This window comes from Paramisgurnus dabryanus, chromosome 7 (genome assembly GCF_030506205.2).
Source record: "Paramisgurnus dabryanus chromosome 7, PD_genome_1.1, whole genome shotgun sequence".
NCBI lineage: Eukaryota > Metazoa > Chordata > Actinopteri > Cypriniformes > Cobitidae > Paramisgurnus > Paramisgurnus dabryanus.
The window spans coordinates 10675818-10783134 of NC_133343.1; the positions used below are offsets into that span (position 1 = coordinate 10675818).

Consider the following 107317-nt stretch of genomic DNA (forward strand, 5'->3'; position numbering starts at 1 on the left):
CTTCATGAATCCGAGGGAAGGCCAAGCTATGTGTTTTGGTGTGGAGAGTGACAGGCAAATCGACCAATCACGTTTTGATTTCAAGTGGGCGGGCAAAAAACAAAACATTGTAAGCCTTCATGAAGTCCTAAGCATGCAACAAACTGGATGCGAGCTGCCGTAAAACACCAAAAACGAAGATCATAGACCGTTAATATTTATACAGTCTAATGGCCCGAAACTCTGCGGTGAGAGTGGTTGAGGTAAATGGCGGAAAACGTGATTGACGTTGTGGCTAGCTTGACGAAATTACTTAAGCGCGTACTCGTGAAGAGCACAGCCGGTAGAAGCGCGTGCAGAGGAGACTGTGCATATGACGCGAACACGAGCGAGAAAAATAATGGGTTTAATTATACTTTTACTTCCTGACAGTTTCACTTGTTACGTGAGGATAGTAATGACTGACAGACGACGCCGAATTACATACAATATATAATTTCCTAACTAAATCTGAGAGAATGCGAAAACTTAAAAAAAAAATGTCCCCGCTATACCCGATGGGCAGGGCGGAGATACATTTTGGTAGCCCTCGGGGCTCGGGCTAGAGATTTTGCGAGCCCTGGATATCTTATAACAACAGTTATAAGCCACAAGGAGGTGCACTGAGAACGCAGGGTGCTATATTCCCCCTTAAGAAAAAGACTAACAAGGTATCCTACAGCTAAATATATATTTCCAAAAAATAAAAAATAAATTAAAGAACATCATTTAAGCATGTTAAATGCAAATTTACAGAGCCCCTGTCATTACAGAGCAGCAGAGTCTGTATTTGTGTTTATCAGTTAGATTAAAGTAATTTTAAACTTTAAAACTGCATTTAAAGGCAGACAATGCCCATTCTGTAATTTAACTTTGCGTGCTCAGAATTTTTACACGTTCACTGTATGATTTAACGAAATACGAATAGCCTAGTATTATGGATGGAGAGGGATTTGCACTTCATTGCATATTTTGAAGGCCCAGCTGAAGTACCCACGGTTCGCCACTGTAGCCTATATTACTTGCTTTTAATAACAAAAGTCCAACTGATTTAAAGCTATCGTCTACGATTTCAAAGATTGTTCATTATTAATAACCTCGTTTATATGCTGGTTATGGTTCTACAGTAACATCCTAACAATATAAAGAGAAAAAAGAATTTAAAAAATCCATTCAGTCTATTGGGTGTATGGTAGCAGATAAGTTGACCAATGTAAACTGTCCGGCCGGACAGCTTACATTGGTTAACTGCTCTCATCCAATCCCTGCTACATTTGAAAATCCACCTCGTGCTCGCGTCTCCACCCCATCGCACACCACCCCGCCCCTCTCCTGCCTGCGACATGAAATTTGTGTCAGTGTATGGTAGCTAGCGAAGCAGCAACATAGATTAGATAGATTAGATTCACCTTTATTGTCACTGCACATGTAGGTACAAGGCAACGAAATGCAGTTAGCATCTAACCAGAAGTGCAATAAGCAGTAAGTACAGAATAAAGGTCTATAATATGTAAGTCTCTTACTGTGGGTGATGCGGAGTCGTAACTCATCCATTTTGTTCACCAGTGACCGCACATTAGCGAGGAAAATGCTGGGTAAAGAGAGCCGGAGCGGTGTTAGCTTTAGCTTGGCTCTTAGACCTCCGCGCTTCCCCCGCCTTTGTTTACGATCTCGACGCCGCCTGCGAGCACTTCCGCCCGGCCGGGTAGAGTGCGAAGCCTCGGTTGTTCTAGCGTTCTAGAGTCGAAGATTGGTGATAAAACTGCTGGTAAAGTCCTCACCGATACCCAAAAGCTCCTGTCGGGTGTATGATGTTAAAGCAAAGCTGTTCAGTACGAACAGACCCGAGATGAGCAGGAATAATACTGCAAAATTGCAAAAACTGGAGAGACGCTCCGCCATTGACTGTTGGAGGAAGCTTCTGGGAGATTTGGGGCTGAAAACCGACGCCGACACGGCAGACTTTTGTTGAACAGGTACGCATTTATTTATACTTTGTATTGTGTGAGTCTGACAACATGCTGTCGGTCGGCATCGGAATGTTAGCCGTTTAGCATCGCATATCACGGGTCAAAATAATTATATTTATAAAGTCATTTCTTGAAGCTCAGGAGGGGAAACGTATGCCAAACGTTGTTGTGAAAGTAAATAACGTCAATTACAATCATAATTGTAATTGTACATTCCTTCAAGGCTTTATGTGTTTACTGCTCGGTAAATCTCTGTTCTGATGTTTACTACCAGTGATCACAGCTTGAATGAGTGAGTGACTTTGTTCAGGTGGTTTCCCGGGGGGAGGGATCAGGTAGCACAGAGGGGCGGGATGAGTTTTTTAAAACGTACTAACCGTCTCAGGCTTTCTCTACCGATTTTCAACATCGTACACTACAGCTTTAATGTGGTAATCTTTTTTTTAAGGTAAGTACAATAAAAAAGCAACTTATTCCCTATTTACCAGGAAACTCTTACATTTGCGGACATATTTGAAGTGGTGCTTTGCAATTTATTTACTTTTATTTCAAATGACACAATAATGACCACAAAGCAGCACGCTATTTGTTTATTTTTTAATAGGTGTTATCATTGGTAGAATAAAACTTTGCAACATGTGTAAACACAAATATTTTAGCCAAATATAATTTATGCAATGGCAAACCAAAATGAAACAACAGCAGATATCAGCTCCCGCTAAAGCAAAAGACGACTACATGCGTAGGCTACTGCGCAGGTGTAGAACGCGCGGCCGTCTGCAGGAGGTTTGCTGGAACGCGATCCTGAGGTGAAATTTCTTTAAGAGGTTTTAAAAACGTTCTACACTGTGGAGTACGGCTGCGAGTGATGTCAGCAGGATCCGCATGCTGGATAAGGTGACTGGTTTTGTTAATACATGACTCACGCATTTCAAACAATGTTTTTTCAAGAAAGTTGCCAGCTAACAGTAGCAGGTTAGCTAGCACATAAGTTAGCCTAAAGTTATTAATGTAACTGGCTCAGAAAACTCTGTTTCTGTCAAGGCACAGTGAAGAAACATTTACTGAAGGCTTTCATTTATGTTTTTTATATGTAATGCAGAACAGCATTTGTGAGACAACATCAACTCATCATCCGAGTGGACAAGAACACCAACAGAGGAAGCCAAGCCGCAAAAACAATGAAAAATTGTCATGACTTTTTATTTTAAATAAAAGTTATGTGATAATAAACATTAAGTGTTGGCTTAATTATAGTGTTTTAAAGATTTTTTGAAATAAGTTGTTTTAAAATAAAAATAACAATATTCTGTATGTTTATGGTATTTACCCTTTAACAAGAGGTGAACAAAGCACCACTTTAGTTTACAGCCCGCAAATATGAGAGTTACCTGGTACATACACAGAACAATCGGGGAATAAGCCCCACTTTAATTTACAGCCCGCAAATATAAGAGTTACTTGGTAATTCATGTATACATATACAGATCAAAGAGGTACAAGTTGCTATTATTTTTATTGTGTGTTATATTTTATTTGCAGACGTGGCTTGTAGACATCAACTGTAGGCTATACAAAACACTTCATCAGGTAAGTAGCAAATATGAAAAAAAAAACATATTACACATAGACCATATTATCCATAGACGTAAGTCATACATACCACGTAATATTACAATAGGTACCCTGTAGTTGTGAAATACTTAGAGAATAATTTCCATATATTCTTACCCCCTTTATTACCCCAAACTTAAAATATTGTTCCCTTATAACTACAGGTACGTACTGTAGAGGTACTCTGTTGTTACAAATAGGTACGCTGTAACAGGGGCGGATCTACCGGGGTGGCAGCTGCCACCCTAAATAAAAGCATTGTCACCCCATATGCCACCCCAGCGCGGGTATCCTAATATATATAATATATACCCGAGTAGGCTCTTTTAACCAGAAAGGCAATGTAGTTTTTCTCTGCGTGTGTTTGGGGGTGGGAGACAAATATCTCATGATGATTGGTGTGTGTGTGTGTGTGTGTGTGTGTCTTAGAGGGGGTGGGACAACCACATAGCTGATGATGATTGGCTTAATTTCCATCGTTAGCCAACCAGAGGCAGCAGAGTTCATACACAAGCATGAACAGTCAGTCTGAGCAGAAAGTCTTTTACAGTAAAAAAGTCCACGCAGTCTTGCCAACTTGGTGACTTGGTCGCTAGATTAAGAAACTTTTTAGACCCCTTTAGCGACTTTATTAAAAATGCCAAGGATGCATCGGCCCATCCAAGCACTCACATGGAGCCCGGTTCTCGCGCTGCAGTCCATCCCTTCCGAGTCGCACAAACCCGCAACAACAGAGCGATGGGAAGTACAACGAGCTCAATACAAAGGTAGCGGACGCAAGCACAAAGTATAAAAAGCACAAACGTTACTTTTCCATCGTTGAGGTGAAAGGCAAGAATGTTTATGAACGTGCAACTTATGCCCATGAAGAAAGAGTCTCTTCACGTCTGTAGCGAGTAATTCTGATCTAATAAAGCACCTCACATCATCACATGCTGCCAAAACAAATTCTCTTTAGTGTCTTAAAGTGATTAAGTTGAGCATCATATCAGCAAATCAGAGTACTAAATACGGTCATATTTTACAGATAAATGTTGCATCAGGATAAAAATACAAAAATTAAACTGTTGATTGTTAAATATTGCACAAGGTAGTTGCTTGGTAGTTAAAAAAAACTGAACTACAGTTTTTTTAGCCCGTCATGTCTTGTTAGCTACTGCAGCAATCAAAATATTCCATACGTGCATATGAAATCGCTCGTTATGATATTGTCTAATGTTTTTATTTGTCTTCGTTAAGGAGACAAAACTATTCAGTGTTGTGTATGTTTAGAAAGCTTGAAAGACAACTTAATGCGGCATTTTCCAGGATATTATGAAAAGAAAGGCTGATATTAATTTTTTTTTACCAAAAAGAATAGAAAAATCAAATACTATGGGAGTGGAAGGTACAAATAAAACAGAAAAATATGTTGTGGAAGGGAGAGGAGTAGATGAAGTCATGAAGGAAAGAAACATATGGATGGCAAAGAGCTAAAAAGAAGTGAAAAGACAGAAATCCATCATGAAGTGAGTGAAAGGATTAAAGAAGAGGGTTATGAGAGAAAGAGATGTGTGCCTTTCAAATATGTTTTACATTAATATAAACTAGGCAAACCTATTTTATTTATATAACTGTCTTTATACCATTATGTTCAACCAGTCAGTGTTTTTAGATATTGATAAGCTGTATGTATTAACTAAAGGGTGCTACAGTAGAGATGTTAAAGGTAGCTGCTTGGGTACTTACTTATAGGAACATTTGTTGTTGCGTTTATTAATGTTATAAAAATTTGAGGTCCAGTGTGTCAGGATTCTGCCACGAGAGTCTGTTTTATATTTATGTTTTATTGTGGTGGCAGAGTTCTGACAGTCTCTTGTTTCATGTGGAGGTTCATGCCTTGTTAAGTGTGGCATGGCCTCTGGTGTCCCGTCTCTAGGCCCCGCCCCCTTGTTCTCCCTGTTAATTATTCATTATTAGTTCATCCCTTGCACCTGTGTTGCCCTCGTTTAGTTTCCCTATTTAATCTCCTCTTGTCTCTTGTCTTGCGCTGGTTCATTGTGTTCATTCCTGTCATGTCAAATTCCTGTCATGTCAAGTTGTGCTCATTGTTCATTCAGTTTAGTTTTCATCCAGTCTTGTTAATCATGTTATGTCAGTGTATTTCATGTTGTATGTAGTTTTGCCCCCACGTGGGCTTTTGTTTTCTTGTTCTTTGTTATTAAATGTTCAGTGTTCACTCCCCGATATCGTTTGCGTATGGGTTCATTCGTCCATGTCTCCAGTTCCTGACAGGATCTGTGTAGACTGTTTTCAAATCATCTAGTGGTGAAAACAGAATATGCTATTGTATATCTAAATGTCAATGTTCTCCGCAGGTGGGGCGCATCAGGAAGACGGCAGCACGGCGGAGGGAGTACCACATTTTATTTATGGTCATTACCACAGTTGTGTGCTACCTCTTGTGCTGGATGCCTTATGGGGTAGTTGCTATGATGGCCACGTTTGGACGTCCTGGGATCATCACACCCATCGCGAGCGTGGTGCCCTCCCTCCTTGCAAAGAGCAGCACAGTCATCAACCCTCTCATTTACATTCTTATGAACAAACAGGTTAGACATCAACTTCTTCATTAGCACTGAATTATGAGATATGTCATATTCAGAACTACTGCATAAACAATGAGAAATAAATAACCACACTGATGCAAAAAAATTAACATTGTTTCCACAGATAGACTTTAGATTTAATTGTCCTTATTTTAAGTGTATAAAACTTCATCCACTGTCATGAAAAACAATTCACCAGCAGATAGAAATAAAATGGTCAGGTACAAAATTGATGGTAAGAAATGATTAAAAAATAACACTAAACTGCATTTGAAATCTGAGTTTTTTTATAATAACAGCAGATTGTATTGGCACAGCTGAAAACAACACTTTATAAAGTTTTTGTTTAAGATTGTAGTCTTTAAAATACATGTGCCACCCTTTGTACTTAAATAACAGTAAGCAGATAAAACAGGCCTGATAATGCACAATACAAAAAACTAACATAAATAAAACATTTTCCTTAAAAGATTAACCTTTTATACATTTATAGTCTTATAAACATGTAAAACAAATGTAATATTCTATAATTCACTAACTTTTTGAATTACATTGTTGATTACTGTACAGTTAAAATACCACTAGGCTTTGTAGTTTAGAAAACATTTTTTAATAAGAAGTGCAAACAATTTATCACATTACCATTAACAGCAAAGATTGATACCTTTCAAGCAGCAATCTCAAATGATTTGTATCTGTATCATTATAAACCCATTTTTAATGTAATCATGTCCCGTTTTAATTTAACAAAATATGTCTTTAATAAAAGAATACATTTTATTATAATTATAAAATTTTCTTATATATATATATATATATATATATATATATATATATATATATATATTTAAATTAAATCAATAATACAAAAAATCATCTTATATTAAAATATATTAAAAAACATTTGGTTTATTAAGCATATTTACTAAATGTTTAAATTATGGATTTATTAACTACTTTTGTTATTATTATTATTCACTGAATTTATAATACATTTCACTCAGCAGCTCCAAAAAATGTTATAATGTGGAGCAAAAACAGTAACAGAATTTCTGAATCAGTGCGCTCAACACAAAAAATAAAAAATAAAAAATAAAATCAGTCCTAGTCATAATTAAAATCACATGTATATCAATAATGTGATTCTTTCCAATAATCAGAGTAAGGACTTAATCACATGACAAAGATTTTTACATGACTCTTACAAACTTCTATACTCCTGCTAAGTTAACATGCCGTTTTATTTTTGGATAATTTGCTAATAATTGTGGTTATTCACAAAGCCCAGATATAGGTGAACTCACAAATAGACAGTTTCATCGGACGCATGTGCGCTGACGCGATACACGTCTGGATCCGAACTTTACTTCCGGTTTTGTTTTTTTTATGGTCTGACTAGTTGCTAAACTGGGGCCCGTTCTTCGTACGTCGCTTAATACATCCGAGATCAAATGAGACATCCGAGAAGTTTAGATCTGGCTAATTATAATCTCGCTTATTTGGTTCTTTGAACACCACTGCTGTTGATGATTATTATGGCAGGATTGAATTATCTGAGATCACTGCGCGTTCGTGCACTGCAAGAAAAGTCAATACATATCGATAGTAGAAACACTGATCAGCCACGCTGTGATTGGCCAGCTGTTACAATGGCCAAGAACACGCCCATTTTTAACCCCTGCAGTCTGAGAGCTATTGATGGAAGGTTGTGAACGTTTTATGTGACTGAATTTAAAAACCCAGTTAAAGCTACTTTAGTACATAAATCACCATAAATAATTCAAAATTTTCTGTAAAAATATAATCTTGATATCTTTGCTATGCTTGTCAAAGATTGAAATTAATGATTGTAATTAAAATTTGATGCTCCTAAAGTACTTTAAGTCTCTTTTAAAAACAGTTAAATGCTATTTTGTCTGTTTGTAACAGCAACTTAAAAAGCAGAATAAAAAAACACAGGTGGTGGCCCTCCATCTTCATGTGATGTGCTGGCAGGAGTGATGTCTCTAAACTGGCTGATTGTACAGATAATCTCTGGAGCAGTTGCTCTTTCTTAAACCGACAGCCAATGCAACAATTTAATTCCTGATAAATAAAATTTTAATTGTAGTGTATTATAAGATAGTGTTTTCCTCTCTTTTGTGCAGTTGTAGATAATACACCAACACTTTTAGCAGTTTCCAATAATGTGGTAAATAAAGTATGATGTGCAGTAAGGGAATGGTAATGTTATTCTACATCAAAAGATTATAAAATACAACCGTTTCTGATAGCAATGCACATGACAGTAAAGAAATCCTCTCAGATGGTAGTCCTTTAGAGAAACTATATGCAAGTGGTTAAATAAGTTTACTTCAATTGCATTATTCTTAACTGATTTCTGACTATATTAGCAGTATTCCACGTTAACCGAAAGTCCTGCATCTGCTGAGTCTGCACAGAAAAGTGTAGTAAAGAAGATAAAGATATGTGAAAATATGTGCAAAAAACTTATTTGGTTATTTTGGTCATTTTTGTCACAGAACAGGGACAGGGTAACATATTTGTAGACAACGTTTTAAAGATAGAACAGATAGAAATTACTAAACGAAAACCCTTTTTATGCATGACATTGAAAGCTACTTGACAATCTAAAGACAAAACTAAAATAGGAGATTAGTTTATTCAAATGAAAATTATTTCACACTGAGTAATAGTCTTTATTGTACATAACATCTATTAGTGCTGGGTATGATTAATTGCTGTTTTTATTAAGGAAAATTCAAACAAATTTAAAATGAATGTGATCAGCATGTCATTCGTTTACGAATAATAATCAAACACCTGTTACACAAAAACAAGTCGCACAAGTACAGGAAAATATATTTGTTATATTATATATTTTTTAAATAACATCGCTAAAAGATTTAATTAATATATTCTTTTTTTATTACGTGTTGAATTTGAAAAGCTCTTTATATTAATCATGCATCTTACGCAGATTGCGCTCGTATAATGAAGAATACGCGACTGCGTCAGACTTTCCGTATCACATCCGCTTAAAAAGGTACAAACTAATCTTGTTTACATGAAATAAGCCTGCTCCCGAGCAGGTTTGAGCTTAGGGACCTGTTGCTATGACACCAAGTTTAGAATGAGCTTCGAAGACCCAAATAATCCAAGATCATGCCAAATCATCAACAATCAAATCCAGCTAACTGAGTTAGCGACGTACGTAGAACGGGCCCCTGATCTCTTGAACAAAAGCCTCGTTGAAAATAACAAATGTTTTGGTTTCCTAGGTAATCTATGTGTTGTTTTTTTGCTTGTTATATAAATAAACTACGTTTAAAGAATTTTGTTGTTTTATATTCTTATTGGAGTTTACCGGAAGTTACGTGCGGACCACGACAGCCGCTTGTTTATGTTTTTACTGCTGAAACCGTCTATAGGTGTGTTACTGGCCCCTGTTTTCATTTATTTAAGTTAAATGACACACGTTCCTATGGACGAATTTAAGACAGTCGTGATAAAGACAGAAATATTATGACAATGCCTGTAACGGTTTTATACACTGCTGTCGCGCTGTTTCTGGATGAAGGCAAGTATGTTGGCAGCGAGTCGTGTTGACAGAGTTCAGGGAAAACTTAATAATCTCAAGTTTATTATGAATTCGCAGGTGCATGACAAAAAAACTAAATCACGTGCTCATTTCAGTTAGTATAGCACTATAGATGCGATTCAAGTGTTTATATAGCTACTTATATAGCATGTTTTGAGATTAAAAAGGGCATACGCCACATTTTAAGGTCTTCCTGTAGTTGATTTTATTACTTAAAACTTATCTCTGGGCATCATAATAGGATATGTAAAAGTTTTTCCTGTGACAGTAATTTCCACATGCTGCTTGAATGTAATTTCCTATGAATATGCAAATTAGTCTCTGGCTCTACTCAATGGCACAGTTTGGACCATAGATATGAATATGCAAATTAGTCCCCACCTCCATCCTTTTGTACACATAAATAAATGCTAATTTTGGTAGTTTTCGAACACATAACTGCCAAGTCTGGTTTCACATTGCATACGTGAACTGCGCCTTTGCAGCACTAACTGTTTTAAGCACCAATGTAAGCAGGTTACACTATTACACACTTCACATGAGTTCAGCACATGTGCGTTCAAATGTGATGATGTGATTGGTTACGTGTGTGTGACATAACACACCAAGGCGATTTCAATCCGCGGGAACGAAAAGTCTTTGGAAAACTCAAATATTATGGATAAAATATTCATCAGTGGTGTTGAATGATGAATGTGTACATGGTTTGTCTTAAAGCATGTTAAAACATCACATAGAAATATAAACAACAATAAAAACTTTCATGTAAATTGCACTATTTCGACCAAAGTATTGTGTTTACATGAGACGAAGGGTAATCACAATATTGCCAAAATCTCATTATAATTGCATTGTGAGGGTGCATGTAAACACAGTCATTGAGAATGATTCAAATGAATCATATACAAATCAGATAACACCTTTCTCATGAACTTACCTGGAGGACACACTCACACACGTTCGGCACAGTTTGAGGACAGTCAACAGTCATTATTGCTGATTCGTAATAGCTTAAAACCATATGGAAATGTAAAGGATCCTGCAAGGTCCCTTCTCATCAGGGCTTCCCTTCTCATCTCTCTCAACGCAAGGAGTGACCGTGTCTGCCAAATATATTTGGTAGAATTTGTTATTTGTTTAAAGCCATTATTAAACAACACTCCGAATAAAGCCTTAATATTCTGAATAAAGTATTCCGTTTTGGAACTATCCATACTGTATTTTAAACAATTGCATAGGATCGTGTAAATCACGTTGGACAGGTGATCTCAGAGAAACCTTTCAGCGTGACCTTTCCCTTTTCCCTGAGGTCGTGTTCAGAAGCCGTGCTCATGCGCTTGGTGAGCAGTTTCTCGTAAACCAGAGGGTGGTATGCTCCAAAGGTGCAGGCCGAATCGATGATGGTCTCATGATAATGGCACCGATTGGTTTGTCTCATAGAGGGGATGTACTCGTACACATCGACTTGTTCACACAGATTCATCATCACAGCAATACCTGTCAAACACAGACATACACATCATAACAGATCTGTTCAGTACTGATCTGATTTGACATTGCAAGGATCCACGCTTGGCCACCTGTGTGTACTGCCGTCAAAGTTGGCTACTTCTGTGAAGTGTTTTATTTTTGTAGAAGACCGAGACTTCTGCCCGCAGGCTGTCAACATACAGAGCCTAACAGCACCCTGCCAAGATCAAATAGAAATTGCCTCACAGCATGTATGCCCACATGCAGGGGACACACACATTAAAGAGCTTGTGGTGCTGGCACGCAAGTGTGAAGACCAATCAAGTGCCTAAAGTGCCAACAAAATGTACAAACCTCACGACGGCGAAAAGTTATTAAAAGCATTAAGAAAAATATCACTAAAGACTAATTCATCCCACATATGGCAAAAACGCTGACAAACGCAACAATCTTGTTCTATAATTCTAAATATAGTGTGTACTTATGGTATAGATTATAAACAAAGTCAATGTAAAGATACGAAAAGATGCTAATTAACATTGGGCAAGTGACCGGCGCAATTGTGTGGTATTTGCCTCAGAATTTTAACTCAAGTGGAAAATAGGCATGCCGCGTTGTCGCGCAATTAAGCCAATCAACAAGGAGCATGTCCGGTTTGACACATTCGGTTCAAACTAAAGATGCACCAATATGAAATTTCTTCACTGCTACAATAGCCGATTATTAAGATTGATATCTGCCAATGCTGATAATTTGGTGGTTACTGTATATCAGGTGTCTCCAACCCTGCTCCAGGTGAGCTACCGTCCTGCAGACTTCAGATCCAACCCAGCACCAACACACCTGTCTATAATTATCAAGCAACCATGAACACCTTGATTAGCTGCTTCACCTGTGTTTGATTGGAGTTGGAGCTAAAATCTGCAGGACAGTAGCTCACCAGGAACAGGGTTGGAGACCCCTGCTGTATATTAACTTGCATTAACTTAATTGTGAAGATTACATTTTGTAAATGATATTTATTCATATGAGGACCATTAATATTGAACATTAAACTACCGTATTTTTCGGTCTATAAGAAGCGTTTTTTTTTTTCATATCTTGGCTGGTGCTGCATCTTATAGTCAGGTGCGCCTTGTAAGTCAGTATGAATTAATTTTGACATTTATGAGGCAAGAGACATCATTACCGTCCATTACAGCCGCAAGAGCCCGCTACAGGTATATGCTGCTCCTGTATTTATGTAATTCAATGGATTCTGTAATGTGGAATGACTAGTATGTGAACTTCACGCTAGTTGACTTGTTCGGTTAATTTAGACCAGAGTCGTATAATAAGAGAGTTACGACACTCACATAGCCGTCCGTTGGAAGAATGGAATGCGGAAGTAACAGCGTGTCATAGAGTGACGCATAGTTACAAACGCAGCACTGAAGCCCATTCATTTCAATGGCACCTGCTGGTAAATCGATGAAATTACTGTTTCTCTTTACATTTTCGGACATTTCATGAATATAGGCAACAGTGATAACTTTGCTGTAGGTAATGATTATCGTTAAAAATAACTAGTAAAATTTTTATATATTTAATGATTTGTGTATAATGTGTGAATAATATAGATTTAATGGTTTAATATTTTATTACTGGTGGCCATCTACTATATTAATCATATCTTTCTCTATTTATTATGAGTAACACTAGGTGGCAACAGCGAGAAGCTAAATGCCTCATAAGAAAGTCACACTGCTTCACAATGCTGCTATGTTTTTCATTGTGTTTGGTAGGTAATACGAGTGATGTATCCTCATGTATAATTATATTAACATTTAATGTGTACTATAAATATAATCACATATGAATTTAGTGTGTTTCTGTTATGTTTCACTGTAACAAATAACCGTGTCGGCAATCTTTTTGGTAACTTTAATATAGAAAACTTTTAGAAAATAGATTGATAGCCATTTATATAGCTATATTTTTGCTACAAAATAAAAGATAAACTGTGTTGCTGTAGTTGCTATAGATAACCACATTATCTTTGGGTCACCATTAACTGTTTATATTTATTAACTGATTTACTGTATTTCCACCACTCCCTAGTAAAAAAAAAGTCAAAAACATGGTAAGTATAGTAAACAATTCACATTACAAGCTAATATTCATCTAAAATTGCTGAAAACCCATGCAAACAGATTGACAGCCTGGCTTGGTTTGGAACTGTAGAACGTTACATGAATCACGTGACCGTGCGGCGGCCAGATCAAAGCGTATCGTAACTCTCTCTTTATACGACTCTGATTTAGACTATTCAACCTTCCAGGTATATTTATCGTTTAAATAACTGATAATATTACTTTTAACGTACAGACATCTATTCAGCCTGCTGTTCTGTCTGCTGTTGTTTACTTCCAGATTAAATGTCTGATCTTCGGCTTGGATTTTGTGAAATCATTTTCTAAATAAACGCGACGTATAGTCCACTGCGACTTATATGTTATTTTGTCTTAATGACGGGTTTTTGAATGATGCAGCTTATACTCCGGTGCAGCTTATAGTTGGGAAAATACGGCAGTGATGTTTCTTTACATTTTCTAGGGCTGTGCATCGATGCATCGCGTTCCCCATTAAAAATACCTGTTTGAAATCAATTTCAAATCGCAAGGCTCCAATTCTGTGTTTTATGCGCAGCTCATGCATGCAATACGGCTCTGTGATCACTAGGAAGTCCTTATCGATCTAAAATCACTGAGTTTGAGTCGTTTATAATGCGCATTTAAAAAAGCAACACTCGTCAAACACAATCATTCAAAATATTCTTTATTATCATGAAAAATACCTGAAACAATTTGAGTAACAGTGATATAAATATTCCTATAGACATTTCCTGAAATAGCGTTTGTAATGCTACTTCTTCTGTGGCACAAATGGCATTTCTGCACGAGAACGCCCTCTGGCTTTTGGATGTGGCGACATTTCACTGAGAAATTCATTCATTGAGAAAACCCGCATTTGCACGATTTTCACAGCCCTAACATTTTCTATACACAATGCTCAAATTCATTGCATTTTCCTGTTCTCCTTTGATTGACAACATATATCGATAGCAAATTGCTTTTATTGACCGATTATTGGCCGATATATTGGTGCATCTTGTTCAAACTAGGTACCCTTCATTCTCAGTTGTGAGGCGAACAAAAACTGTAAATCTCGTGAGTAATCTAGAGCGAAGATCGCAATGCAAATATCCACGTCACTTTTTGTTTTGGGGGTGTTTGTTAGCTTAAGTTGGATTGGTGTGAATTAGTTTTAAAGGGACATTCCACTTTTTTTTTTTGAAAATATGCTCACTATCCAGCTCCCCTAGAGTTAAACATTTGATTCTTACCGTTTTGGAATCCATTCAGCTGATCTCTGGGTCTGGCACTAGCACTTTTAGCATAGCTTAGCACAATCCATTGAATCTGATTAGACTATTAGCATCGCGCTAAAAATTGACCAAATAGTTTCGATTAAAAAATGTACTCTTCTGTAGTTAAATCGTGTACTAAGACCGACGGAAAATAAAAAGTTTCGTTTTTTTAGGAAGATATGGCTAGGAACTATATTCTCAAACTGGCGTAATAATCAAGGACTTTGCTGTTGTAACATGGCTGCAGCAGGCGTAGTGATATTATGCACTGCCTGAAAATAGGCCCCTTGGTTACTTTCAATAGCAGGGGACTATTTTCAGCCATAGCCATATCTGCCTAGAAAAATTTTCCGTCCGTCTTAGTAAACGATGTAACTACAGAAGAGTCAAGTTTTAAATAGGAAAACTATAGAAACTCTTTGGTTATTTTTTAGCGTGATGCTAATGGTCTAATCAGATTCAATGGATTGTGCTAAGCTTTGGTCGGAACTTTCGGTTTCTGTTTGTTTAATGTTGCTAAACTAAACTCTTGAACAAATACCTTGTCGAAAATAACAAATGTTTTGGTTTCCTAGGTAATCTACATATTGTTTATTTTGCTTGTAATATATAAACTACTTTAAAATTACTTTGTTGTTATTTATACTTAGCAGAGTTTACAGCAAGTTACATGTTTTCCACGAAAGCCACTTGTTTATGTTGTTACTGCTGAAACTGTCTCTATAATACTGTGGTCTTTAAAATAAATTATTAATGCCTGAAGTTTTGTTCTGCCTTTGAGATATTAAAAAAAGCTAATGTCATGTGTTGTTTTGCAGTTTTACAAGTGTTTCCTCATCCTGTTTCACTGCAAACACGGCTTTCTAGAGAATGGACAGACCTCTATGCCTTCAAAAACTACTGTCATCCAGCTCAACCGCAGGGTTTATAGGAACACAGTGGCTGGCAACGCACCCTCCTCTGTTTGCCTCAACCAAAATGAATGCAGCAACCCTGTCTCAGACTGAAGCATTCCACCCGAAATCACACCTTGATGTTCCAGGTCCATACTGTCCCATGATGTCATAAAGTCATTTCCCAAATGATAATAAAAAGAACTGTAGCATTACGTGATGACTAACTGTAGTCTAAATTGTGATACACTTCTTGCACATTATTACTCAGTATTTGTATGTGCGTGATCCTAGTGGTTCCTGAATGCGTGCAACCTTGTTGATATACTGTAAGTGCATAGTGCAAAGGTCACTGGTAGCTTGTGAATATGGATATTTCAGGATCATGTGCAGGTGCATGATGTGAATTAAAGACTGAAACCATGTTTGAATGATACTGTAAGTGTGCATCAAAAAAACTGTTTTAGACTTGTGCTCAAGAATAGTAAAATCCTGTTTTGTGTTTTCTTTTACCCTTGTTATTAATCTCCTCCTTGGCTGCTGGGAATAGAGGATGGTATCATCAAGTGTATCATCCATCACATCACAAAGGTCTTGCTTCAAAGTAATCTGATGTCAAAGTGATCCAGGACAGTACCTCCAAAAATGGTCAAAGCTGTAATGGGGCGTTAAGTGTAGAGCACAGTTGCTCAAATAACCCCATTAAAAATCACTGAAAGACCTAATAAAGATGGATACTTCCCACAGACTCTGATATGTGAATTAAATACACAAGTAAACCAACTACCCCAAATGCAAGTTGCAAGGCCTCAGTATTTGTCATTTTGCTTGTGTGTCTCTCTGAGAGATCTTGACTTGTAATTTGACCTTTTATATAGAAAATGTTTACACAAAGATGAAAAATCTGTAATCATGTTATCATGCAAGTACATATGAAGTTATTTGGCGCAATACATATAAAGTTATGACGCAAGTGGTGCAGTAGGTGCCAAGTCTACTTAAGCGATAACTTCCTACTGTATATAAACAGACTAAACTAAGACATTATTCAAAATTAAAAAAAATTTCAACTTATGTATGGAAAGCAAAAATAGCTACACAATTAGATAAAATCTTACTTGATATAAACAGACTAAATTAACACATTTTACGAATGCAGACCTTCTGTGAAAACAAGTTTATTTTCAAATATTTAAGAAAAGACTTCAATATTTGGTTTAATTGTAAATATAATGTCATACATTTATATTTAATTTTTGTGTAATATTAACCTGAACCTGTCAAAATATTTATCTGGGTAACTATGTGCTATTAGTATTGGCCAGTTGTTATCTGGGAATAACAAACTTGCAAATGTCGCGACTGTCCAATCAGAATCAAGCATTTCAATGAGACGTATAATAAATGCATTTGGAAGACAGTTGTGCATTTCAAGCTTGTGCATTTGATCAATATGTGTTCCCTGGAAATCAAACCCTCCATCTTTGTGCCGCAAATATCAATACTTTACCACCTGAGCTACAAAAAGAAGTCACATTCACTATAATAAGTCACAGACAGAACTACTAGAAAAGAAATCAAAGAAAAATTGAATCTTTTGTAAAGTTTAATGCGGAACATGTGAGTCAACCACACACAGCATGGCAAATGTTTCCAATATTACTCTCCGAACATGTGGTGCGGCATATTGCTTGACAATTGAACAGATGTTCATGTATTTGGGATGCAGACAGACTTACCAATAAATCCAGAAGAAGGAGGGTTGGGCTGAATGTTCTCCTTTGTGTTGCTTTGTACAAAATCCCAGAGATTCCAAATAAAGGAAGGATGCAGGATGTAAAATAGCTGCTCTGGAAAGCTCTTTCTGTGATTAATGTATGGTTTAAAGAGTTCAAAATCTGGATTCTGGTACCACTATAGTGAAAACAGAAAACAATTATGCTAATCTTATGCATACAGTCATCTGTTTGGAAGTGAGGATTGTATAGATAAGCAGGGGTAATTATCAAATCACCGTTTTTAAAAGACAACATCTACAGACAGTTTATTTAACAATTAAACTCATTTTCTAATGATAGCCATGATGATGTTGGAACCGTAATTAGTGGCTAAAGAATATACCAAACTATAGGGCCAAAGTCTTACAACAAATAACAAATAACAAAGTGGACAGCAATTACAGTTGAACTGTCAGGGGAATCCTTGAGTCTTGGAATACGGAAAATCAGTAAATGGATGCAATGATCACTCAGCTGCGGTTAGAAAAGATGCAAATCTTTACTCGATGTATATCAGTCTCACACACACTCATGTTCATACACTTTTGTATTGCAGCACAGTCACATTAACAGATACAGCAAGAACACAATGACACCTAGTGGCTATGGATACAAAACACATCCCATCAAAAGATTCTGCTAGAAATAAACATGTAACTCTTTACATATGATGACAAAACTGAATGAAATAAACACACTGTGATCTATCATCTTACCTTTTGCAAGTCAAATTTATAAGGAGCAGGATCCCAGGCTACCAGAGTCATGTTCTTGTATTTAGAACTGTTGTTGAATTTGTGCACGGGGTTTGCAAGAATCTGTTACACGATAAATAACAGTAAGAAAATTCTATATTTGCATTCTGTTTATTACAAATATACATATTGTCATCCATATGACACTGGAGCTGTGTACGTTTGGCTATATAAGTTCTGCATCTGTCACAAAAGTTTACAAAATCTGAAGTTTTTCTTTATACTTATATTTCACATTTTAGGAACATAAGGTGGTCACAGATGTATTGGGTTTGATTCGTATTACTTACACAGTTCTAGTTTAAAAACCAACACTTGATGAGTGTTAACTTGGACTGTGCGTTTGTGTGTATTAATACAGATGACCCTCACCTGAGAGTTCATGATGCGAATGGTTGTTTTGTTGCCCACATCTCTTTCATAGCCTTCACAGGGTGCAGAGTTAAAACGCAACACTCCATCATGGGAATCTAGAATGTCAATGATTGAGGAAATTGAATCTAAATGTATATATTTAAATGTATGATTTTATATTAGTTATATGCTGGGGAAAAAAACATATTGTGACCCCAATTATGAGATTTGGTGCATCAAAGTTTAATTACACCCTTTAATTTCAATCTTTGACATGATCTTACTTAGTTAATCTTAAAGTCGCAATGAAATGAAAAACTGTCATTTGTTTCAGAATATTGGGTCTGGTAGAAAATTGCAATGATTAGCAAATAGTAACATGAACCAACTTTAAACGATCCAATCAGTTATCGCTGGACGAATTCAAGTCCAGCCCAACGTTTTTCATTTCAGAAGCCGGTTCATTACGTCACCACGGTAGAAAATAAGACAATCACTACAGTACTTCTGTTTCATAGTGACTTTAAAGACATAAAGGTTACATTTTCACAGAATGTTCTCTACATTATTAAGTAACTACTCAAACAGTGAAACTGAGAAAAATGCCCTTAAAGTTTTTTTACAACAGCCAGTCAAACATGTTACTGCAATTTTGGCTCACACGTTTCTCTTAAATGGGACAAAATTGAACCAGGAAACTTTGTCACAAGACACAACAGATCTCACAAAGCCAATTTCAACCCTTAACTCAATTTTGACCAAATGCATAGTTACTGCGCTTTGGCTTTGTAGGGCAGTATTGCCCCTTTAATGTTTAAGAAGGAAAAATGTACCGTATTAAACTCAAAGCCTGATGTACTTTGTAGATTTAGCCTTTTCTTTTACTTATTTAGAGTAATTCCTATTTGTGACCCAAATCTGCTCTTTAGTATGAAGAACATATGATTTATAAATATTGTAGGCATTTTATGTTTTCAGACAATCCTTTCACTTGCGTTCAGTGATCCCTAGAGGGCAGCAAAGACAATACACAGTAATACTGTGTAGATGGTTTAAGTGTGGGCTTCACTCTTATCTATCTCGCAATTTATCTACTTTTATTTCTCAAGGTTTTGCCTGATTTTTGACCTGAGTATGATTACATAAACTTTTAGCATTGTATATAAACACACCCAATTGGAAAAGTCAATTTGTAAATATTAATGTAAAAATCAGAAGCACAATAAAAATAAAAAACATAAACAGCAATCACATGTACTAAAAGCTAAGGGAAACAAATGAGCCTTAAGTAAACTATAAGAATGTTCATATTTTTAATAAAAAGAAAGAGCCCTTCAGACCAACATGATTTTCTAAACGGGAGATAAGTATTTCATGATTAAAAGTGTCAAAGGCTGAGGAAAGATCAAGCATAACTAAGATACTGTAACTGAATCGTACATTTAGTACGATCGAACATCATTTAGTAGTTTTACAAGAGCTGTTTCTGTGCTGTGCATGGATTTAAATCAAAGTCTGTTTCAAGCTACTGTAACAAGATTTCTAGGCATTTCTCTCAGATTTCCAAGAAACAGTGCATGTAGAAACAAGTTCTTGTGACTACTTCTGTGATTTTTTTCACTGTCATCTTCTTGTTTTTGATTTCTTACACTCTCATATTCATATATCTATATTGCGTGTTTTATTGTTCTATCACCTCCTCATTTCTTCATTCCACCTCTGCACTTAATTCATTGTCCTTCTTGTAATTAGTCCTTGATTAATGCACAATGCTTAAATGTTGAATGCGCTGGAGCACTCAGACTGCAGCTGACAGTCAATAACAGATAAGCATGAAGATTGTGTACCCTGTCCTCTTTAAGGCCCTTGAATAATATTCCCTTGCCTCATTTTCAGTAAGAAAGAATGAGCACCAATGCCAGAAACCATAAAGAATTCTTAACCTATCCTACAACATCAATATATTATATATAAGTGTATATTATATATATATATGTGTGTGTGTGTTCATCAAATACTATCACTTCAACACCGCTTAATACCGGCCCCTTGAAATATCTGTTAAACGTCATGTCAACTGTTCAAGTTGGAAAAAGGCATTGAAAGTATTTTTTCGTTAGAAACCTTGGTGTAATCATACAACATATACCAGAATAGTATTACACCTAGCAGCATTTTGTAAAAAAAATTTACACGGACCGGTGGCATCGTGAGAGGGTATGTAATAGAGGCAAGGTATCTGCCATCTAGGTGGTTGCAGCATGGGGACTACAAACCAAGATGGCCACCGGGTCCCGGACTACAATTACCAGGTTCCTCAATGGTGGAGACAGCTGTTGCCAATGAAGGAGAAAAGCTGTTAATGAGCTGAAAACAGAGAGTCTTGATTTTGTTTGGTGTTTGATAGGACACACACATTTAAGTTGATGATTAAAAAGAACCCAGTGATTTGATCTCTGCTTGGACTCGATTTGTGAAACAACCCACACTTTGGTGATACCCTACCTCTCACGATGCCACATATGGTGGAGAATGCAGTTCCAATGCTGTGAGTGCTGATGTCCAATGGAGACTGGGAAGATCTGACTGTGAAATTCGCAAAGCTAAGTACAAGAGACCATAACATTACAATGGAGGAGTTATTGAAAGCAATTCTAGAAACTAACAAAGTCCAACAACAAACTAATGCCGCATTAGTAGAAGAACAAAGACGTGCAAATGAGTTGAAAGCAAGGGAGCTTCAATTAAGAATGAGCCAAGAAAGCAACAAAGTCAGAGCTAGTGACTTCATTCCAAAAATGGGGGTTAACGATGATGTGGAGGCATTCTTGTATGCTTTTGAGACAACAGCACATAGAGAAAAATGGCCAAAAGAACAGTGGGCCGGGATTTTGGCACCATTTTTATCAGGTGAATCACAAAAAGCTTTTTTAGATTTGGACCCTATAACTGCAAATGTTTATGATAGCTTAAAAACTGAGATCCTCAGCAGAAATGGCCTCACAACATTTGGAATGGCCCAGCGAGTACATGAATGGGGTTTTCAAAAAGACCAACCTCCCCGTGCACAGTTTCATGAACTGATGCGCCTGACAAAGAAATGGCTACAACCTGAAAAGAGCACTGCAGCAGCTGTGGTTGAGAAGGTGGTGGTAGATAAGTATTTAAGAGCACTTCCATATGAAGCAAAAAAAGTAGTCACCCAGAGCAACCCAATAACGGCAGAGGAGTTAATAGAGTCGGTTGAAAGATATCAAGCTAATGTGAATATGTTAAGTTTCCGAACACAAGCTAACTCTCCTCCACAGACAAGGAAAACACCCAAAGGTCGATCAACACAGTGGTTTAACCAGAGGAAGGGAAACAGTAGTCCCTACGAACAACAAAAAGCATTTGCAGATTACAGTCCTCGAACATGTTACAAATGTGGGGAGCTTGGTCATATCTCTTGGCAGTGTGACAAACCAGATGAACCAATGCCAACACCAGATTCTTCAGGGAGCAAACAGACTAACCTCTTTGCTGCATTTATGGGATCCACAAACTTCCCGGCCATTGCATGCCCTGTGACGATAAATAGCCAGGATGTGGAGGCCTTATTAGACTCAGGGAGCATGATCACTTTGGTCCACAAGTCACTAGTCAACCCCGCTGAAATTTCTCTGGAAGATACGGTGCCGGTGTCTTGTGTGCATGGAGACACTCAGAAATACCCAACAGCTGCACTAACCCTCATCACCACCAAAGGGAGATGTGATATAAAAGCAGGAGTAGTGGACAAATTGCCAGTAAGTGTGCTCATTGGCAGAGATTGCCCGGTGTTCTATGCTTTGTGGCAGGACTTATCAGGGAAAAAGATGAGGGATACCCAAAGGCCTAGAGGTAAAACCAAATTTAATGAAGACCCTTCCCAGGGGAATCAGAATATAAAATATACGACCAAATGTTGTTTTCCAGTTCAGACTCGTGCAGAACCAAGAGATATTCCAGATGAGACTGAGACAGCTTCTGAGAAGGAGTCATCACTGGAGAGCGGGGGTGAAACTGGAATCAAAGCAGAGACTGTGCCGTTAAGTGGACAATATGGTACGTCACAGTTAAATGACCAAACATTAACTAATGCACTGAGAAATGTCAGAGTGGTGGAAGGGGTAGATAAGGAACAGGGACACCTTACATATCCTTACTTTGCAGTAAAAATGGTCTGCTTTATCGAGTAAACAAAAGCAGAGAGGACATCCAGGAACAGCTTCTGGTACCTAAGTCTCATAGGTCAACAGTGTTGCATCTATCTCACACCCACCAACTTGGAGCCCACTTAGGGGTCAATAAAACTAAGGAGAGGATTCTTCAACGTTTTTTTTGGCCCGGAATTTACAAAGATGTAGAAAACTACTGCCACAGCTGTCCAGAATGTCAACAATTAGCACCAAAACACACAGAGCGGAACCCTCTAATTCCCCTGCCAATAATTGAAACCCCATTTGAAAGAATTGGAATGGATATTGTGGGTCCCCTCCCCAAGAGTTCTAGGGGACATCAATACATTTTAGTGATGCTAGATTATGCTACCCGATATCCGGAAGCTGTTCCCCTGCGAAAAGCCACAGCCAAACAGGTGGCCAAAGAGCTATTTCTCCTCAGTAGTAGGGTAGGGATCCCAAAAGAGATCCTAACAGATCAGGGGACCCCCTTTATGTCAAGGGTTGTTAGGGAGATGAGTAACCTGTTGAAAATCAAACAACTCAGAACCTCAGTTTACCATCCCCAAACAGATGGGCTTGTAGAGCGCTTCAATAGAACGCTCAAACAGATGTTACGAAAAGTAATCGATAAAGATGGACGAAACTGGGACCAGCTTCTACCCTACCTTCTATTTTCAATGAGAGAGGTACCCCAGGCCTCTACGGGATTCTCCCCTTTTGAATTGCTTTATCCACACAAGCCAAGAGGTCTTTTAGACATTGCCAAAGAATCTTGGGAAGAACAGCCCTGTCCACACAGGACTCTAATTGAACATGTGGAAACTATGAGAGAGAGAATGGCAGCAGTGGTCCCCATTGTCAGAGAGCACATGGAAAAGGCCCAGAGGGAGCAACAAGCCACCTATAACCGGACAGCACAGCATAGGGAGTTCAAAACAGGAGATAAGGTATTAGTACTCATACCTACGGCAGAAAGCAAGTTTCTCGCCACCTGGCAAGGGCCTTTTGAAGTAGCAGAGAGAGTTGGAGAAGTAAATTATAGAGTGAATCAACCAGGTAAGAGGAAGTTACAACACATTTACCATGTTAACCTTCTAAAAAAGTGGCATGCAAGAGATGTATTGTTTGGTGGTGGTCTAACTACAGAGAAGGTTAATGGTCCAAGAGAAGAAGTCCAAGTCAGTCCAGACCTGACACCACAGCAGCTGCAGGAGACATTGGAGTTAGTAGAGCAGAATAGAGATATTTTTTCTTTTGAACCTGGTCACACCCACGTGATTCAACATGAAATCCGCACGATACCTGGCAAAATCATACACCAACGTCCATACAGAGTCCCTGAAGCCCGGCGAGAAGCTATCAAAGAGGAGGTAAGAAAAATGTTAAAACTAGGGGTCATTGAAGAATCTCAAAGTGCCTGGTCAAGCCCTATTGTGCTGGTTCCCAAGCCAGATGGAACAATAAGATTCTGTAATGACTTCAGGAAACTAAATGAAGTGTCACAGTTTGATTCTTATCCAATGCCACATGTAGATGAGTTGATTGATCGCCTGGGCAAGGCCAGATTTATTACCACCCTTGATTTAACCAAAGGATACTGGCAGGTTCCTCTTTCTCCGGAATCCAAAGAAAAGACAGCCTTCGCTACCCCTGAAGGACTATACCATTATGTTCGTCTACCTTTTGGCCTTCATGGGGCACCAGCGACTTTTCAGAGGCTGATGGACCGTGTCCTCCAACCTCATCAAAGGTATGCTGCAGCGTATTTAGATGATGTGGTCGTGTATAGCCGGGACTGGGAAACCCACTTAATGCAAGTACAGAAAGTGTTGGATTCAGTAAGAGAGGCGGGCCTCACTGCTAACCCTAAAAAGTGCAAACTAGCCTTTTGTGAAACAAACTACCTGGGATACACTATAGGACGAGGCCTAGTTAAACCCCAAGAGCCCAAAATAAAGGCCATTCAGGACTGGCCTAGGCCGTCCACAAAGACCCAAGTTAAGTCTTTCCTAGGCCTGGCCAATTACTACAGAAGGTTTGTCCCTAACTTTGCTAGTATGATTGCTCCCCTCACAGAATTGACCACGAAACAACATTCCAGGATGGTGAAATGGTCTGAAAAGGCAGAAGAATCATTTGCACAACTAAAGAAGGCCCTGACGTCTCATCCTGTCCTGGTGGCACCTGACTTTAAGAAGTCTTTTATAGTACACACGGATGCATCAGAGGTGGGTCTTGGGGCAGTATTATCCCAAACACAAGGGGGAGACGAACATCCAGTTTTGTATATAAGCAGGAAGTTAGCAAAGCATGAAAAAAATTACTCCACATTGGAAAAAGAATGTTTAGGAATCAAATGGACATTGGAGACCCTTCGATACTACCTTCTAGGGCGGAAGTTTGTCCTGGTTACAGACCATGCCCCATTACAGTGGATGGCAAGGAATAAAGAGACAAATAGGAGGGTAACTCGATGGTTCCTGAGCCTCCAAGCATTTAATTTCTCTGTCATTCACAGGCCCGGACCTTGCCATGGCAACGCTGATGCCCTCTCACGACGAGAAGCCCTCTACACTTTCTCCCTGCAACCACGAGCCACAGAGCAGGAAAGGGGGGTGTGTGGCATCGTGAGAGGGTATGTAATAGAGGCAAGGTATCTGCCATCTAGGTGGTTGCAGCATGGGGACTACAAACCAAGATGGCCACCGGGTCCCGGACTACAATTACCAGGTTCCTCAATGGTGGAGACAGCTGTTGCCAATGAAGGAGAAAAGCTGTTAATGAGCTGAAAACAGAGAGTCTTGATTTTGTTTGGTGTTTGATAGGACACACACAAAGAGAAGCTGGTATAGTTTTGGTTAACAATCGTTTTGGTATTTAAGTTGATGATTAAAAAGAACCCAGTGATTTGATCTCTGCTTGGACTCGATTTGTGAAACAACCCACACTTTGGTGATACCCTACCTCTCACGATGCCACAGGACCATTAAATGTACACGGAACATGAAAAATATTTCCACCCAGTGGGGTTAGTTTTAACACTGTGTTACAACTAACCTCTCAGTACTAACGACATGAAAACAGCTAAAGTTAGCATAATTCTTGCCGTTGTTTTAAATCAGCTACACACTAATGATTGCTGGCTGCCAACAAAATGAATGTTGTCCTATCAAAAATTGTGTCAACATTTATTTTTGTTAATATCAATGATTGAATAAGGTGATGTCAAAGATTAAAATCATAATAAAGTTAATGGCATAAATCAGACTTTGATTTTCATTATCTTAGAATTTGATTCATGGGAGTAACATGATCTTATCTAACTCATCCTAAAGCTTTTAAGCTACAACAATCAAACTTTGCACAAATCTGCAAACTGATCTGAATTTGGTTGCTATATCTTTTCTAAGGGATCATACTTACAGTTCTCCTAAACCGACCAATCAAACACCCCAAAAAATACCATAGACATAGATTCATAGAATGTTTAGGCTGAATGTTTGTTTGCAAATGTTAACTTCCAACTCTCACACATACATAAAGTACATTCCATAATTCTCTCCCACACGCACAAACACACAAATGCAACACATAACAGTTTTCTCTACATTATGGGGACTTTCCATAGACACACTGAATTTTATACTGTAATCCCCTAGCACTCTCCCTACCCCTAAACCTACACAAACCTTTCTACATTTATCTGTCTATCTATCTAAATTTCATCAAACGTTATACTTAGGGCTGTCAATAGATTAAAATAATTAATCTAGATTAATCGCATGATTTCATGAGTTAACTCGCAATTAATCGCAAATTAATCTCACATTTTTATCTGTTCTAAATTTACCTAATTTAACACTTCTCAAGTTTTTAATGCTCTAATCAATATGGATTTGGACAAATATATATGTTATATGCAAATGTATGTTTACAACAGCCTGTTTACATTTTAAACAGAACCATCAGCCATAGTTTTATATATGATTTTCCCTTTAGAAGACCTTGTTCTTTCTCCATTTCTGTTTGCTGCTGCATCATTTGTGACCTGTGCTGACAAATTGAGTTGGGATGAGCAAATTTTCAAAAATAAGCTATTTATATTTTAACATTAAAAAACTTCAAAACAATGCATGATTTGTTGGAATCTGACAAAACATGACAGAACAACACCTGTTTACGCAAAGCAAAAAACAATATTAATATATGTTAAATATATGTTTTTCTTTTATTGTTTCATTTTGACATTGAGACAGACCGCTTTAAGATATTGTAGGCTAATGCAAGGGTTTAATATAATGTTACACAACAGATACTTTTCCTCAACAGTTAACCAAACATTCACTTCAGAATATAACAATTATAGGTCATACCTGCGTGAATTCTTGTCAAAACAGATATTTGTAATTAGATGTCTATATCGGTGTCGTGCACTCGCGCGTTTGTGTGCATGCATTTCAGACGTCAGCATCAGGAAGATCGCTTTTGAGTCTTGTCACTCTTAATAACTCTTTTAACATTAATCAGGTCCCGAACTTTATCTCTCTTAATAATTATTTTAACATCAAGCAAGTTCTGCAGTCTATTTTCTGTAATTTCTGCATGCTTTAAAAACAAAACAAAAATACGAGCAAGAATGAAGACGCATCTTTGCTTTAGATTATGGATTTGGGACGGTACACCTCTCAGGAGATAAAGATCATTTTAGATGTTTGATGACCATTTAGAGCATTGGATTCGCTAGACGAGAGCTTAATGTTCTTATTTTTATGAAAACCTCCGACTAATCTAGATAGCGTGGGTCACTTGCTGCCTCTCAATTCATCCAGCTGTGGGCTAGACAAGGGTCAAACAGAAATTGCGTGTTGTGTAATTGCGCATTAATAAAATTATTGGTGTTAAAATAAATTTGTGTTTTTACGCGTTAATATTGACAGCCCTAGTTATACTATTTTTTTACTTTTAGACTAAATATCAAGTTTGTTCATAAGTTTGTTGTTTTTAGCTAGTTTTAAATATTATACCTGCACAACCAGGGGCGAAAATCTCATCTAAATGTTGGGGGGGACAATAAACATAAAATTTTTCAAGAACAATTTTTGAAGGGGACACCAATAATACAGGCAAAATTGTACTTGCAAGGAAATGGGTACAGATAGAAAACGTTTCTCTTTCTCTATGAACGGACGCAAATTTAATTTTAATACATATGAATGCAGAGGTGAAAAGAGTAATACAATTTTCTACTTAAGTAATAGTAAAGTTACTTTAATAATATGTTACTTAAGTAAAAGTAAAGTTACTTTAATAATATTTTACTTAAGTAAAAGTAAAGTTACTGGTCTAAAAATCTACTCAAGTAAAAAGTCATTTTAATTTTAAGAGTTACTTTTTTACAGCGGGGAGAGGTTTCTAGTATAGTTCACAAAGGAAGGATATATACATCTCAAACTATGTTTTTAATTGTAAACATCTCTACAATTAAAGTGCAATAACAAATGTTAATAAAATAAAAAGCTTTTTATAACTAAGAAACATTTATGGAATTATTTAATGATTTTTACAGGTGAGTTATGCACTTTTGAAGCAAAAATAATATGAGGTCAGCAGCTAGTAAATACAATCATTATATGAAGGTTGTAATTGATGTATTGCTGGTAACATACATTGTTATTAAACTATATACATAAATGAACATATAATGAGATGAGTGCCATGGCTATACACTATACATCCTTTACACGTTTATTAGCTCCCAGACCTGTGTACCTGATGTCTTTCAATCTATCTCTCTCGCGCTCTCTCTCTCTCTGCAATGTCTAATGATCTGCGCATTCTCGAGGACGTTCTCAAGTTGTTTGACTTGACGCGAAGCTGCTAGACCTCAGAAGATAATGCGCATGTATTAAAAATGCATCGTGCAAATTAGCGGTTAAACACGGTCGGCAATTCTCAAACTCCGTACTCAAGAGCATGAACCCTACCTGAATGAAACAATCGCTTTGCGTCAATGGCCAGGGGTTTCTTTCGTAAGAATTGAATTGAGGGTCTGCATTAGCCTGCGCCTGTCTCGTCCCTCTCCATGGTTCTTTTTGCGCGTTCCCCCGCCCATCAATCAATCATCCGACCGTGGCGCGTCTTTATCACCTTACTTTTTTATTTATTTTTACTCAGTAACGGATATGATTTAACATGTAGCGAAGTAACCAACAATACTTTAAACATACTTAAGTAAAAGTAAAGTACAGATTTTAAAAACTACTCAAAGTAAAAGTACACAAAAAACTCAGTTACAGCAAGGTGAGTAAATGTAATTTGTTACTTTCAGCTCTGCCTCACCTCTGCATGAATGCATAAAAATGTTTTCTTGATCGTTTATCTGCTTCTGTTCTCAGAAAACGAAATATGTTCATGTTTATATGTCAAAATAGTCCAGTTTTAAAACATATGAGGATAAACTGATAAGTGATGGGAAACGTTGTATTGTATATAGCTTATTAACGCGTCGGCTCCGTACACTTCTCTACCACCGGAATGTGTGGTGGTGAGGTAAAAGGGGCGTGGGCAGTGGACCAAACCACTGTGAGGCAAGGGAGGGGGAATCCAAATATTTAAAACGTTTTTTTGTTGTTGCTCCGTTTGCATTTGTATTGTTTCACTTCTTACACAACTAGTTTAAGTATTATAAATCATTAAATTATTTTCAATACACATATTCTAATGATAATTTAGGGGGGACAACCCTCAGATAGGGGGGGTCCTGTCCCCCCCGACCCCCCCGGGATTTCCGCCCATGTGCACAACTCACCAATTTCTTGTCCTAAAGATGAGTTAAGGATTGAGGCCGCTGACATTACGACAGCACATGTCCTGTACACCTTCTCCAGGGGTTGGGTTGGAACCAGCTTTTGAAAGCCTAGGCGAGTAAATGGCTGTTCAGAGCCATCCAAAATCTTGATCTGTGCTTGCTGTTTTAACTGACACAGTAACTCCTCCTTGCCCCTGTTTGTGTTACGTTGGCCTTTGTAGAGAACTCTGTGCTTATTGCGACGAACGTTATCTTTCATGGCTTCTTGTAGTCGTTGACTTAACATATTGGATGACACCTGTCCATTCCACAGACCTTGGATTAGCGACAAAGAATTGTCAGTTTTAGTCCTTATCTTGCCTTTCGTAATTCCTTTATTTCTGAAATATAGCCACTCATCCAGCTTGACAGGAACTGGAAATACTTGTCTGCTCTGGAAAGAACCCCTCCTCTCCGCGAACCGAAGCACTCTGGTTTTGCTTAATTCTTTGATGTCTCTGGAACTATGCTGACTGACTGACTGGTTATCCTGAGAGTCTGAAAAGTAGGTGAAGATAGCAAAGAAGAGCAACATCCAGACCAGCAGCATCACCAGAAGAACTTGAGCCGACTGCTTCATGACATGTCCAGGATTCTGTCCAAAGGTTGTCATCACCCCGTTCCACATATCTCAGCCTGGAGGAAGACAAAGAGATTTTGTGAGTGCTAGTGTTGCTCTTCTGACAAGACCCACTTATACCAGCATGAACTCCCATGCTTTCCAGTTCCCATGTGGACTGTTTGATAGCAATAACCATAAATAAACTGATTAGTCTTGTAAAACTGTCAGACCAAGAAAGTCTTAGATCAGACGGAGCTGACAACCTTAACGAGCTTTGCATGTACAAAGGGTATGTGTTTCAAGAATTGTTTACATTTCAAACAACACACTTTGCATCCACCGGTATTGTGGAAAAACTCACCAACCTCATACATCAACTCTTCAACCTCTTGCAGCCTGGCAGAAGCCTTCAAGCCCTCAAGGTCAGACTACGCAATAGTTTTATCCTCAAGCCATCAGGCTCCTTAATATACTGTGACTGGATTGATAACAAACTACACTAAACTTTTTGAAATTCATGCTAAGACTTGACGATTGGTATGTGCTGAGCAGTATGTTCTTGACAGAAGTTCACACATGGCTGTTTCATTACCTTGAGCTTCTTAATATTTAATTCAGCAGCTTTACACATTCTATTAGAAGAGTCAGCTTATCTATTTTGGTCCTTGTTGCCTGCTTTTTCAAAAAGACACTTTTTTTCTTGCTGTCCGCAAAGCTTTTTTAAATAAATGATCAGTCATGAGTAATGAAACAACAGTCAACATTGATCTTTTCACTCTGTGATATAAGTTTCACTCAGTGTTGAAAGCAGGCATGAAAACGGGTCAGGGGTGAAAAAGGTGAGAAGGGCGCTCGAGGGGCGATGTGGCCTCTGATGGGGCCGTGAGGTGGGAGGACCCCCCCAGAATAAATATTATGGGCTCATTAGGGAACATGCTGTAACTTAACTTATTTATTCTTCAGGCATGTGAATGGCCAAGGACAAAAAAGAAGGAAGGAACTCAACATCCCTCCACGTGCGCAGAAACAAAATTCCCACCATAACATACATGACCATTATTTCAATTATTTAATTCTGACGGACAATTTAGATTTAAAATGTAAACATTTGACTAGTAACAGAAACCATGTTTAATTAAATGGGTTGATAAATGTGGAAAGCTGTAACAAGTAGAATTCCCTTACTATTTTACATCTGCAATAATTTTATTTAGCCATAATCTGACCATCAGTCACAAGGCCATAAAATTTTAAGTTGGTTTTGCAATAGGGTGGACCTGAAGGCCTACATCTAATTTAAAATGACTTAATTTTACAATATAGTACTGGTTAAATGAATAACATTATGGTTTTTGAGTCATGGGTTGAATAATTTTCAGATAAGCAAAAAAGTGATGTGGGAAAATAAAATAAGAACAAATCAAGACATTACAAGCATATAAAATAGAAAAGAACAAAGTTACAAATAAAGTAAGATCTAACAGTATTGATTAGGTAGAAAAACAGTATCAAATTAAAATAACACTGTTTTCATACTATAAATTAAATATAATTAATCTTTTTAAAGCTATAAAAGTGATTTTCCTTTTGTCTTTTGTAGTTTGATTAACATTATGACTCAAACATATGCATTTCTTATGAGACGAACTGTCCCTTTAACAACGGAGAAGCTCTATACACTGACACATGATCAACTTCTCACTTATAATAAACGACTGTTTTTATGAGAATACTTGCAGAGACTGTGGTATTACAATAAAGTTTGTGCCTATATCTCCTGTCAAGCCCCAAAAAATATGCGTTTGCGTGATTTTTGAGTTTGTGCGCGTATGCGCACTGAAAACAGTTCACTTTAGCATTTTTGTCGCTCAAATAGTCTAAAATCGCTTAAATGTTACTGTAAACGGTAAACTTTCTTATAAACTGTATTAGTAACAGTATGCTCTTATTACAGCATTTTATGCAATATTTTGCAGTTTCACCATATTTACATTTAAGTACTTACAGCCGTAGACTAGTAGACCAATGTGTCTTACAAGCGAGGAGTACGTCCATAATTCGTTCCAATCCATTCCAACAAAAATCTTTTAGGTCACTTTGCAGTGTCAGTCTGTGTAGATGTGTTGTTTTAATTGATTGACGCATTAGAATTCTACAATGATAGTTTTACAGCGTTTTGTGTTGACTTTACGTGCCGAAAGCAGTCGCTCTACGCAGCTTCAACAAGCTTGTATGACGTAGAACACAGAAATGCGGATGACATCACAGTAGTGCGAGAGCCGTTCGAAAGCAGACTTTCTAATGGCTTCTCGATTCACTCTCGTGATACTTTGATGTCACCTGCTTGCCTGTCGGTTTTAGCAGCGCAGCATGAACTCAAACAAATCTAATGTCTGTGATACATGTTTGGATGACGGCGAAGGGCGCGTCTTCAAACAACGCGCGCATACCCCCCCTCCCCCCAAAAAAATGTTTTCTCATCGAATCTACATGATTCACGTGGGTCACCTTTTTTGGATTCAAAACGGCGAATTTCGCCGAAAGGTGAGGGATTTTCATGCCTGGTTGAAAGATTTGAATCTCATGTATGGTACATAAACTAAGGTTATATTTATGTTTATACAGCATTAATGTAGTTAAAAAACTGAAAACTTTTTCTATCTCTTTGAAAAAAAAAATCACGTATGCATGACAATGTTTTCACAGATCAGGCCCGGCTGCAGAATGAAATGACTGAGGGGGCATGTGAAATTGTTGAGGGGGCTTAACTTTAAACCAACAATGATACACTGAGATCTCGCTTTGATATATGATAGCGCTGAGATCGTCCATCTGGCTCAGCGCCAACTAACGCGAAAGACGTTTGAGTTATTATTTAACTCAAAAGGTTGAACATTTTATTTGTAACCATGAATAAAAAAATTAAACAGAGGGGGCACAAATCAGATCTGAGGGGGCAATGTCCCCTTGTGGTGCCGGGCCTGCACAGAACCAAGAAAAGCGCTGTATTATGGGTGCCAGGCCAGTAGTTGCATGACATCACCATTTTCACAGAATGTTATCAAAAACTTGCATTTGCACTAAAATCCATTTTCAAAAGTTTGCATATTTTTGAAAATGCCATTGTCTGGTTAAAGGAAGGCACAATCGCAGAGTTCACAAAAAGCATAACATTTATTTACAAAACATGAAACAAAACACCAGAAGCAAACAACGGGCAGGTAAGTAAACACAGGAACACTCAAACGTAGCACAGGTACAGATGTGGAAGTTGCGACAATGATCCGGCAGTGAGTATGGAACAAACAAGGGTCTAAATACACATACTAACTGACATCAGGTGAAACAAGACAAGCAATCAGTAAGTAATTGTCCAGGTGATGGTAATCGAAACAGACACAAAACAAGACACGGATTTAACCGTAACAACATTGTCACATAAATGATCAGCCATAATGCACAAAGAGTTGAAACAGTACTACATTGGGATTGGATTTTGGTGGACTTGCATAGGCCTAAACAAATGCCCATTGTCATATGGTAAGGCTACAAGATAGGAACGATTTACTCATATTTACCACATGCTTGTTTAGAGACATACAGTAAATTGCATCCATGATATACGACAGTTCATGACTGTTCACAACATATGATAGTGTAGTATTTTACTCTCATGTTTTTTCTTTGTATATTCATGGCACTGCCAAAGGTATTTTGGAAGTGGGTTGGGTAGTAAAAATCCATAAGTGAAACACTCAAGTCAGTTTTAATGTTTTAGTTCACACTATTCAAATGTAAACCATACTCTGACATCAACAGCCAATCAAAGCCGAGGTACAGGAAAGAACCAAAATGCAAACTTCATATCTGAAAGAGATAAAAGTACCTTTCAACAGACACTCATTGTTCTGGGTTTACGGCTTTGTGCTGGACAAATTTTAGAAAGACAACAACAGTAACCCAACATTCCAAGCCTCTGGCCTTTGAAGTAGGAGGCATTAATAGCAACACAGGTGAAATTCCTTAGCTTTACCCTGAGGTAAAGGAGGGATGGGTTATATGTATATATATGTATGACGCATACCTCCACACAATTCAAGTGAAGTGTACAAAACGTGCAGCAGTCCATTCCACATTGATTTTTCTGTTTGACAAAGCAATTTCTCTCAACACTTAACATGGATTTTCTATCATGCCACCACTATTATTCTTACAGAAATCAATGTGATATGCTGCTTATAGATGCAAATTGCTCTTGTTCGTAGTCTAATCACAGTCAAAGACGAACACTTAGATAGAAAGAACATCTTTAATGTCTTCTCAGCGTGATCTAGTTTAAATCAATGCATCCAACCATCCTCATCAGTTTGAGTAAAGAAAGTCTCAACTTTCTGTGAACATTGTTGTACTTCATCCATAATACTGTATATAACAGTACATGTATCTCAACAAATTAAATGAAATATACTCTATAGATACTTATAAAATGGTTAGTTCCAGGCCTTAATTCTGATTGGTCAATAGTGTTGATTCTGTTGCTCCAACCCAATTTGCGTACTTTTACTATGCCCTTAAGGCATGTACTGTTTTTGTCAATGAAAAGTATGTGCATTTTAGTGCATATCCAAAAAGGACTGGGACATAGTATTTTGTAATTTGCTAATCTAAGATTGATAACAATGACACAATAAAACTCTTGCATTTTAGCAATTCTTTAAAGGGCATCTATTTTATTGCTAAAAACGTTATTTTGTGTATTTGGTATAATACAATGTGTTCGGGCGGTTTATGTTAATAAAACACATTATTTTCCGCATGCCATACATATTTGTAGCTCCAGATTTCCCTGTCTTCTTGAAACGCATGGATTTTGTACAAAACTGTCCCTCATTGGCCAGCTAATCTGTACGTTGTGACTGGTCTAAATACCTTTGACGTCAGCTGGAAAAGTGACACTCCTTACTAGGCTTGTTGCGATAGTCGGTGAAACGGTGATTACCGGTGCTTCAGCCTCTCATCGGTTAGATCACTTGCCCACCGCGACACCGTCTTTCACCGTCGTTTTGATATTTTCATTAAAATTAAATAATTTAGTTTCGTTAGAGAGAGCAAACACTTACAACTGAATGTGTCTGCTCCCTGAATTCAGCGAAGCTGAACGCGCATCACGTCACAGAGCAGCAGGTGTCAGATTTCATTTATTTCAGTCAGAGTTTGCAAGGCTCGCGTCATCACAGAGCAGCGGCTGCGGGTGTCAGATTTCATGTATTCCTGTCAGACTGCGCCGAGCAGACGATGGCAGAAGCCGCATGCTTACTCGTTTTTGTTATAAGATACATATACAGTATGATGTTTAATATAGGCAAGATCGTTTTGTTGTTGTGTTTTTCATTAAGAATAAAAATAAACCCATCATTCAAGCAGCGCTTTATGGAGGAATAGCCGGTTGTTCTGCTTGGGACTGGCGGGTTTCTGTCAGAAGTACCTGCGCACATTGACTCAAGCACTTAAACCAGCAGTTGCACTCGCATTTGGACGCAAATTCATACGCGATTTAACGCAGCGTACGCAAGCGCTGGATTTAAACAACAATTGCATCTAATTCAAAAGTGAAAGTAAAATGCGAACTTCTGTGCATTTATAAGCCCCTCCCACCCGGTGAAACCGGTAAAACCGGGTTTGTCACGCGCTGATTAACCTGTGGGAAAATTCTGTCACCGCAACAACCCTACTCCTTACGATGTTTTAAAGACTCAGTTGCTAACAGGAGGCTATACAGGCTGTCAGTCCAAGCGAGAGGAATTATGATAATGTCGGTCTTCTCTACATCACCAATCCCAGGCAGTTTTGTGAACAGGGTATATCCTAGTCCCAAACTAAAATGCATGTTTGAGCTGCCTTAATTTAAAAACACTTGTTATTGTTGTTTGCAAGTTTTGTCTGTAAAAACTCCTTAAATCTTCTAATAAAACCAAGGCCAAGTTCTGGATTAATCTAAACCCTGTCCGGGAAACCGCACCACAGTATTCAAAATTTTTACGACTCCAGTCAGAAAAAAACACAGGTTGGAAGAAAACGTTACTACCCCACCTGTTCCTGTAACCTGCCCCACCTGCTCCTGCTCTTCAGGTGCCCCTCCTTTAACAGAAGCGCTGTACAAACTAATATATGCAGGTTTAATCAGAGATGTATAGCCGACTTTGTATATGTGTTACTGCAGTGGTTCTCAAACTGGGGGCCGCGAAATGGTGCCAGGGGGCCCCAGTTTTATGATGACATAAAATACATTCATTTATCATGAATTTGGTGTAATTTAGCCTAAAAAAAAAATAAGGCTACTAACCAACAACATTACTTTGTATAAGTTAATGTTTTGTTTAATTAAAATGTTAACTTTGTTTTTTTGTCATACATTTTTTTGGAGGGGGGGAGCGGAGGAATGCACTGTACACAATGGGGCTGCATGCTGAAAAAGTTTGAGAACCACTGTTAATGTATATTTCTCTTATAACTATTGCAATACAGCATATCAATTCTTAGCAATGTAACCTTGGGTGGGCCAACAATAAAGAAAATGTTTACATATGACAACTGCAATATTGTCTACAGTGGCTGGTCGTATTACCTACACTACAACATCAAAGCAACATTTGTGGATTCGGAATCATGTTTTTGATGGATGGAAATCTTGGAATAATCTTTTTAAGAAATGCAATAGGGCAACAGAGGTTAAATCCCTTGGTTAACAGTGACAAAAATAATTCAATGACTGCCAGTCATTAACCTATTGGGAATGTTTGTGCATTGTTGATTTAAGCAAAATGTTTTGAATATCCGGTGGTTAGAGCTGGGGTGTGCTGAATCTCAACCAAGGATTAGATATTAACAATAGCAGCAAACAGCTTTTCTCAGAGGCAACACGGAACCAGCACTTCCAAACCTGTCTGACAACATCAAAGTGACCTTCCTTTAATGTATGTCATTTCAGGTACTGAGCCAGACTGAAGAAAAACATTTAAGAGTTTTCTCTTCTGCCTGATTTAACATGGAAGTGGTGACCATGACATGATATTTATAAATGTATATGATCATCATTACTAATTGTTTAAAAAAGAACGATGAGATGAATTAAATTTGATTTACATATTTAATGTTATATGTCTAGCCATTTAAACTAGATTATTGCAAGCCCTATTGGGTGGCTGACTGTCCTACAGGTTTAATACAAAACTCTATATAAATATATATAAATACATCTATATAAATACATTGAATTGATAATTGAAATATTTATAAACATAAAACACTATACTGTGTACACTTTCATTTTTGCTTTTAGCAGACTATTGATTTCGAAGTGTTTTTTTTTTAAGTGACACAGACTGTAAACAATATAAAGCGTCATTAATATCCTATTCTGTAATCACTCAAATCATAGTCAAATCATTTGAATCAAATGTTACAAGTAGGCCTTTTTATTACACATCTTTCTCAGATACATGATAAGTCATTTTATAATAATCACTAATTGTGTAAATACTAATAACTTAATTTTTAAAATCAATATTTAAGTAATACATGGTTTTAAAATAAGTAAAATACATGTATTTATTTGTAAAACAATTATTCTCTTTCAATAAAATCATGGCAAAATTCTGAACAATAGTATGGTCATAAAATAAAAAATTTGTCTTTCACAGCAACAGCATTCTGAATGAGAAGTGCTTACCATTACTGCATGTTCAGGTGGAGCTATGTCCTGTATCTGAGGGCAGAGCTTCTACTTGCTATTTAAAATAGTTCTAAAATAATTCACCTTAACTAACTACCTAAAGCAAACAGACTAAATTCTGTAAAGAGGATGTACACTGTTTATATTACGCTTGGTAAACAGCCCTATGCCACTTTATCTCTACAATCCCTTTTATGCACTAAAGTCAACAGAGTAATAAATACCAGTTAGGGTGGGGTATAGTCATTCAAACATCTGATGTAAAGTCTATGGATTTGATTCAGTCTTATATCATTTGTAAGATATGGTTAAATATTTTGTCATGTTTCGTGTACAGCTTCTTGTGCAGGATAAGCTGGATACACACCAAAAGATTTTTAAAATCTTATCTGATTTTCAAAATGTGAGAGACCACAAACATGATGAAAAAAATCTTTGATTTAACACTTTTGTTCCTATAGTGTGTGGAGTGCCGCTATGTGGTCATGGCAGCACACCACACATCATCAGATCAACTTCACAAACAACGCAAGTCTCAGCTGAGAACACAGGAAATCTTGTGAAGATCTCAACGGGCAAACAACGGGCATAAAGAAATTACATTAATACAATAAACTGCTTTTTTACATCTCTGATGTTCATCTCACTTTGCACTGAGCCTGCTGCGCCATGTTGTTATGGTTTTATCTATCATCTGCCCGCTTTCTGATTTGGTATCTACAGCATGTGTGTGTGTTTGTCCTTGGGGTTCCCTTTCAGTCGGTCACTACGACGTCACGTTGTGACCGACGAATTGGAAACCGCTCCGCGGGTGACCTATCTACTTCGAGAAACTATAAAAACGCCAATGAACTTGGCATGCAGGTATTTGCATAATGCCGGCGCCGCCCCGCCAGATGCGTATATAAGCCGCAGGTGCACAATACCAAATTAGCTTTATTGCTTCGAAGCCGGCAGACATCTGCTCTCGAGAAGCGTTATTGATCTTCGTAGATCCCTGCTCTTGGAGAAAAAATCTCAGCTTGCCGAAGTTGGTTGGGCGAAGACACCTCAGCGGAGGCTCGCAGTGTTTCTCCACCCTTTTTCTCTCTCTATCTCTTTTCTCTTAGGATTTGAGTTCGAGTGAGTGCGTTGCCTCTCCCTGTGTGTTTCACCAGCTTGCACAAAGAGTGATTTCCTAAAAGAGCAGCACGTTTGAGCTTTGTGTCTTTTTAAAGACAGCCACTCATTCGTGTCACGGTCGGGTGCGTCTTTTTAAAGATGGCATTCCGCCCGTGCTCCGTTTCTGGATGCGGTGTGTTCATCGCTCCCCGGGATGGCCACGAGCGCTGCAATTCGTGTCTGGGGCTCCAGCACGCAGAGGCAGCGTTGCGTGATAGTTCATGCTCCATCTGCGAGGGCATGACTATGGCGGATTGCGGAGACGGGTGTCGTTTCTCCGGGAACGGCCCCCGCCTTCCAAGCCTGGTACTGCTAAGAGCGCAGTTACTAGGCTTGCGAAGGATGATCTCCGTATAACGGTGCTGGGTCGGTCTGCTGGTTCGTCCAGTAGCTCCCAGCGCCCTGATCCGTTGCCAGCGGAGGCCCCGATGGAGACGAGTGGCCCGTGTTCTACGGTGTCCTCGCGCTCTGTCGAGCCTCCACCGGAGACTTTGTCCACCGTAGCATCGGAGGGGGGGCTGTCAACCTCGGATGCCGATCCAGACCCACTCCCTCCTTCGGGAAGGGTTGCGGGCCCTGCGTTCGACCCCGAGATGGCAGCCATGCTCGCTCGGGCGGCGGCGGCGGTCGGCTTGGAGTGGACTGAACCTCCCCCACCCGAACCATCCCGCCTCGACGATTGGTACTTCGGGGGTGCCAGGGCTTCCCAGCCCTCGCCCCCGGTGCCTTTCTTCCCCGAGGTGCATGAAGAGCTGACGCGGTCATGGAAAACCCCGTTTTCCTCCCGGAACCGGCCGTTTCAGCCTTCACCTCTCACCTCCCTCGAGGGTGGAGATGCCAGGGGGTACACTGGTATCCCGTCAGTGGAGCGGCCGGTCGCGATGCAGTTGTGTCCGGCCGGTGTCGCTTCCTCCTGGCGGGACCAGCCTACTCTCCCCTCACGGGCTTGTAGGCATTCGTCCGCTCTAACCGGCGCTGCTTACAAAGCCTGTGGGGAGGCAGCTTCAGCCCTGCATGCCATGGCATTGCTGCAGGTTCACCAGGCTAAGGCTCTGAGGGACCTGCACGCGGGGGGTCACGATTCGGCGGAGTTCTCCGAGCTCCGTGCGGCTACTGACCTGGCGCTTCGTGCGACCAAGGTCACCGCACGTGCCGTCGGTCGTGCGATGTCCACCCTGGTGGTCCAGGAACGCCATCTCTGGCTGTGCCTGGCGGACATGAAGGATGCTGACAAAACCCGGCTCCTGAATGCTCCGGTTTCCCAGGCCGGCCTGTTCGACGAGACGGTCGAGGAGTTTGCCCAGCAATTCTCCGCGGCCAAGAAGCAGACTGAGGCCATCGCTCAGATCATGCCACGTCGGAAGCGTCCTGCGCCTGCCCCGTCCACGTCGGCACCTCAGCCTGCTCCTCGCCGAGGGCGTCCTGCGGCGGCCGCCTCCGTTCCTCCCCGGGGCTCTTCTAAGAAGCGAGGAACCGAAGCTTTCCCGAAGGGTGGAAAGAGGAGATCGAAGCGGCCCTGAGACGGGCGACCTAGAGATGGAGGGGATCGCTCTTCGGGAGATGGTGAAGGCACCACTCCCCCCACCGGAGGAGGGCCGGTTGGGGAATCCTTTGTTTCTTTTTTCTGTTCCGCCGACTTTTCAGTCGGCACCCACAAATTCACAAAAAGAGCGAATTCCACTTCCATCTCTAGGTCTTCAGATGAGCGCCGGAGACACGAGCGGGCTCATAACCCCCCCTCGTTCTTCAACTCATCAGAGAAGAAGGAGAGTGACGCACGGGCTCATAACCCCTCCGCGCTCTCCAACTTCTCAGACGGTAGGAGACAGCTACGGGCTCATAACCCATCGTCTTCCTCCGCCTTCGCCAGAGGGTGCAGCGAGTGGTGTGAGGTGTCAGAGCCTCCCTTACTTATCCACCCAGCTACGGACTCAGGTGAGTGTTATCACACACTACACTGCTGTCGGTGCGGCCAATACGCACACACCGGCGATCACCTCCATTGCGCCCGCCGCGGGTACACCAATCGTGCCTTTAGTCCCTCTCGCACGGTTTCAGAAGCTCCTGGGGCATATGGCAGCAGCCGCAGCTGTAACTCCGCTCGGACTGCTTCATATGCGACCGCTTCAGCATTGGCTTCACGATCGAGTCCCGAGGAGAGCGTGGCTGCGCGGCATTCACCGTGTTATCATTACACCTGCGTGTCGTCGCACTTTCACTCCGTGGTCAGATCGTGCGTTTCTCCGAGCCGGTGTGCCTCTGAGACAGGTCTCCAGGCATGCGATAGTATGCACAGATGCTTCAGACACGGGGTGGGGGGCCACGTACGATGGGCTGGCGGTTTCGGGGGTCTGGACGACACCCCAGCTGCATTGGCACATAAACTGCCGGGAAATGTGGGCTGTATATCTTGCGCTCGTCCGTTTCAGCAACGAGTTATGGGGCAAAGATGTATTAGTTTGCACAGACAACACTGCGACCGTGGCGTACATCAATCGTCAAGGCGGTTTACGCTCGCGTCACCTGTCGCATCTCGCCCGTCATCTCCTCACTTGGAGTTTGAATTTGAGGTCTCTTCGTGCCATTTACATCCCGGGCACGCTCAATGTAGAGGCGGATGCGCTCTCTCGGGCTGCGCATCCCGGCGAATGGCGACTCCACCCCATTGCGGTTCAGCAGATTTGAAGACGTTTCGGCAAAGCGCAGATAGATCTGTTTGCTTCCCCAGAGACGACCCATTGTCGCCTGTTCTATTCACTAGCCGACGACTCGCTCGGCGTGGATGCATTGGCACACAGCTGGCCGCGAAACATGCGCAAATACGCATTCCCTCCGGTGAGCCTCATTGCGCAAACCCTATGCAAAATCCGGGAGGACGAGCAGAGCGTGCTGTTGGTGGCACCGTATTGGACAACCAGGAGTTGGTTTCCAGAACTCTCTCTCCTCGCGACAGCCCCTCCTTGGAAGATTCTTAGAGGATTTGAGTGATTTACCGCAAGAGGTATCTAACACTATTGCTGCAGTGCGAGCGCCGTCTACGAGACAGGCTTACGCGCTTAAATGGAACCTGTTTGTCGACTGGTGTTCTTCCCAAAGTGAAAACCCCCGAGAATGCCCGATTAGTGTTGTGCTTTTGTATCTCCAGCGTCGTTTGTAGAATAGGCTGTCACCATCCACTATTAAGGTCGATATTGCTGCGATATCAGCTCACCATTCACCCGTAAATGGTAGGACAGTGGGTCAGCACGACCTGGTCATTAGATTTCTTAGAGGCGCTCGAAGACTTAATCCTTCGCGTCCTCCCTCTATTCCTCCGTGGGACCTGTCCTTGGTGCTGAAATCACTCCAGGAAGCCCCATTTGAGCCTCTGCATAGTGTGAGTGTTAAATTTCTTACTATGAAGACATTAACTCTCCTCGCTTTGGCTTCTGTTAAGAGGATAGGGGATATTCATGCATTTTCGGTCGACGATTCGTGCCTCCAGTTGGGCTTTGTGCCCAAAGTTCCCACCACTCCTTTCAAGTGGTGAACCTGCAAGCGCTGCCTTTGGAGGAGGCAGACCCAGCCATGGCTTTGTTATGCCCTGTTCGTGCACTATGTGTGTATATAGACAGGACGCAAAGCTTTAGGACCTCAGATCAGCTCTTTGTTTGTTACGGTGGTCAGCAGAAAGGAAAAGCTGTCACCGAGCAGAGGATGTCCCATTGGATTGTGGATACTATAGCCCTTGCATATCAAAAGCAGAATGTGCCTTGTCCGTTTAATTTACGTGCTCACTCTACACGCAGTGTGGCATCATCTTGGGCACTGGCTCGCGGATCCTCGCTAACAGATATTTGTAGAGCTGCAGGCTGGGCGACACCTAAAACGTTCACAAGATTCTATAGTGTTCGTGTCGAACCGGTTTCCACTCGGGTTCTTTCTACTAACTAGTTAAGAATGCCGAGGGTCGGCTCGTGTGTCGGCTTGGAGCCTCTATTTTGGTGCTCCACATTTGCACCAATATGGAAGGCCATCGGGGCAAAAACGTCAAAAAACTGTTTTTGCCTCTCCTCCACCGCCCTGATAGCTGGTGTTGCGGAGCATCCGCTGTCAACCTATCACTGATGTATTTTCTGTAAACCTGTGTAGGCTAGGCGTCCACATTTGTCCCCTACGTGGGGTTCATTTGTGTGTATACTCCGTGGGGTACTAATCCTCCACGTTTTCCTTAGCAGAGCCTGCTCTGCATCTCTCTGCATACTATGTTTTGTTCAGAGACTTTTTATGAGCAACCTATCGGTTGTTTCATATTTTATGTCATCCATTCAACCTTCTTAGGGGATGGCTTCCGCAGTGTTCTAGCTCCGCTCAGTTTAGACGCTTCCCCAGTTCGCTGTTTCACTATCGTGGGTTAAGGAACAGGTAGTGACCGGCCTTTTGCATTTCGCCTTAGATTCCGCCCCTTATGTGGAGGGCGGAGGGCTTTTACAGACACTGGAAGGGTTCAGCTGCAGTGGCGTTTTGGTAGGGATTCCCAATTCGTCGGTCACGACGAGACGTCGTAGTGACCGGCTGAAAGGGAACGTCTCGGTTACGTATGTAACCCTCGTTCCCTGAAGGAAGGGAACGGAGACGTCACGTCCCGTCGCCCCAGTTTGCTGTTCCATTGCTGTTTTTCAGGCCGGGCACTGTTGCTCGGCTTCTCAGCAATAATATAGCTAATTTGGTATTGTGCACCTGCGGCTTATATACGCACTTGGCGGGGCGGCGCCGGCATTATGCAAATACCTGCATGCCAAGTTCATTGGCGTTTTTATAGTTTCTCGAAGTAGATAGGTCACCCGCGGAGCGGTTCCCAATTCGTCGGTCACGACATGACGTCTCCGTTCCCTTCCTTCAGGGAACGAGGGTTACATACGTAACCGAGACGTTCCCCTACACACAAAAGGATTTTTGATTGTAAATATTCAACATGTTAAATGTGTACGATTCGCAATCGGAGCGGCCCCAACATGCTTCAGAGCAGATTCAGACGCTCTTAACACACCGCGCACCAAAGGAAAATCTGGAAGGAAAAGACAATCGGTGCAACCATAAAGACGATCGAGACCTGATTGTTATAAGGGGGAAAATCGTCCCATTACGTCTATGACTCATGAACCGTTTGTGTGTGCATGTGTACATTAGGAGCACTTTTGGAAGCTGAGGTGGCTGGTTGCTGAAACCATGCCCGCCTAGCTCGACTCTAGTGACAGCAGTGTCAGATCTCGCGTCACTCAAGTGGCCACGTGCCTTAATTACACAGAACTTTAAAGCTTAATATAATTTAAAGGATGAGTTAAAAACATATTATTTTCTACTGCTAAGTCTATGGGTGTTGACGGGTGGGTAAAAACAATGAATGTAGTTCTGAAGGGTAGCAAATGATTGTTGAGCTTCACAAAATAGAAAGCGGCTCTTGGTGTGTGTCAGATTGCTGGATCTTTAATGTTATGGATCAATTTTTCCATTGACATCATTGCATCAGGGATTCTATTAAATACAAACAGATAAAAACCTGACTCCATCTGTAAAAATAATGAGCAATGAGCAAATGAGCAAAATGGATCAGTGAACACAAAGGCATGATCCCGCCATGGCTATCTCATTCCCCCCCCCAAAAAATAGTAGGGTGAACTGAAGGTATGGAGTAATGGTCTCAGATCACTTGCCCTGTATTCTGCAATATCATCAGGAATTATAGGAGAAGACTCAGAGTATTAAATTAAAAACTATGTGGCCAGTTTTTATATATTTTTTTTTTTATTTTTTTTAGATTTTTGAGATTTAGATTTTATAAATCAAAAGATGTACAGCCTCATTTGCTCATTTTTACCAAGGGTGCCACTAACTTTGACAAGGTGTCTCACTCTCATTTATAAAACTTTGCGTGGATTCATGTAATCACATTTATTAAACACTTGACCAGACACTTGAACTTATCATTATATTATTAACATTTTTACCAAAAGCAAGCTCATAGAGAGATATACTGTTTTGACCAGTGGATGGTGGAGATTCGGGTCATGTCTGTCATTACAACGAGTGCATCTAAGGTGGTAAGTGTATCAAAACATTATAAAACACTGAAAGTAGCATAGTGCATAAAAACGTTTATATTAAAAGACTAAATTCAGTAAATAACTTATAAAGCATAGGCTACTATGTAGGAGAGGCAAGTAGATGGGCCCAGAATATAAACGCAAGCTTTGAATTAAGTTTTTTTCAATAATAAAACATAAAGACAATGCGTTACGTGGCATTTAGACAGTGAACACACACAACGGGAGCAGTAAGCACTTATCATTGCAGCCGTCGGGAGGCACGGCTGCTCCATCTGGCCATGAAACATACTTTGATACATTTGACTTGGTCTATAGCTAGAGCACACAACTACTTAAAACACTCCAAAAACAAAAGAAATTTTTCTGCAGGACAATGTCTTTCATACAACAAAAGCAGAACTACTATAAAATAAAAACTAATAGATTATTGCAGGAGTAGATCAAGGAGTGTACTTAAACTTTATCTTGGTGATCTATATCTGCTACACTGCTGCTGCTGTTTTGCTGAAACATGCACATAATTACAGAACATAGTAACAATGCTGCAAAGAAATAGGGAGAACCCTCCGTAACAGATCCAGGCAGGTGGTGCTGGGGGAGGAGGGGGGCTAGGAATAAACCCATGGCGGGCTGTGTTAAGATGAATCCGAAAAGAATGGAAGTAAATAGCTGCCAGCTTATCATTACCAATTAGCCACACAGAAAAAAATTGGCACTTAAAATTGATTACTGAAAAGGAATTTACAGTAGATGAAAATCTCATTCAAAAAGGATATTACAATTTTAAAGAATTCAGGGTAATTGTTTATTTCACAATGTCCACAATACAGAGAACTTACCTAATCAAGAACTTAGTAATAAATAGATGTTTTTCAGAATCCTGCCAGATCCTTGTTTGTATTTAGATCTAGTTTAGCATGGCAGGGTTCTGACAGTACATATGTTCTATGTGGGAGATGCGTGGTTTTAGTATTGGTTTATTCTGACCATGCATTTCCCGGGTCTCGTCACTTTTTCCCCGATCCCTTACTTGTGATTATTTTCCAGGTGTATGTGATTTGCTTTGTCCCTATTTATTGTCCTTGTGTTTGCTGTTCTGTGCACGTTCGTCTTGTCACATTTCCTGTTGGTTTGTTGTGAGTATATAGTGAAGTCTTAGTCATTGCCTGTTTTATGTTTTGAAAAGTTTATTGTTAGTTTTGGTAAGTTTAGTGTTTGTTTAGTGTCGTGTTTTCCTAGTCCTGTTTTGCCCCCTCGTGGGTTTTGTTTTTCTGTTTTACCCGGTTTGTCCAATAAATTCCTTTTGTTATTTATGTCTGCATCTGGGTTCGTGTTTGAGTGTGCAAACCCCTGACAAGTTGTAACAACATGAAACAAAATGTACTTAATATCTAACTAAATGATAAAATAGCCTGTACTCAAAGGCTGTAATTATGTATGCGTAATAGACGGCTCCTGTTACACAGGTACTGATCTAACCAAAAGGTCCTGTTACATATGTGTTACAGACTTAATATGATATACCTATATAAGTAATAATAATAATGTTTAATTTATATAGCTCCTTTCCCAAGCTCAAGGATGCTTTACAAGGTACAGCAATTCAAGACAAATTAAATATAATGTAACAAAATACGTATACATGTCCGTCTGACATTTGCCCAGGACAAAGAATCACATGCAGCTGCAATAACAGAAGACAGCACTTTACATATAACACAGAACATGCAGTACAAAAGATAGCACTCTACAAAAAGATCTGCTGCCCATACAGACTAAACAGTACCTATTTACCAAAATTTGAAAACCAAAGTGATTGTAAAGGTATATAGGAGGAGAAAATAATGAAAAGATGGGGGGGGGGCTAAAGCATTTAGTGCCTTTCATACTTATCCAAGATGAGACTGGCAGCCAGTGAAGATCAAATATGATAGGGGTAATGTGGGCAGATTTATTATTGGAGGTTAACATTCTGGCAGCAGAGTTTTGCATGTACTGTAAACTTGAAATTGAATGAACTGATAGACCAGAGTGCATTGCAGTAATCGTGACAGGACTTAATCAGTGCATAATGTTTCAGCATCATTTCTACAGAAAATAGGGTGCAGTTTGACAATACGTTGTTAATGAAGGAAAGACGTTTTAGAGAGGCTGCGAATATGGGCGTCAAAGGATAGTGAGGGGTTGATTATGATACCTACATTTCTAACAGTAGCCGAGGGGAAAATAGTAGTAGCATCTAGATCAGTAATTCTTAAAGTGTGGTCCGCGGACCACTAGTGATATTGGACATTAGGGGGAAAAAAATGTTCAGCATTTTATTGTTAGGCCTACAATAGTTACAACCATAGACTTCCTATACAAACCACCTCAGTTTTAAACTAATGGCTTTTTGGAATGACATTAAGTGAGACCTAGGCTGTTACTGTAACACCCGCCACTCATTCATCCAACGCCCAGAGGGCGCCATCACCCGAATATTGACTGTACTCTTACTCTCTCCATACTTCCTGTGTGTCTTAAGCCCCCGTTTGATACTAGGATGGCGCGAAGTATTGCCAGCTCACCACTGTCTCTACCAAGCGTTTTTGTCATTGCCTTCATTGTTTACTACGTGTATGATTTTTTCTGTAACGTAGAATGACTCGGAGGAGTGGTAGAATCCATATGCAGAGGTTTATTGAGACATACACGTAGCAAACAGTTACAGTTACAGTATGTTTAATTGCAGTTTATTTTTCACATGTGCAGTTTGTTGTTCATATTAAGCTGCAACTCATTTCACATTTACTTTTTCAAATGAAATAAAATTCATATAACAATTTCTGAACATATCATTGCATTTGTGTTTAAATAATTCGTTTTGACTTGCATATTACACTTAAATTTAGCTTATCCTTCCTATTTTGTTGTTTTTTGGGGGCGTGTTAGAGTGGGATTCTGTTAGGTGGTCCTCAGAAAAACATTGGAAGATAAAGTGGTCCTTGGGCTGAAAAAGTTTGAGAAACACTGATCTAGATCAACACTAAAATCCACAGAGCTGTTTTTATTAGAGATGCGGGACCAGTTATCCGAATGTCGGTTTTACCCAGATTCAGACTAAGAAAATTTGAAAGTTGACAAGCAGTATATAACTGAATATCATCGACATAACAGTGATGTAAAACTACGTCGACGAATGATGTTGCCAAGCGACTGAATATACAGAATGAATAGTAGTGGGCCAAGAACAGAGCCCTGTGGGACATTGTTTATGTAAGACAGTAGATTTTGTAATTGTATAAGAAGATGTGATTTTGCCTGCCCATGAGATAGGAGGAAAACCAGGATAGTGCAGTGCCTAATATGCCAAACTCTGCTAAGTGGAAAAGTAATATCTTATGACAGACAGTATCAAAGGCAGAGCTGAGGTCTAAGAACAGAATAGAGAGACTCCTGTCTCCAGAGAGTAAAAGATCATAAACAACCTTTACTAGCACGGTCTCTGTTTGTGGAAGCCAGATTTAAAAATATCGAAGAGACTGTTATTTGCTAGGAATGACGGCAGCTAAGAGGCCACAGCCATTTCCGTGATCTTTGATAAAATGTCAGATTGTAAATAGGACGGTAATTGGATAAATCTGCCAGGTACAGATTATTCTTTTTGAGTAACAGCAGCAGTCATAAGTGACAAAGGTACAGGAAAAGGGATAAATGACATATTAATAAGGTGAGAGATGTGGCAGAAATGGCTGATGTACAGTGTTACAGCAGGAGGTTGGTGCAGGATCAAGAGTGCATGATAAGGAGTTAGATTGTTGTATTAAATCAATGATTAATGAGGGATTGGTTAAGGCTACACTCTAAAAACAAACAGTGCTAAACAGTACTAAAAGTGGTTAACTGGCTCGTAGTGAGGAACCATTTTATGTGCCATATAGTACCTATGTAGTACATGTGTAGCACCTGTGTAGAACCATACTGTGCTATATAGAACCATATCTGGTGCTATAGTAGTGCCATATCACCCCCAGATGATTCTTCATACAGGTGCTATGTAGCACTTAAAGGTAGGGTTTCACATTTTGAAAAATGCTACGTTATACTGTAAGCTTCATTCCCTTTATATCCGGTAAGCTTCATTCTTTTATAAATTATATATTTAGGGGACTCTGCTTTAACAATGACTTAGAATAATGATTTGTTAAAGTGTTAAAAAGCATACACATGTATATTGTACATTACGTTTATAAAACTAATTATCAGAAGAATGTGGTATAACATGTGTTTAGTTTTTTTAATTGATATTTCAGAGTTTTCGTATGTGAGGTAATCTTGCTGGGAGTGAAGGCAGTGCGTTTGACCGCTTGATATGAAAGACACATCCTGTTTTTAAAGGTGATATATGCACGTTACTTTCAATGCTGACATTACAATTAGTTTTAATAACCATGTCTCCTCAGCATTAATGGCAACTTGATTGTCCAAGGTGCTTAGCCTGTCTGAAAGAGTCTGACAAAAGTAAATGTGGCAGGAATCAACACGCAGAGAACAACACCGTGATCTCTATATGATCTTTATTGACCTCACGAAAGCCTTCGACTCAGTTCCCCGCACCGGGCTCTGGCTCATTCTGCATAAGATTGGATGTCCAGAGAAATTCATCAATATCGTTTGTTCATTCCATGATGGCATGCTTGGTCAGGTTCTGGATGATGGAAAACTGTCTGGCACTTTTGGCATCTCCACTGGCACCAAACAGGGCTGTGTGCTTGCTCCACTCTTATTCAGCATCTTTTTTTCCATGATGCTGTCTGTGGCTTTTAAGGATTGTGACATGGGTATTCCAATTCAGTTCTGCACTGATGGCAGCGTCTTCAATCTACGCATGTAGATTCACATTCAGCAATTCTGCGTGACCTTCTATATGCAGATGACTGCGCACTGATGGCGCACACCCTTACCGAAGCTCAGTCGCTATTCGATCGTTTTAGAACTGCAGCCTCTAGGTTTGGGCTGACAATCAGTCTAAAGAAGACAGAAGTCATGCTTCAAGCAGTGAACATGTCAAATTCCAATCCACCAGTAATTACCGCAGGTGAAACAGTGCTGACAGCCGTTGACAAATTCTGCTACCTCGGGAGTATTCTTGCAGCTGATACAACAGCGGACTCCGACATCAGTGCCCGCATTGCAAGAGCTAGTTTCGCCTTCGGTCGACTGTCCAAGAGAGTATGGGATGAGCACGGCATTCGGCTGGACACAAAGGTGGCAGTATACAGGGCAGCCATCCTCACAGTACTGTTGTATGGATCTGAGTCCTGGACTATTTATCGCCACCAGATCGCCAAACTTGATCAGTTCCATATGCGTTGTCTCCGTCGTATTGCACATGTTAAATGGCAAGACAAGGTCTCAAATACTGAGGTTCTCCAGACCTGTGGCATCACTGGTATCGAGGCCTTCCTGCTTGCTGCGCAGTTTCGCTGGTCTGGACATGTTGTGCGCATGGCAGATTCACGCCTGCCGAAACAGGCATTCTATGGACAACTCCAGAGCGGCATGCGCACTCAAGGAGGGCAACTAAAACGATACAAGGACGGCCTCAAAGCCAATTTGAAACAATGCAACATGGACCCTAATGACTTTGAAGAAATGGCTACAGACAGGACATCATGGCGAGCACAGTGCCAAACTGCCATACACTTCTTTGAGCGCAGCCGCATTGATACTGCAGTAGACAAACGAAGACGCAGAAAGGACAAAGCCTTAACATCTAGAAAACCTAGAACAACATCTACCCAGTTTGTGTGCGACATCTGTGGCCAGTCATGTGCGTCAAGGATTGGCGCATTCTATTCACATTCTAGGACGCACCAACAAATATAACTGTGACGAGATCTGTCGTGTCGACAGCTCAGGCCAAGACTTTCAATGCTGACATTACAATTAGACATTAAACCATTTTGTAGATTGTGTGTGTGTTCTTGTGGCACATACTTGTAATAGCAGAATTACTTATTATTATTTTTGTTATGTTGTAGGTGGATCATAGCTCTAAAAAGTTGGATAGCTGCAGGTCGGCCATTGGCTTGATAACAGTGGTTTATGAATAAATCTTTCACCAACCATTCACGTATTTACTAACAAAACAGGTACTGTAGCTTGAGCAGAATCATATTAAAACTTCTGTCAAATCATGTTTTACATCCAGTATGTAAGCAAACTCCAGGCTAATATTAACCTTTTGTCTCCATGTCTTATCCTTTAACCCATGACCGACAGACCCAAATCTTGTTCGGCCTGATGCTCAACCTTGTACAGTCCACCAAATGATGACCACTGCAAAGTGATAGGAATCTGTAGTAATCACAGCCTATGTCTCAAGATCAACATGACAATAACAGACCATCTCTTATCTTACTCTTATCTAAATGTTCAATGTCACTGCCACAAAACAAAAATCATTGGATGGAGTATTGGAGTATGTACTGTACAATGATCCAGCAAACAAAATATTGAATTTTTTGTTAGCTTCTACAAACATTGACACAATCCTATTGACTTTAATTCTTACAGTTAGTAATGTATTATTACCATCCCATTCATTTGTATTCTATGCCATCTATCTGTTTGTGCTAAAATGTTTTCATCTGAATGTAATGTCATAATGTTAATATTCAGTATTTATCATTTGCATGTTTTGATGTGGCATATGTCATGATTTTAATGATTTCATGTAATTGTTGTCTATTTAGAGTTATTGTCTTTGCCAAATTTTATTGTTAATTTATTTAATATTCAAGCAGTTATTTAACATCCATATCTCATTTGAGCAGTGATTCGATGTATTTGCATAATAATTCATTTATTTATTTTGATATTTATTTAATACCCATATTTATTATTGTATGATATCTCATGTAATGAAAAAGTGAAAATAAAAGTATTTTTCTGATGTCTTGAAGTTTTCTTTTAAAATTGTTAAACCTTATAAAGTGCTAAAAATAAAAAACAAAACAAAAATATAAACAAAAAGAATCCTCCTGGGGCCATTTTCAATAAGGAGGCTTCAACCAACTCTGAGTTTAAACTTGAACTCTGAGTTGACTTACTCTGAGATAGGAAACTCTGAGTTTTCAGTTACAGAACAGCTGATCTGAGTTAGTTCAATCGACTCTGAGTAGGTTAACACTGAGTTAAGCACGTGCACAACCACTATGAAAAGCCATCATCAATGGAGCTCAGATATTACGATTTACCATGGCAACAGCACGTGACAAAGAGGTCTTAATCCCTTTTACTAAAAAACTGAAAGTGTTGCTGCAAGTTTACAGCAACTACGAGCTGACGAGCATATATTTTAAAGAAAAAAAAATTGTTGGAAATTGTTACTCTAGTAAATGCGCACATTTAATTTTTCATCACAGTAAAAATATCAGAAGTATATAATCTGAGGACTGTACGTTATTATATCCATTTTCATGGAGATGCAATCCCATGACAAAAAGATGACAGCAGCTCAGCTAAAAATGAAATTAGGCATAATACTTGGGCATAAAAGGCTATGAACTTTACAAATGTTTGTCATGAATAAAACAGAAAATAGGCCAAACCGGTATTCAAAGTCATGTCGTCGACAGTGCATCTTCCCAAACCACTGCGCACAGCACTACCCACTAGACCAGCGGTAATGATGAATGGATTCATAAAAAATGTAAAGGCAACTGTTCAGATGTAAGAGCACGGCCACAAAGGCAGATATTAATCATGTAAGGATATTTATATATCTAAAATGACTGCAAAGAAAAATAATACCGCTCACAAAAATCCACTTGGAGTCTCAAAATCCTCTCGCAACATAAATTTAACTTCTTACAAATAAATGCAGCATCATCATCTACAGGATCCTCTATAAAAGCACTTAAATTTTAGTCACTTAGACGGTCTCTGCACCTATCAAATTGGCTTTATTAGTCATTTCACTGTTTAACAATTTTAGTTCAAATTTAAGTGTAATTTATAAAATATATAAAGCACTAAGGTAATTTATTTGCGCTGGCAATATGATTATAACTTAAAGACAGCTAAAAACATATTTTACAGTGTACGTAATAGAAATGTGCGCAATGAATGAATGTACTAAAGCAACTAACAAGATTAAACACAGCTACTCCTTTAAAAATGGGGAGGAGACTGCCAGAAACTCAGAGTTTACAGGATAAAACCTGCTCCCGACCAGGCTAGGTTCGGGGAGTAAGTTACTCCGGAAACAAACTCTATGTATAAGTTACCTCTCCTTCTGAAACAGGCTTGACTTACCCCACTGTCTCAGGTTTAACCTACCTCCCATTTTGAAACAGAAAACTCAGAGTTTCCCTCATTTTTAGGGTTAACAAACTCAGAGTTTTCACTTAACCACCTTTCTGAAATGGGCCCCTGGCTGCTGATAAATGAAAGGGTTCTTTATAGCACCACTGTGGTTCTATGTAGCACTTTTTAAGGCAAGGTTCTATATAGAACCATCTAAAAAGGGTTCTATATAGCACCAAAAAGGGTGCTGCTAATGTTACACAATGAAGAACCCTTATTTGGCACTATATAGAACCATTTTTCTTAAAAGTGTAACTATATCGTTACTAGGGGTGTCACGATTCTCCAAATCCTCGAATTTTAAATGATTTTTTTTTAAAGACAAAAAATTATATGCCTTTTTTATTATTATTATTATTATAGTTTCACATTAACATGCACATTGAATGCTTGGACTCCTATTATCTGAAATAAAATCTGGTGCGTCATAAGCAGCTGCGCTTCTCTCTGTCTCACGTCACGTGCACGCGCTCTTGCATCTGTCCAAAGTCTAAACATAAACTAAAGTAGTAATCCTTACGTATTTGTTCAGTTTTATGCGTTTCATGCGAACTGAGGCAAACTATACCTTTTGTTTAAAATATAACCCCCTGCATCTTGGCGGCTCTCTCGTGCACGTGCAGAGAGCTGCGCTCTGTCCGAAGGCAGATCACTAGGTAGTAATCCTGTTTATGATATGCATTTCAAGGAGTTGTAGCAATACATCCCTCGTGTTTAAAATATAAAAAAAAAAAACACTTCTGAGAGGTTTATTTCCCCCGCTTGGCAAGCCGGCCGGACGTGACATGGGGGCGTGGCAGCATCGACGATCCCATTTTTTAATTCGAAGTTCGAGGTTGTGACTTAATTTCGATCCGTAAACGAACACAAATTTCATAACAACACAATGTTTTATCAAAGTAGAATATCTGAATCCATCTCAATACAAACATATCACGTACTTACCATACAAAAATAAACAGTGCAACGACCCTTTCAGACCCTTTGCCTCCTGCAGCTATTTGCATCTCGTGGTAAAGCAGTAAAGTTACCTTTGTTAATTTGGGTTTTTGCTCTTTGCTGATCCAGGCAGTTTCTGCTGTTGTGGTTATAAAACATGTCTTTCGTTTTGTGGCTTCTGTGCAGATTGTCAATTCAGCAGAAAAGTTTGCCATTCTCCCTCTGTTTACAGACGGGAGATGAGGGCACATGAATGCTGCGACGACTTATGGTGTCTATGTGAAGAAGCTGCGTGCGGTGTCATTCAAATTGCACTTACGGATGAGTGACAAAAAAGGCAACGTCCTTTCGGACCGAGATCTATGATTTGTTGAACATTTTTTGGTCCTACGCCTTTCAAAGATGACATAAATTTCTGCAAATAAATTTAAACAACTTAACACAGTGATTGCTATCAGGATGTGAGGAGACTTTTATCCAACATAACAAAAAAAAATTTCTGAATCAAATTAGATACCCTACCTTTAAGTGGTTCCCCTATGATTACAAGCTTTTAGTGCTATGTAGCACTACCTTTTTTTGTAGTGTAGGGTAGTCATATAATTAATAGATTAATATTTCATATGCTCATAGGTAGTTGGATCCTCAAAAAATGTCGCATACAGAGTATCTAGCTTACCCCTGGAAATGGTTCAGGAAAGTGCAGCACATATTAATGGATTTGGACTCACTAAGGCTGTGCTTTGGAGCTTGAGTCAGTTTAAAGGTGCTCTAAGCGAATTGAAGCATTTTAGACCATAAAACATTTTTTGTTACATACCGGAAACATCTCCTCACTATCTGCTTGCTGCCTGTCCGCTGATCAAACTGTAATAAAACGCGATCTCTGTAGACAGCCCAGGCTTCACAAACGGCAATATAAACAAGTGGCCAAACCTAGCATCACAAAACAAAACAAAGTATTCCAGCCACAAAAAGGATTTGGGGGTGGGGGTTGGGCGTGTTCATGAAAGCACGGAAGGGAGGGGGAGGGGGAGGAGTTAGCTACGCTCCGTCTGTTTGAAAACAGTTTCAAACGTCAACAATAACTAACGTCTCGCAGATTCGCTTAGAGAGCCTTTAATAATCATGCTAAATAACATGGCTCTATCTTACACCCGGCGCAATGCAGCGCAATGCGCGACGCAAGTGTCTTTTGCTAGTTTCCACCCTGCGCAATTATAATTTTCACGTTTAGCGCCACGTTGTTTAAATATCAAATGCATTTGCGCCCCCTTTTGCGCCCATGGGCGTTCTGGTCTGAAAACGAGGTGTGTTCAGGCGCATTGTTGGCATGTTGCTATTTTGAGGCAACTAAAAATATGTTTGGCGCAATATGTTTTTTGTTATTTAATGAGCGCATTAGTGATACAAACGGGACGACAACGCGGGTTTGCTCATCACATACATGAATGCACAGCAGCACAAAACACTTTTAAATATGAAAGATTAAAGGATTGAATGTAAAATATTATTATTGAGTCTCTTGGACATAAATGAGGACTTATTATGATACGTTAGAAAGCGCAAAGAGCTGCATCACCTGTAGCCTGGTAAGTAAATAAATGCTTTGCTTTAAACAAATGCATCTATTTTTAAATGTTTTTAAATGCTATCTTACGGATTTATTGTACATGATGACACTGTACCTGTGGATATGGTGAGATGAGAAACATTTTAAGTAATGCTTTCTAAAAAATCCCATATGGCGCTGTTCTAGTGCTGAAACGCTTCGTCTTTCTGCACGTTTGTAAATCCTTTATCTCTTGTTTGTATTTTTAGAGTACAAACCTTTTCTTGCATATTTGCAAATTATTTTATGAGATTACATTGATTATGTAGGATATCAATACATTTAGGACAGCAATTCAAAGCCTGCTATTTGTACTTCTATGACTAAGAAAAAGAAAAAGACTTTTAAAGGTTTTAATAAAAAAAAAATTCAATAAAAATGAAAAACAACAAATTATTAACATTATTCTTAAACTGGTGGTCTTCTTCCTCCGCTTAGTTTTTTCAGTTTATAAGGTCCGTTATCTAAACAGGGATTACGCACAGCGACAGCGCAACTGGCTTTTAAAGGGGATGAGAGATAAGACTCTCATTGGTTTATTGCACTTTACGCCCAAAACACTCCCATTACTCATTAGGAAAATATGTACAACCCATTTCGACCCTGGGCTCGGCGCTGTCATGACTGCTGGGTGATCGATGGCTGTGTGTGGGGTATGTGTGTGTGTGTTGTTTACCTGTGGTGCCGGTTCCTCGTGTGTTCACTAACTCCGCCCCCTTGTTTCAGTAATTGTTCACCGGTGGTGTCTCGTTTACCTTTTCCTTTATATTGCACGTAGTCTTGTCTTTCGTTGCGCGCTCATTTGTTTGATCACAGTCTTGCTGCATAGCCTTGTCTTGTCGGACGCTTTCTGTCTCCTCCTCTAGTTACCCCAGGTTTGGATTTCGGCATCCGGAGGCTCGTCTTCGCCCGGACCGCTCGCTTGTGGATTACTGGAACTCATTGACTTTATTTGTCTCTCGGAACAGCTGGTTTGCTTCGTTTTTAGGCGGTACACCAGCTGTCTCTGTTTCTCTTCGGCTTGCATCATCACCCGTGAGTGGATTACACCTTTTAACCATTGTGGATTACATTGACTCTAATGACTGTTTGTTTCTCGGAACAGCTGGTTCGCTTCGTTATTAGGCGGTTACCAGTTACTTCCGGGTGGCTTCATCTACATCAGGATTCCACAGTGGATTACCCCGTCTGAGAACTTTGGATTTTCCATCTCCTATCTCCGCCTGTCATCCACCTTCAGGGCGGCGTGTTTCATCCCTCTGTTGCGTGTGGTGACTGTGCCGGTGTTCTCGACGGAGTGCGTGGGTGGCTCTCTCTCTCTTCGGATCTGTACTGGACAATCTTGTAGCGCCGACTCACTCTCTCCTACTGTTGGGAGTGCTTCATTCCCACAGTAGTGATATCATCCAGAGTGAGTCGAGGGTGTGTGCCGTGTGTGGATCTACCAGTGACTTTGCTCTCCAGATCTCTAATTCTATTTTTCTCAATAAATATTGTTAACTTGCACTTGACTCCGAAGTATTTCCTGACAGGCGCACAAACCATTTTTTCCGTTTGTTAAATTAGCAAAAGTGGCATAGGACACGCCCATTTATACCGTGCGCTTTAGACGATGCGCTTAGATTGTTAAAATAGGGCCCTTTGTGCCTGCTGCTTACTTTGTTAATGATGCTGGAGATGTGGGAAGAGCGGGCTGTGTTTGAGGCCAATTTATATTGCTCAAGGCATTCAACAAACATAAAAAGTGGACAGTTAAACCAGCTTTCCCAAAGAGAAGTTTATGTTGTTTACATTTTACCTGTAGTACACTTAGTACTACATAATGGAAAACAAGGTACTCAATATGTTACTAAGTTATGGAACAGCCTCTGTTTACACATGATAAGTAGTAGTAGTAGATTACTTTATTATGCCCGTCGGGCAGTTGGGTTTGCCGCACAGTCGAAGGCACTTCATGACAGGACATCAGACATATGACGCCAACAAATAGTCCTACCCAGTCTCATGTAGATGAGTATAAATAGCCTGTGTGAAAGTGTGAAAATTGTGCAATACATAAGCCAAATTCCAATTTGACAGGCATATGATACGCCAGTCCTTCCCATTCACTTAAACGGCGCATTTTTGTTGTTGTTTTATTTATGGGTCAATTTTTTAAACCATTTTCGCTTGTGTTTAGGGTTAGATTTAAGATTTGCTTAAGGAGGTTATTTAATATGCAGGTTTCTCCAGGTTTTTGTCTATATTTAAGCCATGGTCGCTTGGGGTTAGAATTGGAGTTGGGGTTAGAATTGGGGATTGGGTTAGGATGTCATTTTTATATAACAAAAAGTTGTTCTAACCCTAAACCCAAGCGAAAATGGTAAAAAAAAGCAAAAAAATTGAGAAACCAATAAATAAAACGACAAAAAAAGTTTAAGTGAATGGGAAGGACTGGCGTATATGTAGTGCACAATTTTCACACTTTCACACCTATTTATAGGCAACTCCGTGAGACTAGGTTCAATAGTCCATAAATCATACACAGACAGGCATGCAAGGCTTTGAACCGGTTCACGGAACGAAAACCAGAAACTTTTGATGTTTTGCATGAAACAGAAACAAAACCAGAAACTTTCAAAAAATATAAGTTCGGGAACAGAAACGTTTATTTAAAATAATGGTAACCGGTTAATACTGTCATTCTTTGACAAGATTTCTGTCTAATATGACTCGGTGAAGTTCACTTCCGGTTGTCGTCATTGACTCATTGGAGAAATGAGAAGCTTGCCACTAGCAAGTAGCCTTCTCAAGCCTAAGTCCCTTATGCTCAATCATAAGAGGTAAATATTGTAGGCTACCAAGTTCAAGATGGTTTTTTTTTAATACTAATTAGTGGTGTAACGGATCGCAGTTGATCTTTTATCCGTACAGATCACGAACCACAGTACGGCTCGCATGCGATTTGTGGATTAATATGCAAATTTAAATAGGGTGAAAGTTGTTTACAAATGTTAACACTTAAGTGATTTTAAACAATTTAACCACAAAAAGGCGCTAAAGTGAGGATTTTTTTTATGCACAGACTCACATGCGGTTGAATGTGTCCGGTCCAACTCCAATCAAATGTGATTTTCCCTATGCCCTTCAAAGATCAGAATTCTTGATGTGTAAACTTGAGAGAAAGTTGCATTACTGTGTAAAAATACATTTGGCGAATAAAGCACTGAAAAACAATGTAATTTTCACTTTATGTGGAGCTACTGTTTATGCTGCATCTTCTTCTCGAAGCGTGGTTTGGAATTTGTCCTCCGTTTGTGTGTGAATGTGTGCGCGTCTTTAAGTGCATTCAACAAATGTAGGCATGTTCAGAATTACAGTTATGCTGCTTAATCTAGCTTTTTTTAATGTTTGATGACAATATAGAGAATTAAGGAAAATTATGCAGACTAATCATTTAAGTTTAATGTCCTAAGGATCAGCCTACTTATTTGTATGTCCCACAGCTGACATGGAACGTTATTAACTGGTTCAGGAACTTAATTTTTTTAGTTCTAACCGGTTCAGGAACGATAATGTTAAAATACTGTTTTTGTTCGGAATGAACCAACTGGGAAAAAATTCTGGTTCAACAAACCTCACATCCTAAAATACACTATACATCCCTGGATAAATCTACATTCAGTGGACTACTGTTGTAACTACTGTTACATGTATGTTGGTTACACAGCTGTTAAGTGTAACAGGAGATTCAGATTTGTATTCATTTATTTATTTTCTAAAACACAAGAAATAAATCTTGTCCAACTGTCTTAAAGGGATAGTTCACCCATCTCATGTTGTTACAAACCTGTATAAATTTCTTTGTTCTGAGGAACAGAAAGCAAGATATTTAGAAAAATGTTTGTAACCAAACCGTTTGTGGACCCCATTTACTTCCATAGTATTCTTATATCCTACTATGGAAGTGAATGGGGTCCACGAACGGTTTGGTTACAAACATTTCTCAAAATATCTTCCTTTATGTTCATCAGAACAAATAAATGTATACAGGTTTGTAACAACATGAGAGTGAGTAAATGATAACAGAATTTTCATTTTTGTGTGAACTATCCCTTTAAAAGACAGAATCCAGACAGTATGGTTTCATGTTTCTCTTTATATTGTAGTTGGTACTTTGTAATTGTGTGTGTTTTATATTTGTTCTTTGTTGTTATATTTGTTCAAGCTATGCTGTACCTGTTCAGGAAGAACTGCATGTTTAAAGGGCCATAAACAGGTAAATTACGCACCAAGATCTGCAATATGTTATTAAGTAATGTGCTTAAATGTACTTTATGTGTATCTTATCCATCTGTACTCTGGTTTAAATTTCAGTACACCTCTTAAATAAACTTAGTGACTTCCTAATAACATAGGTAGTACGGAGAATTACAAAGTGATAAGCTATGTAAAAAAAGTGTATCAAGATTGAACTTAAGTCTACTTCATGTGTATCTACGTACCTTATCAATCTGTACCTTAGTTTAAATTAACTCACCAGTACACAGCTTAAATAAATGTAGTGACTTCCTAATTACATTAGCATTACAGAATATTACATAGTGATAAGCAACCTAAAATAAAGTGTATTGGGATCGTACTTAAGTGTACTGCATGTGTATATGTACCTTATCAATCTACCTTAGTTTAAATTTAGGGTGTTTACATGAACATGGTGACGACAGCAGCAAGGTGGCCTGGGATGGAATCAAACACCAAATCTAAACCGAAGCGTCAATGGTTTGAAAATAGGACAAAACAGTTAAATAACAAATACTTGACAGTGACAAGTAAACAGAAATGCGTGACATGTTCACGCAAAAAGGCGGAAATGTGTTAAGTGTCACGGAAAAGACTCACAAATTTACGTGACTTTACTATAGGTACATAATTTCCTATTATGCTTGCACGCTACACTCACATTGAAACAGTGTGCACGCACATTTAGCACTGGTGTTTCAATGGCTTAAAATCACTTGATTTAAAACTGCAGTGTTTAAAAACATGTACAATGTTAAGTTTTGTTGTCATGCGTACAGCAACGTTATGTGGGCGTGTATAGACGATAGTCCAAAATCTCCAAATTTCTAATGGTTTATCATACCAGTTTATCGCCCACCCCTAATGTCTTCTTAAGCAAGGCAATTTTGTGAGATAAATCGTTATTATCAGCTTATTGATACATAGCCTATCCTTCGCAAGAATTTACACCTATCAGCACAACAATTAAAAATATGGCACCATGGCCATAAAAAGGGCAAAAGTATACATTTTCAGATTTTGACTAAAGTTTATGAAGGCATGTGAATTAAAAAGACAGATAGAATGTTTATAATAAACACTGCAATATTTCATAAAAAATAAGAATTGTCATTTTTGAATTGAATGGGGACTTTAAGGATCCACAGGAGCCCTAGCAACTGATTCGCTTAACTAAACTCAAACAAACTGTAATATACAAAGTAATTATAACGAAATGGATTGACTTACCCAGTTTGTCTCTGTCTTCATTGGTTTTGATGTGATGTACCGCATCTATTCTGCCTGCCTAAATTCTCCGTCTTGACTTACATTTTCATAAGCCATTGTGCTCGTGGATGTATATCATGAAGCAGCAGGAAAATATTATGATGATTATTATTATTAGACAGATATAACGAAGCTTAAATGTAACTGCTCGGAATATCCTTGTATGAACAATGCTCAAAAACAAACATCCATTTTGTAGTTCCGTCTCGAGTCTTCCTTCTCTGACATTCATCTTCGGAAGTTTATCAACACAACCAGGATGACGTTTTATTGCATAGCCACGGTCCAGTTGCACTTGTTAAACTGTGGACGAGTTCTTAAGAGACAGAGACGATTAAATCGCTGTCTGAGCCGGGGCATTGTGTTCATTTACCATCGAAATGAGCCCGCCTTTATTTTGTTTTCCCACGACATCTACTGCACAGAATTCTGAATCGCCACAGCGCGCGACCTCACGCGTGTCCTGTCAGACGCTCACTTCTGTTAATGTATGGTAATGCATGGTAGAAGACAGTTCCTCGGGCTTTTATTTTGTCAAAGTAACAGAGATAATGACCATGCTATCAATAATTTTTCCGTCATTGGAAAATTGTTTGTTTATTAGTAAGTTAGTAAGTAAAGTTTATTTATATACTGTAGCACCTTTCACAGATAAAATCACAAAGTGCTTTACAAAATATAATAATAAAGCTAAAAATGTACAATAAAACTTGCTTACAAAGTAAAAAGAGAAACATTTTTCAGAGACAGTAAAACACTAATATTACAAATAATGGAACACACTACGACAGGGATGACAACATAAAACCCCAGTCAGCTAAAAGCTTGTCTAAATAAGTGTGTCTTTAGTTGCGCTTTAAAAGAATCAGCAGAATCAGCCACACGCAGAGACAGGGGCAACGCATTCCACAGTCTGGGGGCCACTGACTGAAACGAAAGATCCCCCCGAGTTTTAAAACGAGTTTTAGGGACCACGAGCCAATTTTGACCTGATGACCTCAATGCTCTTGAAGAGCCATAAGGGGTCAACAGGTCCAAAATGTACTCAGGAGCATTCCCATGAAGGGCTCTATAAGTGAGGACCAAAATTTTAAAATCAATTCTATATTTAATTGGTAACCAGTGAAGAGAATATAATACCGGTGTGATTTGGGATCTTCTGCTGGTTCCAGTTAAAAGCCTTGCTGCTGAATTCTGAACAATCTGAAGACGATTTAAAACACGTCTGTTACTGTAAAACAAGTAAAAAGTCAATTACAATCATCCAAATGCGAAGAGATAAAAGCATGTATAATCATCTCTAAATCTACATTGGTCAACATTTTTCTCATTTTAGAAACGTTCCGTAAGTGATAAAAACAGCTTTTAACCATCTGTCCTGAATGTTGATCTAAAGACATGGATTGATCAAATACAACACCGAGGTTCCTGAGGCTTGACTGAACAGAAGAGCCTTGGTGATTGTCACGAAAACTTGGTTTTAAAAATGTCAAGCATGAAAATGTAAAAATTGCTTAAATTTACTTTTTCCCACCAGACATTGAAAAACAAAGTCTGGAGTAAATGGGAACATTAAGTTAAACACTTTTACTTATCATTTAACACTTTTTGTAACATAATTTTAAAAATTAGTCCTAAAAAATCTCATTACCGCAACAGTCAGAAAACATCAACACTGACATATTTTCAAAATGACATGACAAACCTGAAAGAACATAATTTGGAGATTCTGCACATGCATTTAAAATAAAAGTATTATGCTTCTATTAATTAAAAAGCATCTGTTGCGGTAATGATAATCAAAATGTCGTGTAAGCATTCTGACAAGACAATATTTCAAATTAACTGTAAAAAATGATCTTACCTGGTAGCCATCTTGAAGTAACTGGTCCATGTGCTTGGTCACTCAAAATCAAACTTTATTAAAATTCTGTATGTGTGCTTAAACTGTTCTCAAAAAGTGTTGCGGAGGATATTTTTGGGTTAATTTGATTAAATTACAACATAACCCATGTTCACACAGCCGGACACATTGCGGTAATGAGAATTTCAGCAGAAAATGAGATAAAATTGACAAATTATAAATTCTTATGTTGAAATCACACATTGTGCAAGGTAGAACACAGTATTGTGTTAATTCTGATGCTTTTTAATATTACTATATTACACATTTTATAGCTAAAATCATTAGTGCCGTGGCGTTTCAATGGTTTTGTGAGAATCACCCGCCTAAAGAACCAAGATGTTGCCTGATCTGTGGAATTTCCTTATACAGTACACCGTAAAATGTTTGTTCCCTAAACGTGCTTAATGTGGCAACATCAAATTAACAGTATAACTGAATATCATCAGCATATAAGTGATAAGACTCATGCTTAAAACCCTGAATTTTTTTGAGCTTATAAAAGTTCTGGATGTTTGTATTGTTTCCTTATACAGTACACCGTAAAATGTTTGTTCCCTAAATGTGCTTCATGTGGCAACATCAAATTAACCTTCATTTAAAAAATATAATATAATATAATATAATATAATATAATATAATATAATATAATATAATATAATATAATATAATATAATATAATCATATATGTGTTAAATGTATAAACAAACTGGTTTTAACTGCCTGTTGATCTATTTCATGAGAATAAGCCGTTATAAATACCGCAATTGTACATGGAGACCAGAATATCACAAGAGTTGACAAAAAGGTCCCTTACCAGATGCAGCTTAGAGTCTTAGTAAAGAGAAGAAGAAATCTGATCTCAAATCTCTGCAGCTAGGTAGAGATACCCAATGCAAAATCCTTTGGGTCTGAGAATACTTAATGTCACTGTGGCAATGTGGCAATAAGATTGCTGGTGCTCAAACACAGGTTTATTGTGCTATTAAAACATGAGAGCAGCAATCTACTGGTTAAAAGCCAATCTGTGCAATCATACCTCCAGGGGAAGGTGGAACGGATTTCTAGATTTTAATTCAGATATTAAGGATGGGTGTGATATGGCAATCCGATATGAATAGGTTTATAATTTCTTGAATAAAGAACCAAATAAAATAAAAACATTTGATAATCATGTCTCAAATCATAGCTCATAGCTAAATATATTTAATCTCTCAATATACTATATATACTGTATATACACACACTGTAAAAAGTTGGATTAATTAAAATTACTTCACCTAAAAATATTTTTATTTCAACTTAAAATTTTAAACTGAAAACAGCTTACTTTTTAGGGGTTAACAGGTACAGATTTTTTTTTCACTTTAAGAGAAACATTTAAGCAGTGGCGGCTCGTGACTGCTTTTCCGAGGGGCGCAAATATGTGTTCGGATGTGTTGCTCGTTTTTTCAAAATATGTGTTTGTTGCGTCATGTGAACCATGTGCATTACATGTTTTGTCAAAATACGTACCTGCTGCACACTCGTCAAATCCGTTTATGATAAAAGAGACGCTCACGTTCACAAAATACACGCAAGATACTCCCTTTACAGTAAACTCTGATTGCGCATAAGATCACACGAGTATCTGGCAATAAAGCCGTTTAGACCCATCTGCAGCAGGCACTTATTTTGACATTAACAAGACACGTGATGCACAGGTTCGCTTGACGTGCCGAACACATTTTTTTAAATTACGAACCACACAAATGACAGGTTACATACATGTTGTGACGAACTTTGCATTGTGCGCCCTCGAAAAAGAAGTCGCCGGCCGCCACTGCATTTAAGTTGACAAAAAAGTGTTATCAAGTGAAGTCTTTCAACACAGATATTATGAATTAATAAAATATATTTACTAACAAAGATTTTGTCACATTTGAGACTTTCATGATTGTGCTAAAGATTTAAAGGTAGATATGTTCACACTGCTGACAATGCTACTTTGTTGTTTGGCAGGCAAACATATCTTCTGAGAAGCTTTAAGTCAGTGGTGTCTTATTCATCATGTTAACATTAACGTCAGTCGTTTGAAGCTAGCAGAAACATGCCTCATTCAGCATAACATTCTTGAACTCACCTCATATCTCAAAGCAGTGCTTTGGGTGACATTGCCAACACTCTTTAAATTAACCAGCAGCTGTTGGACGCCAGACTAAGAATTCACTAAAATTCACTATCCAAAACTGTGGTAGCATCTTTAAAACATTGAGCACAAAGCATACGTGTGTTTCATACAGTGTTAGTATGCTTGGTACAGACTGCATAGTGTCATGTAGAGAGACCTGTAGACTAAAGGTAGAAGGTCTGGACTGCTTAGCAGGTTTTACAAGCCAAGGACCGCCTAAGAGGTCATCTGACTAATATGTAAAGCATTCAATTCTGGTTAGGTTAGTTCAGCTTCATGTTTAGGGGCATAAAAATGGGGATGATGTCCCTAAGTCTTGTGGAAATTCTACTCAGAAGACTCAAAACTCCTAAATTATTTCTGTGCATAATTTTGTCTGCCTTATACATTAAATGTTGAGCTATTGGTATGAAATCTGAGGCTACAGACTCAAAACAAACCAACATTGTGTCATTTTAAACCCAACACGTGTTCTGTCCAATATTTACCCATTATGGGTTAAAAATAACCCAGTTATTTTTAGAGTGACCATAAAAACAATTCACAGATAGTGGAATTGTACGATTGTAAAAGATGGTTTGTCGTTTATGTACTGTAATCACTCACAGTACAAATTCTGCATGAAAGGATAAGCTCACCCACAAATTAACATTCTTTATTGCCTTTCTGTCACTCAAAGCTTAAAGGCGGGGTGCATGATCTCTGAAAGCCAATGTTGACATTTAAAATCACCTAAACAAACACACCCCTACCCCAATAGAATCTGGACCTTCTTTTGACCCGCCTCACACATACGCAACCCAGGCAACAATATCGGTTAGTAGACATGCCCCTTACTGCTAATTCCATTTTTGTGATGGACTTTTCATAGAGTTCCCATTCAGAGCGATCTTTAAAACAGACACGGACATGCAGCAGCTTGCCATAGGGCAATACTTCCAGGTTTAAAAAGTTGCGGAAGGGCGGTATTAATAGCGGTATTGCGGAAAGATGGAAAAACTCGTCATTGGCAGGGAAGCGTTTTCTCTTGATTGACGAGATATCTCGTCAATGGCGGGGAAAGAGTTAATTCTTCATTGGAACACAAATTGAGATCATTTAATTAATATTTGGTGAGGGGATTTCAAGGTAGTTCAGTAATTTATTAAAATCAATAACATTTTATATTGAACTTATTTATATAGTTCTTGAGTAAAGATGGCGCTGCTGATGGCATTTACCAGCTTTTCAGTATTGTGAAATTTAAGGTAAATTGTAGCGCAGCGCTGCTGTAAATTAAGTGCTTCAGGACACACAAGCATGAGAAGCGAGCGGCCACTGTACACGAAAACCGACGGCCGATAAACCGGAAGTCATTCATTTTCTATGGAGAGTCCCATTAGAGCTGCGTGATGTGCGGATGCATAATTTTCAGATCCGTTTTGAGCATTGGATCCATTAAAAAATTTGAATTGTGCGACTACACCGCATGCGATATGGCGACCGGAAGTGATGTATTTCAGTGTATTCCAATCAAAACACTGTGCAAGGTGAAAATAATTGAATCATTTTTGTTTAACTTTATCAGTAGCCATGTTTCCATCCACATGTTTTTATCCGAATTAAGTGATATCGAATGAAAAATGCCTTATGGAAACAGTAAAATTCGATTGAATTTCATGAATTTCGACTCAAAAGAAATACGTTCGATCTCATCGGATTTTATCTTGATCGATATGTGGCTTATGCGATAAACGCTGATGGAAACGTTATTTGCCGAATAAATAATGATTTGCGATTAAGGTTTAGGTCATTTTATGGTTGCAACACACACACAAAACAAAGAAGAAAAAGTTTTAGGTCCGCTCTGGTGGCACACATGGCATGTGTCAACAAAGTCAGATGTAAGTGGACAAACGACGAGACGAGATTCATTTATAATTTAATTTACCAGAGAAAATAAAGGCTATTTTAGAGCTGAAGATCTTTGCCCAAACCCGACGGGTTCGGTCGGATTCGGGCTTCATTTCTAACATTTTCAACGGGCTCGTGCTCCGCCTTTGCACGGTAAATGAGCGGTCAAGTTCAATGCTGCTGGGTGCCCTATCAGTAAGCGCAGGACCACGCTGAAGACATTTACAGTGGATTTAATAATTTCCTTAACAAAAATGTAGCCTAATCTTGGTGAGTAAAGGTTTTTTAATGTATAACTAAATACATGATTTAGACAGAGGATATAGACTAATGTTGGCATGCCGAAGCAAATCCCACGGAACCTTTATCTTAATTTCGTTATTCTCAAATAACCATCTTATTCAGAATGTATTATCTTAATTTAATTCGTTAAGAAATTATTGTTTTTATTGGCATGTTGGCCTATTTATAATTTATTGCATATGCCTATTTAGAACGAGATGTTACGATGTTACAGAATACAGATGACTTATTTTTTTTCTTTGTTTCAACTTCCAAGTGACGTGTAGCCCAGTTAGTCATTAATATATAATGTTAAAACATGTGTAAATTACTCATTCTTGATAAAAGCTGTTTGCGTGCGCACATTTAAATAATATCTGGCTGTAAACGGGTTCGGGCTTTTAAAAAGCTGTCAATCTAAATGTGCTTTCGGGTTCGGGCTGCATTCTGTCGGGCTCCGGTTCTGTCGGGCTCCGGTTATTTCAGGCCTAACTTTTAAGGCACGATTACAGCTCTATTTTAGATAGCAAAAATCTAAGAAATGCCATAATTTATTAGGAACTCGGGAAGGAAATGTCCAACAATGGTTATGACAAGACGTGGGACGTCCTCCGGAGTAAATGTAAGGTGCTCAAACAGGGATATGTGTTTCAAAAAAGAGAGTTATCTCGCAACGGTGCCGGAGGGAAAATAAAAGCAAATTCGACCTTGATGAGATGGATCCTCGGCCAAAGAACCCTCGTAGTTTCATTGGCTTCCAATATTAACAGCTCAGGAAAGATATTTGTCGTTCTCATTTACGTTAAGCATTGATCCGGACTATCATTTCACGTTAATGCTTCCGTTGTCGTCGGGCATTTACATGCATCTGCATCATCATAGCAATTTGATGTTAACGTCATTTTCTTTTTATTATAGCTTAATATGTCGCTATCAGCTCAGCTGGCACATAAGCACTTATAACTTGTATGGCGCAATCCATTTTGTCTAGCAAAACTTTGTTCGCAAATGTTTGCTTGAATATTGTGCGATTCAGTGTGAAAATGAATGGAAACACCTTCAAATGTCTCAAATCAATTCGATATACCAATTTGATCGCAAAACAGCATGTGACGTCATTACGTAGAGGTTTTTATTCGCTTTAAAGCCGTTGGATGGAAACACACTTTCACCAGCTTTATTCGCATAAGTTTTTTTACCGAACTTCAGATAATTCGATTGACAAGTGGATGGAAACTTAGCTAGTAACACTTGAATCCTTCAAAAACAAAAACAAAAATTTTGATTACTGATAAGTAATACATTTTTAAAGGGAAACCAGGCAAGTCTGCGTATTATTTCTCTACGAGCTCCCCCTAGTGTCTGGAAGTAAATGCTTTCAAACACAATGTCGTAAAAACGAACGGTTGTCCCTCCCCCCTCGCAACCAAGTTTAACAGCTTATTTCCAATCCAGTTATGTACATCTAAGTTAGGTAAGTAATATTTCCTTTCCAACTGATTTTTTATTTTTATTGTGTTGTCATGCATTATAGAAGTTTTACCGTGAACGACCGATATGAACGAGGCAAACTACTGCTTTCGTGTTTTGTTTTTTTATTGGGAGAGTGGGCATAAGAATAATATAATTATAAATAAATAAATATATATAGACAAGCAAAGGGAAAACGTCATTCCTCTATGACGTATGCAGTCGAAAAATATGCCTTCCGGAAGACGCACCCGAAATCCTGGCCAGGACACGTCCGGGAAGAATGGCATGGTCACCCTAATATATATATTAGGTCTGAAGCTCTTTTTCTTTTCTTGGAATCTTCTGTCAAGGGTTTTTGATGCTTCTTCCCCGGCTCTGTAATGAGTCATTTAACCATATACCGACTTACGAAGATGATTTATTAACATAAAAATGCTGCCTTGTGTCCCTTTAATTTAATATGTATACGTTATTATTTTAATCTTGTCTCCATATGTTCTCTCCAAAAAATATTGTCAGCCTTTGTCATATATGCATAGCTGTTAATTGTTTCATTCATTTGCATTCATTTATTTTTTCCACTATGGTATTAGAATGAAGCCTTTGCGCTGGAATGAGATTCTCTCCCATTTAACGATTAAATTTAAACTTCATTCAACTGCCACTAGGGGGCGAACTCCGACAATCGTTTCTGAAATGTCAAACATCCGCTCTCTCCCACTGTACATTCAAACGGGGCGTCAGCGTTAATGCTTGACCAGGGGCATATGTCTGAAGCGTGGCCATGACACGATTGTTATGGTGATGCGATTGTCAACAGCCAATCACAGTGGATCACAACACAACACAAAAAGGTGGCTTTTCCAAGATCACAGGGCTAAATGACTACACCCCTGTTGCACTGACATCTGTGGTCATGAAGTTGTTTGAGAGATTCAGCTCTCTACCACCTCCACCTGTCAATGGATTACTAACTTCCTGACAGACAGCAGCTAGAAAGGCTAAGAAATTTCACATCCAGCACCCTCACTGTCAACACTGGAGCTCATCAGAGATGTTTTTTCTCTACATTAATCTAATCCTTGTAAACCAACGTTTGCATTTTTCGGACTGTTTTTTACTGGCGTACATGCTTTGCAAACACAATATTTGCTTTGGTCCGCTTAGTCAAAAAAAAAAGTAATGCATGACCACTTTAATTTGTTTAGTGCCACGTAGCTTGACAGATAAATCATAACACAGTTTAAGTAAACCATAGTAAGTGCATCTTTAAAAGCAACACTTATAAATACTTTGCTTCTTTCATTCCATGGTTGGTGAGCATTGGCTTTGGAGGTGTCAGGAATGAACAGACAGAGACAGGAATCCAGTTGCAAAATAGGAGTGTTTATTAATAACAAAACCAGGACAATGCCAGGATGAGAGTAGACCACGGGACGATGCAAGGGAGAGAGTAAACCACAGGACGATGCCAGGGAGAAAGTAAACCACAGGACGATGCCAGGGAGAGAGTAAACCACAGGACGATGCCAGGGAGAGAGTAAACCACAGGACGATGCCAGGGAGATCAGTAGGAAAGCGTCAATGAAGGCCACTGAGCTCGATAAAACCGCACAATGAAGGCCGCTAAGCTCGACTGGATGGAGATAATGTCCACGGTGGTAGTCACGAGTCACGACAGCCTCACCGAAATACAAATGAGGAAGAGCCTGGCAAAGAACAAGAGCAGCAGAGAACATGGTAAAATAACAAATGACAAACACAAAAGAATGCGGATAAAACTAAACTGTAACTAGACAAGACAAGGGTAAACTAGGCACAAAAAAATATATTTTTATTAGTTTATTAGTTATTAGTTGCATCCTGTGGGCGCCAACGTTTGGTCTAATCAGTTTAAGTCTACCTTTGATTAATAATATAGTCAAGAATGATTCATAATTTATAAAGTGATGATCACAGTTAGTGTAAGGGGAGGTAAGGGAGACGTTCCAGACAGGGTGATATCACTGAAGGGAAATATTTGCGACCCGATTGGCTGTACATTATCCCACTTATTACACATAAAAACACAAATTTATTTGATATTTTTTTATTAGCACATTTAAAAAACATAAACCATGTTTAGTAAACCTGTTTCCTAATGGCTGTAAGCAAAAATGCGTTAAAACAAGTTCAAAGTCCCTACAAGATAAACATTCAATTTATTCTAAATAACTTGCCATATATATGTTGATAATTATGCATATTTATACTGGTATTAAACTTACATTTCACCTTAAAGGCACTACTTTTATTGTAGTCAAGTAAAGTTTGTTTTTCTGTCAAAAGAATAACTTAATTTAGTTACGACTCAACGCGGAAATGGTAATGCAACAACACGTGTATGAAGTGTCTTGAGGTAAAACTGCCGACCAATCAAAATGCAGTGGGAAGAGATCTCTGGCTTTAGATCCAGCTCCGCCCCTAGATCTGAATCCAACCCCGCCCCCTGGATCTGGATCCAACCCCGCCCCTGGATGTTGTGTGCTGCAGTGAGGTGCTACTGAAATGAATAAGGAGAAAATCAGGGTCAGGTGAGGAGCGCAGGTAAAGAGATAAGATGGGAGGAGGAGCACCAAAGTGACAGACGCGCACATGCAGAGCTGTCAAAACACAGTAAAAACACAAAACAGAGTGATCGATCAGACCGAAGTCATGACAGCACCCCTCCTTATGACCGTCACCAGACAGTCTCAGAAGGGGCTCACCGGCAGAGGTCCTCAATCAACCCAGGGGCCGGTACTCAACTCCTCTCCTCCGCACCATAAGCCTCCCAGTCCACTGTCCACCTGATAATGGCCCAAGGAACCGAGGAGCCAGCTTGCGAGAGGGCTCCCGGAGAGGCAGATCCTTGGATGAAAGCCAAACCTTCTCCCCACAGATTTAAGGGGCGCGGGTCGACGGTGATGGTCGGATGCGATCTTGGTTCATTTGGAAGCCAGTAATAAGGCTGTTCTAGCCCTTCTCCAAGTGCGTTAGCAGCATTGGACAAAGGCTAGAGCAGAAGGAACTGCCACATCGAATTCCTGTAAGGCTGAAAACCCATCAATGCTTTGAAGGAGACAAATTGGTGGTCGAAACAGCAAGAGAATTATGGGTATACTCGACCCAAGGAAGCTACAAAGAGCTTGGATATTAAGACTTCAGACAGCGGAGAGCTTGACCGAGATCCTGATTACCCCGTTCGCATTGCCCGTTGGCCTGAAGGTGTTAACCTCAACATAAGCTGGCAATGGCACCGATCTGTCTACAGAACTCCTGCCAAAAACGGGAAATAAACTGAGGGCCCCTATCAGATACCACGTCTGTGGGCAGACCATGTAAGCGAAAGACGTGTTCTATCAGCACCTGAACTGTTTCTTTGGCAGAGGGAAGCTAAGGCAGGGGAATAAAATGAACCAACTTAGAGAAACGGTCCACCATCGTCAGTATAACGGTCTTACCTTTAGAGGCCAGTAAGCCCGTTATACTGAGCCCAGAAACGAAACCAACTTCTTATGGAACTCGCACTTCTCCACCTTAACAAATAACTGATTCTCTAAGAGCAGCCGTAATACCCTGTGTAAGTGCTGAGTATGCACCTGCATAGAGGGAGAAAAGATGAGAATGTCATCGAGGTACACAAAGACAAATGTATTAATCATGTCTCTCAGCAAGTCATTGACCAGAGCCTGGAAGACAGAAGGAGCTTTCGTTAATCCTAATAGGAGAATGAAATATAAAAAATGCCTGGAGGGTGTATTTAAAGCTGTCTTCCTCTCTTATGCTGAAACAGAACAAACAGAACCAGTAGAAACACCACCAAGACAAGACACATGACAAGACTGAGTCCAAGCTAAAATAACACTTTTGAGACAATCAACATGAGGGTTGTGCTGTGCCAACCAGGCATGGCCCAAAATGATAGGAGAAATGGATGAGTGCAGGAGGTACAGCATAATCTCCTCACTACGATTGCCTGAAACAAGAAAGACTAACAGGTGGGGTGCAATGTGTGATCTGTGCAGTCTGCTGTCCCTTTAACGTCCAAACTGCCAGGGGATACTCAAGGAGTAAACCATAGGACGATGCCAAGGACACAAAAGATTGCGGATAAAACTGAAACTAAAACTAAACTGTAACTAGACAAGACAAGGGTAAACTAGGCAAGGCGAAAATAATGGCAAACTCGCACGGAACAGAAACACAGTGACACTAAATAACCAAACGAACGAGGAGAAAATCAGGATCAGGTGAAGAGCGCAGGTGAAAGAGATGAGATGGGAGGAGGAGCGCCAAAGTGACAGACGTGCATGTGCAGAGCTGTCAAAACACAGTGAGAACACAAAACAGCGTGGTCGATCAGACCGAAGTCATGACAGGAGGCAGCACTTATCCTTTGGGAAACACATCCGGACAGCCATCATAGGTAGCGTTATGAAATTCTGTAATATAAACAGAACGCCTATGTGCACTCTCAGAATAAAAGGTACAATGTAAAAAAATGCAGCGTGAAGTAAAAACCTTTTTTTGCAAGTCAATTCAACATACTATTTGAGTCATTAAACCACTTTTAGTGCTATTTAGCACAGTTTTTAGAGTGCACCTCTATACCAATGTGTACCTTTGAGGTACCAAATGTACCTTTTAGGTCAAAAAGTGGACTTAACTATACTATAACTATAATTGAATATTTGAAAACTACAATACTAATTTCTCATTAGAAATGCTTTCAAAAGATGGAACTTTATTTATACTAATTAAATAGTCTATGTGCACACATAGAATTGTAGGGCATTGAAGATCGACCTGATAAAGGTATCTCAGGAGACATGTTATGGTACTGTGTACAGAACGACGAGGAAGACGACAGGTAACAATAAACATAATTTTAATAACGGATGGCAGGTAAATAAACACACATCAAAACGAGAGCCGACAATGAATAAAGACAAAGGTGAGTATTATAGTGTCCGGGTAATGGTGAACAGATGAAGTCGACAATCAAAGATGGTGGATAACAGCTGGAGGACCGGAGCCCAGAAGTGGTGGATGGTCGACGACTGACCAGAGCGAAGCCGGAAAGACAAGGGAGCCTGGTGGGATGACAGGTCATGGGATATTTGAGGGAACAAGAACCCAAGTTGGAGGCGATGGGTCAAAGATCTCAAGGAGAAGTCGAAGGGCCAAGGCAGAGACAAGGGATCCTCCGACACTGAGGTAGCAGGCCGGTACACTTACCTCACCCTAAGCTTGCCATAGCTGTTGGATCTTTTGGTGACAGCAGAGACAAAGGTGAGCTAACCCATCCAGCAGAGACGAGGGTGAGCTAGACGGGGCCAGCGGAGATGAGGGTGAGCTATACGAGGGTGAGCAAGACGGGGCCAGCGGAGACGAGGGTGAGCTAGACAGGACCAGGGAGGACGAGGGTGATCTAGACGGGGCCAGGGGAGACGAGGGTGAGCTAGACAGGGCCAGCGGAGATGGCAGTAGACAGCAAACATCAGTTTCAATAAAGTTTAAAGTCCTAATATCCAGTATAAGCGCACCCTCAGCAGTGGTGGTGGTTGTTGGGCTTCACTCCAAGCCCTTAAACTCCTCAAGCACTCCCACAGCGTCACACAATGTTACCGGCTGACATACCTGGTCAGATAGGCTTGGGCTCAGTGAGGGTGTCTGACTCATATGCTCTGCTCGGGGGTAACTTCTCACTAGTGATGGGCTCTGGCTCTCCGTCTGCGATAGTCTCAAGCAGCTCCGTGAAACGGGGTGATGGCTGGCTGGGTACTGGGTCAGGGGTGCGGCTGGTGACATCCTCAATGGTAAAAGCTGATTCACAGAAGACCAGCACCCACTCCACAAACACTGAAACTCCAAGACAACTGCTCTCAGGTGGCGATGTTGAGGCCAGCATGCATGAAGGTGTTGAGGCAGTAGTCCTGGAAGTGGGTGAGATGACAAAGTCCAAAAACGTAGTTGACGTGATCCTTGTGGGAGCGATCCCCCTGCTCAAAGCACAGAGGTCTTACGACAGGAAGGTCCATGAGTGAGGGTAAAAAAAAATTCACAAGAAGAACAGTTTGAAGGCAATGTGTGCTGTTTCAGTCTCACCTGCGATCGTGTGCTATCAACAACACCCTGGTGATGATGGAGCAAGTGACTCGTCGTATTAGATGTATATGTCACAGGCCGGGGCGTAGGTGTAACAAGCCGCGCCCCTTCCTAATTCCACCTCGAAGAGGTCCCAAAGCCACCCCAATGACCAGACAAACAGAGTATGTGAGTATAATTAAAAGTATCTTTATTTAAATTATTTAAAATCTTAAGGGGAAAGGGTAGGTTAAAACTGGCTTTCTTCTTCTAGCCTCCTGGAGTGGGTTCCGTGTAAAGCGAAGGGACAGGGCTCCTTTACAATGGCTTTCTTGAACCCATGGCGCCCTCCGCTTTCCTGGAGGAAGAATACATGAGAGACACAATCAATGGTTTAATCCTGCCATGTATCGCTACCTTACACTAGATCCTGCAAGGGTCGGTGGGGGTACACTCAACCCTCCAATGTCTTCTCGGTGTCTGATGCTCTTCTCTCTCTCGCCCTTTAGGGTCTCTGTGGTGGATTCGAATGGACTCCTCCCGGCCAACACGGTAGGCCCCTCTCAGTACACGGAGGTACAAGACTGGCACTTTACTTTCTTCCTCAGGTTCGTGCTGTAAGCAGAGGTAAGTTATACACAAGGCTGGGACTTCACTTTCTTCCTCGGGGTCGTGCTGTAAGCATAGGTAAGTTATACACAAGGCTGGGACTTCACTTTCTTCCTCATGTTCGTGCTGTAAGCAGAGGTAAATTATACACAAGGCTGGGACTTCACTTTCTTCCTCAGGTTCGTGCTGTAAGCAAAGGGAAGTTATACACAAGGCTGGGACTTCACTTTCTTCCTCAGGTTCATGCTGTAAGCAGAGGTAAGTTATACACAAGGCTGGGACTTCACTTTCTTCCTCTGGGTCGTGCTGTAAGCGGAGGTAAGTAATACACAAGACTGGAACTTTACTTTCTTCCTCAGGTTTGTGCTGTAAGCAGAGGTAAGTTATACACAAGACTAGAACTTTACTTTCTTCCTCAGGTTCGTGCTGTAAGCAGAGGTAAGTTGTACAGCAGAGGTAAGTTATACACAAGACTGGAACTTTACTTTCTTCCTCGGGGACGTGCTGTAAGCAGAGGTAAGTAATACACAAGACTGGAACTTTACTTTCTTCCTCGGGGTCGTGCTGTAAGCGGAGGTAAGTAATACACAAGACTGGAACTTTACTTTCTTCCTCAGGTTCGTGCTTTAAGCAGAGGTAAGTTGTACAGCAGAGGTAAGTTATACACAAGACTGGAACTTTACTTTCTTCCTCGGGGTCGTGCTGTAAGCAGAGGTAAGTAATACACAAGACTGGAACTTTACTTTCTTCCTCGGGGTCGTGCTGTAAGCGGAGGTAAGTAATACACATGACTGGAACTTTACTTTCTTCCTCAGGTTCGTGCTGTAAGCAGAGGTAAGTTATACACAAGACTGGAACTTTACTATCGCTACCTTACACTAGATCCTGCAAGGGTCGGTGGGGGTACACTCAACCCTCCAATGTCTTCTCGGTGTCTGATGCTCTTCTCTCTCTCTCGCCCTTTAGGGTCTCTGTGGTGGATTCGAATGGACTCCTCCCGGCCAACACGGTAGGCCCCTCTCAGTACACGGAGGTACAAGACTGGCACTTTACTTTCTTCCTCAGGTTCGTGCTGTAAGCAGAGGTAAGTTATACACAAGGCTGGGACTTCACTTTCTTCCTCGGGGTCGTGCTGTAAGCATAGGTAAGTTATACACAAGGCTGGGACTTCACTTTCTTCCTCATGTTCGTGCTGTAAGCAGAGGTAAATTATACACAAGGCTGGGACTTCACTTTCTTCCTCAGGTTCGTGCTGTAAGCAAAGGGAAGTTATACACAAGGCTGGGACTTCACTTTCTTCCTCAGGTTCATGCTGTAAGCAGAGGTAAGTTATACACAAGGCTGGGACTTCACTTTCTTCCTCTGGGTCGTGCTGTAAGCGGAGGTAAGTTATACACAAGGCTGGGACTTTACTTTCTTCCTCAGGTTTGTGCTGTAAGCAAAGGGAAGTTATACACAAGGCTGGAACTTTACTTTCTTCCTCAGGTTCGTGCTTTAAGCAGAGGTAAGTTGTACAGCAGAGGTAAGTTATACACAAGACTGGAACTTTACTTTCTTCCTCGGGGTCGTGCTGTAAGCGGAGGTAAGTTATACACAAGGCTGGGACTTTACTTTCTTCCTCAGGTTCGTGCTGTAAGCAAAGGGAAGTTATACACAAGGCTGGAACTTTACTTTCTTCCTCAGGTTCGTGCTTTAAGCAGAGGTAAGTTGTACAGCAGAGGTAAGTTATACACAAGACTGGAACTTTACTTTCTTCCTCGGGGTCGTGCTGTAAGCAGAGGTAAGTAATACACAAGACTGGAACTTTACTTTCTTCCTCGGGGTCGTGCTGTAAGCGGAGGTAAGTAATACACATGACTGGAACTTTACTTTCTTCCTCAGGTTCGTGCTGTAAGCAGAGGTAAGTTATACACAAGACTGGAACTTTACTATCGCTACCTTACACTAGATCCTGCAAGGGTCGGTGGGGGTACACTCAACCCTCCAATGTCTTCTCGGTGTCTGATGCTCTTCTCTCTCTCGCCCTTTAGGGTCTCTGTGGTGGATTCGAATGGACTCCTCCCGGCCAACACGGTAGGCCCCTCTCAGTACACGGAGGTACAAGACTGGCACTTTACTTTCTTCCTCAGGTTCGTGCTGTAAGCAGAGGTAAGTTATACACAAGGCTGGGACTTCACTTTCTTCCTCGGGGTCGTGCTGTAAGCATAGGTAAGTTATACACAAGGCTGGGACTTCACTTTCTTCCTCATGTTCGTGCTGTAAGCAGAGGTAAATTATACACAAGGCTGGGACTTCACTTTCTTCCTCAGGTTCGTGCTGTAAGCAAAGGGAAGTTATACACAAGGCTGGGACTTCACTTTCTTCCTCAGGTTCATGCTGTAAGCAGAGGTAAGTTATACACAAGGCTGGGACTTCACTTTCTTCCTCTGGGTCGTGCTGTAAGCGGAGGTAAGTAATACACAAGACTGGAACTTTACTTTCTTCCTCAGGTTTGTGCTGTAAGCAGAGGTAAGTTATACACAAGACTAGAACTTTACTTTCTTCCTCAGGTTCGTGCTGTAAGCAGAGGTAAGTTGTACAGCAGAGGTAAGTTATACACAAGACTGGAACTTTACTTTCTTCCTCGGGGACGTGCTGTAAGCAGAGGTAAGTAATACACAAGACTGGAACTTTACTTTCTTCCTCGGGGTCGTGCTGTAAGCGGAGGTAAGTAATACACAAGACTGGAACTTTACTTTCTTCCTCAGGTTCGTGCTTTAAGCAGAGGTAAGTTGTACAGCAGAGGTAAGTTATACACAAGACTGGAACTTTACTTTCTTCCTCGGGGTCGTGCTGTAAGCAGAGGTAAGTAATACACAAGACTGGAACTTTACTTTCTTCCTCGGGGTAGTGCTGTAAGCGGAGGTAAGTAATACACATGACTGGAACTTTACTTTCTTCCTCAGGTTCGTGCTGTAAGCAGAGGTAAGTTATACACAAGACTGGAACTTTACTTTCTTCCTCAGGTTCGTGCTGTAAGCAGAGGTAAGTTGTACAGCAGAGGTAAGTTATACACAAGCCTGGAACTTTACTTTCTTCCTCAGGTTCGTGCTGTAAGCAGAGGTAAGTTATACACAAGACTGGAACTTTACTTTCTTCCTCAACCACAATGGTTACTTCGCGCAACGTTCACTTTGGGACAGTGGACTTACAGGGCAATAAGTTTTACACAGTGTACCTTCGATTTACAGGCCTCCAGAAAGGCAGGAGGAACACACAGCCTACCTGAGGCTCCTTAGGTATCGGGAGGACGTCGGGTATGGCCGTGCAGAGCCGAACGCTTCCCTAGCTCCCCCTCCTTGACGGTTCCAGGGGTACTGAACAGGGACGAACTCTCGAAGAGCCTCCACACATATGATAGTTATTTCATGCAGACGTTTATAGCAATGACCCTCAGTTCCAAACAATATTTACAAATGGTCTACTCACACTGGTTTGCAGGTATGTTTCACCACTGCCCTTTTGCAGAGTCAGAAAGGGGTTGTCGCTCATATACAGGAAGTCTTATTTGCAACGGCCTTTACCTCTGGTTTCTCTAGCCTCAACGTGCTGAAATCTCCTCACTGTTCCTCTGGGCTCGAAGCGGCTTCTGTCATCACAAGCACAGCACTACACTGCAAGCTTTGAGTGTACATACACACAATGAAGACAAAGACTCACCCATGGCACTCCACACACTTTACGTGAACAAAGGACTCAGCCGAACTCGTCCCAGGGCTCCCGTGTGGCTGGTTGGGTGTTGTTCTCAGTAGAGGGGAAAGGTACCTAAGTGTAGACGTCGGACCTCCTGTATTACTCCTAGTGAAATTTCTCGGCTCGCCCACGTTACTCTTCACAGTGGGGCCGCTAGTCTACTCATCCAACTCACTACACACATTCAGTAATATATTCTCCTTAATACCCCGTATTGCAGTAGCGGGTGTTTACTCATATGACAGGACAATACTTCACAAGGCGGGCTGCATGCGTCATTTACCAATATTACTCTCTGGCTCACCCACGCCTCTCTCCACAGTGGGGCCACAACTCTGCGTGTAAGACTCACAACATACGTAAGGTAATATACCCTCTTCAATATCGCTTAATACAACGTATTGGAATTACTCACATGCAGTGGCAATGCTTTCCCGTGCTTGTTCCCTAACTGGGCCTTCGGTATCGTTCTCCGGCTCGCCCACTCTCCTCTCCACGGTGGGGTCGCACTGTTCAATGAGCTCACAACACACGTCAGGCAATAATTTCTTCTCAATACTTTATAGTACAAACCGAAACTACTACTCACACATTGCTGACAACACTCTGCTGGTCTTTATTCCTGTTGCAGCCTGTCCGCTGCTATCGATCGTCAAAGATGCTGGCTCGGGTGAGTAATCCTCAATGATGCTGGTCCAAAGACGCCCTCACATATAAACACATCCGTATTGCAACAATAACATTTCTCATATACTCATCCCAGTACTCGTATCGTTGTTCTTTCACCCAGTCGATTACAACCTCTGTTTCTTCCTATAAGGACTGTAGCCAGCTTTCTACTTATTCCACACCGGACCGATCCGCTCAACCACACGCAGTACCACACAGGCAGAGAAAAAGCACACCGTTTGTACCAGTACTCAATACGGTCTGATTTGCTTCTCAGAGAACCCCGGAAGTTCCGGTGTTTGCGGTTTACCTTCCGGGCGGAATCCATCGTCGGGCGGAACCAATCTTCCCAACGTTTGGTTCCGCCCATGGAAAACGTCACCCCGTGACATGTAGCCTTAAGCATACGGCACTCGTGAATTTTACAGTTTTTTCCACGTTTTCTTGAGCATCGTTGCTGCAGTAGACTTAAAGGCTCTCTGTTTTCAAACAGACGGAGCGTAGCTAACTCCTCCCCCTCCCCCTTCCTTCTGTGCTTTCATGAACACGCCCAACCCCCACCCCCAAATCGTTTTTGTCGTTTATTGGCTGGAATACTTTTTTTGTTTTGTGATGCTAGGTTTGGCCACTATGTTGATATTGCCGTTTGTGAAGCCTGGGCTGTCTACAGAGATCGCGTTTTTTTACAGTTTGATCAGCGGACAGGCAGCAAGCAGATAGTGAGGAGATGTTTCCGGTATGTAACAAAAAATGTTTTATGGGCTAAAACGCTTCAATTCGCTTAGAGCGCCTTTAAATGAAGCTGGCGGTGCTATTAGCAGCTTTTCTCCTTAGCTTGCTGCGCTAAACAGTCTGCAATGCACACCAACAAGTGAGGAGGAATTGTGAAAGTATTAAAGTATCTTTTGACATATTAATTTCATTTAAATAGAATGATATCCAGACTGTCATATAAGTGTTGAGGGTAAAATAAAATTTGTAAACTTACTAAATAAACAAAAATGGCATGTGCATATTAATTTGGAACGGCGTGTAAAGTGCTATAGAAATAATAAAATATAAATTAAACACAACCATAAAGATGATGTTTGACTATTAAATTGCTTGATCTTGTTTTGAACAATCTTATAACCCACAATCTTATATCTAGCACCTTAATAAGTACAGAAATTAAGTACAAAGTGATGTTCTTCAATACCCACAAGCGTACCTATACACGCACACACAAAACTGTCCTCATTAGGAAACCAGAAAAGAATGTTTGGGTAGGCAACATTAAGACAGTTTTCTATGAGACTTGCACACATCTGTCCAGTCCATTAACAATGTTCTACCACAATGTGCTTTTTGCAAGCTGCCATCCGAATAGGTCAGTACAGCTGACATAAGGCCCTGTAATGGGTTTAAAAGCTCTGTGGCTCAATCCTCACTGGACCAATTACAGAATCTGGTTGATCGCAATCATGCCCGAGGCTACTGTGCAGCTTTGTGTATTTTAAGTGTAAGCATTATGCAAATTCTTTGAGGAAGACCAAGTCAGCAAAACACTTTTTTCTGCCAGTTATAGATCAGGCCACAGAAGCACAATATCAATAACATATCATTAATTATAAATAAAAATTACATGCATACATTACCACCGCAGCCTGTTCTGTTATGCTCATTAAGTAAACTCAAAGTTACTAAAAAAGTGCTCTCAATTTAAAACACTCCTGAACTTAATCACAATATTAGTAGTTATTACATGAACATAAAAATTATATGTAATTTTTAAATACATTTGAGTAATTCAACAGATTTTGGGCAGTCAGAAATAATATAGGATGGTTACAGATTCGAAATTTCCACTCATCAGAAAAAAATCTGTCTACATACGTATCGTTTTACAGAATGTATTTTCTGACTAACACATTACTTTATATGTGTATAAATCTGTCCCATATTTCTTTACCTTTTCTATACCTGACTCTCTGTGGTCATTAAAAATCCCAGGATGTCCTTCGAAAAAGAGTAGGGGTGTGCCCCGGCATCCTGGCCAAACTTGCCCATTGGCCTACTAATCATCCCTTATACTAATTGGCTATATCACTCGGTCTCCTCTCCACTAATAAGCTGGTGTGTGGTGGGCGTTCTGGCGCAATATGGCTGCCGTCACATCATCCAGGTGGATGCTGCACATTGGTGGTGGTTGAGGAGATTCCCCCATTCATATGTAAAGCGCTTTGAGCACTGGAAAAGCGCTATATAAATGTAACTAATTATTAATTATTAATTAATTATTATTATTACCTTTATGTCTGTCTTTTTTGCAAATGCTTTACTTAATGTTTGTACCATTCTACCTACAATCTATCCACTTAGCTTTTGACTGTCACTGTCAGGATTTGAACAGATGAACCCAATCGCAGGTGATGTCGGGGTAACAGAAAACACTTTATTAACACGCAACAAGAAAACAAAGACCCTCGTGGGGGTTCACAACAAGAAACATGAAGTACAGGCAATCGCATACAACATTAACTAGACTAGACTAGACTTGAAACCTTGGCTAGATACTTCACATGAAACACTAAACAACACCAAATGATCCTGCACAGAACAAAGGACAAGGCGACATTAAATAAGGAGAACTAAACAAGATAACAAGCGGGAACAGGTGATGGGAATAAACCAATGATCACTAATAAGCAGGAGAACAAGGGGGCGGGGACAAGAGACAAGACACTGGAGGCACATGCCAAACACAAAAACAAGGCATGAACCTCCACACAAGGCCAGGGACTGCCAGAACTCTGCCACCATGACAAAATACAAATAAAACAAGACTTCAAGGCAGAGTCCTGACAGTAGCCCTCCCTCAAAGGACGCCACCTGGCGTCCCAAAAGGGAACACACAAGACAAGAAAACACGACAGATAACAGCATGACTAGACAATGAACACATCAGAATAAAACATAACAAAAGGTGTAAAAACAGGATAAAAAAAACAAAACTAATCAAAACACACTAAAGTCCACAAGATGCTCAGACAAATCAGTCCAAGGAGGTGCAGGGCGAGGACGCAGCAGAGACCACGCAGACCTCACTGGCTTCGGATGCTCAGTCTCTAACAGCGCAGGCTGGGTCAACTGCGCGGAATGCATGTGACGGGTAGACTGCGCGGGCTCCGGCTGTGGTTGCGCGTAGTGCGCGGGCTCCGGCTGTGGTTGCGCGTAGTGCTCGGGCTGCGCGGGCTGGGTCGACTGCGCGGACTGCGCGGGCTGGGTCGACTGCGCGGGCTGGGTCGACTGCGCGGACTGCGCGGGCTGGGTCGACTGCGCGGACTGCGCGGGCTGGGTCGACTGCGCGGACGGCGCGGGCTGGGTCGACTGCGCGGACTGCGCGGGCTGGGTCGACTGCACGGGTGGCTCCGGCTGGGCTGCCTGGGTCGACGGCAATCTCCCCAACTCAGCAAGCAGCCTATCGATCAGGGCACTCGATTCCCTAACCTCCTGGCTCGTGAACACGTTCTGTGTGTTGCTCGGTGGCTGAGGTAACCTCTGATGCAGGTCGGACCCAGCTGACCCCGACACGGTTGCTGGGTTCAGTTCTGGCAGGATCATTCTGTCAGGATTTGAACAGATGAACCCAATCGCAGGTGATGTCGGGGTAACAAAAAACACTTTATTAACACGCAACAAGAAAACAAAGACCCTCGTGGGGGTTCACAACAAGAAACATGAAGTACAGGCAATCGCATACAACATTAACTAGACTAGACTAGACTAGACTTGAAACCTTGGCTAGATACGTCACATGAAACACTAAACAACACCAAATGATCCTGCACAGAACAAAGGACAAGACGACATTAAATAAGGAGAACTAAACAAGATAACAAGCGGGAACAGGTGATGGGAATAAACCAATGATCACTAATAAGCAGGAGAACAAGGGGACGGGGACAAGAGACAAGACACTGGAGGCACATGCCAAACACAAAAACAAGGCATGAACCTCCACACAAGGCCAGGGACTGCCAGAACTCTGCCACCATGACAAAATACAAATAAAACAAGACTTCAAGGCAGAGTCCTGACAGTCACTTCAAAAAAGAAGGTTCAAAATTAAGTTTTTTTCCTGTACAATTGTATGTGCAGAACTATTTCACAACAGTATTTCCTTACTTACACTGTCAAAAAAATGTATAAAAATTGACCCAAGCTGTCACTGGGGCAGTACCCTTTATAAAGGTCCTAATATATATGATTTAGGTACAGATACTGTATGTTTACATTTGTACCTTTAATATAGGCTACTAATGTGAACTCTTTAGGTGCAAAGATGTACTGTTTAAAAGGGTAACGCCCAGTGACAAAGACCAGTTTCTGACCATTTTTCTGACAGTGTAAATTTAAGGTATGTTTGTTTAGGATTTTCTTGACGGGCAGGATTAAATGTAATGGTTCTCAAACAATTGTAAAATAGATGACCTGTTTGTCAATGTCAAACACATATAGTTGACTTGTTTAAACAGTATAACTTACCAAAGGGCAAATTTTGTAATCTATGTGTGTTCTATTTATGTCATAACATATGTGGACTGTTTCATCAGACACATGCGCATTGCTGCGGTTACGCGTCGGGATGAAACTTAACTTCCAGTCTCTGTTTAATGGTCTGGCTAGTCAATAAACTGACCATTGGAACAAATACCTCATAGTCATAGAAAATAATAAATATTTTGGTTTCCTAAAGACAAGGGGAGACGCGATCATGCATCAATGCTATGTGAAGAGAGTTTTCACAGCCAATCTGTAGTTAACATTGTATACATTAATTTTACGCAGTATAACATTAGCTCAGTGTAGTTTCGCTTTAGCTATGATTTGAACTGATGTAATTTATTGTAGTTGTCATTTATTTAGCTTGTTATCAGAAATAAAGTACTATTGTTATTGATTGTTTGTGGAAGTTTACCGGAAGTTATATGTGTTCCACGAAAGCTGTTTGTTTGTTTTGTTACTGCCGAACCCGTCTATAGAGGATTGGTCTTTGGTCTCCACACAGATAAAAGGCACAAAAGCTGTCACTGGCGCGGTATCACTTTAGAGTTTACAAGCTTGTACATAAAGTGCATATTAGTACCTCACAGATTTACATACTGTAGCACATACGCCCTACAGTATAGTATCAGTTCTTTCTATTTCTATGGACCAGATCAGAAGACTTAAATTCGCTTGAGAGCCAGTGTTGCAGTGAGACAAGGGAAATAATGACTGAAACCGTTTGTAGTAAAAGGTAAGTATTTCTTTTGTATTAAAATTGTTTCTTTGCAGGAAAATAAAATAGACAATAACAACAAAATAAACTCAAAATAGCAGCTTCAAATGAAACCTTCAAAATGTACAAAAATCTTCTGGTCTTGGAAAAACTTCTCAAAATGATTTAAAGCTATTCAATTATTCAAATATATATTATATATAATACCAGCTTCAAATTTCTTTTACACAAAAAAAAGTATTAGTGTCCCTTTAACACTCTTGTTGCTTCCACAGACAGAAATACAACCAGTTTTAAGTTCACAGTTTCTTTAAACCACCTTCTATTTCCTTTTCAGGAAAAGAGAAAACTCAATATAGAAAAAAAACAAAATAAAACACTAGAACATTAACCTTTAGGTAAGTTATATATCCAATAACAATGCAATCAAAGTATCTTTTCAATACATTGTAGAAATGTTCAACCAATAAAAGGATTGACTCAATTCAGTATCCCTTGTGCTATTTGTTCAATGTTCAGTCAACTTAATGCAAATATGCAACTCCACGACAAAAAAAATGGAAGACCGTTTCTGTTCACGGTATGGCAATGTCCAGGAGAAATAATGTGTGCAATCCTACCACTTTGATGAACACAAAATGTGCAAAGTTCGAATAAACCGGTTGGCTCGCCAGTTTCTACCAATATCAAACACTTCTCAATACTTGGCAGAAACAGTTGAAACTCCAGAATCCAAGAAATCCTCGTCAAATCTCAATGAGATATGTAGCAGATCAGGGAACAATAAGATGGAAGAAAAACAAACAAAAGGAGAGAAAGAAAAACCCAACCAAGAACAAATCAATAACGATCAGAAAAAGTCCCGATGTATCTAGAAATACTGCTTTAAGCTGTATTTTTGTTGGATGGATCAGCCCAACGTCTCAATATATATTTTTATCGATCTTTAAACTCTGATTTATGCACATATCTGATCGAAAGGCCATCTCACTTCTATCCGTGATGAGAGTCTGCTCGTTTCTGATCAGCGCACCGATGACGTAATCGTCTAAGGGCGGGGTTATTCTCAATTTCTCATTACAATTATGTGTTCAATTTTTTAATATTTATTACTGCTTTTTTACAGAAATACGTTGCTCAGGCACTCAAATAACTAAATAAAATGCTCATATGAATATTTAAAATTTTCTGTTCTCACTTTTACACTTCAGGGATATGTGGGCAATAGTAACCTGGGTTACAATATGTATCTAGTGGCATATATTAATATCTTTTCTAAAAGTGTATAAATCAGCAAGCGACACGATTGTATAGAAAACAAATATATCTGTAATAAACTAATGCAAAATAATGTAACATAAGAAAGGTGTCTCATCTCTGGTGTTACTTCACTAGGTAGTGTATAAAATTATGCTAAAATGGAGCATGAGTGGAATATACCCTGGTCTTGGGTGAAGAACGGGGTAGAAGAGCTTTAAAGGTTCTGTTCTTTCTGTGTCTTTGAAGCTTTGATTGTGTTTACAGTGTGCAATATAACATGTCTTCATGTTTCACGTGTAAAAAAAACATGGTATTTGTCACACAATTTACTTATCTGTATACCTCTGTTTTCACTGTCCTAAAAATGGGCTGATGTCTTCCTTGTTCTATGAAGTCCTTCCTTCAGATATACGCAACAAAATCTGATTGTGTAGTTGTTTAGTGTGTTGTGATTTGACAGCAGCTTAGCTTAGCAGAGCCATTTGAGCCATAGCTGGCGACTGATGTATTCCTTTGGACGGAGTTTAGTCAATTTGATGTCATTTAATCTCGGGAAATAGAGGGCTGTAGTCCTCTATTTGCTGTAGGCTTTGAAAGGGTAATTCTGTTAAAGAAAATGCATTGCATGGCATTGAACTTTGAGCTCTATCATTTTGCAGGTATTATTTATGCAAAACTTTACACACTAACTAAAGTTTAAAAATTGGGATCAGGAAGAACTTGACATTTAATTCTGCCTGGATCGAACTACAGACATAAAGGAGAAGCAGCTAGTGCTTGAAGGTCATCGACTCTCCTCAGAGAGGTGAAGGCCAAAAGAAACGATAGTTTGAGTGACAAATGTTTATCTGTACTAGATTCGATGGGTTCAAAGGGTGTCATGGTAATCTCTTCTAAGACCACAGTAAGGTCCCAAGCCGGAACTCTTACTTGAGTAGGAGGCCTCATCACCAAGGTGTCACGTAGGAAACGAACCACTTAGGGATGACTTCCTAAAGACACCTGGGCATGGACGACTAGTTTTTATTACAGTGTTTTTAGCTGACTCATCAGTTCTAAAGCCTTTATGGATAGAGACGGATAAACCCGCAGATTGGAAATTAACATGTCCGGTGGCGTAATAAACGGCCAGGCTAATGTAATATAATGTAATGTCTCTCAAAAGGGGGCGCCCTTTTTGCTTGGCCGTATGGGCTTTTATAAAACGGTTAGTTCCAATCCTTGATTCTGATTGGTCAATAGGTGTGCTTTATTCACGATAAAACAAGGCTATGACCGCTTCACCCAACGGTTCTGTTTATTATCGCGTATCGGTTTGTTGTTTTTATTTGAGCTTTTCATATTACACATTGGAACACATTTTTGTTCATGGTCAGGGACTATTTTTTCTAGCAAAAGGAATGCTTTTTATTGATTTAACTTCATAAAAGTTACACTAATATTTTTTTTTTTAACTTTAATAGTGTGTAGTAACCGTTTTATGAAAGCAATAAGGTACTTAAGGCAAGTGCAAGTTCGCAAGATCAAATTTAGGATGGTCTCTCTGGAGCATTTTATAAATGAGGCCCTTGGGTTTAAATTTTTTACTCATACTTCATAAATCACATCTCATTCCTGTTTTGTAAAAAATATTACAGTTATAGTTTTTGTAAGGGATACTGACACAATGGGCCCTATCTTGCAGCCAGCGCAATTGACTTTGTCAGTGACGCATGTATCATTTGTATTTCGCACCGGCGCACAGCAGGTTTTTCCCTCCACAGACGCACGTCGGCAAACTAGGGAATGAACTTGCGCTCCCTGGGCAGTTCAGCGCAAAAAAGGAGGCGTGTTCCGGGGCAAACCATCCCTGGTGCTATTTTGCAGTTTCAAAAAACAATTGCGCCACTGACCAGAAAAAAAAAGTTTAAAGTCAGTGGGGCGTTGCACGTTGTTCATTATGCTATTTTAAGGGCGCATGCTTGACCATAATGTATAGCGTGCACAACGCGCACACACTTTGCTTATCTAATCTACACAGATGCAACAGTTATTTTTGCAAATCATAAATCGTTACACTAAAAAATATTAATTCACGAGATAAGGGAAATCATAGTGGTGAGCATTGTGGTGATAGTTTTTATTTATTGTGTGGCTGCGTTAAAAAAATTCTCATGCAAATAACGATTAAAATATTTTCATAAGTTTGTTGTGTGGCTGTATTACGTTTATTTTATGTAAATAATAATTAAAATGTTTTCATAAGAACCCTTAATGTATATGAACTTGATTTGCAAGAGTACTTTGGGGTTGGACCTTGGTTGCGTTTCTTGGGTCCGATTTCAAAGCCCCCAAACCCTTTCAGCGGTGAGGGTGGACGCAGCGATGTCCTCTGCTGGCGTCAGGTCCTGAGGCAGATCCACCTCCCGTTACACGGCGTGCCCGATTTATGCTGGCAAGCTTGGGATTCCCCCGTCTCCTGACATCATTGTAGTGCTTGGCGCAACGATGGGGATGCCAGCTGATGAGACTGTGGCTATTTCCTCTCACGCCTGTTTAACCGACGCTGATTTGGGCGGGTTTCTCCTATCCCCATACAAAACAACTTCTCTGTCTTTGACTGCTCTTACAAGAACGTGGGTCTCCTCGGCTGTGAACCACTCCTGGCGTGCGCCTGTTAAATCCGTCATAATAATAGCAACCCGCCATGGAACTTGGGCCCTTGCGTTTAAAGGGAATGTTGGATAGCGTTCTGATTGGTTTATTTGACGTTACACCCAAACCACACCTATGAATAATGAACCTACTTCAGACCAACCTCTTATTGATTTGTGCCCGGCGCAAGAGTTGTTTCTCACGCCGGGAAAATAGCAACAGCGCCCAAGATCTGCCCACAAACTCACTTGCGCTTTGCGCTTCGTACTTGCGTTTCAGATCGTTAAAATAGGGCCCACTGTCTCTAAACTACTCATTAGGCTTTAACTGATTAGTTTATTTCATATTTATTTGTGGTTTGTTATCACTCTATAAACGGATTGCTTCTCTGTTTTTCTAGTGGTGTGTAAAGAAATTTTCCATTTGCTCAACAGTTTGAAATTGCCAGCATGTTTAAGCCAGCAATCTGGGTCTTTTGTTATCTCTTTTCTCATTTTCTTATTTCCACATTTGCTTTGCATAGACAACTCACTCAGAGTTATCAACAAAATAAACATTGTAATGATGACAAGATTCGCATAGTGAACTATAGCAGTGTAAACTTGTGGGAGCCAGAACATCCCACCAAACATGGAACGTCTGGGAGACATTCAGATCATGTCTGTATAACGTCCGTTAGTTCAGACCCACTTTTAAACGTCTGCTGGACGTGCAATAGAGGGTCAGTGTCTGGACGTCACTCTTGCACTCCTCTTGGATGTCTGTGAACGTACCAAAAAGGTTCAGTGTATGAACGTCAGACTATGACTCCTTATGGATGTCTGTGGACATGCAAAACAGGGTCAGTGTCTGGACGTCACTCTTGCACCCCTCTTGAATGTCTGTAAACGTACCAAAAAGGTTCAGTGTATGAACATCAGACTATGACCCCTTATGGATGTCTGTGGACATGCAAACCCACATGGAAAGAACCTACATGAGGATATATGCACATATATGAAACCTGCAGCTTATATGCACATACAGTATATGCTGCATATACATGTAGGCAAAATTGAGGTGCATATATGTGCATATACAGGCCATATTGGTCTCATGTATTGCTTATAAATATCCACATATAAGCCCTATACATACAAGATATGTCTCCTATATTGCTCATGGCAGGATCTGTTTATTTTGTAGCTAATACCTCACATTGGCATCTGTCATACATGATGCCTAGCTCATATTTTCTATTATCAAGGCAATAACTAGGAACTAACTAAAAAATTATGTAAGAACTTATGTATGAGCAAACATGTGAAATTGGTATCACATAATTGGCATGTTATGGAATTTAAGCTATGATGTCTACATGTTTTCCTGAAACATTTACAAGGCCAATTTTTTCTCGTGTGAAGATAGTAGATGTCTATGGCTGTGCCAAAAATATTAAATATCTGAACACCTGACCAGAGACCGATATGAACTCATATGGAATTTTTTTTTGTAAATCAAGAATTTATTGTCAAATAGTCTGGAGAACTACCTGCTATTTAAAAACAAGAAATCACATGAAATTGGCACATGTTTATATGCAATACTCTACCATTTATGTAATATACAGCCGCTGAAAAATGTATTTTTTTTTTGCATTTTTTGCATTTATTCATCATTTCTACATTTGTGTCCATATTAGTCCATTGTCTGTTGGCAAGCAAACCTCAGGACTGACATTAACTAACAGCAATGAAAGTATGAGAGCATGACACATGAAACATGTGATAAAAATAAGGTTATTCCATCAAGTACAATTGTTCCTAAAATACATGTAAAAACATTATGTTGTTTATAAATGAATATGACACCAAACACCAAGGGGTTTTTTGCTCATCCACTGTATTTTTTCTGCCTGCTTTAGCATAGAGCCTACCCTGCTGAAAAAAACAGCATCAAACCAGCATGGACCAGCATGGGAATTATGCTGGTCTATGCTGGCTTAGCTGGTGCTAATGCTGGTTTGTTGCTGGTTTAGCTGGTGCTAATGCTGGTGCTGATGCTGGTTTGATGCTGGTATAGCTGGTGTTCACTAGCAAACCAGCACCAAAACACAACATATGCTGGTCTTGCTGGTATGCTGGTTTTTTCAGCAGGGTATCTTTAGATTCATATCCTTTCCCTTCGAAATAGTTTCTTGTAAAACTGATTTTGGAACCAGTTGTACTTCCCACAACCTGTTGTTGTAAGTGTGGCTCTTATTACAGTCAAGTCCAAATATTGCCTCCCAGCTCCCCTTGGAACATCATGGAACATCTTTTAAACGTTAGACAAAGACATTATGATTACTCCTTTTAGACGTGTTTTTGCTCAGTGGGTTCTCTGGACAAATGCAGATGACATTTCTGACTGCTACAGTCTGTCTGGAAGCTAAAGGGAAACAAAGTATTTTGCCTTCTTTTTTCGTTTCAGTTTTCTGCAAAGACATGTATAGAAAAACATATACTTTTTCTATGTACACAAAAGGCCTATTTCTCATAAATATTGTTCAGAAATCTGTGTAAATCTGTGTTAGTGAGCACTTCTCCTTTGACAAGATAATCCAACTCACAGGTGTGGCACATCAACATGCTGATTAGACAGCATGATTATTGCACAGGTGTGACTTAAGCTGGCCACAATAAAAGCCTTGGATCTCCAGCACCTTGTTTCCAGCCGGGCTCTGTGTCTGTCTGGTTACATCTCAGGCTCTTCCGCCCCCGTCTGCAGCTCTGTGTCCATCAGTCGGCACCCTAGTCTCCTCCATGATGGTTCCTTCCACTCCTCCATGGCTTCTCATGCTCATGTGTCGCCTTGCTCAAGGCCCCATCCTGGACTGCATCTTTGTTCCTCCTCCTGGCAATCCATCTTCCTCCAGAACCTCCCCCTACTCTTCATTGCTCTCCACGGCACAAGTTTGCAGGGATCGTCTGCTCTCACTCACCGGACTACATTACCCATAATCCTTTGCACCCCCTCAACCACCATCTTTAATTTTTTTATACACACACATGCTTACCATTGTCTTTATTCATTGTCGGTTCTTGTCTATGTTATGGGTATTTACCCATAGTCTGTCAAATAAAGTTCTGTTTAGTGTTACCTGTCATCGTCCTCATGCTTCCTACATACTGTGACCCATATTACAAAATGTCTCTGCCCACCTAAAGTTCTTGGATAGGTACATGTCAGCCAAGGGGATGGGTATTTAATATTTTAAAGCAGTAGGTGTGCAGACGGTCAACATCCAGTACCTGAAAAAGTGTTGATGTCCAAACCCTTGTGTAGCATATTTGGTGATAAGACCATTTTGAACTGTGGCCTTAAGAAGTAAAATCGTACACCTGGTTTAAATGGAGGTCAACGGGGATGTCTGAAATTAAACAATAAAAAATTGTATGAATGTCTTTTAGAGGTCTGCAAAGACATTGAAAAACCCTGTAAGGATGTCACTTGGATTTCAATAATGAACATTTAAAAAACATCCTTTAAAAGATGTCTTTTAAACGTTTAGCAAGCATGTCAGTAGGACGTCTAATTTCAACACAAAAAAGACGTCTAGAAAAGACGTTGCAAAAACTTTCATTCTGGATACTCCATGGACTTCTTTTGAACGTTCGACAAACATGTCAGTAGGACGTCTAATTTCAACACATACAAGATGTCTAGAAAAGACGTTGAATGAACTTTGTCTCTGGCTCCCCACTGGACGTCTTTTAAACGTTCAACAAGCATGTCAGTAGGACGTCTAATTCCAACACATAAAAGACGTCTAAAAAAGACGTTGAATGAACGTTGTCTCTGGCTTTCCAGTAGACGTCTTTTAAACATTCAACAAGTATGTCAGTAGGACGTCTAATTTCAACACAAAAAAGACGTCTATAAAAGATGTTAAATGAACATTTTCTCTGGGTCCCCACTGGACGTCTTTTAAACATTCAACAAGCATGTCAGTAGGACGTCTAATTTCAACACAAAAAAGACGTCTAAAAAAGACGTTGCAAAAACTTTCATTCTGGCTACTCAGTGGACGTCTTTTAAACGGTAGACAAAGACGTTATAATGACGTCTTTTGGACGTGTTTTTGTTTAGTGGGATGTTTCAATTTGGTCAATGAACTCATCAGTGAATGCATTAATCCACTATGTTTATTTATATAAAAAAATTATTATTATTATTATTATTATTATTATTATTGTAAATCTTCCTAAAGTTCACATATATATTAGAGGGACCAGGGCACAAAAAACACGCCCTCAATATTTTGATTAGTGGCTGATCAATGTTGTTTCAATGTTGTTTTACCTTTGGTTCCCAATAATGTTGAATAGTAGCCTGGGTTTCCCCATGCTGCCTTGCGCACAAATTTGGAAAAATGGAAACTATGGACCTTTGTTGCCCCTGAAATAAGGAACCAATCACAGAACAGGGAGGGGGCAGCAAGACGATGACAACGTCTATGCGACACATCAAAGCAGTTTTGTTATTTGTTATAACACGGCAACAGACGCAAAGTTACTTTTCAATGCAGGCTTAGACTGTTTTCTAAGTGGTTTTGAACGCAAGTTTATTTAAAAAAAGAGCAACTTTTGGCATTAAACAATTTCATATTCAAGAAGGATGTTTGGATATGGCAAGACATGATAGCCACAGAGTTGATGTCGCTCTACATACGTCATCTGGTATAATTGAAATGATTGGCTATGAGCTATGTACAGCTCATACAAAATAAAAGTATTTTTGCATAACATATACATTTGTGCTGTGTGAAATTATTATATATATATAAATACAAACACATTCATGTATGTATTTAGGAAACATGTACATTTGTATATATATTTATTTATATTTTAATATATTCTATATAAATTAAAAATATATATATAAATAAAACATTTCTTAAATATATGATGTCATTATTTCGGTCTTACCGGTTTGCTGTGTGCTCTGTTTTTCCTTTGTTGCTTTGTGTTTGTTTGACAGATTCACATGCGCGCCTCGCACAGGTGTTCCTGCTCTCCGTGATTTCCTCACTGCGTCATCCTCACCTGAAGCTTGTTTATTCCCCAATTGGCATTAGTATAAGTTCTCTCCTTTCCCCCCAGTGGTTGCGAGTCCGTCTTTTGATGTATGTCGCCGTATCGTGTCTTGTCTTGTCTAGTTGACTTTAATATTAGTCTGTGCTATCTGCTTTTCGCTACTTACAGATATTCAGCTGCTGATCCTTCTATTGTGGATATCTATCTCTCTCCGCTGTGGAATTTCTATTTGCCTGTGGATTATAAGAGGCCTGGGGATCTTCTATCCCTTTTCTTCAGCTGCAGTCTCCTTCTATATCTCTTCATTGTCAAATAAAGATACCTTTGCATTGGGATTTTTGACTCTGTCGTTCCTTACAGAACGGACTCACCAGAAATGGATCCCACAGAGGTCGACTCGATGAGATCGGCGATCGCCCAGCAGGGCTCTTTGTTGGGTCAGCACACAGCCCAGTTGTCCACCACCAATCGAGAGATAGACGATCTCACTGCCAGGGTCGCCGACCTCACCGCCTGTCTAGATCAGGTTCGATGCGAGCACGCTCCATCTTCGTCACCATCTGAAGCAGAGCCCCATGTAACAGATTGCTTGCCGGGCTTTCTTATCACAGTGCTCGCTCATCTTTGCTCTCCAGCCCCGCCGTTACGTCTCCGAACGCACCAGAGTGGCATATGTCATTACCCGTCTGGTTGGCAAAGCCCGTGATTGGGCCACCGCTGTCTGGGACGCCCGTGACCCCTGTTGTCGCTTTTTCGAGGAATTCCAGGGTGAAATGGAGAGGCTTTTGGATCGTTGTGCCTGCGGCGATGCTGCCGCCGCCTGCCTGACTCGTCTTACCCAGTCTGGGTTGTCTGTGATAGATTACACTATTGAATTCAAGACGCTTGCTGCCGCCTGCCAGTGGAATGAGGAAGCTCTCCGGGCGCGCTTTGGGGATGGACTCATCGACGGTATTCAGGATGAGATTTCTTCGCACGACCTGCCTGAAACTCTGGAGGCGATCATCAATCTGGCCCTCCACATCAAAGCCCGCAGGTCCTTACGCTCCCAGCGCCGGGCTCTACGACAACCCAGAACTTCTCTATCTCCTCGCCAGCCGCAGCCTTCTCCCAGTCCTGCTTCATCTGAACCCAAGCCCATGCAGATGGGTGGATTCCGTCTGTCAGCCAAGGAGAAGGAACGCCGTCTTCGCAATGCCCTCTGCCTTTACTGCGGCAAGCCAGGTCATATGGCAAAGGATTGCCCGTTAAAAGCCCTCGCCCATCAGTGATTTCGGGAGTCCTGGTGGGCGCTACTAATCCTAAATTCTCCCCTACCACCTGCACTAGAATGCCAGTCACCGTATCCTTCGCCAGGCAGGATTTTGCCACCTCCGCTCTTCTCGACACGGGGGCAGAGGGCAACTTCATTGACCACGATTTGGCTCTCTCCTGGGGGCTCCCCACTGTTCCCCTCAAAACTACCTTGGATGTCTGGTCTCTTTGCGGTCAGCAGATGGCACAGATTACTCACTGGACCACCCCTGTAAGTCTCTTTATCTCTGGCAATCACCGTGAGAAGATTTTGCTGTACCTGCTTCATGCCGCTTTGTCCCCCATAATTTTGGGGCATGGGTGGTTCGTACAGCATAACCCTCACGTGGATTGGCAGAGAGGTGTTATTTGTCTTGGTCTCAGTCTTGTCATGTGTCTTGTTTGGGTTCCGCTGTTTCTGCTTTTGTGTCTTCGCCCCCGCAGGTACCGGCAGCCGGCCCTTGGCCCTTGCCCAAGCTCCCCTCGGCCAAGGAAACTGCTAATGCCATAATCAAACACGTCTTTTCGCTTACATGGTCTGCCCACAGACGTGTTTTCTGAAAGGGGTCCCCAGTTCATTTCTCGTTTCTGGCAAGAGTTCTGTAGACAGATCGGCAGCATGTCCAGGTTGTCTTCAGGTTATCACCCTCAGACCAATGGGCAATGTGAACGGGCTTATCAGGATCTAGGTAGAGCGCTCCGCTGTCTGACATCTCAATATCCGAACTCCTGGTGCCAACAGTTACCCTGGGTAGAGTACGGGCACAACTCCCTCCCGACAGTCTCCCTTAATATGTCCCTTTTTAGGTGTCCATGGGGTTCCAGCCTCCACTTTTCCCGTCTCAAGAACCCGATGCGGCGGTTCCATCTGCGCTAGCCTTTGTCCGACGTTGCAAATGCACCTGGAAGAAGGCTAGAGATTCCCTAGCATCCAGACGAACCAAAGCTGCGACTGACCGTCACCGCAGACCCGCCCCTCGCTTTATTTGTGGGCAGAAAGTATCGCTTTCTTCCAAGGATCTGCCTCTCCGGGAGCCTTCTCGTAAGCTGGCACCCTACTTCCTTGGGCCATATACTATTATTAAGGTAATCAACCCGGTAACAGGCAAGCTCAGATTGCCATCTACTCTCGGTCGGGTTCACCCGGTTTTTCATGTTTCTAAATTAAAACCGGTGTTTTTCTCCCCCCTTAAACTTGTCCTTTCTGCTCATGTCCCTCCCGCCCCTCAGCTTATCGATGGTACCCCGGCTTATACTGTTAATTCCCTTCTAGATGTGCGCCGCCGGGGTAGAGGTTTCCAATATCTGGTGGACTGGGAGGGGTACGGTCCGGAGGAGAGGTGTTGGGTACCGGCCCGGGACATCCTGGATCCTGGCCTGATAAGGAATTTCCGCCGGCGACGAGGTGAGCCCCCCGATAGACTGCCAGGTGGCAGTCGTTGGGGGGGAGTGATGTCATGATTTCGGTCTTACCGGTTTGCTGTGTGCTCTGTTTTTCCTTTGTTGTTTTGTGTTTGTTTGACAGATTCACATGCATGCCTCACACAGGTGTTCCTGCTCTCCGTGATTTCCTCACTGTGTCATCCTCACCTGAAGCTTGTTTATTCCCCAATCGGCATTAGTATAAGTTCTCTCCTTTCCCCTCAGTGGTTGCGAGTCTGTCTTTTGATGTATGTCGCCCTGATGGTATGCCCGTTTTGCGGGTCCTTCATTAACTGTGCCCTCTCTCTGTACCCATAGACTGCCATCACATCTGCTGTATGCCCATCTGGTGTCGCTGACAGGCACTGCTGTTTCCTCAAATACAAGAAAATTAGTGTATGGTTCCCAGACCATATCTCATTCTCTATGAGACTGGTCTGGTGTTGGCTAGTTAAATAGTTCATTACAACCTTGTAGGCAACAAAAAGATTATGAAATGTGATAATGTAAATGTGTGGTTGGATAACCCTTATGTGTTGTTAGGGCCATTTTTGTTATTTTTTGTCTTAATTTGGCCACAACTTTCTCTGTGTTTCAGCAAATGGAATGATTTTTGGTGACAAATCTTATATTTAAACATATTTTAAGAAAATGCTTTGAAATTTTTAAAAAACTTAACAATATACCGTGGGCAAATTTACTACCCTTATGTGACAGGTGACGTTTTGAACGAACGACGGGCGGAACCCGGCTTCCACATTTTGTATGAACGACGGGCGGAACCCGGCTTCCACATTTCATTTCCGGGGTTTCCCCGAAGTTAACTTAAGCCTGATTGCGCGCAGGTGGGGATAATTTGCACAGCGATCGCTGGTAGGCTGACGAGGGGAAGAGCCAGCATATAAAAAGACCTTTGTAGACATCAAACGGTGTGCTGGTGGTATACTTTGTGTACGCTGTGTTGCTGCTTTGCAGACGGACCACGCTGGTTGGATCGCTCTCCTGGGGAAGAGAGAAAGAGACAATCAGCTGACGAAGGAATATTGTGGAGTTTCAGTGAGAACGAGTGGACACAGAGCCATCAAGAACGCAGTGAACCGAGGTTATTGGAAACAAAGCGTGAGTAACCGTGGTGGTACTTATCTGTACATAACTTGTATGAAGAGTTGTCCTGGCGTGTGTTTTTTTGCGTTTCTTGAGGTCCCTGGCCCCACTGGAGAGGAAAGTGTGGGTGAGCCGCGGGTTGACCGGAAGCACGGACGACGCACCGTTTACCAGTAAGTCAGTGGCCCTGTGGGAAAAAGGAAGTGCAGGTGAGCCAGGGGAGTGATAACCAACACGCCGGGCCTGTGAACATCACATATCTCTCCCTCTATTGTGATCCAGTTGTTACCCAACCATCCTCTCGAGGTCGTCGTAGTCAGGTGGCAAGGACGATCTAAAATTCACGTGAAATTGTATAAGAGTGCTGTGGGTGAGTTTCACTGATTGATGGTGTTTACGCTTTACTTGCTGTGTATATGCTGTGCTTGTAGCGTTCAAACTGCCGAGCCTCCGACGAGTCACGAGAGGACGACATCCGTTGTGGCCTGAGTCTTACAGAGAGAGAGAAAACCAAGCCCTGTGCCCGGGGTGTGACAACGAGAGCTTCGGTTGTACACAGAAGCGTTCGGCTCCGGTCATCGGACTCACTAGTCCCTACGACGCCCGGACAGCCATACTGGAAGGGCGAAGGAATACGGTACACTGACACTGTAGCAAAATCCACTGTATGTAGCAACTATCTACCTGAAACCAGTGAAGCTTTGTGTGGGAACGAGGATCCCCCGGCACTGTGAGTAACGCCACCTGTGAAATAAACCTGTTCTGTGCTTATAGCAACTATCTACCTGAAACCAGTGAAGCTTTGTGTGGGAACGAGGATCCCCCGGCACTGTGAGTAACGCCACCTGTGAAATAAACCTGTTCTGTGCTTATAGCAACTACCTACCTGAAACCAGTGAAGCTTTGTGTGGGAACGAGGATCCCCCGGCACTGTGAGTAACGTAACCTGTGAAATAAACCTGTTCTGTGCTTATAGTAACTACCTACCTGACACCAGTGAAGCTTTGTGTGGGAACGAGGATCCCCCGGCACTGTGAGCAACGTAACCTGTGAAATAGACCTGTTCTGTGCTTATAGTAACTACCTACCTGAAACCAGTGAAGCTTTGTGTGGGAACGAGGATCCCCCGGCACTGTGAGTAACGCCACCTGTGAAATAAACCTGTTCTGTGCTTATAGCAACTACCTACCTGAAACCAGTGAAGCTTTGTGTGGGAACGAGGATCCCCCGGCACTGTGAGTAATGCAACCTGTGAAATAAACCTGTGCTGTGCTTATAGCAACTACCTACCTGAAACCAGTGAAGCTTTGTGTGGGAACGAGGATCCCCCGGCACTGTGAGTAACGCAACCTGTGAAATAAACCTGTTCTGTGCTTATAGCAACTACCTACCTGAAACCAGTGAAGCTTTGTGTGGGAACGAGGATCCCCCGGCACTGTGAGTAATGCAACCTGTGAAATAAACCTGTGCTGTGCTTATAGCAACTACCTACCTGAACTAGTGGAGCTCTGTGTGGGAACGAGGATCCCCCGGCATTGTGAGTAACGCCACCTGTGAATTAAACCTGTACTGTGCTTACAGCAACTACCTACTTGAACCAGTGAAGCTCTGTGTGGGAACGAGGATCCCCCGGCACTGTGAGTAACACAACCTGTGGGATAAACCAGTGCTGTGATTATAGCAACTACCTACCTGCATCAGTGAAGCTCTGTGTGGGAACGAGGATCCCCCAGTACTGTGAGTAGCAAAGGAGTACTTACCCTGGTCTTACTGTGTTTGATTCTGCCTCCAGGAGAAGCGGAGCGCGCCACGGATTGCTGGGCCAGAGCCCCGGTCCCCAGTCCTTTTCCCAAGTGGCCCTGGAGGCAAAGAAGAGCCACATTAGTTTTAAGTTTCCCTTTTTCCCTTCCCCCTTTCCCCTTTTTAAATATTTAATAAAGTCTGTTTTAATAGTAGTATACTCGTCTGTCTGGTCATTGGGGTGGTCTTGGGAAACTCCTCGAGGTGGAAGAGTTAAGAGGGGTGTGACCCTTTAGTCTATTTGGGTCCGCCTCGGGGTGTGACAGATTTGGCGTAGTCGGCAGGGCCCCACCTCGAGTTGAGCGACCAAGGCCCTCCAATGGCCGACGACGAGTTGCCCGAAGCCCCGCCCCGTGTTGTGCCTGAAAGGCCAGAAACCCCACCCCGTGTTGTGCCTGAAAGGCCAGAAACACCACCCCGTGTCATGCCCGTGTTCCTGGGAAACCCCTGGGTGCAGAAGTATACTGGGGTCGAGTCCGAGGTTCATTTAACTGAGTGGAGGGCCCAGATTGAGTATTTGGCCGGCCTTCAGGGGCTGAGCGCCAGTCAACAACAGCAATTCGTATTAAACTCACTAGGAGGAGAAGCCCGGCGAGAAGTGCAAGCTGCCCCCGAAGCCGTTCGAGCCACCGCCCAGACCATATTCCACTTCTTCACCGAGCAGTATGGTGATACCACCCCTGTGGCCGTCCTGAGGTCGCAGTTCTTTAATTACAAGCAGGGCCCACACCAGTCTATTCGAGCCTTTGCCCTGAAGCTGCGCGAGCAGTATACGCGCCTACAGCGACGACGAGATCATGGGTTGGGAGATGAGGAGACCCTGCTAAGGGACCAGTTCCTGTTAGGGCTACGGGAGGGCCCCCTACGTCAAAGCCTCCGAGTACAGTTTAGAAGAGACCCTGAACTTACGTTTGATGATCTGAAGAAGGAGGCTATGGCCTTGGAAGGTGACCATGCAGAAGTAAGGGAGGCCCCCGTATGTGCAGCAGTGAGTGGCCCGGCGGCAGCCTCGGAGGTATCAGACTGGAAACAAACATTGAAGATGGAGCTCCTAAAAGACGTGCGAGATCAGATGGCCGAACTAACTAAGGCCCTGGTAGGGGAACTGCGCCTAGGGCCGGGAAGGAAAGAAGAAGGGCCCGCCCCCCGAGAACGGACGTGCTCTGATCGGGGCCGAGATGGGATGAGGCGGCCCTGGCAGGCGAGTCGGCCCAGGTTCGAGTGGGACGAGCAAGGGAGGCCCATTTGCAATCGGTGTGGGACCGCAGGGCATGTGAGTAGGCAGTGCGGACCACGAAGAGCCTCCGAGGGGGGTTTTTAAGACGACCGGCCACAGTGGGTCATGTGGTCGGCGCCCCCCAAAGTGACCCCCATAGAAGAATGGAACCCAAGGATGGGATGATTGGGCTTAGCCCAACAGTGGAGGCCCAGGTATGTGGCACCATGGTGCGCTGTCTCGTTGACACTGGTTCCCAGGTCACCTTATTCTCCGAGAGCTTGTCCCATGAGCTATTTGGGGCCTACCCCGCACACAAGGCTGAAGCGCCCTGGTTTACCCTGAAGGGGGCGAACGGCTTAGAGATCCCCTACATCGGCTATCGACTTACCGACTTCGAACTGTATGGAGTACGAGTTCCGCAGAAGGGGGTCATCATCGTACAGGACCACTGCCTCGGCCGCCATCGAGCCCTCCTGGGTATGAATGTTCTCTCGGAGTGTTGGGAGGAGCTATTTCGGGCTAGGCCCGTTCAGACAATACCGAGGGCCGAGCGGCCAGGCTGGGAACGAGTAGTGGCCGACTGCAGGCGAGTGCAGCTGGCTAAGAACCAAGATGGCCGAGAAGAGGTTGGTCGAGTAGCATGTCGATTTGCATTGTCAGTGCCAGCAGAAAGCGAAGCCATAGTGTGGGCCAGGGTGCCACAACAGCGTCGAGGCTCTGAGAGCTGGGTGTTGGTTGAACCTCACGAAGACTGCACACAGGTGAGGGTGGCCCGAGGACTGACGGTGGTGCGACGAGGCCGAGTGCCGGTAAAGGTCTGTAACGAAAATCCCTACCCAGTACACTTACACAAGCACCAGCGGCTGGTGACGGTGACGTCGGTCGAGGGACATCAGGTGCGGGATAAGGAAGATGTGAGTTTCCGGCGAGTGCACCCTGCAGTTGTTGAGGTAGCACTAACGCAAGCAGAAGGAGCGTCTAGGACGAGGGAGAAAAAGGTACCGGCCCATTTGACAGGGGACTCCTTACGAGGAGAGGACCTGGAACAGGAACAGGCAGAAGAGCTGCGGAAGTTACTGGAGAGATGGCAACACGTGTTTTCTACCCATGATGAAGACTATGGTTGTACGACGGTAATACGACACAGCATCCCTACGGGAGAAGCTGCACCGAGTCGGGAGCGGTATCGGCCGATACCCCCCACCTTATACACAGAAGTGAGAACTCTCCTACAAGGTATGCTGGAGCAGGGGATTGTGCGGGAAAGCAGCAGCCCATGGGCGGCACCTATAGTACTGGTCCAGAAAAAGACGGGGGCTTGGAGGTTCTGTGTGGACTATAGGAAGCTGAACCAACTGACCAAGAAAGATGCGTTCCCCCTGCCTCGTATTGAGGACTCGCTGACAAGCCTGACCAAGTCTGCATGGTATTCCACCTTGGATTTGGCCAGCGGGTACTGGCAGGTACCGGTTGAGGAACGGGACCGAGAGAAGACCGCCTTTACCACGCCATTTGGTCTTTTTGAGTGGGACCGGATGCCCTTCGGCCTTTGCAACGCTCCCGCCACCTTCCAGAGGCTGATGCAACGATGCTTGGGAGGTCAGTTGATGGAATCTGTACTAGTATACCTTGATGATGTGATTGTGTATTCCCCAGACTTCGAGACTCACCTGCAACACCTGGAAAAGGTGTTTCGAGAGATGGAGAGGTACGGGCTGAAATTACAACCAGAAAAGTGCCACCTGCTGCGCCGTAAGGTGCAGTTCTTGGGACACGTGGTGAGTGCGGCTGGCGTGACCGTTGACCCCGGGAAGGTATCTGCGGTTCGGGACTGGGAGGCCCCTAGGACTGTAAGGCAAGTGAGAAGAGGGAGCCTGAGAACTTACCTGTCGTAGTGGATCCAGCGAACGACGTAGCCCCAGAGGCTCCAGGAGAGCCGGACAACTTACCTGCCGAAGGAGCCCCAGAGGCCCCAGGAGAGCCGGATGATTTACCTGCGGAAGAAGCCCCAGAGCCCCTACCACAACGCCCCCAGCGGGAAACCCGGGGGCGGCCGCCCATCCGATATGGAGAGTGGGTCACAGGAAGCGGTTCTAGGGACTAGAACCATTTCGGCGGGGGAGGATGTCACAGGTGACGTTTTGAACGAACGACGGGCGGAACCCGGCTTCCACATTTTGTATGAACGACGGGCGGAACCCGGCTTCCACATTTCATTTCCGGGGTTTCCCCGAAGTTAACTTAAGCCTGATTGCGCGCAGGTGGGGATAATTTGCACAGCGATCACTGGTAGGCTGACGAGGGGAAGAGCCAGCATATAAAAAGACCTTTGTAGACATCAAACGGTGTGCTGGTGGTATACTTTGTGTACGCTGTGTTGCTGCTTTGCAGACGGACCACGCTGGTTGGATCGCTCTCCTGGGGAAGAGAGAAAGAGACAATCAGCTGACGAAGGAATATTGTGGAGTTTCAGTGAGAACGAGTGGACACAGAGCCATCAAGAACGCAGTGAACCGAGGTTATTGGAAACAAAGCGTGAGTAACCGTGGTGGTACTTATCTGTACATAACTTGTATGAAGAGTTGTCCTGGCGTGTGTTTTTTTGCGTTTCTTGAGGTCCCTGGCCCCACTGGAGAGGAAAGTGTGGGTGAGCCGCGGGTTGACCGGAAGCACGGACGACGCACCGTTTACCAGTAAGTCAGTGGCCCTGTGGGAAAAAGGAAGTGCAGGTGAGCCAGGGGAGTGATAACCAACACGCCGGGCCTGTGAACATCACATATCTCTCCCTCTATTGTGATCCAGTTGTTACCCAACCATCCTCTCGAGGTCGTCGTAGTCAGGTGGCAAGGACGATCTAAAATTCACGTGAAATTGTATAAGAGTGCTGTGGGTGAGTTTCACTGATTGATGGTGTTTACGCTTTACTTGCTGTGTATATGCTGTGCTTGTAGCGTTCAAACTGCCGAGCCTCCGACGAGTCACGAGAGGACGACATCCGTTGTGGCCTGAGTCTTACAGAGAGAGAGAAAACCAAGCCCTGTGCCCGGGGTGTGACAACGAGAGCTTCGGTTGTACACAGAACAGACAGTGGTAGAACACAGGGAGTAGTATCAAGTGTGTACCGTGCGGATTGTGGGTCGTAACGGTGTGTGTACTGACCTCGTCAACAGAAGCTTGTGGTGAACGGAGCCTCGACGGAAGTTCGCCCCAGCTCGTGACCCCGGTCGTGGAAGAAGGAGGGGGAGTTTGGGAAGCGTTCGGCTCCGGTCATCGGACTCACTAGTCCCTACGACGCCCGGACAGCCATACTGGAAGGGCGAAGGAATACGGTACACTGACACTGTAGCAAAATCCACTGTATGTAGCAACTATCTACCTGAAACCAGTGAAGCTTTGTGTGGGAACGAGGATCCCCCGGCACTGTGAGTAACGCCACCTGTGAAATAAACCTGTTCTGTGCTTATAGCAACTATCTACCTGAAACCAGTGAAGCTTTGTGTGGGAACGAGGATCCCCCGGCACTGTGAGTAACGCCACCTGTGAAATAAACCTGTTCTGTGCTTATAGCAACTACCTACCTGAAACCAGTGAAGCTTTGTGTGGGAACGAGGATCCCCCGGCACTGTGAGTAACGTAACCTGTGAAATAAACCTGTTCTGTGCTTATAGTAACTACCTACCTGACACCAGTGAAGCTTTGTGTGGGAACGAGGATCCCCCGGCACTGTGAGCAACGTAACCTGTGAAATAGACCTGTTCTGTGCTTATAGTAACTACCTACCTGAAACCAGTGAAGCTTTGTGTGGGAACGAGGATCCCCCGGCACTGTGAGTAACGCCACCTGTGAAATAAACCTGTTCTGTGCTTATAGCAACTACCTACCTGAAACCAGTGAAGCTTTGTGTGGGAACGAGGATCCCCCGGCACTGTGAGTAATGCAACCTGTGAAATAAACCTGTGCTGTGCTTATAGCAACTACCTACCTGAAACCAGTGAAGCTTTGTGTGGGAACGAGGATCCCCCGGCACTGTGAGTAACGCAACCTGTGAAATAAACCTGTTCTGTGCTTATAGCAACTACCTACCTGAAACCAGTGAAGCTTTGTGTGGGAACGAGGATCCCCCGGCACTGTGAGTAATGCAACCTGTGAAATAAACCTGTGCTGTGCTTATAGCAACTACCTACCTGAACTAGTGGAGCTCTGTGTGGGAACGAGGATCCCCCGGCATTGTGAGTAACGCCACCTGTGAATTAAACCTGTACTGTGCTTACAGCAACTACCTACTTGAACCAGTGAAGCTCTGTGTGGGAACGAGGATCCCCCGGCACTGTGAGTAACACAACCTGTGGGATAAACCGGTGCTGTGATTATAGCAACTACCTACCTGCATCAGTGAAGATCTGTGTGGGAACGAGGATCCCCCAGTACTGTGAGTAGCAAGGGAGTACTTACCCTGGTCTGACTGTGTTTGATTCTGCCTCCAGGAGAAGCGGAGCGCGCCACGGATTGCTGGGCCAGAGCCCCGGTCCCCAGTCCTTTTCCCAAGTGGCCCTGGAGGCAAAGAAGAGCCACATTAGTTTTAAGTTTCCCTTTTTCCCTTCCCCCTTTCCCCTTTTTAAATATTTAATAAAGTCTGTTTTAATAGTAGTATACTCGTCTGTCTGGTCATTGGGGTGGTCTTGGGAAACTCCTCGAGGTGGAAGAGTTAAGAGGGGTGTGACCCTTTAGTCTATTTGGGTCCGCCTCGGGGTGTGACACTTACGTGTTGTTAGCGACACAAATGGCCACTAAATGAAACTGCTGTAAAAATTTATCGGATGATTTTTTTCCCCAATTTTTTTGCATAAATCTGTTAATCAACCTCAGTACTGATCAAAACTACCAAATGTTTGCAAAAATTCCATGATTTTACTCTTTCATTGCAAATTTGATAAGTGGTGTCACTAATTTGGGGGAAAAAACACACAAAATGACCGATTTTCAATATTAAAGTGAATGTGGACTGGATTTTCTTTTACCTTTTTCACAATCTTGGGCATGTCAAAGATTGGTAAAAACATTGGCTTTGATGCATTTTTTGTTTTTGTGCAGCATCAGATTAATTTTTTTTCTCGCTCATTTATTGAGCTTTTTTTGGGCTTTACCTAGCTTCCTCTTCTATACGTTGCTTTAGTAATACGTGCACTTATAATATTGAGTCATAGCCGCAGCAAATTTAACTGCTCATGCTATCATGTATTTTATTGTGCTATCTGTCGTTTTTCTGTGCTTTTCACTGCTTCTATTTATGTAAAGCTGCTTTGAAACAATTGACTTTTGTGAAAAGCGCTATATAAATAAAATTGAATTGAATTGAATTGAAAATTTGTGGCCTTTTTTCCCCCATTGACTTCCATTATAACAAAATTTTTTGATTGCAGAGCCATGACACCTTATTACCATGCATTCTTGATTCTTTGTAGTTTGACCTTTTGCAAAGAGGTAAAATTTGTCATTTTTACTGTTGATCACCATGTGGCACAATGGTGATCAACAGTAAAAATGACAACTTTTACCTCTTTGCAAAAGAGGAGAAAAAAAATCTGATGCTGCACAAAAACTAAAAATGCATCAAAGTCAATGTTTTTCCAAATCTTTGGCATGCCCAAGACTGTGAAAAGGGTGAAAAAAATCCAGTCCACAATCACATTTTATATTGAAAATCAGTGATTTTGTGGGGGGTTTTTTTCTCAAATCAGTGGCATCGCTTATGAGCTTGGCAATTAAAGAGTTAAAATCATGAAATTTTTGGAAACATTTGGTAGTTTTGATCTGAGGTTGATTAACAGATTTATGCAAATAAATTTGAAAAAAATATTAATCCGATCCATTTTTACAGCCGTTTAATTTAGAGGCCATTTTTGGCCGCTAACAACACGAAAGGGTAG

The 107317-nt window shown here is 41.1% G+C and overlaps 1 protein-coding gene across 5 annotated transcripts; it reads right to left on the minus strand.

Annotated features, from left to right (window-relative positions):
- Nucleotides 1-9423: 9423 nt before the first annotated feature.
- On the minus strand, nt 9424-64385 carry LOC135717829 (beta-galactoside alpha-2,6-sialyltransferase 2-like). Of its 5 annotated transcripts, XM_065240064.1 has the most exons (7): nt 64217-64385; nt 62637-62727; nt 29464-30138; nt 18469-18566; nt 18058-18159; nt 17303-17477; nt 9424-11288 (listed from the first exon to the last, which is right to left on the minus strand). In XM_065240064.1, exons 3-7 carry the CDS (start codon nt 30128-30130, stop codon nt 11041-11043), a joined length of 1290 nt encoding a protein of 429 aa, XP_065096136.1. In that variant the 5' UTR covers nt 30131-30138; nt 62637-62727; nt 64217-64385; the 3' UTR covers nt 9424-11040. The 5 variants fall into 5 exon arrangements, with proteins under 5 accessions (XP_065096136.1, XP_065096135.1, XP_065096137.1 ...); XM_065240063.1 differs by lacking the exon at nt 62637-62727; XM_065240065.2 differs by lacking the exons at nt 62637-62727; nt 64217-64385 and adding an exon at nt 61458-61824.
- Between the last annotated feature and the right edge of the window lie 42932 nt (nt 64386-107317).

Coding starts and splice junctions, on each gene's coding strand:
- LOC135717829 (XM_065240063.1), bottom strand. CDS start 30,130: ATGTGGAACGGGGTGATGACAACCTTTGGACAGAATCCTGGACATGTC. Junction 18,567..29,463: donor ATCTTTAGGACAAGAAATTG/GTGAGTTGTGCA, acceptor TTGACATTCTAG/ATTCCCATGATGGAGTGTTG. Junction 18,160..18,468: donor TTCGCATCATGAACTCTCAG/GTGAGGGTCATC, acceptor ATCGTGTAACAG/ATTCTTGCAAACCCCGTGCA.